The sequence below is a fragment of the Bubalus kerabau genome, chromosome 3, assembly GCF_029407905.1.
Source record: "Bubalus kerabau isolate K-KA32 ecotype Philippines breed swamp buffalo chromosome 3, PCC_UOA_SB_1v2, whole genome shotgun sequence".
NCBI lineage: Eukaryota > Metazoa > Chordata > Mammalia > Artiodactyla > Bovidae > Bubalus > Bubalus kerabau.
This window is the reverse complement of record NC_073626.1, coordinates 159,779,318-159,923,496: the sequence shown is the minus strand read 5'-3', so window position 1 is coordinate 159,923,496 and position 144,179 is coordinate 159,779,318. Positions and strand designations below refer to the sequence as shown.

Here is a 144,179-nt window from a genome sequence, read left to right as displayed (position 1 = left end):
CTGTCTTTTCACCTTGCTAATAGTTTCCTTTGATGTGCAGAAGCTTTTAAGGTTAATTAGGTCCCATTTGTTTATTTTTGCTTTTATTTCCAATATTCTGGGAGGTGGGTCATAGAGGATCCTGCTGTGATGTATGTCAGAGAGTGTTTTGCCTATGTTCTCCTCTAGGAGTTTTATAGTTTCTGGTCTTACGTTTAGATCTTTAATCCATTTTGAGTTTATTTTTGTGTATGGTGTTAGAAAGTGTTCTAGTTTCATTCTTTTACAAGTGGTTGACCAGAGTTCCCAGCACCACTTGTTAAAGAGATTGTCTTTAATCCATTGTATATTCTTGCCTCCTTTGTCGAAGATAAGGTGTCCATATGTGCGTGGATTTATCTCTGGGCTTTCTATCTTGTTCCATTGATCTATATTTCTGTCTTTGTGCCAGTACCATACTGTCTTGATAACTGTGGCTTTGTAGTAGAGCCTGAAGTCAGGTAGGTTGATTCCTCCAGTTCCATTCTTCTTTCTCAAGATCGCTTTGGCTATTCGAGGTTTTTTGTATTTCCATACAAATTGTGAAATTATTTGTTCTAGCTCTGTGAAGAATGTTGTTGGTAGCTTGATAGGGATTGCATTGAATCTATAGATTGCTTTGGGTAGTATACTCATTTTCACTACATTGATTCTTCCAATCCATGAACATGGTATATTTCTCCATCCACGAGTACCCCAATGTTCATCGCAGCACTGTTTATAATAGCCAGGACATGGAAGCAACCTAGATGTCCATCAGCAGATGAATGGATAAGAAAGCTGTGGTACATATACACAATGGAGTATTATTCAGCCATTAAAAAGAATACATTTGAATCAGTTCTAATGAGGTGGATGAAACTGGAGCCTATTATACAGAGTGAAGTAAGCCAGAAAGAAAAACACCAATACAGTATACTAACGCATATATATGGAATTTAGAAAGATGGTAACAATAACCCTGTGTACGAGACAGCAAAAGAGACACTGATGTATAGAACAGTCTTATGGACTCTGTGGGAGAGGGAGAGGGTGGGAAGATTTGGGAGAATGGCATTGAAACATGTAAAATATCATGTATGAAATGAGTTGCCAGTCCAGGTTCGATGCACGATACTGCATGCTTGGGGCTGGTGCACTGGGACGACCCAGAGGGATGGAATGGGGAGGGAGGAGGGAGGAGGGTTCAGGATGGGGAACACATGTATACCTGTGGTGGATTCATTTTGATATTTGGCAAATCTAATACAGTTATGTAAAGTTTAAAAATAAAATAAAATTAAAAAAAAAAATAAATAAAAATCATTCAATCTGGGCTCTGGAGGGATTCAGTCTGATGTAACCCTCATCAACTTCATCAACAATGCCATGATCAATTTTAAGAGTTGAATTGATGTGGCTTATCAAGAGACCTTAACTGCTATGACACCATGGCTTGGCTTGATGCCTTTAGCCAAAGCTTAGTGTTGGGTGGGTAGTTTGGCTCTCTCAACAGCTTGCTTGGCCCACTCTGGTGGTGTGTGTCAGGGCAGTAAGAATGCATTGTCTAAGCTGGGAATGTGGACTGTCTCTGAGGGCTGGAGGAAGAGGGCAGTGGAGGGAGGGACTTCTGATGCTGGTGGTGGAACAAGAGAACAGGTCGTCCAGAAGGACATGTAAGCCATCTTTGAATCCATCCTCCTTGCTGTTATCTACAGTTACTCACAGTTAATGTAGCATGAGTATAGTTCTACAGCAGGGAAAGAGTGGAGCCAAACCAGGGGCAAATGACAAGGCACTTTCCAGATCTAGTGCATAGGTGTAAACCTGACCTTGGAATAAAGTGGGCATGGCTGGGGAAGCCATGACTTTACAGATGATCCCTACTCTTAAACTTTGTGAAGAGACCTACTCATCCCAAGGGTACCTTCAGAGCCTATCTTCTCAATGAGACACATCCTGAGTTGATGGTTGGAAGGACACTACAAGACCTGTCTTCTCCCCATCCTAACTTTTCCCCATCCAGGCAAAAAAAGGACCACTAATAACCTCATTGGAAAAGACCCTGATGCTGGGAAAGATTGAAGGCTGGAGGAGAAGTGGACAACAGAGGATGAGATGGTTGGATGGCATCACCGACTCGATGGACATGAGTTTGAGCAAGCTCCGGGAGTTGATGATGGACAGGGAAGCCTGGCGTGCTGAAGTCCATGGTGTCACAAAGAGTCAGACACAACTGAGTGACTGAACTGAATTGAATAACCTCATTCCTTTCCCCTTGCTGATTGCTAATTAATTTTAGCATATGGAACATTTTTAATAAGAATAGATTCACCTCACTGCACTGGAATTTGGATTTCAAAGGCAGGATTTTAAGGCTTTGGAATGTTTTATAGAAAAGGCATTGCTGTACAGGGCTCTTCTATTACCAAATACCTTTCCCACTGGAGGGAACTGAACCACTCTTCTAAGTGAGTCATCCCTCAAGTGACGAAGTGGCTGTGGTCTAAGTCTCTGGTGCAGTAAGCTTGATAATATAAAGAATATGTATTTGCCCTCTTTGCTCAGCCATCCCAACCTTCTAACATCCCCACAATATTCCAGGCTATGTGAGTGATTTTATGCAAATCATGATCATGCTTTTAGGCTAAATGAATGATCAGGTTGGCAAGGCTGTAACTTCTTGGATTTTTTCAGGCTCGTATATTGAAGTTGAAAGAGAATGCCTGGGTCCAGAGAGTGAACTGATTTTCCCAAGGTCACCCAGCAAGGTAGTGCTGGAGCCAGTATTGGAATCCAGCTTTCTAGACACCCACATTTTCAGTTTATATATTTCATCTCACAATGGACAACTTGAGTGTCTGAGTGTGTGTCTGTGAGTATGTGTGTGTGTGTGATCATGCTCATGTATTCCTGTCAAGAAGCTAAGATACTTCATTGAAACTGACTTCTTATTTTTCATTTGGAGATTATAAAACATGAAGAAAGGAGACACTTTTCTCCAGCTGTGTGTTCTTTGTCAATGAGCTTCTCAAAACAACATTTTGGGATGGAATACAGGAAAGGTCTGATACAACTTAGGCCTTCATCAAAAATAGCCAGTTCCAAGTCACTGAACTGAGGCAGCCTCAGGCCTGGGAGCCCCGGGCAGTCTAGATTTGCATGGTCACCTTGAATCCTGAGAATAAGGTGGAAACATGTCAAGTTGGAAGGGACAGGGAAGATGTAGGATCCAAATTAGAAGAATTGGGAGGTAGGGGGAGGTCACTCCAATCCAGAGGTGCCTGCCAGTCCCAAGTTCTCACGCAGGCCTAGAATCTATAGAGTTCCAGCTTGGGATGAATTTGAGGTTTCTATTAAGCATAAGAAAACCGGATAGCCCATGGAATTTAGGCCAGAATACTTGGGACATATTTTGGGTCAGGGAATAGCCTGTTAAACTCCACTCCGGGTAACTGGGGTATGATGATTGAGCCCAGGATTTGAGTGCCTTGGACTTAATCTCTGTTTCTGCATCTTTCTGTCTGTCTGTCTCTCTCATGGGCTGCAAAATGTGGCTGGCATGTGCTGCTCCTCTGAAGGCCACAGAGGTCTGCACATGAGAGTGTGTGGCACCAGGAATCTGGCTTCTCCAGGGACCCTCCCTGCTTACCTAGAAACCCTCGGGGCAACAACAAGGATTCAAGGCAGTTGGCCCCTTTCACAAAACCTTTGGTGCAGCAAAGTTCAGCAAGATATATACAGACAGCCCTTGGAGGATGCTATAATAGGATTTGATCTGCATAGCTTCAGGGTTTGTCAAGGCAGTAGAATCCAATACCAGTTACATCCCCAGGATGCCAACTACCCAGATGGAAGAGAACAATTCATTTCTCAGCTTGGCCCACTGACATTCCAGAGAGCAGAAATTCCGCAACTTTCAGAATTTGTGAAATGGTAGTGACTGGATTCATTGTGCTTTCTTTCCTCTAAAACTGCTGTATGGCCATATTTTATTTTCTCAGTTAAATAGAAGGATTCATATTTAGCTTTAGTACAAAAGAACTTGGAACCCCATAGATGTCACAAGAGAGAGCTGGGGAGTGGGTGCAATTGCAGCCACCTTTTCAGAGACCCTCCCACCCCCAGGCCACAGGCCACACCTTGAGTGTCACATTTCAGAGAATACCTACTGGATAAATACATTAGGCTTTCCAGGTGGCGCTAGTGGTAAAGAATCCACATCCACCTGCCAATGCAGAAGACACAAGAGACACAGGTTCAATCCTTGGGTCAGGAAAATCCCCTGGAGTAGGAAATGGCACCCCACTCCAGTATTCTTACCTAGAAAATTCCATGGACAGAGGAGCCTGGCGGGCTACAGTCCATGGGACTACAGAGAGTCAGACATGACTGAGCACACAAAAACATTAGGCACCAAGACCCTAGCTGGAGGGGAGAACAGAAATGGAGGTGTTGCAAATTTTCAAGAGCATGGTGAATGTTTGGATCTCTAATCAAACAGTATCCCTGTTCTATGCACCAGAGCACCATGGAAAACAGAACTGGATCACAAAGGGGAAAGTGCAAAGGCCTCTGCAGGGAGAGAGACAGGCCAGTCCTGCAGACAAACTAAAGAGAAAGCGTGGAAACCTCAGTGGGTGGGGGAGGATGGGTTGGTTTTCTTTTCCACTGTTCTTTTTCCATTCACAGAATTACTCAGTAATAGGATGAGAGGAGTTCTGTAGATGTTATAGATTTGGGATTTTAGGGAAAATGTGATAGGACTCCTTGTAAATTTCATTTCAAGATGTGGGCAGATTATTTTGGGAGGGACTGCAGCCAGTTCCCTGCTGGAGAAATGGCCAGAGGCCAGGAGGAGTGGTGGTAGCAGCTGCAACATTGGTTGCCAATACTGGTGTGTGTGGTGGAGGGGACTGGCTGGATATTCACAGAACGAACCACTGGAGAGCAGAGTTTCACCCCTCTCCGACCTCCTCTCCAAGCCACGCATGGATTCCGGAACAGGAGGTGTTGGTGGACTGCAGCAAAGATCCGACGGAATTTTCCAAATTTAAAGATCCTCCCTTGGTGGGAAGAGACAGGAACTTAACAAAGTCCAGCCCGGAACCGAACAAACAAATACATCTGTGAGACAGGAATCCCAAATACAAATATCCAAGCTTTAGGGAGAAAGCTGGAAAAAATTAGCACTAATAGAGACCTGGGGCAGGAGGGGGAACTGTAAATTTGTTTCATACTTGCCCTTGACTTACCACTGGCTGACCCGAGTCGGAGGGATGGGGAATGGTGGGTGGGAGAAGGAGAAGGAGAAGCCAGTACCATTTAGGGCTGCAGACAAAAAAGCAGCTGTAGGTCACGGAGAAGGGCAGTAAGTGGTCTTCTTGTAGGTGCTGATGAGACTAGTGCTATAAAGATCTTAGAGGCAAGAGTGCATGTCTCTGGAGTGATAGGATCTGGAAGAGTTTCAAAAAGAAAAGGGTCTGAAAGCCCAGCATGAGGTCAGTTTAGCATCATGACTGAACTCTTTCTGCTTTGCTAAAGGAGAGCATTTTAGGATTCGCTGGTGGTCTTCACAGCATAAAAAGGAAGAACTGAAAAAACAAAACAAAAAACAAGACAGCAAAAGAGAGACTAAAGTCACCAGAGATAAGGAAGTGAGAACTGGAAAGATTCTCAGAGCCCATCATGTCTGTACTCTTTCCATGTGCAGAAGGAGGGTGATATGGAGAGGGGGTGGGGGCATGCAGGGAGTCATTTTGGCCTCCAGGGTTCCTGTGGGTTTTATAATAAATGAAATAAGGGAAGAGACTTGTGTCCAGTTCAAAAGTGTCTTCACTGCTTATGGCACGAACTGGAGCAATGTCTCTTTTGGGGATGCAGACAAGGTGGAAAGCAAGACCCTGGGTAAATGTTGAATAGGAGCAAACATCAGCATTTGGTAACTGGGTGGGTCACTGGAACAATCCTGAGAGTCCTTTCAAGATTTTTACTTTTTCCTCCTAGTGTTCACAGGAAGCCACGGGTGGAAGGACAATTGGAGGAAGGGTGGGTGGGAGAAGGGGATGATATTGCTGGGAGGGGCAGGGTGAGTTGATCTCTACCATGAATTTCTTTTGGAGCCTTAACTCAGGGAATGCCTTCTTTGAGATATTTTCCACTCCTTGGGAATGTGAGGTTTCTTTCACCTAGTTCTCATAAAAACTGTGGGGAGTTCTGCTTTCAGGGAGATCTGGAGGCTGGTTCAGTTTCATCTAAAAGACCCTCATAACAATCCCAGCTGCCTTAGCTGGCTTGTGAGTCCTGACTCTGCTCCTGCACCAGGGTCGTGCTGGTTGCTGATTACTGGGGAATGTGGTTAAAAGCAGGGCTTCCCAGATGGTGCTAGTGGTAAAGAACTCATCTACCAATGCAGGAGACACCAGAGATGCATGTTCTATCCCTGGGTTGGGAAGATCCCCTGGAGAAGGGCATGGCAACCCACTCTAGTATTCTTGCTTGGAGAATCTCATGGACAGAGAAGCCTGGTGGACCACAGTCCATAGGGTCACAAAGAGTCAGATATGACTGAAGCGACTTAGCACGCACACATGTGGTTAAAAGCCAAGATCCTAAGAGCCCCCCTTTCAGACATCCTGATTCAGAAATTTGGGGATGGGCTGGCAATCAATATTTTTAAAAAGAGAGCTTTCCTGATGAATTTGATATGTGGTTGTGGTTAGAAACCTCTGTGTTTGAAAACATTGTTCAGAGTTGGGTCCTTATCTTCCAGAAGTTTTTGATGTAAAACAGATAGCATGGGTCTTAACATCTGCAGTACTCTCAGACCATTATAAATAATGGCAGTAAATGTTGAACAAATGTGTAAGATTTATGTACACATTGTGCAGAACTCGAAGATAAATATCTCGTGTTACTGGAATGTCATAATCAATCTAGACAATGACAAACTATGTCGGCATTTCATTGGGACATGCCTTCTCTTTTAGTCTATACAGGGTGACCTTCCTTCTTACCAGCGTTTTCTTGGTTTGCTCAATTTTCAAAGCAGTTTCTTTCAAAGAGATTTCTAGGGCATAGAGGCGGAAGCCCTGTGTAGCGTGTAAGGGTTTCTTGGGGGAGAAGCCAGACTTTAGAATTCTGTGAAGAATGGGATTTTCAGGCTGTTTATGTGCCTACACTTCTGACATGGGTTTCCAGATGTTTAACTGAAATGTCCTTACACCCAATATGTGTGGAAGAAATGCAAGTCAAATACATGGGTTTGCCATGAAAGTGCAGTGAAACTTTCAGGGTCCAGGGATGAAATTAAATAGACAGCATGGCAATGACAATGAGGAGGACAACAAAGATGGGGAAGGGGGACTCATCTGTCCCATTTCTTTCACCTGGAGAGGGACTGGAGTAATCCAAGACGCAAAGAATGAGACTTGAGGGGCCTAGATCTGCTCTATGGATTCCTGCAGAGAAGATTGATTTTGTCACCTCCTCAAACAGGTTAGCAAGTCAACAGAGTGGCCTTCCCAGAGCTGGAGGCAGTCTTTGCTGCACACCAATTATTTGCTTGATAAACAGAACAAACCCCTGGGGAGTGTTGAAAGAAAGGGGTGCGGCCAATGCCTTTGGCTGACAGCACATTCAGAAGAGCTAAGAAAACAAAGGTATAAACTCTAAAAAAATCTTTTAGGCTTCGTTTACTCAGGCAAAAAGGAGTCCAGGCTCTAGCAATTAACTAAGTTTGATGAATAGATACAGCTGACCTGGCAAAATCAGACCAGCAACCCTTTGACAGTAGACTATGTGTTCTTTATTTTCCTACCCCAACCCACCCCTCCCCTAAACCACACACACACACACACACACACACACACACACACACAGAGGCATGCACGTGCCTGCAAAAACTCAATTTTACTGTCTCACTTGATTTATTTACCTTTCAGCTCAGGGAACTATATACACTGAATTTCATTATTCCCCAATTATTCCATGCAGGAAAATGTCATCTTTTTGGAGAATCAGTGCTGTATATTTTGCTGCTACTTCTTTCTTTTCCTTTCCCCTCTTCCCCCTTTTTCTCTTCCTTTCTCTCTCCTTTTCTCCTCCCTTCCATAAGGTCTGCCTAGATAGTGCTGGGTCTATGTTGAATCTCCATTCACTGCTTTATTCTTTGACTAAATTATCTTTATTAAGCACCTACTTCCCAGGTGGTTCAGTAGTAAAGAATCCACCTGCCAATGCAGGAGACCTGGGTTCGATCCCTGGGTCAGAAAGATGCCCTGGAGAAGGGAATAGCTACCTACTCCAGTGTTCTTGCCTGGAAAATTCCATAGATGGAGGAACCTGGTGGGCTACAGTCCATGGGGTCGCAAAAAGAGTTGGACACGATTGAGCAACTAAACAGCAGCTATGTACCAGTAGCTGGGCTAAGCTCTGGTGATACAGAGGTGAAAACCATGCTCTCGTTCTTCAGATTGGTCATAGTCCAGCAGGGAAGATTTCAGGTGTTGAGGATGTAAAATGTATGTACATGATTTGTTGAGTATAACTGAATCTCTAATGTTGAAATTTTCAATTTTAGAAACTGGTAGGTTGGAAAGATATTTGAAAATAGGTTTAAAAACCATCAAAAGTACTAAAATGATGGAGCCAGTCACACATGGCTAAGGAGTTTTGCATGTCCCAGTGCAGTTGTGTAAAGCAGTCCTGTAAGTCACCCGGCTCTCAGAAGACCTGGTTTTCAAACATGTTGGGAGAAGTCTCCTACATTCCAGTGGCCACTCAAAGGTGAGAAACCCAGAGTGAAGGCAAGTGAAGCCTGCTGGAGCACTCAACTCTAGCCACATGTGAATCCAACTCTGGTGAAAATTCTTTAGAACTCTTCTGCCCATGGCATAGCTTCCAAAGTCAGAAGAATTTTCCTCAGGTTGCCTAATTTCTCTGACCTGTGAGAATAAATTTCTCCTTTGTGGTTTAGAAAAGTAGAGTGAGGGAGAAAAAGGAAACAGGAGAAAACATCAGTTTAATAATCCTTCAACTGTAAGAATGGGCAAAATATTTAGGGAAAATGAACATGATTCAGAGGAGGGACTGGGCGTTTGGAAAATGTAGCTTTCCCTGCCTACAGTCCTTGCTTACTGCAGGGAAGCTCAGATGAGCTTTGGTTTGCGTGAAAGTGGATCTCTTTGCAGCAAATTGTTTAATTTGATCTGGGAATGGAATGTACCTTGTACATCTCCTTTCTCAAGGAACTGACATATTTCCAGCTTGTAATTCAGGTTATTTAAGATGAGGACGAAACAGATCATGGCATTTCCAGAAAATCTAGGATGGCAAAAATTCCCCTCTCTCCCTTCACAATGACACACACACACACACACACACACACACATGTACGCACACATGCACAATCTCCTTTGGGTGGGGTATCTCCTACCAAGCTCCAACAATTTAGATTCCCATATACCGCTGGGTTGTTACTGCATGAAGAAGACTGGGTAGAGTACAAAATTAGTATGGAGAGTGATATGGAGGTGCCTTGAAAAATTAAAAATAGAGTTACCATATGACCCAGCAATTCCATTCCTGGGCATATATCTGGAGAAAACCACAATTTATCTGGATATATTCACCCCGATGTTCACTGCAGCACCATTTGCAATTGCCAAGACATGGAAGTAACCTAAATGTCCACTGACAGAAGAATGGATAAAAAATATTTGGTACATATATATGTATATATACAATGGAATATTACTCAGCCATAAAAACAAATGAAATAATGCCTTTTACAGCAACATGGATGGACCTAGAGATTATCTACTAAGTGAAGTATGCCAAAGACAAACATCATATGGTATCACTTACATGTGAAATTGAAAAAAATATTATAAATGAACTTATTTCCAAAACAGAAATAGACTCACAAACATAGAAAACAAACTTATGTTTATCAGAGGGGATAGTAATGGGGATGTGTGTGTGTGTGTGTGTGTGATATATGAGGAATTAACATATACAAACTACTTTTTATAAAAGAGATGAACAACAAGGACCTACTGTACAGCACATCTTGTAAAAACCTATGATGAAAAGGAATCTGGAAAAAAATAAATATATATACATATAGCTAAATCACTTAACTGTATAAGTTCAGTTCAGTTCAGTCCCTCATGGTGTCTGACTCTTTTCGACCCCATCAATCGCAGCACACCAGGCCTCCCTGTCCATCACCAACTCCCGGAGTTCACTCAAACTCACGTCCATCGAGTCAGTGATGCCATCCAGCCATCTCATCCTCTGTCGTCCCCTTCTCCTCCTGTCCCCAATCCCTCCTAGCATCAGAGTCTTTTCCAATGAGTCAACTCTTCACATGAGGTGGCCAAAGTACTGGAGTTTCAGCTTTAGCATCATTCCTTCCAAAGAAATCCCAGGGCTGATCTCCTTCAGAATGGACTGGCTGGATCTCCTGGCAGTCCAAGGGACTCTCAAGAGTCTACTCCAACACCACAGTTCAAAAGCATCAATTCTTCCAGCCCTCAGCTTTCTTCACAGTCCAACTCTCACATCCATATATGACCACTGGAAAAACCATAGCCTTGACTAGATGGACCTTTGTTGGCAAAGTAATGTCTCTGCTTTTGAATATGCTATCAAGGTTGGACATAACTCTCCTTCCAAGGAGTAAGCGTCTTTTAATTTCATGGCTTAACTGTGTACATGATGTATACTTAACTGTATACCTGATGCTAATATGACATTATAAATTAACCATGCTTCAAAATTTAAATGGTTAAAAAGAAATGCAAAAAAAGACAATAAAATATCTTTAGACAAATGTTTCAAAAAAAAATTAGTTGGTTGAATTCTTGTCTGAAAAAATGGCAAACATTTAAAGTACACAATTGCTTACACTTGAGGCACAGTGAATTCTGTCCTTTCTGGATATGAATGCTTATTTTGGGAATTCCCCGGTGGTCTAGTGGTTAGGACTCCATGCTTCCACTGCTGGGGGTGCAAGTTTGTTCCCTGTTCTGGGAACTTAAGATCCTGTATGCTTTGTGGTGCAGCCAAAGAAATAATAGTAATACAAAGAATGTATGTTTTGTGAAACTGGGAACTGAATTGTGTAGACCTTATGGTAGAGGACAAAGAAGCTCTGAGTTCACTACCAACAAATATTGGATTTGAGGTTTTGAGACCTCAGAAACACGTTGGACATCATTGTGACTATAATGGCTGCGGTGGGGAAGGATGGGGGGAAAGGGTAGTTCAGGGATTTGAGATGGACAGGTATACAGTGCTATATTTGAAATGGATAACCAATAAGGGCCTACTGTATAGCACAGATAACTGCTCAATGTTATGTGGTCGCCTGGATGGGAGCAGAGTCTGGGGGAGAATGGATACATGTATATGTATGGCTGAGTCCCTTCACTGTTCACCTGAAACTCTCACAACATTGTTAATTGGCTATTTGCTGTTGTTCAGTCCCTCAGTCATGTCCAACGCTTTGTGACTGTATGGACTGCAGCATGCCAGGCTTCCCTGTCCTTCACTGGCTCCTGGAGTTTGCTCAGACTCATGTCCATTGATTTGGTGATGCCATCCAACCATCTCATCCTCTGTTGTCCCTTCTCATCCTGCCTTCAATATTTTCCAACATCCGGGTCTTTTCTAATGAGTCAGCTCTTTGAATCAGGTGGCCGAAGTATTGGAGCTTCAGCTTTAGCATCAGTCCTTTCAATTACTACTTAGGGTTGATTTCCTTTAAGATTGACTGGTTTGATCTCCTTGCAATCAAAGGGACTCTTGAGAGTCTTCTCCAACACCACAGTTGGAAAGCATCAATTCTTTGGCACTCAGCCTTCTTTATGGTCCAACTCTCACATCCACAGATGATTACTGGGAAAACCATAGCTTTGACTATATGGATGTTTATTGGCAAAGTACTGTCTCTGCTTTTTAATATGCTGTCTAGGTTTGTCATAGCTTTTCTTCTAAGCAGAAAGTGTCTTTTAATTTCATGGCTGCAGTCACCATCTGCAGTGATTTTGGAGCCCAAGAAATAAAGTCTGTCACTGTTTCCATTGTTTTCCCATCTATTTGCTATGAAGTGATGGGACCAGATGCCATGATCTTAGTTTTTTGAATGCTGAGTTTTAAGTCAGCTTTTTCACTCTCTTCTTATACCTTCATCAAGAGGCTCTTCAGTTCCTTTTCACTTTCTGCCATAAGGGTGGTGTCATCTGCATATCTGAGGTTACTGATATTTCTCCCAGCAGTCTTGATCAGCTATATTCCAGCACAAAATAAAAAGTAAAAAAAAAAAAGGCAGTTGGGGAATTTAGCTCTCAAAATGTGGGAAAAGAAGTAATTTTAGAAGTGAACCTCTAGACCTATTGCAAGTTATAGGCATATAGTCTGAGGAATTCTATATAATTCTAGGCTATGAATTGTTCATGTTAAGGATTTTGGTGGTTTATTCTCTGTTTACTAGGAAACTCCTTCTCTTCCCTCAAAAGAGGAAATGGGCTTTTATGATGGTCAGAATATTCAAATTAGAAACAAGGAAAAAACTCTAACTCTGTTCTTAGGAAAGGGACAAAAGCACTGGATGACTCTCCTAGAAATCTATCTATTCTTGCTTTGGTTGCCTTTGTGTCTGTTCCATGCAGGTTAAATTTGTCCATGTTTTAATATCTGCTGAACTTATGTTGCATTGATGTGTCCAAAAAACTGGCCATCAACTTGAACCTGAAAATCTATTCCATCAACAACTGCATGCCCACACTGTGCTTGGTGCTGAATGCAAGAGTAGACGAGGTTCTGGAGAAGACTCTTGAGAGTCCCTTGAAAAACAAGGAGATCAAAACAATCAGTCCTGAAGAAAATCAACCCTGAATGTTCACTGGAAGGACTGATGCTGAAGCTGAAACTCCAACACTTTGTCCACTTGATGCAAAGAACTGACTCCTTAGAAAAGACCCTGATGCTGGGCAAGATTGAAGGCAGGAGGAGAAGGGGACGACAGAGGATGAGATGGTTGGATGGCATCACCGACTCCATGGGCATGAGTTTGGGCAAGCTCCGGGAGTTGGTGATGGACAGGGAAGCCTGGTGTGCTGCAGTCCATGGGGTCACAAAGAATTGGATGTGACTTAGCAATTGAACAATAGGTCTCCTTAAGCTGAGTCAAATTGGTGACTTGCCAACTGAGGGCCCTGAGGCTCAAAGTGTGGAACTGCTCAGCCTAGTGTCCCACCCAACATATGACAGTGGGCTCGATGCAGGAAAATACAGGACCATCTTCAAAGGTGAAAAGGAGTTCAGAGAGTGTTTCATCCATAACATCATGATCATGTTCACTGTTAATATGTTTCGTTTGATCTTCAACTTCTCAAAATGGCTGCATACTTTCCATGAGAAGAGAGAATGAAGAGACATCACCAATTCCAGGGATTTTGACTGAGCAAGTTGGCCTTGCCACTTTTCATAAAGCTAATGGGGTTTAGGTAGTCCCCTGGCAACCCAGTCAGTAATTGGACTAAGCTGATCACCCCACCAAGTAGCCATAAAGGCAAAGCAGAGAAGACACTCAAAAGAACAAAATCAACTTCTTCCCCAGCCTTTACTGTTGGGGGAGGGGGGCGTGGTATGTGTGTCTCCTTGGACTTCGCCACTATGGTGGGACACGATGTCAACAATGTGTGTGTGTGTGTGTGTGTAAGAGAAAGAGGGAGTATCAGTGCCAAGTTCTGTCTCTTAGACATAACTCTTGTTCTTGATGTGAATCCCAAAAGAATGAGATTGGGAGTTATCTCTCTAATACTCCAGTTTCTCTTAACTATGGTCTTACCATTTCAGTATCTGCTTCTGCATTTTCAGAGTGTCACACATAATATAATGTATGTTACTGACTTTCTGGACACACAGCACATTGCTTTCTTTGGGTTTTCCAGAGTGGAAGTGCCCCTGGTAAATAAGTCTTCATTTCCCAGCCCAGATGAGGAGGTGAGGCTGGGAACTGTGTGGGGAGGGACTGGAGGTGGAAGTGTTAGCAGGGACCCCACCAGCATTTCCATGTCCTCTGCTACTCAAGCAGAGAGAGGGCTAGCTGCTGGGCAGAAGACCTGTGGAAGCCCCACCGTCTCTCCTTCTTCTCAGCTCCCCCTGTAGGCTCAGCCACCCAATCGGAGAGGCACAGCTGGATATGAGGAAAAGTAGGTGAAGCTTTGTAGACAAAGCATTTTGCAGTGACCCCAGTGTGTCCCCTAATCTCTCAGTAAGACTTAGGGAGCAAGAAAATGCCATCTAGTACTCAAGGGAACTTCCAGGTCATGACTATAGGATCTAATGACGCGTGGCCAGTGATGATGTGTAAACTGAGGCCGAGGGAATGGAGCTGGCTTACCTAAGGTCACACTGGCCTCTCGCCTTCCAGCCCAGGGCTTCTCTTCCTACAACGTGAGGCTGTGTGCTTGTGGAATGTCCTCTCTGGAGATTTGGAGGTGGAGTCATGTTGGCTTTTGGTCTCAGTTTTGACCTAGAGACTTTCACGCCACTTTGAAATACAGTTTATTTGGCTTTCTGAAAGATAAATTACAGCCAGATCCTTTTCTCGCTCTCTTCCAGTGCTCCAGCCATCTGCTCACCCACCCTGAAACTCAGAAAAGAAAAAAAGAAATCTGTGTGATCCATGGAAAATTTCATTGAAGACAAAACCAGCCCCAACTCCTCCCTGCTTTGTTCCACTAACAATCTTCAGGTTGGTTTTCTTTGGCTTGTCATCTGCAGGATTTTCCCAAGATTGGAATTGCCCCGACTCTCAGCAGTCCTGCTGGGTTGCCATGCCTCAGTCAGAATGTGAAATTTGCTACTCTTCCTTCAGTTCAGTTCAGTCACTAAGTCATGTCCTACACTTTGCGACTCCATAGACTGCAGCACGCCAGGTTTCCCTGTCCGTCAGCAACTCCCGGCTTGCTCAAACTCATATCCATTGAGTCGGTGATGCCATCCAACCATCCAACAACTAACTGTTCCTTAAAATCATTTTTTCCCCTAGGGTTTTGGCCTATTAGTTTGCCTTATCTTGCATTCGATTTGTTCTTGGCTCTAATTTTTTTTTCTTTTCATATTTGAATTTGAACTGGCTAACAGACCTGTTGGTTTCCTTCATCACTGCTGCTGCTGCTGCTGCTAAGTCGCTTCAGTTGTGTCTGACTCTGTGTGACCCCATAGATGGCAGCCCACCAGGCTCCCCTGTCCATGGGATTTTCCAGGCAATAGTACTGGAGTGGGTTGCCATAGCCTTCTCCTCCTCCATCACTAGCTTGGTGTAAATTGGAATTGGGTCTTAAGTAATTGTGAACAATTGTTGAAATGTGTCTCTGGCAGCCTCTCCTGTCTCATACTCTTTCCTTCCCTGGATTTGCCTGGGGCAAGCTATTTCTCTTGAAAGTATTTACCAGTGTAACAATGTTATCTGACTAAACTATTTACATTTGAATGGTAACAGCATTTCTAAGACAATTTAGGCATCTCTCTTCAAAGTCCAAAATGTAGTACTTGGGTGCAATCTCAAAAACCACAGAATGATCTCCCTTCATTTCCAAAGCAAACTTTTCAACAACACAGTAATCCAAGTCTATGCCCCAAACACTAATGCTGAAGAAGCTGAAGTTGAACCATTCTATGAAGACCTACAAGACTTTCTAGAACTATCACCAAAAAAGATGTCCTTCGCATCATAGGGGATTGGAATGCAAAAGTAGAGTTAATTTACAGGCAAGTTTGGCCTTGGAGTACAAAATGAAGCAAGGCAAAGGCTAGAGTTTTGCCAAGAGAATGCACTGGTCATAGCAAACACCCTTTTCCAGCAACACAAGAGACAACTCTGCACATGGACATCACATGATAGTTTATACCAAAACTAGATTAATTATATTTTCTGCAGCCGAACTTGGAGCAAAAACAAGCAAATACAGCAAAAAAAAAAAAAAAAAAAAAAAAAAACATGGAGTGGACTGTGGCACAAATCATGAGCTCCTTATCGCAAAATTTAGGCTTAAATAGAAGAAAGTAGAGAATTTAGCCCGTTCAGGTATGACCTAAATCAAATCCCTTATGATTATATAGCAGCGGTGATGAACAGGTTCAAGGGATTAGATCTGGTAGACAGTGCCTGAAGAACTGTGAATGGATCTTTGTAACACTGTACAGGAGGTGGTGACCAAAACCATCCCCAAGAAAAAGAAATGCAAGAAGGAAAAGTAGTTGCCTGAGGAAGCCTTACAAATAGCTGAGAAAAGAAGAGAAGCAAAAGACAAAGGAGAAAGGGAAAGATATACTCAATTGAATGTGGAGTTCCAGAGAATAGAAAGGAGAGACAAGAAAGCCTTAGAAGTGAACAATGCAGAGAAATAGAGGAAAACAATAAATAGGAAAGACTAGAAATCTGTTCAAGAAAATTGAAGATACCAAGGGAATATCTCATGCAAATATGGGCACAATAAAGGACAGAAATGGCAAGGATCTAACAGAAGCAGAAGAGATTAATAAGAGGTGGCAAGAATACACAGAAGAACTATTCAATACAGGTTTTAATAACCTGGATAACCATGATGATGTGGTCACCCATCTAGGGCCAGACATCCTGGAGTATGAAGTTAAGTGGGCCTTAGGAAGCATTACTATGAACAAAGCTAGTAGAGATGATGAAATTCCAGCTGAGCTATTTCAAATCCTAAAAAATGTTAAAGTGTGCACTCAATATGCCAGTAAATTTGGAAAACTCAGCAGTGGCCACAGGACTGGTAAAGGTCAGTTTTCATTTCAATCCCAAAGAAAGGCAATGCCAAAGAATGCTCAAACTACTGTACAACTATACTCATTTCATGTGCTAGCAAGGTAATGCTAAAAATCCTTCAAGCTAAGCTTTAGCAGTACATGAACTGAGAACTTCCAGATGTTGAAGCTGGATTTAGAAAAGGCAGAGAAACCAGAGATAAAATTTCTATGATCTGCTGGATCATAGAAAAAACAAGGGAATTCCAGAAAAACATCTACTTTTGTGGCATTGACTATGCTAAAGCCTTTGACTGTATGAAAGTGAAAGTGAAGTACCTCAGTCATGTCTGACTCTTTGCTACCCCATAAACTACAGCCCACCAGTCTCCTCTGTCCATGGGATTTTCCAGGCAAGAATACTGGAGTGGTTTGACATTTCCTTCTCCAGGGAATCTGCCTGAGCCAGGGATCGAACCCAGGTCTCCCACATTGCAGGCAGACACTTTACTGTATGAGCCACCAGGGAAGCTTGACTATGTGGATCACAACAAACTGTGGAAAATTCTTAAAGAGATGAGAATACCAGATCATCTTACCTGCCTCCTGAGAAACCTGCACACGGTTCTAAGCAACAGTTAGAACCAGACATGAAACAATGCTGCTGCTACTGCTGCTGCTAAGTCGCTTCAGTCGTGTCCGACTCTGTGCGACCCCATAGACGGCAGCCCATCAGGCTCCCCCATCCCTGGGATTCTCCAGGCAAGAACACTGGAGTGGGTTGCCATTTCCTTCTCCAATGCATGAAAGTGAAAAGTGAAAGTGAAGTCGCTCAGTCGTGTCCAACTCTTCGAGACCCCATGGACTGCAGCCTACCAGGCTCCTCTGTCCATGGGATTTTCCAGGCAAGAGTACTGGAATGGGTGCCATTGCCCTCTCTGATGAAACAATGGACCAGTTCAAAATTGAGAAAGGAGTACATCAAGGCTGTATATTGTCCTCTTGCTTATTTAACTTATATGCAGAGTGCATCATGTGACATGCCAAGCTGTTGAAAAACAAGCTGGAATCAAGATTACCAGGAGAAATATCAACAACCTCAGATATGCAGAGGATACCGCTTTAATGGCAGAAAGTGAAGAGGTACTTAAAGAATCTCTTGATGAGGGTGAAAGAGGAGAGCAAAAAATCAGTTTTAAAACTCAACATTCAAAAAACGAAGATCATGGCATAACTCATGGCAAATATATGGGGAAAAGTGGAAACAGTGAATGATTTTATTTTCTTATTCTCCCAAATCACTGGGGACTCTGATTGCAGCCATGAAATTAAAAGATGCTTGCTCCTTGGGAGAAAAGCCTAGACTAAGTCAAACCTAGACAGTGTATTAAAAAGCAGAGACATCACTTTGTCGACAAACATTCATATAGTCAAAACTATGGTTTTTCCAATAGTCATGTACAGATGTGGGAGTTGGACCATAAAGAAGGCTGGGCGCCGAAGAATTGATGCTTTCAATTGTGGTGCTGGAGAAGACTCTTGAGAGTCCTTTGGACTGTGAAGCTATCAAACCAGTCAGTCCTAAAGGAAATCAACCCTGAATATTCATTGGAAGGACTGAGGCTGAAGCTGAAGTTTCAATACTTTGCCTGCCTGATTAGAAGAGCCGACTCACTGGAAAAGACTCTGACTCTGGGAAAGATTGAGAACAGGCAGAGAAGGGGGTGACAGAGGATGAGATGGTTGGATGACATCACTGACTCAATGGAAATGAGTTTGAGCAAACCCTAGGAGACGGTGAAGCACAGGGAAGCCTGGCATGCTGCAGTTCATGGGGTCGAAAAAAGTCGGACATGACAGCGATTGAACAACAACAACAATCTCTCTTCAGTTGTGCCAGGAGCTGGTGGTCTGTAGACTTAGTTGACCATAGAACATTCAGAGATTTTTGTTACAAATAACAGGTTCTCAGGCCTTACCATGGGACAAAATAAGGCAATCTTGGATTGGAGCCTTGGGACTGATATTCTTAAACAATATTACCAGATAATTCCTATAATTAACTGCTTATCTCCAGTTGGAAGTTTCCTTCCAACCCTGAGATTCTGTGATGCTGTGATTTTATTCTTGTCACAGCCTTGCAAAGAATCATAATGATAACAACTGACATGTGAAGCACTTGCTAGATATCGAGTTCAGAGCTAAGCATTTATATGAATTATCTCAGGAGTGAGGACTTTCTTAATCCCTCTTCAACAACAGAGAAACTTAAGGCACGTGTTGATCAGTGTCATTTAGTAGAGAACTGCTGCTAAGCTGCTAAGTCACTTCAGTCGTGTCCGACTCTGTGCGACCCCATAGATGGCAGCCCACCAGGCTCCCCCGTCCCTGGGATTCTCCAGGCAAGAACACTGGGATAACTGACTAGTGTCTTAAAATTTGTGCAACGACTACAGGAGTAAAAAAAATTCTCCAAATCCCTCACTCTGGGTTCCAGGGTTCTTTGTGGAACATGGGATCAGTAAAAGTGGTCTCAGGTCATTTGATCTGCAGTCAAGCTGCTCCCTTAAGGACAGGGAACATGTCTTCTTTTCCATCCTCTCCCCTCCTCTAAGACACCCACGCATCCTGCCTGGCAAAGAGAAGGCCCTCAGCAGATGTTTGTTGAATTAGAATTATCTGTAACCCAGGTCTTTTGAATTTTTGCCCAGGGCATTTCTGTTATCGGGACTTAATGAACTCCAGAACCTCATGGTATAAATTGAGAACAGAGTTTAATTTGTTATATTATAGATATTTGGGATTTTAAAGACTCAAATAATGCAAATTACAGAGAGAATTATCTCCAATGATAGCATTTCAGGCACCTGGACAGGTAGACCATCTTTGGAAGGGTGTAGACCCACATATATATGGCCACTTATTTTTCAGCAAAGACACCAGGGCTGTTCAATGGGGAAAGGAAGGAAGGTCTTTTCAGTGAGTGGTACTAGAACAACTAGATATTAATATGGAGGAGAAAAGAGAAACTCTAGCCCCAAGTGTATAAGGTACATACAAGTTAATTGGAAATGAGTCATAGACTTAAATGCAGAAGTGAAAACATTAAAACCTTTAGTTGATAACACAAAAGAATACCTTTGTACCTGTGGGGTGGGGGGAAGACAAATTATTTAGCCCACAAAATCACAAACTACAAAAAAATGGTAAATTGGATCTCATCAAAACTCAAAAACAAATTTCTGTTCATCACAATATAATATTAAGAAAGTAAAAAGACAAGTTACAGTATGGGTGAAACTATTTGCCAAAAGACCAGTATCCAGAATATACAAAACAAAGTACCCAATTAAAAAATGTACACTTATTTGTAAAAAAAACAATCTAATTAAAAAAAGTGCACAAGATTGAACAGGATTTCTACAAACACAAATATTCAAGTGGTCAGTATGTTGCTCAATATTATTAGACATCAGGGTACTGTAATACAAATCAATAGAGGTACTACTGGATACATGTTAAAATGGCTAAGTTTAGAATGACTGGCAATATGAAGTGTTGGTGAGAGTGTGGAACATCTGGAACTCTCATAGCTGCTGGTTGTAGGGCAAAAGCTGCAACTCATTTGAAAAACCTGACTTTTCTTATAGATAACAACATGAACCTACTCTCTGATCCAAGAATTCCAGTCCTAAGCATTTATCCAAGAGAGGTGAAAATATATATTTAAGAAAGATTTGCACAGGAATGTTCAATAGTGGGTTTATTAGTAAAAGCTGTAAATTGTAAACAATCCAAATGTCTCTCAACAGGAGATCAGGTCAACAAGTTATAGTACATTAATAACATGGAGTACTGTTTAGTAAAATTCACTGATATACACAACATACAGGATTCTCAGAAATGACAGAAGTTAGTCACAAAGACTCTACATTTATATGACGTTTGAAAGCAGCCAAAATGAATCTATGATGATAAACAGAAATGTAATTATCTCAGAGAAGGAGGAAAGATGCTATTGATGGGGCAGGGGTACATATATGCTGACCAGTTACCTGTTGTCAAGTAACAAATTATCCTCAAACTGGTGCCTAAAGCCATTGCTTTACTGTGTTCCACAATTTTGTGGGTCAGGAATTCAGGCAGGGTTTGACTAAGTGATTCTTCTCCATGTGGCACTGATGTAGGCTAACTTTGTGAGTCCAAGATGGCCGACTTTAAGAGTCCAAGACGGCTGACTTTGCGAGTCCAGGATGGCTTCCTTGCATATCTGACACCGTGGTTGGAAGGCTGGACTCAGCTGAACTGCTGACTGGAGTATCTGCATATGGCCTCTGCACCAGGGTGACTTCAGGCGGTCAGTCTTCATACTTGGGCTCAGGGTGTTGAGAATGAGTGTTCAGAGAATAAGACAGAACCTGCATGGCCCTTGCTGGTGTAGCCTTGGTGGTCACACTGTGTCACTCCTGCTGGATTCCACGTCAGGGCAGTCACATGCATGCCCAGATTCATAGAGAGAAACATGGATCCCACCTCTCAGTGGCAGGCGGGTCAAAGAATTTGCAACCATGCTTTAAAACTGCCCTAGGAACCTTCTGGGGTTAATGGGAATATTCTATATTTTGATCTGAGTTGTGTGGTGGTTACCTGAGTGTGTACAAAATTATTGAGCTGTATACTTAAGATTTTCCCACTTTATGTAAATTACACTGCTATTTAAAAATATCTGCAGAGTTTTTTACATACACCACTCTCATTATCTTCATAACAATCTCATGAGTCAAAAATTATTATCCCTTTTTACAGATATACGATTATGCTCATTAGCTTGGCTGATGCCAGACAGTATCAGGTGTCAAATCCAAATTTGTCTGACCCCAAAGTGTCTTGTCTTTCCACTAATATCATGTTACAGGGACAAAATAATTCATTCATTCATTCATTCATTTATTCTTCAATTAATGTCTACTAAGAACCTACTGTATGTTGGGTATCAGGCTAAGAACTAGGGATTAAAAGGGGAATAACATATCTTTGCCTTCAAAGGGCTCATGACCTAAAGGAGGAGACAGATCTGTACATAAATATCAATCTATAATGTGATTTATAGTATACTGAACTCATTTTCTGAACTCCCAATTCAAGAGCCCATGAAATTTTTGGTACCCATGGGCAGAAAAGGATAGAATACTTGAAATCAGAACTTGTTCTAGAAAATATGTGGTTACAGTAGAGTAGCACATTTACAAAATGCTAATGGGGCCCAGAAAAAAGAGGCCTGGAGGGAGAACAACTTTTTCAGGACACCACCGTTTTACTTGCCTAGAACTAGATCCTGACTGTCTTTGCTTAGTTACATCTATAATCTTTTTATTTTACATTTCAGAAATGCTCTTTATCTTGTTAAATTCTCGCATGTAAATTTAATTTCCTTAGATGATTTTCTCTTAAACCATTTCTTTTTCTTTGGCTTTAGGGTTTGGATTTGATTTTACCCCTTACTTTCTTATTCTTTCCGCTTTTTTGTCATTTTAAGCACATTTGAGATGGACTTGGTCCAGCCTTGAGCTGTCACACCTTCCTCTTCTGTGACCACGCAGGGCCATCTGCTCTGAGACCGCAGTCTCTGTGATTGCTGTTGTGGGATCCATCTTTCATGCCTTTTTCTTGTTTGGCATTCCAGGCTGCTGGAGTTAGCTAGCTTTGACTAACAGGTGTTGATGTGTTGATCTCTTGAAAACAGTTTTTTCTTCCTTGTCAGCTCCCCGACGTGTCTCGCCATTGTCACCAGCCACACTGAGATACGGGGAACTTGGCCAGAGATGATGGAGTGTTAGCTCTCTGGAAAGTGTCTGGGGCCCCATCAATCGGCAGTTAGCTTGGAGGGCCTGCGGCGTCCAACTGGCTTGAGTTTACAGAGAGAGGGTGTTGGGCGGCTGCTGGGGCTAGCACACACGGTGGGTTATTTCTTCCAGGAGTGGGTAGGGGGCTGATTTTCTAGTTTTTCTGGTCACTTGGATGGATTTGCCTCATCTATTTTCTGCTGAGTTTCTCCCAGGACCTAAATAAAGATAACTGGGAGACAGCCATTGAGGTATGAGCAGATGGGTTCATCCATGGACTGACCCATGATACTGGCAGCCTGATCTTGCTGTTTCACCACACTTATTGAGTCTTCACTAAATGCCAAGTGCTCTGCAAAGTGGTTCAACGACATTCAGTTCAGTTCAGTTCAGTTGCTCAGTCGTATCCGACTCTTTGTGACCCCATTAATTGCAGCACGCCAGGCCTCCCTGTTCATCACCAACTCCCGGAGTTTACTCAAACTCATGTCCATTGAGTCGGTGATGCCATCCAGCCATCTCATCCTCTGTCGTCCCCTTCTCCTCCTGCCCCCAATCCCTCCCAGTATCAGAGTCTTTTCCAATGAGTCAACTCTTCGCATGAGATGGCCAAAGTATTGGAGTTTCAGCTTTAGCATCAATCCTTCCAATGAACACCCAGGACCGATCTCCTTTAGAATGGACTAGTTGGATCTCCTTGCAGTCCAAGGGACTCTCAAGAGTCATCTCTAACACCACAGTTCAAAAGCATCAATTCTTCAGCACTCAGCTTTTTTCATAGTCCAACTCTCACATCCATACATGACCACTGGAAAAACCATAGCCTTGACTAGACGGACCTTTGTTGGCAAAGTAATGTCTCTGCTTTTTAATATGCTATCTAGGTTGGTCATATTGCTTCATTCAATTCTTTTTATTTAATTTTTAAAAAATATAAAAACTTTTAAATTATCCCAAACTAAACACAAGTTATAAAATTAATTCCTCATCAGTAATAAGTTAAATTATTACAGTAATATGTTTTATTGTTTTCTCTTTCTTTAAAAACTCTTTTTATTTTGTATTGGCGTGCAGTTGATTAATGTGGGTTCCCTGGTAGCTCTGCTGGTAAAGAATCTGCCTGCAATGCAGAAAACCCCAGTTTGATTCCTGGGTGGGGAAGTTCCCCTGGAGAAGTGATAGGCTACCCACTCTAGTATTCTTGGGCTTCCCTGATGGCTTAGATGGTAAAGAATCAGCCTTCAATGTGGGAGACCTGGGTTTGATCCCAGGGTCAGGAAGATCCCCTGGAGGAGGGCATGGCAACCCACTTCAGTATTCTTGCCTGGAGAATTTCCACAGACAGAGGAACCTGGTGGGCTACAGTCCATGGGGTCGCAGAATTGGACATGACTGAGTGACTAAGCACAGCACAGCACATAGCTGATTAACAATGTTGCGATAATTTCAGGTGGACAGCAAAGGCAGTCATACATACACATCTATCCACTCTCCCTCAAAATCCCTCCCATTGAGGCTTCCACAAAATATTGAGCAGAGTTCCCTATGCCATACAGTACGTCCTTGTTGGTTATGCATTTTAAAAAGAGCAGCTTGTACACGTCCATCCCACACTCTGTAACTATCCCCCCATCCTCCCCCGACTACTCTCCTCCCTGTCCCTGGAACCGTAAGTTCATTGTCTAAGTCTGTGAGTCTGTTTCTGTTTTGTTAATAAGCTCATCTGTGTCATGTCTTTTTAGATTCCGCATATAAGGAATTAAAAAAAAAAAAATTTGGCTTTACCCAGAGGCATGTGGGATCTTAGTTCCCTGACCAGGGATCAAACCCACACCCTCTGCATTGGATTCATGGAGTCTTAACCATTGAGCACCAGGAAAGTCCCTGCTTCATTTAATTCTGATGACAACTCTGAGGAAGAAGCTAGGCCTTGGAGAGATTAAATAACTTTTTCATGGTCACATCGCAATTAAGTATGTGAGTCAGGATTGGAACCAGGATTGCCTTATTCCTGACAACGTATTCTCCTGACCTCTTGCTGTGCTTTCCTGACTCTCTGAGAATACAACAGTTTAACCATCAGTTGGTAATACCTATCTATGTGCTAGATGTGGGGCTGGAAGCATGGGAATACATGAGATAGATCCCTGCCTTTGAGAAGTTCTCAGTCTAGTGAATGAGACACAGACTTCTACATAAATAATTCTAATCAGGGCATCAGTAGGAGTTCAGAAGTTGATGTGGAATCAAGAAGGGCATAGACCTCTGTGTTTGGGGATGGAGTGAAACCAGTGATCCTTCCTAAAAGGGGACAGGTTGGTGGGGGAATGTCTGGGCAGGGTCTGAAGGGTACACTGTGAGCAGAGACTCTGTCTTTATGGAGACAGAGAAAGCCAATAAGCCACTCTTAGCCTCCAGGTTCTCTTCCATGCCCCTTCTCAGGAACAGATGCCAAAAATATGCCTCCTTGGAGCCTCTGAGTCATACCTGCTTCTGTTCCTGGTACCCAAGACTCTGAATGTCCCTGGCCAAATGGCCCTGAGCCTTTCTGTTATCCCAAGGATGGACTGAACAGCCATTGCCCACATCCTTGGTCCCCAGAGGTGGCCAAGGAGAGGGTATATGTATGGTCACTGGGCTGTGGCCTGAACTTGAAAGAGCAGCCCACCATGTCCACGTGTAGTCTATGTAGGTCCCCTTGTTGTATAGGAATGAGTTGAAGGAGGAAGAGGGGAGAGGTGAGTCACTGGCCAGAGTCCAGAGGCTGGGGCCCAGATACTAATGAAGACTTCTAAATTCAGACCTGGCCTTTGAGATCATTATGAAGGCTTTTTTTTTTTTTTTTTTTTAAATTTTGAAAGAATTTTACAGTAGTTATAAACATAGTACAGAGAGATCCTGTATATCTCAATCTGTTGCCCCTAATATTAATTATTATCTTATACAACCACAATACCATTGCCAAAATAAATCAACATTAGACAATACTGTTAACTAAATGACAGACTGAAAAATGGTAACTAATGCCTAAGCCAGAAAGGCCCTCAGCTCTGAGGGGGTGACTGAACCTTCCAAAGCTAGAACCGGGGCCCTGGAGTTTGGGACTTCCAGGTCCCCAAGGGGGGTGCATCTTGTCAGCATACTTACCATCCTAGGAAGCCAGAGGCCTGGGTATGGGAGCTTAGAGGAACATCCTAGCGGCCAAGCCTTAGTCTGGTGACAATCTGATGCCCTTCAGTGCTCTGATTCCACCATTTATGATCTGATGAGGCAGAAAGCAGTGTCTACTAGGTCTGAGATACACTTCATGGGAAGCTCCCAAGGGCTAAGAATCAGGGCTCTGTGAATATCAGATCCTGTTAGATTTTAGAATATTAGATGATATTAGATGATATAGATGTTTGAGGAAGCCAAACGCCACATGCAGATGTGCATACATGAAAATTCTCATTTTGGTCTTAATTCCCCTCTCTTCACCCTGCTCTCTACTTGTTGAGGAGCAGAGAGCACTAGGCTGGAGTCAGGAGGGCTTGGTTCTCTGCTCTGAGCTGAGTGATTTGGGGCAAATATCAATAACTTCACTGCTGCAGTTCCTCCTGGATACTTAAGTGGAAGCTCACCTCTATGATCTTTAAGACTTTATTCTTCCTTCTCTGTACGTGATGTTTCCTCTGCTCATCTTCCCACAGCCCACGTTCTTCTCATTTTCTTCTCATTTCTTCTCATTTCATTCCCTCTCATTTTTCTGCTTTTCTTGTCCTTTCCCCTCTCCATTCTTTTTCCACATTCCTCCTTGTTTCTCTCACCCTGATCCCTTTTTCTCTCCTCTTCCTCCACCCTTCTTTTCCTGTTTTCTTGCTTTTCTCTTTCTCTTCCTTATCTCCCCCCATGTCCTGTCCCTCCATCTAGGTGTGATCCATGTTACCCAAGGGCCTCCATGGCTCACCAAATGCTTGTGGCAATTTTTTTTCAAGTGAAGGGGGAAAAAGAAGGAATTAAATCATAGTATTGGCAGCTGGCAATCTGCTTCAATCTCAGAAAAATGTCCCCGGCTTCACTGAATATATTGAAACATTGATGAAGAACAGATTTTCCCTGGCTGTGTGAATTCCCCTCCGTCTGAGTTTGGCAGAGGGACTGACTTGCTTGATATTATTATAGGCGTTTTGATGCATTCCCTGTTTAGCAAATTTGGAATGCATTTTAACCAACCCCTGTATTGATGTAACACTATTTTTATTTGTAATGAGGGTGTATTAAAAAATATATATATATTTCCACTGATTTCTGGCTCTGGGGAGGCTGGGATCTCAGGCTGTCCAGGCAGGAAGGCCTGGGTTTTTCCACCCTCTCTCCACGGGGAGAGTGCTGGAATTCAGGCATTCTCTCTTGTCCCCACCCCCTTGTTAGATTTCACTGATTTTAATAAACATTTTCCTTTCTTTGGTTTCCTCAGTGACATAGAATCATATGCGTCAGTTGGATGGGGTCTTCCAGGGGTCATCTCTCTATGCCCTGCCTACTTGGACAAAGGGTCTGAACTGGGCAGGCTCTGGGTGAGGGTGTGTGTGCGTATGTGACTCAGTCATGTCCCACTCTTTGCAACCCCATGAACTGTAGCTCACCAGGTTCCTCTGTCCATGGAATTCTCCAGGCAAGAATACTGGAGTGGGTTGCCATTCTCTTCTCCAGAGGATCTTCATAACTCAGGAATCAAACCCAGATCTCTTGCATTGCAGGCAGATTCTTTACCCTCTGAGCCACCAGGGAAACCCCAAGTGAGGGGTTAGGGAGGATACAAAGAAAAGGAGAGTTAAGGACTTTGTTGGTGGTACAGTGGATAGGAATCTGCCTGGCAATGCAGGGGACACGAGTTTGAATCCTGGTCTGGGAAGATCCCACATGCTATGGAGCAACTAAGCCCATGTGCCTCAACTACTCAGCCTGTGTGCTGCAACCACTGAAGCCTGTGCCTAGAGCCTGTGCTCTGCAACAAGAGAAGCCAACGAAATGAGAAGACCAGACACTGAAACTAAGAGTAGCTCCTGCTCACCCAGCTAGAGAATGCCCACACACAGCAACGAAGATCCAGTGCAGCCAATAAATAAGTAAATAAATAAGAAGAGAGGAGTTAGACACATGGAGAACATGTACGGATACAGATATGCAGTTATTTGCCCCTGTACAAAGGGACATGGAATGAGTGGGTAATGAGAGAAAGGGCAGAGAGGCCAGCCTGCAAGGCTGGTGGAAGGAGCTGTGAATAGGGCAGGGATGGTTCGATAGTGAGGAGCACAGGGACCCTGGAAAGGCCAGGAGCAATGACTACTCACAGGGGGCTTTTTGTTTTTAGAAAAACTTCTAGTGCTTTTCCCATCCTTTTATCAGCAGGCAACTGCCCCATCCAAGCACACGTAGATGGAGGCTCTTTGGATCATAGAATTCCAAAGTTCACTGAGATCTTAGAAAAGATGATCTAGTACTGGGGTCCTAAGGTGGAACTTACAAGAGTTCCGAGAATGCCCTTAAATGAAAGAAAATTGTGTCATTTTTTTCCCCCCTGGAGCACGGGAGCCAGGTATAGCTTTCATCACTCCTGAAAGAGACTGATCCAAATGTCCCCAGACCACTGGTCCAGTTCAGTCTACATGTTGACCATCTGGGGGAATTAAGGATCAGGAAAGTGATGTGGTTTAACCAAGGCCTCTTTGAGGGTTTTTATAATTCCTTCCATCTACAGGTGATGAAATAGGCCTGGGGAACTATAGTGACTCAGCCGGCCAGCAGCAGAGTCAGGCTGATTGCTGGTGGCTGGGCCCTCAGCCCAGGCCTCCTATGTTCATCCCCATCTTTGCTACTGTGTTGCTGTTGCCTCCTTAGCTTTGTCATCCCTGTTGGGCAGCAGTGATGGCTGTCTGTCCCAGACTTCACTCCTGACTTCAGAGAATTGGCAGAAATACCTAGAAAGGTGTTTGAATGGAGCTGGTATTCATTGTGATCTTATTTAAACTCAGCATTCTAACACCCATTGTAGTGGCCTCAATGTCTTCGGTTTAGAGGAGCCTGATGAATAGAAACTCTGAGGCCTGACTTCATAGTGTGTGATGCAGCCCCACTGATCTCCACTTACTAGTGCTAGAACACATGCTCCATTTGCTCCAAAGCAAATTCACTTTCAGAATCAGGAGGGGACTTCCCTGGTGGTCTGTTGGCCAAGACTCTGAGCTTCCAGAGGGGAAGGGGGCTGGGGTTTGATCCCTGGTTGGGGAACTAAATCCCACATATCACAGCTAAGTATTTGCATGCAGTAACTAAAGATCCCCCTTGCTGCGATGAAGATCAAAGATCCTGTGTGCCACAAATAAGACCTGGTATAGCCAAATAAATAAATAAGTATCTAAAATAAGTCAGCTGTGGGAGGACAAGACAAGGGTCAGAAGGGCTTGGCAAAAATCCGGTTAAATCCTTTGAGCTTTGTCACTTTTCACCAGGGCCTCTGAACTCCAACTCTCTCAACAGTTTTCTGTTCTTCGAATTCTCTACGCTCTTCCATGCTTTTGGTGCAAGCTTGAAATACTCTTCCTTATGTTTTTGAGTGCTTCTGTGCTCAATCGTGTCCGACTCTTTGTGACCCCATGGACTCTATGGAGCCTGCCAGGCTCCTCCGTGGGATTTCCCAGGCAAGAATACTGGAATGGGCTGCCATTCCTTTCTCCAGGAGATCTTCCCAACCCAAGGGATTGAAACTGGGTCTCCTGTGTATCCTGCACTGGCAGGTGGATTCTTTACTGTTGACCCTTCAGGGAAGCCTGACTTGCCCCCAGAGTGCCCCCACCGTGAAGCTTTTTCTGACTCTTGTGGGCAGACCTGGGTCTCCCTCTTTCTCATTCATGGTCCTGTTAGAGAACTTATCATGGGGTTTGGTGAGTATTGGTGTAGGGGTTGATGTCCCAGCTGGACCGTGAGCTCCTGGAGAATGGGGACTGTATAGAAGACTAAAGGGTGGTGACTCTCACTGAGGACCATTTTGTCCTCTAGCCCCTGAAAGGAAGGGAAGGAGTTCTAATGGCCTCTGTAGGCAGATTTCAGAGATGCTGCTAAATATCGTATAAATTCCAGGACAATAAAGAATTTGGGGGCCCCAAGTATCAATAATACCACTGTTGAGGGACCTGCTGTAGAGGATCAGTAACCTGTGGCCATATTCCTCCAATAGCCGGTGAAATGTGTGAAGGGTTAATTCAGTCTGAGGAGGGGATTAACTGTTTCCACCTCCGAGTGGACAGACAGAGGTGTGGCCTTGGATAACAAACACTTCAGAGAAAGTTTTGAAAACTTGGTTTGTGTCTAAGAACTTTTTGTGACTGTCAGCCCTCAGAGAAGATGGCATTGAGGTTTCCTTCCAAATCTTGTATTCTAGAATTTAGTGCCCATTAAATATGCAGAGATATTACTTTGCCAACAAAGGTCCATCTAGTCAAGGCTGTGGTTTTTCCAGTGGTCATGTATGGAAGTGAGAGTTGGACTGTGAAGAAAGCTGAGTGCTGAAGAATTGATGCTTTTGAACTGTGGTGTTGGAGAAGACTCTTGAGAGTCCCTTGGACTGCAAGGAGATCCAACCAGTCCATTCTAAAGGAGATCAGTCCTGGGTGTTCATTGGAAGGACTAATGCTGAAGCTGAAACACCAATACTTTGGCCACCTCATGTGAAGAGTTGACTCCTTGGAGAAGACCCTGATGCTGGGAGGGATTGGGGGCAGGAGGAGAAGGGGATGACAGAGGATGAGATGGCTGGATGGCATCACCGACTCAATGGACATGAGTCTGAGTGAACTCCGGGAGTTGGTGATGAACAGGTGTGCATCACCTGGCGTGCTGCAATTCATGGGGTCTCAAAGAGTTGGACATGACTGAGTGACTGAACTGAACTGAACTGAAATATGTCTTTGAAAGGCAGGGATTGAGGCTGCTGGCTCTTTGTTGAGAGACCTCATTTAGGAAGACTGAATTTTTATGAAACTCTTCTCATGCTCTCAAAGGCACTAAAGTTCTTTAAAGGAAGAGTTTTTAAAGTCCTGTTTGAGAACTTATTGCAAGATAAGAGACAGACTAGAGGTAGGATTGTAGGCATATTCCACTTAATCAGCCATATTCTTGTTTCTCTTGGAACAAACACATGGCTGAAGCATCCTTAAATAGTGTATAAGACAAGATATTTTTTGTAGGTCTTCTGAGGCATGCTCGTTAAGAAGGCTAAGGCAGAGATGGTGCCCACATGAGAGTCCATTCAGGAGGAGCTGGAGTTGGGGCGCTGGGAAGGGAGAGATGTGTAAGTTATTGGCAACAAAGGGATGTACAGGGAAGGAAGTTAAAAAAAGAGAGTTGTTTGGTGAATTGAAAAGGGCACGGGGCAAGAGAATGTTGTATGGGTGCCATAAGGAGGTTGGCTTAGCAACATGGTCTTGGATGAGTTGAGTTGTTTGGGGAGAATACACAGACATGGGAAAATGTTGCTATATCTTAAGTTCCCAAACCTAGCTACTCATCACAGTCACCTGAGCACCTTTAAAAATATTCAGACTCCAAGGCCCCATCCCTGGAGGTTCTTATTTTATAGGTTTGAGGTAAGATCCAGGAATCTGCAGCTCACAAGAAATCTCCAGTGATTCTGATACTCATAAAGATTTGGGTGTCAGTGCCCAAGATTAGGAAAACCTGAGGAGGTGCTGATGGCTGAGGAGTTGCAAGGATACTGATCACATAGTCAAGGAAACTGACTAGATTTGGGACTACAACAGGTGTTGGGAAAGGTTAAGACATGGGGTTCTCTATCTTTTAGAATCATGTAAAGGGATTCAGAAAAAGCACTGGTTACTAATGAAAAGAAATGACTGAGTAAATATTACATGAGGACCTTGTAAGTGGCAAATAAGTGATTATTGTGGCTGGGGTGGTCAGAGCCTGTCAGGGCAGGGATGGTAGATGTCAGCCCTTCTGGAATAATGGGTATGATTTCAATGGGAAGGGACTCAACCAAAGGAGGAGGAGGTTGTGGAGTGAAGGTGTGATGTATCCAGAGTTTGGACAAATGCCTTGGTTTTGGAGTCAGGGAGGATGAGCACAGCCGGTGGTGTATTTTGGGAAACGCATCAGAGGGATGCTAGGCATTGCTGGGGAATGCCGCATCTCCTCCTTGTCTCAGGGCTGTGCTGTTATCTTTGTCAAACAGAAATCTTCTCTAGACCAGAGTATGTGGCTGCAACTCCCCAGAGACCTGGTGGGTACACCTGCTACTGAGGAAAGTCCTTAGACCGGAGAGTTTAGGAGCCCTGGAGAGCACTGCTGATGTCCACACTGCAGCCATTCTTCTACGGGAGTGATCACATGTGTCCACAATCTTTATAGCCCTGTCTACAAGTCTTTCTCTTCCCTTAAAAAAGAAAACGCCACCAACAACAAAATGAGTTAGATGATTTCACACTTTAAGAATGGGCTTATAGAAAAAAGCTTGCATTTATTTGATACCAGACTCATAGCCAAAAGGCTTCAGTCACATTATCTTATTTAATATTGATATAACCTCTTGAAATAACACTATATTAGGTTTCTCTAGAGAAGGAGAGCCAATAGGGTCTCTCTCATTTATCTATCTATCTATCATCTAATGATATAGATTTACTATAAGGAATTGGCTCCTGCAATTATGGAGGCTGAAAAAGAAAGTGGAAGTGAAAGTTGCTCAGTGGTGTCTGACTCTTTGTGACCCCTTGGACTATACAGTCCATGGAATTCTCCAGGCCAGAATACTGGAGTGGGTAGCCATTTCTTTCTCTATGGGATCTTCCCAACCCAGGTCTCCTGCATTGCAGGCGGATTCTTTACCAGCTGAGCCACCAGGGAAGCCCAAGAATACTGGAGTAGGTAGCCTATCTCTTCTCCAGTGGATCTTCCCAACCCAGGAATTGAACCAGCGTCTCCTGCATTGCAGGCAGATTCTTTACCAGCTGAGCTACCAGGGAAGTCTAAAATTTGCAGAGCTGGTACTCCAGCTCAAGTTCCAAGCCCAGCAGGCTGCTATAGACTCAAAAAGAGTTGATGTCCCAATTCAAAGACTATCAGGCCGAAGACTCCTCTCTTCTTGGAGGAGGGTCAGGTTTTGCTCTACTTAGGTCTTCCTTCAACTGATTGGATAAGGCCCACCTACATAATGAAGGGCTTTCTGCTTTAATCAGTCTGCTAATTTAAATGTTAATCTGCTTTAAAAACACCCTCAAACAGACACCCTGAATAATAATAATGTTTTTAAGTACCTGGGCCCCCTGTGGCCCAGCCAAGCAGACACATAAAGTTAACCATCATAAGTACTATGAGGATCAGTGTTCTTATTTTGTAGAAGAGGCAGGGAGGCATAGATGAGAGAAGTTGGGTCCATAAGGTCACACAGCGGTAGATGGCAGAGCTGAGTTTCAGATTAAGCAGCGGCTGCCTGACCTTCTTAAGCTCTGGCTTTACTGTCTGTTTCATGGAAGGCAAACTAAAAAAATTTCTCTTGATGTGATTCAATATATCAGAGTATGACATCTCACATTTCTGAATGTCTCTACTACCACCTTGCTCATTGCCTGGAGTTCCTCTAGAAAGTGAAATCTTTTTCAGGTCACCACTAAGCATTTTGTCTTGTCTTTGCTTCTTTGTTTCCTGGGGCAGAAGGGTGTGTGTCTTCCATCAGATTGTCAGTCAGGAAGCCTAATTCTGTCTGATTTATCTAGCAATACTGCATCCTCATGGGACAAAGGATGGAGAGCTGGATAAGTAAATTCTGCTGGAGCAACCTTGCTCTTCTGTCCCTAAGTGTCCCTGTGGAGGTATCCTGACCAGCCCAAGAGCAGCAGGAAGACAGTGGACTTCTAGAGAAAGTAACAGGCTTCTGAAAGGAATTGTGTTTCATTAATATTTCTAGTAGTGAGGAACCCACCACCTCACAAAGGAATCCACTATGTTTTTAAGCAGAAAGGAAATTTTTGCTTGAATTGAAATCTGCTTTCCTTTACTCTGGAGTAACAGAATAAATCATCTCTCTCTCACATGAGCACTTTTCAAATATTTGAAAACGGGGATCCTATCCCCTTGAAACATTTCTTCTCCAGGCTAAGTGTGTCCGATTCCTTCATTCTTTTTGCGATTCTGTTTATAGACCCTTTTTTTGCTTTGTCTTTCCCTCTCTGTGGTTTTTGCCCTTCTTAAAAGAATCTTAAATGTTCTAGTTCTGGTCAGACTAATGAATTTAGTAGAGTGGAAATATCACTTCCAATGTTTGGAAATACCATTGGATATTTCCAATATCCACCCAATATTGGAAATATCATTCCAATATCACTTTGAGTATTTGGTATTTTTCAATGTTTGTAGGTTGCATTAACTACCTTGATAACATTTATTATTTTATATTGAGCCTGCAGTCATATTGGGTCTCACCATATTATATTTCTACACTTGGTTTTTGGATTTGAAATTTAGAATTTTACAGTAATTCTTGTTGATATGTATCTTTGTTATTTAACCTATATTTCAGCCTGACTCTGACATCTAACATTTCCCTGCTGATTTGTGGTGAGGGGAGAAAACGGAGGGACATCAAAAAGAAGGTCCTTTTAGTTGGCACCTCTGTCCACTGCTGTTCTGCGGGTGGAAGAAAAACTTCAGAGAGTTGGAGCTACCTGAGGAGTCAGGGGATCCATGAGGTTAGGATCCAGACAGAAATGCTGACAGCAAGTCCCTAAAATGGGAAAAGAACACTGTGCTTCATTTTCATTTTCCATTTTCACTTGTCCCAGGGACCTGAGAACAAGGACACACCCGGGGACTAAGATCCGGATGGAAAGGCCTCGTACAAAGGAGCCTATTGCTAGTCAAAGCTTTCATATGGACCTGTTAGGCTTCCTTGGGGGCTCAGTTTAATTACCTTTCTGAGTCTTGGTCCAGAAGCAATGGAAGATGCAGTCCTTGTCCCCAGGAAGAAGCCTATGATGGTTTGCGGAAGGAGACTTGCATGGGTGAAGCCACAGTAAACTTGCTAGGAATGGAGACAAATTTGTGATAAGCAGCCTGGAGCTGACCACAGCCCACACAGGGGTCTGTGCACAAGGAGGAGGAAGAATCCACTAAGGAGTGTTCCAGAGGAAGTGGGAATGGAGCTAAATTTGGAAGGATTTGAAAGGAGAAGAAAGAAGGAAAGACTACGGAGTAGGGAGGGGCGTGAACAAAATGGGTGGTAGTGACAGTAATTCCGCAGGAACTCAGGGAAGGAAAACAGACTGTTCTTCCCCAGGCGATGGAAAAGCTCACCAGTGGGAAGTGCCTTGTGACAAAGACTTTTCAAAGACCCCATCCTTGGATTTAGCCCAGTTTTGCCCTTTCTCTTACCACCAGCTCAATCCAGGCTCTCTTCCTCTTATTTTCAGCTTTTTTTTTTAACCCTCTCTTTGCTGGTCTTCTTGCCTTTAATGTCCTAAACTCTCACCCAAGATACATACTAACTTTTCCCCAAACATTGGGGGTGAGAAAGATATTAATACAAACAGACACATTAATGTGGTCCCAATTTCAAATATTCTGCCCAACTCTCCCTATTTGCTGATCTCCTCCATAGCCTTTGCCTCTCAATTTTTCACTCAGAATATACAATAATAATATTATTAATAATGAATAATAGCAGCTGACATCCACAGTGAAACAGATGTGAGGTTTTAAATATGCCATGAGTTTTAAATATCACCTGATAAGGTAGGTGCTATGATCATCCCTGTTTTAAAAATGAGAAAATTGAGGTGCATAAAGGTTAAGTACGTTGCCCAAAGGCATACAGACAGTAAGTGGCAGCACTGGGAGAAGCACAGGCCATCTGACTCCAGGTTCTGCCCTATTTTCTACATACCACTTTTTCATTCTAGAGATACAGGGTTATAGTGTTTCAAGACAAGGAATGGAAAGAAAGGCAGTTTTTACTGTCATTTAGTATGTGCCACTCCTTGCACTAAGGCACTGGACATGTGTCATCTCAATTAATCCTTACCCCACTCCAGAGACATATTATTTCTCCTATTTTACAAAAGGAGATGCATGGGAAATGAAGTAGCTGGTTGTGGGCACACAGCTGGTCCCATGGGCTATTATTGTTCAGTCGCTCAGTCGTATCCAGCTCTTTGTGACCCCATGGACAGAAGCACGTCAGGCTTCCCTGGTCCAACGGGTCATCAGATTAAAACCGAATTCCGTCTTTCTTCCAAAGGCCAAGTATTTCCATTGCATATGTGAACTAGATCCCAAGCGGCTGGGATAAAAGGGGGTGAGAATGCACCACATGTGAGTAGCAAGAGCCTAAGAAAACTTTCCTAAACATGAAAAAGCACAGCAGTCCATGTGACACAGCTGGGCACAGCTGGAAGATAGCATTTAGGCAGGCTTTGTGGCCAACGTGCTGTTGATTCATGCATTTGAGAACAAAGGGTCTGCGCTGATCTTCTGTGTTTATGTGCAAAGACTCTGAGCGAGTAGCAGGCATGGCAAGCACCAGCTACTGAATGCATCACAAAGCACCTGTCCCTCTTGCACAGTACAGCAAGGCACTGTCCACTCACAATGACCTCTTTAGCCTAAGCCACCACCCAGGAGGTAAATGCCACCTGCAGAGTTATCTTTGGATGACCTTGGGGGGAGGAACCCAATTTCTGTGGTTTTGGAAAATCTGGATGCTCTGTTCCCTTATCTGCTTCCCTTCAGGATGGGATCGGAATAGGCAGGAAAAGGGGAGAGAGAGATAGAAAGAGAGAAAGAGAGAGAGAGGGAGAGGTGCTTCTCATTGGGACACATAGCTTCTGAGGTTTAGGATCAGTATTTCTAGAACTTCCCTGTGTGTCAGAATCACCCAGGAGGGAGTGCAAAAACTGAGATGTTCAATGACTTTGTAAAGTTAAATCTTATTTAAACTGAGTCCGTGGGCCCCACTTCCAGAGTTTCTGAATCACTAGGGCTCAGATCACCATGCATTTGCGTTTCTGCCTAGTCCTCAGGTGCTGCGATGCTGCTGATTCAGGGAGTACATGTGACCTCCTCAGGATGGACAGCCACGTCTTCTCTGTTTTTAACCTCCATACTTGCGCTGAACACCCTGGGTGCCTCAGTTGGAGTCCTGGCAAGAACCATCTCAGAGGGTTCAAACAAGACTCTGACAAAGGGGCTGCTTCCAGGGGTGTGGGCAGGATGTTAAAGGGGCCCACAGGGAAGCAGAGGTGCCTGGAGACCCCACAGTAGGAGCGGTGACCACCTTAGGGCTTCAAAAATCCACCTTCAGTGGATTCAGAAAGCAGGGGACAGTGTTTCCAGGGCTTGGTGAGGGCTGTCTAGGGGAGCTACGGCCGGGGAGGGACATGCCAGAAATGCAGCAGGAGAGACCTTGGCACCTTTGCTCTCTAGCTGCCTTCTGGATGCCTCATTGACTGGCTCCTGCTGGGTGCCAGGAAGCAGTGCATGTGTGCTAAGTCGCTTTAGCCATGTCTGACTCTTTGCGATCTCATGGACTGTAGCTAGCCAGCCTCCTCTGGACTTCCCAGGCAAGAATAGTGGAGTGGATTGCCAAGTCCTCCACCAGGTGATCTTTCTCATCCAGGGATCTAACTCCTGTCTCTTATGTCTCCTGCATTGGCAGGTGGGCTCTTTACCACTAGTGCCACCTGGGAAGTCCCTGCCAGGAAGCAGTAGGTGGAGTCATTGCCAGGGGCCCCAGGGCACAGAACAGAGCAGAACATGGATCTGGGGTGAGTGGAAGGCAAATGGAGAATGACCAACACACTGGACAAGATCCCACTCCTCTTCCTCATGAAGCCCCATCTCTTGTCTATCTTTGCTTCTTCTAGATTACTAGATGCCCACTGGCTGAAGAAAACGGAGGCACAGCATCATGCCTGTGGCCATCCTCAGCTCCCACTCAGTAACTTGGGGGCCTGGACTCTGCCTCAGCAGTGCCTCGGGGACCACCGGACTACTGAATAGGCTGTAGGCAGAGCTGTGTCTCCCTCCCAGCGCTCACCCTCCTAACAAACCCCACCCTCCAATCCCAGTTTCAGATAGGAGGGCAATGTTTCCACTGGCCTGCTCTGGCTTGCACATGGTCAGGGCAGATTGGAAAAAGGCTCGCTGCTTCTGCACAGTCTTCGCAGGGCTCTGATAGGAGTTGGGGGGATAATGGGGGGTGTTTGGTGGGCGGGGGCGGGGGTGGGGAGTGGATGGTGAGGAAGAGAGTTTCAAGTTATTTCCAAACCAAACCGTAAGGAACACACAGTGCTTGGCGTTGGCTCAGAAAGACCTCCCTTTCCATCTATGGAACAATGAAGATGACAACTCAATCCTTTGGAAAGAAAAGAGAGAGAGGGGAAAACAAGAGGCAGAGGAGAGCTGTTTAGAGACGAGAACTGCCAGGCCGAGGGCTGTGTTGCAGCTGGCCCCTGCGGGCCTGAGTTGGTGTCTCAATTTCCCTTTCTGTGGCTGTCAGGATAATTTTCTGAGCTGTACAGTGAGATCTATGTGTCAGATAACCCCTCCGTGGTAAGATAATCTGAGATCATATTTAGGGAAACTGTTTGGGCTCGTCGGCTGTTTTATACCTTGACATGGAAGCTGGTGGGTGGCGGACAAGCTTGGAGGCTCTCACACCCTCAGGACAAGGAGGCTCGGGTTTCTCTGGGAGCAGGGAAGGGACTCCAGAAGGGCCTCCTGGGCAAAGGTGGCCTGGTGAAGTGGTCTAGTACCTCCAAGAATGGATTAAAAGAGTCTCTTCTCAGCTAAGCTTCTCGTTCTTTTTCTCCTTGAGATAAAAACAAAAGAAAATGAACCCGGAATCTATCAAGGGGTCCCAAGCCTTGAAAAGGGGGTTGTTTGTGAGTAAGGAACAGAAAGCTCTGGCTGGAGATGGAGAAATGGGTTCCCCGTGGATGGACGGACTTCCCTCCGTGGGTCTTCATTCTCTGAGTGCCCTGGGTGGACACCTCGTCCTCCCCCATCTTACTCCATGAACACAAACTCTATCCTTGAATTCACCCCTTGCCCACTTTGAGCCCTATTCCCCCGAACAAACAGAGTCTTTGTTCTGTCTCTTTCGACTCAGATGACACAGAAACGATTGGGATGCAGACAAGCTTCTGCCACGTGTTTAAGATGTTGGTGTACTTGGAAGAGGACAGAAGTCTTCTTTGGCTGGATCCTATTGAAGAGAAGATGCTGGGGTGGGAGGAAGCTGGGCAGCCTGATGGGGAGGGAGGGACAGACTTCTTTCCCTGATAAGAGTGAGTGCTGGGCCTCACCGCAGTGAGTGTTACATTTCCCTGTAACGGCCATTCTACAACCCCCAAGGCATCCCAGAGGTGGAAGGAGCCTAAATGTGTCATCTGATCATCTGACCTGGGACACCTGGGGGCTGCTGGATAGCAGTTCATGCAACCTGGGGTTCAGCCCACCTTCTGCCACTGTCCTACTTGGGGGAGCTGCTAAATTCCAAGAAGGGGTCTGGCTAGGTGAACTCGGAGATCCTGATGTTCTGGCCTTGGTAGTCTGTGATGCTATAGCCTCTAGTTTAGCCTATAGCCTCTGAATATTTCTTGTATTCAGAGATCTTTCTAGGAGTCACAGTTGTGTTTTAAAGAGGAAAATAGAGAATTGAGAATCCACCTTTGGTAAATACAGCTTCCTGACATCACTTTGGTAATTACAGAGGCTGAGCGCAGGCCACTGCACACCGTGATTTTTAGAGAAGCTCAACTGTTAGCAAGTTGGGGCCTTTTCCTGGCCCTTGAGCCTGGGGTACTGTGGCTAAAATTTCTATCCAGACACCACATCTTTTCCTAGGAGCTTTCACGTCCATAGTTTCAGGCATGGGTCTGACCCAGAGCTAGGGGTTATCTCTAGTCTTCCAAGATGGCTGCAGTTCAGTTTAGTTCAGTTCAGTCGCTCAGTCATGTCAGACTCTTTGCGACTCCATGGTCTGCAGCATGCCAGGCCTCTGTCCATCACCAACTCCTGGAGTTTACTCAAACTCATGTCCATTGAGTTGATGCTGTTTATTCCTTCTGGTCAGATCCAGGTCAGATGCTCAGATCAGAGCAATGGTAGAGGAATACGGCAGGCATGGGTTGGGTCAAGGTTAGTAGCAGAGACTGAGGATAGTAGGGCCCTGAAGCCCTGCCCTTGAAGGCTTGCTAATCCAGGGCCCAACTTTGTGACCTAGGGCTACTCACTTCATTTCCCCAAACTGTTTCATCATCTGAGAAATGTGTACCCCCACTTAGCCTTTGGGGGTAGCTAGCAGGAAGCATTGAAAACATTTATGTAAAGCATTTCTCTCATGTCCCAGCTCAAGTTAGATATTCAATTCATGAATTTCTTTTCTTTGTAAATTGCCTTTTAAATCTCTGGGAATAAAGTAAAAGGAGAGGAGGAAAGGTGTGCTTTGGAAGTGACGGTGACACACACCAGAAGGTGACTCATAGGTATGTACTTTGTGTCCTTCGGAAAAGAGAGCAGGTGTGACCACCACAGAGAGAAAATACTTTTGGGTAACCACAAGCACACAGAGCTCAGGGAGTGGGAGGCTGGTGGCAAAGATGATCTTTCCTAAGGGGTGGTCTTTCAGCTGATAGCTTATCAGTGTTGGTTGGGCATCCAGGCGTTCCCTCTTCACTTGCTCTTCCTGCTGCTCTTCCGCAGGGTTGGTCTTCTCTCCTCCTCTCTCGGCTCCCCTCTTGACTTCTTCCAACCAGAGGAGCCCTCTGGTCCTCCGTAGAAGTGCGCTCTGCTCCTTCAGGTTTCTCAGAGCACAGCCCTGATCATATCCAGACCTTTTCTTCGCTAATACTGCTGCAGAAAGTTACCTAGGAGAATTATTATACCAAAGGAATCTCTTCCCAGACAGGTCAGGAGGGACAGTTGAGGGAGTGAGGGGCCCACTGATGATATTTATATATTGAAAGATGCTCAATAACCTTTTATGAATCTCTATGGACTCATATCATGAAGTGCTGGAGGTCTGAAGGCCAGATATCAAGACTATTCAGATAACCAAAAAAGTGACTCCTTTATAAGTAGATAGCCTATCAGGATCAGGGGGAGAGAAACCCTCAGGGAATTTTCCTTTATTTTTAAATTTTAGTTATTTATGTATGCATTTTTTCCTTCAGGGCTCCACGCCTCACTTAAGACAGGGCGAGTGCAGTGGGAGCCCAGTGAGAGGGCGGCTAGACCACTCAGGTGGGGAGCATCCTTATGCCTGCCCCCCCCCCCCAAGCCCCCGTGTCCCTGGACCTCTGCACACGTGGGCCCAGACCCAGATTCACAGCAGGGGGCCCTGCTCACCCGTGTTCTGCAGACACCCGCCTTTGTTCCGGTGCCCACTCCCAGCTTTCTCTGAGAACAAAGAGGAAGTCCAGTGACAAATGTCCTCTTGCAAAGTAATTAAGCTCACGGCATGGGGGCCAGTGCTCTCGGGGGAGGGTTGGAGTCCACCATGGGTCTGCCCCAGGGACCTGCTGGTTCTCACGTCCTTCCATCCCCTCGTGGAGGTAGTGCTCCCACATGTGATGGTCCAAGTGATGACGCTGTGGGCACAGGGGCCTCAGGATATGTCCGGACTCTGCTGGCACTGTGCCCTGGTCATTGGGGGTGCTGAAGGCTCAGCCACACGTGGCCATGGAGGGCGCTTGAGGGAGAGCTTTGTTCACTCAGAACCTATGAATCAGCTCATAAAAGAGAAGGTTGGATTGCCAAGGGCACGTACTGGGGGAGGAGGAAAAGAGAGGCATTGGCTAGGCTTTAGGTAGTGGACAGGGGCCAAAATTCTCTTTCTTTACTGAAGGAAGCAACAGAGACTGCAATAAAAAGAACTTAAGTTAGAAGTGAGTGCTAGGATGTTTCAGCACCAGAAACAAAGAGGAATGGGCTGGCTGTCTTTCCTGTGGGTATTTTTCTGAAAGGAAGAGGATATATATTTGAGACTCTTAGCTGGAGGCAGGGAAAGGAACTCCCTGGCTGTGCATGATACTTACCAGAAGTGACAGATCTGAGATAGCCCAGCAAGCAGGACCGTGGCAGCTTCTAGGATCTCTGTGATGAGCTAGCAGTATTTCAGAGATGTTTTCTCCAGAGGGCACAAACTGATCCCACAGAGAGGTTAGCAGGAGGAAGGCTTTTGCCGACTAGGAGGAGAAACATTTTCACCATCAAAGCCTGTCTAACAGTGGAGGAAACTGTTTTATTAAGGCAGTAAACTTAATAAAAAAAAAAAAACTTTAAGGGAGTATGTAAATCAGAGGTTCAAATCTGGAATCCTTTGGAGGGATTTGCTGCATTGGAAGGGTGGAATTGATGCTCTTTCAGGCTCCCTAAAGTGCTCAGATACTGTTTCTTATTCTTCTGTTTTTCTCTAAAAGTTAAGAGATTTAGAGCTGCAATTCCTTTTGGTAGAAAGATGGCTCCATCAGGCCAGAGTTTGTTCATTAATTTAGTAACATGTCCTCAGAAGATCTATGCACCAGGTCTGGAGATATAAAAATGAAAAAGACATAGTGACTCTATATTGGGGGAGTTTGTTGTATCTTAGGGAGGCAGACATGGACACAGATCTAGTGCAAGTTTGTATGGTGAGAGCTAAACAGAAGAAGAAAGAGCTGTGGACATGCAGAGGAGGGTATAAAAAGCTGCTCTCCCTGGGGAAAGTGGGGAAGAGGCAACATTTCAGCTGGCAGCTAGCTCCCAATCCAATTCCATTCCAATCCAGTCCAGGCAGACTTACTGAGTGTCTGCTTTGTGTAGGGTAAAGGGATTGGATACATCAGGCATTCTTGAAAGAGCTTTACAGATGCAAGTTCATCTTTGTGCTCTTGGAGTTGTGTGCCTTGGAATGGAGGATACGTGGATGAACAAAACCTGGTCTTTAAGGAGTTTCCAGTCTTCCAGCAGCACCCCTTTTCCAGGATGTGTGTCCCCGGTTGTAGTGTGGAAGCTGGATTGGAGAGTGTGGTTGAATAGGGTGGCCACTTGGAAGAAGTGTCAGAGGGTGAAGGTAGAGAATTCATTTCAATGGCTGACCTGTCTTTTCTTGAGGTAGAAGTGATACCTGATATGTAGCTGTTCAAAGCAATGGCATCCTGGACACAGAGGACAAAACACACTCTGTTGGGTCCTCATTTTTCCAGTTTGCAACTGTAGGTGAGGTTCATTGAATGCCAGCAGGAGGCAGGATGTGTTTTATGGTTTGTTTCTTGTTTGGGTGTGGGAAAATAGGGAGGGCAAGGCTGCTGGGGGGAGGGAGACAGAGGTCATCTCTTTTGTTCATTCTGTGTTGTTGGTACCATTAAGATGACCAAAGAACTGCAGGCAGCTCCAGGGTCCAGTCATGAGACAAAACGCTGGTGTGTTTTCTAACGGAGGTCATTTAACCCAAAGAATTATTTGGCTCTGTTGGACTGTCAAGATGTCAGACCAAGCAAGTTGCCAAAAGAAGTCAAGTTGACTTCTGAATTAATGTAATGCCAGTGGTTGAAACAAATACCAACTAAAAAATGTATTGTCTCGTAAATATAATTCTTTCTAGCTCTCACAAGCCCAATATGAGCATTTCTGTCACTGGGTAACTTTATTCTAGGCAATAGTCGGGACGAAGTTCCTTCCATCTATGACTCTGTAACTTCGGTACTTGGCTTCCAAGTTGACACTTATCTGTGTCAAGTCAGCAAAAGAAGAAAGATCATGTGTCCACATTCCATTAACTAGAACTCAGGTGGACACATCTCACTGCAAGCCTGAGGACTGTAGCCCAGCTGTGTGCCCAGGAAGAAGAGGAAAAGAGGAAATAAAGAGCCAACTTCAGCCACATGTTCAGCAGGTCCTTTCCTGTGAATACTGGCTGAACTTAGTTCACTCCACAGGTGTGTGCAAGGAGATCGAGCCAGAGAAGGTGAGAAAGAGGGAAGAAATGTCCTAAGGAATCATAATGTGTTTTTCACTTAGTCAAACTAAGCCTTGTGTTCCCAGGGGTACTTTTCTTTGCAAGAAGGAAAAACAACAACAGAACTCAAAGAGAATGTAGGTTGCAAATGTGTTTCTCCCATTTCTGCTTGTCCTTTGACTTTGTTGATGGTGTCTTTTGCAACAAATGTTTTATATTTTAATATTGTAAAGTTTATTAATTTTTTGTTATGTATTTCCCCTTCCTTATTCCAAAGTCATAAACACGTTCTGCTGTGTTTTCTTCCACTACTCTCATGTGCAGATTGTTAAGGGTTTTATATCCATCTGGATTTCATTTTTGTGAATGACATGGCATAGAAATCTCATTTCATTTATTTATTTTTAACCAGATGACTGGCTAATTGTCTATCCTTTTCCAGTTATTTGAGATGATGCTTTTATCATATCTTAATTCCTTCATGTACATAATATATTAGTTTCATATTGCTCTTTTAACAAATTGCACAGATTTGGTGGCTAACAGCAACACAAATTTATTGTCTTACGGTTCTAGAGATCAGAGTCTGCAATGGTTTTATGGGAATGACAGGGATGCATTTTTGGAGGAGGCTGTAGGGGCGAATCTGTTTCCTTGCTCTTCCCAGCTGCCCACATTCCTTGGTTCATGGCCCCTTTCTATTTTAGAGTCAGTAATAGCCAATTAGGTTTTCTCACAATACATCACTCTGAAGTTGACTCTCACGACCCCCTCTTTCACTTAGAAGGACACTTGTGATTACACTGGGCCTACCTAGATAATCCAGGATAATCTCCTCAACTCATTCAAGGTCAGCTGATTAATTCCATCTGCAACTTTAATTCCTGGATGTATTATAGGCTGATTCCTGTCTCCCTATAATTTATGTATTGGAACTCTAACTCCTATTACCTTGAAAGGTGACTGTCTGGAAAAGTGCCTTTGCAGAGGTAATTAAGGTTAAATGAAGTCATATGAATGGACCCTAATACAATCTGATCAGTGTCTTTATAGGAAGAGGAAATTTGGACATACAAAGAGACACCAGGGATGCATGAGTACAGAGGAAGAGACAGAGTGAAGAGGCATTAATAGTGTGGCCATCTGCACACAGAGGAGAGAGGCCTGAAAACCAACTCTGTTGGCACCTTGATCTTGACCTTTTAGCCTCTAGAACTATAAGAAGGTAAGTTTCTGTTGTCTAAGCCACCCAGTCTGGAGTGCTTTGTTATGGCAGCCCCTGAAAACTAATATATCATCTAATGTGACACATTCACAGACTCCATCCAGGGATTAAAATATGGGTGGGGGCTTCTTTGGAAGACCATTATTCTGCCTACCCTGCACTAGTTGATTTGTAGTTATTCTATCCTGTTGCAGTGGTCTATTCATCTATTCCTGAATTAATGCCACATTCAATCATTTCTAGGGTATTATAATTATTTTACTTGATGGCATGAATTTCCTTTTGTGTTCTTCTTTGTCTTCATTTAGGCAATGTCTTGATTACCTTTATGCAGTTGTTTTCATATCGATTTTTGGGGCTTCTCTGGTGGCTATAAAGAAAGCTGAGCGCAGAAGAATTGATGCTTTTGAACTGTGGTGTTGGAGAAGACTCTTGAGAGTCCCTTGGACTGCAAGGAGAACCAACCAGTCCATCCTAAAGGAGATCAGTCCTGGGTGTTCATTGGAAGGACTGTTGAGGCTGAAACTCCAATACTTTGGCCACCTGATGCAAAGAGCTGACTCCTTGGAAAAGACCCTGATGCTGGGAAAGATTGAGGGCAGGAGGAGAAGGGAATGGCAGAGGATGAGATGGTTGGATGGCATCACCAACTCAATGGACATAGGTTTGGGTGGACTCCGGGAGTTGGTGATGGACAGGGAGGCGTGGTGTGCTGCAGTTCATGGGGTCGCAAAGAGTAGGACACGACTGAGTGACTGAACTGAACTGAACTGGTGGCTCAGTCAGTAAAGAATCTGCCTGCATTACAAGAGATGTGGGTTTGATCCCTGGGTTGGGAAGATCCCCTGGAGAAGGGCATGGCAACCCACTCTAGTATTCTTGCCTGGAGAATCCAAAGGGCAGAGAAGCCTGGTGGGCTTCAGGCCATGGGGTTGAAAGAGTTGGACATGACTTTGCGACTAAGTCACCACCCTCATTTTAGAATCATCTTGTCGAATTTCCTGAAGATTGTTTGTATTAAATTTACAGATTAATCTGGGACTTTAATCTGTGTTAAAAACAAACAGCATTTTTGTATTTAATCATACATTCTCTATGCTTTTCTTCATAATGTGTTTTTACATCTCCTGGTAGTACGTTTTTTTCAGATGTGCTTTATAATTGTCATTGATACTGGAAGTAAGTTGAGTCTTCCTCCTTTATAGAAGGAATACAGACCCAGGGAAGGGTGGGGCTTATCTAGGCCCAGGCTCTGGTGGAACACAGTCCTATAATTTCAAACACTCCTGTTCCTCCTTGGCCACATGAAACCTCTAGGCCAGCTTCTATTAGATTCAGGGTGCAGTGATCTGCTTTCAGTTCAGACACTCAGTCGTGTCTGACTCTTTGCAACACCACAGACTGCAGCACACCATGCTTCCCTGTCCATCATCAACTCCCAGAACTTGCTCAAACTCAAGTCCATTGAGTAGGTGATGCCATTCAACCATCCTCATCCTCATCTCATCCAACCGTTTCAACCATGTCATCCCCTTCTCCTCATGCCTTCATTCGTTCCCAGCATCAGGGTCTTTTCCAATGAGTCAGTTCTTTGCATCATGTGGTCAAAGTATTGGAGCTTCAGGTTCAGCATCAGTCCTTCCAAAGAATATTCAGGACTGATTTCCTTTAGGATTGACTAGTTTGATCTCCTTGCTGTCCAAGGGACTCTCAAGAGTCTTCTCCAACACCACAGTTCAAAAGTATCAATTCTTTGGCACTCAGCCTTCATTATGGTCCAACTCTCCCATCCATGCATGACTACTGGAAAAATCAAAGCTTTGACTACACAGAACTTTTTCGGTCAAGTGATGTCTCTGCTTTTTAATATTTTGTCTAGGTTGATCACAGCTTTTCTTCCAAGGAGCAAGTGTCTTTTAATTTCATGGCTGCAGTCACCATCTGCAGGGATTTTGGAGCCCAAGAAAATGAAGTCTCTCACTGTTTCCATTGTTTCCCCATCTATTTTCCATGAAGTGATGGGACCAGATGCCATGATCTTCATTTTTTGAATATTGAGTTTTAAAGTCAGCTTTTTCACTCTTTTCTTTCACTTTCATCAAGAGGCTTTTTAGTTCTTCTTTGCTTTCTGCCATAAGGGTGGTGTCATTTGCATATCTGAGGTTATTGGTATGGCAATCTTGATTCCAGCTTGTGCTTCCTCCAGCCCAGCATTTCACATGACGTAATCTGCACATAAGTTAAATCAGCAAGGTGGACAATATAGTCTTGACGTACTCCTTTTCCTATTTGGAACCAGTCCATTGTCCTATGTCCAGTTCTAACTGTTGCTTCTTGACCTGTATACAGATCTCTCAGGAGGCAGGTGAGGTTGTCTGGTATTCCCATCTCTTGAAGAGTTTTCCATAGTTTGTTGTGATCTACACAACAGGGTAGGCTTCAGCGTAATCAATGAAGCAGAAGTAGGTGTTCTTCTGGAATTCTCTTACTTTTTCTATGTGATCCAATGGATATTGGCAATTTGATCTCTGGCTCCTCTGCCTTTTCTAAATCCAGCTTGAACTTCTGGAAGTTCTCAGCTCAAGTACTATTGAAGCTTAGCTTTGAGAATTTTGAGCATTACTTTGCTAGCATGTGAGATGAGTGCAGTTGTATGGTAGTTTGAACATTCTTTGGCATTGCCTTTCTTTGGGATTAGAATGAAAACTGACTTTCCAGTCCTGTGGCCACTGCTGAGTTTTCCAAATTTGCTGACATACTGAGTGCAGCACTTTCACAGCATCATCTTTTAGCATTTGAAATAGCTCAACTGGAATTCCATCACCTCCACTAGCTTTGTTCATAGTGACGCTTCCTAAGGACCACTTGACTTCAGACTCCAGGATGTCTGGCTCTGGGTGAGTGATCACACCATTGTGGTTATCTGGGTCATTAGGATCTTTTTTGTATAGTTCTACTGTGTATTCTTTCCACCTCTTCTTAATATCTCTGCTTCTGTTAGGTCCATACCATTTCTGTCCTTTATTGTGCCCATCTTTGCATATCCTTGGTATCTCTAATTTTCTTGAAGAATCTTTCCTATTCTATTGTTTTCCTCTATTTCTTTGCATTGATCACTTAGGAAGGCTTTTTTTTTTTTTTTTAAATCTCTCCTTGCTATTCTTTGGAACTCTGCATTCAGATGGATATATCTTTCCTTTTCTCCTTTGCCTTTCACTTCTCTTCTTTTCTCAGCTATTTGTAAGGACTCCTCAGACAACCATTTTGCTTGCCTTTTTGCATTTGTTTTTCTTGGGGTTGGTTTTGATCACCGCCTCCAGTACAATGTTACAAACCTCTGTCTATAGTTTTTGAGGCACTCTGTCTATCAGGTCTAATCCCTTGAGTCTATTGTCACTTCCACTGTATAATCATCAGGGATTTGATTTAGGTCATACCTGAATGGTCTAATGGTTTTCCGTACTTTCTTTAAGTGTGAATTTTGGAATAAGGAGTTCTTAATCTGAGCCTCAGTCAACTCCTGGTCTTGTTTTTGCTGATTGTATAGAGCTTCTCCATCTTCAGCTGCATTTTGGTATCAGAGAAGGCAATGGCACCCCACTCCGGTACTCTTGCCTGGAAAAATCCCATGGATGGAGGAGCCTGGTGGTCTGCAGTCCATGGGGTCGTTAAGAGTCGGACACGACTGAGCGACCCCACTTTCACTTTTCACTTTCATGCATTGGAGAAGGAAATGGCAACCCCCTCTAGTGTTCTTGCCTGGAGAAGTCCAGGGACAGGGGAGCCTGATGGGCTGCCGTCTATGGGGTCACACAGAGTCAGACACAACTGAAGCAACTTAGCAGCCGCAGCTGATTTTGGTATTGACCATCTGGTGATGTCCATGTGTAGAGTCATCTCTTGTGTTGGAAGAGGGTGTTTGCTATGACCAGTGTGTTCTTTTGACAAAACTCTGTTAGCCTTTGCCCTGCTTAATTTTGTATTCCAAGGCCAAACTTGCCTGTTACTCCAGGTATCTCTTGACTTCCTACTTTTGCATTCCAGTCCCCTATGGTGAAAAGGACATCTTTTTTTTTTGGTGTTAGTTCTAGAAGGTCTTGTAGGTCTTCATAGAACCATTCAACTTCAGCTTCTTTGACATTAGTGTGTTGGGGCATAGACTTGGATTACTGTGATATTGAATGGTTTGCCTTGGAAACAACCAGAAATTATTCTGTAGTTTTTGAGAGTGCACCTAAGTACTGCATTTTGGACTCCTGTTGACTATGAGGGCTGTTGCATTTCTTCTAAGGGATTCTTGCCCACAGTAGTATATATAATGGTCATTTGAATTAAATTCACCCATTCTGGTCCATTTTAGTTCACTGATTCCTAAAATGTTGATGCTTACTCTTTTTACATGTGCTCTGCTTTTAGGCCAGTGCCCATGCAGCCACTAGAACAGTGCTGCACCGTGGCTGGGAACAGGTTTCCTTCAAGCTCAGGATGGTTGAGGGGTCATATAAGAGTCTCTTCTATTTCATAGATGGAAACATCATAAGGTAGTGGGTGGGTGAGAAGTTTGAGAATGAAGCAAGGGAGCATCTGTAGAATCACTTATTTTTCATCCTGGCCTATTAAGCAACTGTCACCAGGGAAGGACTGTGTGCTCATAAAAAGCAGTAACAAATAGAGTTCTTGTTCACAATTCACAAGAAATAAAACCCAACTCGTGCTCAATAGGGAGCAGTAAATAGGCCCCAAAGCTCTTCATTAGGATAACTAAAATGATTAAGAATGGCAAAAGAGAGACGTTAGGTTAATATGACCATGGAAGAGAATGTGCGCTATGGGCCAGAGATACCAAGGGTCAGGAAATGTAGAGGGGAGTGATGAAAGACTGTGTTTCTCATGTTGCTGAAATCACCTTCCTACACGACACCAGCTGCAGGAGCAGCAGTAGGCAGCAAGGGTGAGCTTGATCTTGGCTGTTGACCCAGATGCCCTGGGGCCCATTTCAGGAGCTGCCCAGTTTGGACTTCCCCAGGCTTAGGCAGAGGTCATGACCCATTGGTTACACTTGAGGATACTGTGTTTGCAAATACTTTGGGGGATTGTCTAGATGTCTTTCAGCAGCTGCATTTTCTAGATTGCTAATATCTAAGAATTAAAGAATATAGTTTATTCTCAAACAAATAGGGGCTTCTGAGATCCCAACTCTGTTGCATATGAAGATCTTAATTTTACAAACTAGAATGTGGAGACTTGAGGAGGAAGTGACTTGAATCAATGTTGTTAATTACACTTAGAAGTCTTATTGCCTAGGGCTCAGAACAGTTTACCATTTCAGTTCAGTTAGTCAGTCAGTTCAGTTGCTCAGTCGTGTCCAACTCTTTGCGACCCCATGAATCGCAGCACGCCAGGCCTCCCTGTCCATCACCAACTCCCGGAGCTCACTCAGACTCACGTCCATCGAGTCAGTGATGCCATCCAGCCATCTCATCCTCTGTTGTCCCCTTCTCCTCATGCCCCCAATTCCTCCCAGCATCAGAGTCTTTGCCAATGAGTCAGCTCTTCACATGAGGGGGCCAAAGTATTGGAGTTTCAGCTTTAGCATCATTCCTTCCAAAGAAATCCCAGGGCTGATCGCCTTCAGAACGGACTGGTTGGATCTCCTTGCAGTCCAAGGGACTCTCAAGCGTCTTCTCCAACACCACAGTTCAAAAGCATCAATTCTTCAGCGCTCAGCTTTCTTTACAGTCCAACTCTCACATCCACACATGACCACTGGAAAAACCATAGCCTTGACTAGATGAACGTTTGTTGGCAAAGTAATGTCTCTGCTTTTGAATATGTTATCTAGGTTGGTCATAACTTTCCTTCCAAGGAGTAAGCGTCTTTTAATTTCATGGCTGCAGTCACCATCTGCAGTGATTTTGGAGCCCAGAAAAATAAAGTCTGACACTGTTTCCACTCTTTCCCCATCTATTTGCCATGAAGTGATGGGACTGGATGCCATGATCTTCGTTTTCTGATGGTTGAGTTTTAAGCCAACTTTTTCACTCTCCTCTTTCACTTTCATCAAGAGGCTTTTTAGTTCCTCTTCACTTTCTGCCATAAGGGTGGTGTCATCTGCATATCTGAGGTTTTGATATTTCTCCCGGCAATCTTGATTCCAGCTTGTGCTTCTTCCAGCCTAGCATTTCTCATGATGTACTCTGCATATAGGTTAAATAAGCAGGGTGACAATATACAGCCTTGACGAACTCCTTTTCCTATTTGGAACCAGTCTGTTATTCCATGTCCAGTTCTAACTGTTGCTTCCTGACCTGCATACAAATTTCTCAAGAGGCAGGTCAGGTGGTCTGGTATTCCTATCTCTTTCAGAATTTTCCACAGTTTATTGTGATCCACACAGTCAAAGGCTTTGGCACAGTCAATAAAGCAGAAATAGATGTTTTTCTGGAACTCTCTTGCTTTTTCCATGATCCAGCAGATGTTGGCAATTTGATCTCTGGTTCCTCTGCCTTTTCTAAAACCAGCTTGAACATCAGGAAGTTCACGGTTCACATATTGCTGAAGCCTGGCTTGGAGAATTTTGAGCATTACTTTACTCGCGTGTGAGATGAGTGCAATTGTGCGGTAGTTTGAGCATTCTTTGGCATTGCCTTTCTTTGGAATTGGAATGAAAACTGACCTTTTCCAGTCCTGTGGCCACTGCTGAGTTTTCCAAATTTGCTGGCATATTGAGTGCAGCACTTTCACAGCATCATCTTTCAGGATTTGAAATAGCTCAACTGGAATTCTATCACCTCCACTAGCTTTGTTCATAGTGATGCTTTCTAAGGCCCACTGGACTTCACATTCCAGGATGTCTGGCTCTAGGTGAGTGATCACACCATCGTGATTATCTGGGTCATGAAGATCTTTTTTGTACAGTTCTTCTGTGTATTCTTGTCACCTCTTCTTAATATCTTCTGCTTCTGTTAGGTCCGTACCATTTCTGTCCTTTATCGAGCCCATCTTTGCATGAAATGTTCCCTTGATATCTCTAGTTTTCTTGAAGAGATCTCTAGTCTTTCCTATTCTGTTTTTTTCCTCTATTTCTTTGCATTGATTGCTGAGGAAGGCTTTCTTATCTCTTCTTGCTATTCTTTGGAACTCTGCATTCAGATGCTTATATCTTTCCTTTTCTCCTTTGCTTTTCGCTTCTCTTCTTTTCACAGCTATTTGTAATGCCTCCTCAGACAGCCATTTTGCTTTTTTGCATTTCTTTTCCATGGGGATGGTCTTGATCCCTGTCTCTGTTCACCATTTAGGGAGTGGCTTTTCCCCTAGTGATAGGATAGATTATGAGCCATAAAAACTATAATGACCAAGATGTCAATAGTGGTAAAGGTGTGTGCAGGCAGGAAGGGGACTTTGGAGGAAAGGGGGATAAGGTTTTTCAATTTTCCCAGAGGCAGAAGACTGCTGCTTTCTCACGGGAAGAGAGAAAATGTTCTAACAGAAAACTGAGTATTGATCCATTTGTCCATCCATCCATTCATTCATTTGTCCACCTATCCATCTATCCATGCATCTATACACCCATCCAATATACTTATGGATGCATTGCGTGAATAGTGTTTGAATGGGATGGAGTTGTAAAATGCCTTGTTGAAAAATTTGGAGTTAATCCTGGAATCAGGGAAGAGCCATTGAAGATGCTGGATGAGGGAGTGGCTAGATGTGAGAAGGGATTTAGGTAGAGGAATGGCAACAGAAAGAGAAATCTAAGGGGAAAAAGCAGGTCTCACAGGTGACTTTGAATTCATCTCTTTTCTGGTTGGGGTCCTGAGCTAGGTTCTGGTCCTGACTGAAAAGGGGTCAGACAAAAATGAGAAGGATGTAAAAATTGCCTAGATGCCTGAGAACAAGATATCTGATGTGATGTGTTCAGTGGACTCGTCTGGAAAATAATCAGTTCAGCAAATATTTGCTGGGTACACTCCCAATGTTCCCTGTCGCTTTCTTCCATCCTGTAGCCCAAGGGGCCCCATGCTTTCTGGCGGGACTATTAGGAAGGAAAGGGGGTAAGTCTGGGTCTTGGGGCTATAGTTTTTGTACATTTCCAGCCATTCCAGCAAAGTTAGCAATCTGGCACATGGAATTACTTTGGGAGTTGAAGAGAGTACATTGTATGTGAAGAGATAGGGAGCAGATTGGGGAACAAGAATCAAAGGTAACATTGGTGGGTGGTGGGTGGTGGGTGGGAAAAGAGACTCTTCTCCATCTTTAGCTAAATAGCTGCCTGTGCAATATCTGTGTTGGGGGCCCTGCAGAGTACATTGCCAGCATGCTTGCCTCCCAAAGGATTACCGCAAGGGGTCGGGGGAGGAGCAAGAGATTTAGAGTCACACAGATCTGCTTACCAGCTGTGTGACCTGGGCCCTGCTTGTCTCAAGCTCTCTGAGCCTCAGTTTCTTCATTTGGAAAATGAGGGTCATAATATTACCTGACTCATGGGGTTCTTTTGAGGACTAAACACAATAATGTATGTGAGAATGACTGCAGAATGTCGATCACTATTTAAAGATTAAATATGATTAATATTATGAAGATTAAATGTGAATAATAATGAGAAGGTTTCCAATGTAATTGCTGTTGTCTTTAAGTGCAAGCACATTAACCCCCTTTCTGGAGGGGCAAACATCCAGCAAGGAAAAGACCACCTTGGCCCCTCACTATATATAGATGAAAGCTGGGTACTCAGCCGCAAAGTAACCAGTGAGTGTATGGATGAGGCACTTTGCCTTTTTGGGAATGTGTACAGGTTTCCCACCCCCCACCCCCCCACATGTCATGACCCTTTATTGGTTTTTAAAATATGATTTGTGTTATCATATCTAGTTGACCTTCTCACGTTTGTGTGTGTGTTTATGTTTTGCTTTGTTTCATTTTGTAAATCAAATCTAGAAAATAAAACATTACTTCCAAATGATTGGAGTCAGAGGAAGTAGGGGAGGAAACATGGCCCCATGTTGAACCTAATGAGATTAGAGGCAGAACTCCAGTGCTTTCTGGAAATGTGGCCACCTTCCACTTTATCCTTGTCTGGAAAGAAAGCCTCGCATGTTGTTGGTTTCAGGTACTGGCCTTCTTCTTCTCTGCCCTGGGGAGAGCCTCCCACTTGCTGACATCCCTTTAGAGCTATAGCGAGGGCTGGGAGTGTGTCTCTTTGTCCAGAGACAGGGAACACTGGCTGGGAGGAGGGTCAGCAGAGAGAAGCAGCTTTCCTGGCGCCGGGTCCTGCTCCTGGGGGAATGAGGATGTGAAAATTTTCTGTTTAGTTTTAGTTGTTCCTGTTCAGCAACTGATAATCTCCTCTTCTGTTGAAGGCATGGATTCAGTTAATGCTGGGGTTTTAGGCCTGTTAAATTGTGAAAATGCAAAATGACACCCCCTTTGCTGGTTAAGGATATTTATTTCAAGTCCTAAATCAATTTCAGTCCCCCCCTCTCTTTCTCTCACCACTTTTCTCCTCCTAGTGCACCCCTCCCCTTTGGAACCTGGGAAAATCCAATTTCCTTCCTGCCTTAATCTCTCTCCAGCGTTTGCACAGGCTCTGCGCAGCCCGCACCTGCTCCTTCCAGCTGTGAGATTCCTTTTGGTAAAATACTTTGTGTCCTGCCAAGTTGTCGATGGACAAGACCCCCATGGCCGCTTCCTGGCTCCCTTAATGAACACAGTTGTTCAGTCCCACCGGGTCCCCAGGAGCTCCCTGTTTCAATCTGTTAGCCAGCAGTGGTTTCCACATTTAGAATGAGACCCCTGCCCTGGGCCCCCAAGTGCCTGCTCTTGACTGAGGAAAGAATTTGAAAGCTAGTCCTCCCCGTGCTGGTACTAAGTGCTTTGAGCTTTACAGCCCCTACTCCTGTATCACAGGAATGTCAGGCTAAGCAGAGAGACTCCAGATCTGCTGTCTCCTCTGCCTTAGGGCTAAAATATCATTATTAATGACAGCAATCACCACCCAGAACTCAGGTCATAAATAATAAGTGTCTTTCAGCAGTCACAAGAATGGCTGCAAACATTCATCATCTACACACCTCTTCAAATAGCCATGGGAATGAACAGCAGAACCATTATGGCCTCTTTCTATCTCTATGTCAGTGCTAACAACTTAGTTTTGTTTGAATAGAAAAGTTTAGTGCAGCATGAACTTCATGTGACAGAGATAGAGATTCAACAAAAAAGGATTCTATTGCTAAATAACTTTGGAAAACTCTTTGTTTATAAAAAATAAGTTAAATATATTTCTTTATAGAAATATTTCTCTGGATCTTTAATATGCTAATGTGCAGTGGGAATTTCCAAGAGTGGTAAGTTGTGTTTTCCCAAAGTTTATTTGACCTTAACATTTCCCCCCTTGGCATATATGTGTATATATATATATATATATAGCATGTCACATCTTATAGGACACTATTGCGTGGTGTGCTGGAAATATTTAACAACTGGCTCTCCAGGAAGAGGTAAAAGCCCCCATTAGTAGTGTTTGCTGGTTTCCATGGTATAAATATTCCCATCATGACTGATTTCAAGTTGTCAGCATGAAGTCAGGAATGTGGTGTTGGCTTCTTCACTTGCAAATCTAAATCCTTTGGTCCTTGAGTCCCAGTTTCTCCTCCCCTCCCCTCCTTTCTCTTTTTCCTAGATGATTGGACCCATTCTCGTGGATTTAAATACCATCATCATTCTGATGACTCCCAAAAACATAATTCAAAATCAGACCTCTTCTCTGAGCCCCACAGTTCTGTTGATGTAACCAACAGCAGACTTGGTATCTCTGTTTGGATGTCTTATAAGTTTCCTGACTTTAAATTGTGCAGAAAGGAACTTGATGTGCCTTCTGCCCTGTTTCTCCCTCAGTCTCCCTTATCTCATAGAATTTCCTTTGATCTGGTTGCCTGAGTCTCAAATCTAGGAATCATTCTTTTTAAAAATTTTTAAAAGCTGATTTATTTTTTAATTGAAAGATAATTGCTTTACAGAATTGTATCGGTTTCTGCCAAACATCAACATGAATCAGCCATAGGTGTACGTATGTCCCCTCCCTCTGGGACCCCCTCGCCCCTCCCTCCCCATCCCACCATTCTAGATTGTTAAGTAAGAATCATTCTTGAGTCAACTTTTTTCCCCTTATCTTCCATATCCAATCTGTAAGTCTTGAAGAAATGAATTTTACTCTATTTCCCCCTTTTATCTTGAGGGTCATTATCTTGTATTACACTCAAGCTCTGAAACAGTCTACTGGGTCCATATTCTTCTGCTTTGACTTACTAAGGAGAAAAATCTAGAAGACGGAATTCAGCTTAATTACTCTTTGATTTTCTTTTGACTCTTTTCCAGACCTGTAGACCACCAAGTTCTCTGAAGTGTCCTCCCTGCCTAACAGATCCCCAAATGGGCTTCTCTTTGTTCAACAGGTCCAAGTTAGCCTGGGATCTCTCCCCATTTCCCTTATAGTCAGTCACTGTCCCAGTGGCCTTTGCCATATCATGCCAACCCCCACTCCCAAACATAGATGGGAGGTCCAATGGGATAAAGCACCTTGTGCTCTGGTGTGCTTAGTCTTGTCTGACTCTTTGAGACCCCATAGACTATAGTCCTCCAGGCTCCTCTGTCCATGGGGATTCTCCAGGCAAGAATACTGAAGTGGGTTGCCATGCCCTCCTCCAGGGGATCTTCCCAACCCAGGGATCAAACTCAGGTCTCCCACATTGCAGGTGGATTCTTTACCTTCTGAGCCACCAGGAAAGCCCAAGAATACTGGAGTGGTTTGCCTATCCCTTCTCAGGGGAACTTCCTGACCCAGGAATTGAACAAGAGTCTCCTTCATTGCAGGAGGATTCTTTACCAGCTGAGTTACACAGGAAGCCTGAAGCACCTTGGGAAAATTCAAATAAATGAGGTACAGGCTTCAAGAAATACTGGTTTCTTCTTCCTTTTTTTTCTTTTGTGATGGTTTCTAGAGTGCTTTTGGTTTCAGGCTGATTTCCTGTGAATCCCCAGTCTCACCTATGGGAAATAGAAAATTTCAAGGAATTTCCCCTCATTTTAAGTTAGAGAACTGAGGCTCAGATTGTGACTGAGAAACTCAAGGCAGAGTGACAGCCATGTGGTTCCTCTGATCCTGTTTCTAGTAGGTAGAGACATAGACCAAAATTCAAGTTTCCCCCAGAACACTGCTGTGTTGAGCGATGTATTGTATATGCATATGCAGATTCTATGGGGCCGTGTGTTTGTGTGTGTGTGTGTGTGTGTGTTAGTCCCTCAGTCGTGTCCGACTCTTTGTGACTCCATGGACTGTAGCCCACCAGGCTCCTCTGTCCATGGGATTTTCCAGGCGAGAATACTGGAGTGGGTTGCTATTCCCTTCTCCAGGGGATCTTCCTGACCCAGGGATTGAACCCAGGTTTTCTGCATTGCAGGCAGATTCTTTACCTTCTGAGGCACCAGGGAAGCCCCTATGGGGCTCATTTAACTTGGTGGCCCTCTTTAAGAAAATGAATGCAAAATTCTATACAAAAGTGAACATTCAGTTAGAATGAGAAGAGAAATCACAACAAGTTGCAACTTAAAGAATGCATACAAAATATCCACCAACGTTTCAGAATCCAAAAATGTCATTAATTAATTAATAGATCATCTCTATAATGCTTCTTTTTACATTGTGACTGTGTATTCTTTTATTGTTTTTTTCATATGTCAACAATTTGATAATATTTTCTACAGCAAGAATAATTATAGAAAGATAATTTAGTTTTTTTTTTACCATGATTATAATGCACTTTAAAAATTATTGAACACTTTTTTAAATCAGTTTTTACAAATTGTCATTAGCAATGTCATGTAATTTTGCGGGTTTTAAATACTAAATTTGGGAACATCTCAATCACTTTTTTTTTTATCATCTATGAGCAGGGAGATTTAAAGCATTTCAAGTTTTCTTTTTTAAGATTAAAAAAAATGTAATTATGGTAAAATACATATAACATAAAATTTACCATCTTAACCATTTTAAAATTTGCGGTTTAGTGTACTAAACTTTTTATCTCCTAAACTACAATTCTCCTTCACTGCTCCCCTTAGCCATCATTCTACTTTCAATTTCTATGAATTTGACTACCCTATACCGCATTTTAGTGAAATCATACAGTATTTGTCTTTTAGTGACTGGCTTATTTTACTCAGCATAATGTCCTCAAGGTTCATTTTTGTTGTAGCACGTGTTGGAAACGTCTTCCTTTTTAAGGCTGGATTATATTCCATTGTATGTATCAACCACATGTTGCTTACCCCTTGCTGCATTGATGGACAGTGTGTGGTGTCCACCCTTTGGCTATTGTGAATAATGCTGCTATGAACACAGGTGTACAATCATCTCTTTGAAACCATGCTTTGAGTTCTTTTGAGTATGTACCTGGAAGTGGAATTTCTAGATATTAATAATAAATTAATTTTGCATTTTTTGAGGAAACTCCATACTGTTTTTCATCATTTTGCATATCAATAGTACACAAAGTTTCCAAATTTTCCACATCCTTGACAAAAATACTTGTTATTTTTTTTGTAATAACCATCCTATAGAGTGTGAGATGGCACCTCATTGTGATTTTGATTTGTATTTCCCTAATGATTATTAATGATTTTCTTGTGCTTATTGGCCACATGTATTATTTCTTATTATCTTTTAAGAAATGTCTAGTCAAGTCCTTTTCTCATTTTTCAATGGAATTTTTTGTTGTGTATTACTGATCAAGCTTTCTTGGGCAGTGACTCATTTAAAATGCCCCTGAATTGATTGCACTCGTTAACCAATTTGCCTTTCATGGTGGTGTTATAGTAACATATTGTTATTTTTGTTATTTTTTAGTGGCGCTACAATCAGTAAGAAGTTAAACTTTTCCCCATCATGTTTACATAGTTTCTTGTCTTTTAAAACTGAGTTACCTAACCATCCAAGGGGCATCCCTGGTGGCCCTTATTTGCAAAGAATCTGCCTGCAGTGTCGGAGATGTGGGTTCCAATTCTGGGTCAGGGAGATCCCCTGGAGAAGAAAATGACAACCTAGTCTAGTATTCTTGCCTGGAGAATCCCAAGGACAGAGGAGCCTGGCAGGCTGTAGTCCATGGAGTTGCAAAAGAAACGGACACAATTTAGTGACTAAACAACCACCACAACAACTATCCAAAAATCTTTTCATCACTCCTATTTAAAATGTATCTCTGTTAATGAATTACTGCTTTTGGAATGATCAAAAATTTTTTTTGTTATCATCATGTGTTGATGTCAGAGTTCTCTCTTCTGGTTTCACATAGAAAACTATGAAAACTAATTTAGATGTATAATATGCTTGTAACTACATACATAGAGTCATCAGGTGCACTTCTGGTAAAAGAACATTTCCATTATGCCTAGGGACCAATGGGAACTGAACTTCCATGTACGATTCAATGCTTCCTACGATGGTGTAGTCTTCTACAGCCTAGATTCTGGCTCCTTATTTCAAACCTTAATTCTTCTACATTTTGCTGCTGCTGCTAAGTCACTTCAGTTGTGTCCAACTCTGTGTGACCCCATAGACTGCAGCCCACCAGGCTCTCCTGTCCCTGGGGTTCTCCAGGCAAGAATACTGGAGTGGGTTGCCATTTCCTTCTCCAATGCATGAAAGTGAAAAGTGAAAGTGAAGTCGTGTCCAACTCTTAGCGACCCCATGGACTGCAGCTTATCAGGCTCCTCCGTCCATGGAATTTTCCAGGCAGGAGTACTGGAGTGGGGTGCCATTGCCTTCTCCATTATGCAGATACTTCCAATTCTAGTGTCATAGGATACACTTGCAGGATAACATCTGTGGCTTAGCACCTTTATGCCATGATACTGGGTGAATCAGTAGAGTGAGTGGAGGAAGTGTTTCCAGGAGACATTTCTGCACTGGGGCAGCTGGAACTATAAATTGAAGGACTATGAACCACATAAAATTATCCCACTGAACCAGAACTAAATGCACCCTAAATTCAGTTTTCTTTTATCTAAATCCCTGCAAATACCAACACCACTTGTTATTAGAGGATGTGTGATTGAGGGAAGAGAGTCAGAATGGAAAAAGACTGGTCTTAACCAATTATGGCTAAAATATTCTTCTTTTGCAAATTTTGAAAAAAAAAATAAAAATAAAAAAAAAGCTAGTACACCCTTTCTAGTATTTAGGTAATTCTAATTTCTTCTTTAAATATAATGTTCCTAAGTATCAGTAATTGGAACTAATTTTTATATATAGTTCTTATTAAACAAGACAAATGCTGCATAAAAAAAAAAATAGTTCACCATGTAAAACATCTCCAACACTCTTTCCATGGCCTTGAAACTGGCCTGTGAAAGTGAGGGGCCCTGAACTGTAAACTTATTTAGCTTCAGGGTAAATCTGGCCTGGGAATAGGGTGGATAAATAAAGCCCTTCTCTTTTTTGAGGTGGGTGAGATGAGGCAGGTGAGGAAGTGCAATGATCTGGTCGATTTGTGTCTTGAGAACTCAGGTTCCCATTTCAGGGTTCAGCACATTTTCTAGTCTTCCTGCCCTTCTTCTGCAATCTCACACCACATGCTCTATGTTCCTGGAATGGCCCAGCTTGGCTGGGGACTGTGGATTTCCTGATAAGATGTCAGCAAGCTGTGATATTTTTATTTTACTATCTCACCATTCTTCACCTACAACGAATGTCCCTTTAATTGCTTCAGCATGAACCCCAGCTGACATTCCCCATTCCTAAGGGTCTCTCAGTCCCAACCTCATAGTAAACTTAAGACATCCAAACGAGGCTGCCAGACATGGCAGCTGGAATCCAGACATCACGACCCATTTGAGCAATTAGCTGAGCTCCCATCCTGGGCTGGCCTCATTAGGGGTGTCCAGATGTCCATTGCTGGAGCTGCCTTTCACCCCTGGGGGTGGGCTGTCTCCCAAGGTGAGGCCAAACTCGTGTTTGTGGGAGGCATCCGTCAGGACTCATAGAGCACTAGCTCATTTTCAGGGCTTCTAATTGAAGTGGACCAGTGGGAATTGCAGAGGTGCAGCCTGTGGTGATCTGGTGTCCCAGGCTCTCTGGCTTCCCTTGCATAATCGCCGTCTGCACAAAGCTCTCCCCATCTGGGGGCAAGTCCAGCTGCCACAGCTCAATGGATTGTGAAGGGTGTCCAGGCAGTCACACTGTTCGTCTGCTGGGCTCCCAGCATGACTAAATGGGAACATCTGGAAAAGGGCAGGGCTGGGGCGATGGGGAGCAGGGTGGGAGAGGATTAAACCTGCTCCCTCTTTATGGGAAGATTTTCTCTGGTAATAACATGGGCTGCCTCTTTCCCATGTTGTGGGAGGTGGGAAAAGAGAATTTCATCCCAGAACAACCTTAGGGACAGCCCAGTCAAAGATAACCAGCTGTTATAAGGGCTTCTAGAACACTCCACTAGGGAGATGGTTCATAGTGTAGTCTATGGGAGTGGCACCCCCTGGAGTTTCGGGGTGCCCTACAGGAGAGGCCATAAAGTACTAGCCCTGTAGGCTAGACACAGAAGGTTGGGACCCTGGGCTTGTCTTAGCTTGGCTGTTCCTAGAAGCAGACCCAGAGATAAGTTGTTTATTTGGAAGGTGATACCAGGAAGTACCAGTGTGGGGGGTGGGTAAATGAGATAGGGAAGGAAGGGAAGAGAGCTGTGGTAGTGAGTAGGTAGGTTTAGGATGACCAGCCATCCGGTTTGCTGGAGACTGAGTCTCACTAGGGATGTGGGATTCCCAGTGCTACAACTGGGAAAATCCCAAGGAAACCGGAACACGAGGCAGCCATAGTCGTTTTAGTGTAAGGTCACTGCTGAGGGCACCTTGGCTCCGTCCGTTTCACGGGGATCACCTGGATGGCTGTGTAGACCTTGCCTTAGAAATGTCCCACTGAGGGGCAAAGAAGCTGGAGTGTTTATCATACATTGGCTCCTGTCCGCTGATGGTTGAAGGCTGCTCCCTAGGTGTTAATTCTGTGAGGTCTCTGGCCTACCTGCCCAGAGACAAGCATGCTCCTATGGCCAGATGAAGGAAAGGAAAGGAACCCAGAAATGGATACAGTACATATTCTGCCTTCAAACAGCCTGGGGTAAGGGCCTCTCAGAAGGGAAGACATTCTCCCGGAATGTGCCTTCTCCCTGGGATTCTGGTGGATTGGGCTCTGTGGTGGGGAGAAAAATTCCGCGCCCCCACCCCTGGACCCAGTCTTGTGAAAGATGACAAAGGGAATTAAGGCTGCTGAAGGAATTAAGGTTGTTAATCAGATGACCATGAAATAGGGCAATTAATCTGGATTATCCAGTGGGTCCAATGTAATCACAAGGGTCCTTAAAAGTGGAAGAGAGAGTGGGACTTCCTTGGTGGTCCAGTGATTAAGAATGTGCCTTCCAGTGCAGGGGACACAAGTTTGATCTCTAGTCTGGAAAGATCCCACATACTGGAGGCATGGGCCAACTAGATCCCTGTACCACAAGTAGAGAGTAGCCACCCCCCACCCCACCCTCTGAAACTAGAGAAAGCCCACATGCAGCAACAAAGACCCAGCACAGCCATAGATAAATAATAAACAAACTAATTTAAAAAAAGTGAAAGAGAGAGAGGAAGCTGCCCCTGTGGAAGAAAAATTAAAGAGATGCAATATTGTTGACTTTGAAGACAGAGACAGGGAGCCACACGGGATCATTTCTAGAAGCTGGAAAAGGTAAGGAAAAGGATTCTCCCTTAGAGCCTCCAGAAAACAACACAGACCTGTTGACACCTTGATTTCAGCCCGGGAAGCCTGTGTTGGACTTCTACTCTCTGGGGCTGTAAGATAATAAATTTGTGTTGATTTAAGCTACTATGTGTGTGGGGATTTGTTGCAGCAGCAATTTAGTACACTAGCACAGACTTTGGCTTTGCAAAATAAGCATTGTTTTGCTCTATTTTACTCATTTATATACATCTTACTCCAAGTCAGGAGTTCTAGGGCTCAAAATCTGAAATCCAATGAACCAAGCCAATTCAGTCCCTGCCTTCTTGACACTGAGAGTCTTCCAGGAGAAACTGAGAATGCAGAAAGGCACTTGCCATGGGCTACACAGAAAGTTTTTTAGGAGCAGAGTTCTTCACCTGCCTGGGAATAATTATGCGTGGATGTGTGCTAAGTCTCTTCAGTCATGTCCAACTCTGCGACCCTATGGACTGAAGCCTGCCAGGCTCCTCTGTCCATGGGATTCTCCAGGCAAGAATACTTGAGTGGGGTGCCATGCTGTCCTCCAGGGGATCTTCCTGACCCAGGGATTGGACCCATGTTTCTTACATCTCCTGCCTTGGCAGGCAGGTTCTTTACCACTTGGAGCCACCTGGGAATAACTATGGGTTTCTGGAATTGGATCCACACCTTCAAGGTCTGAGCTTGCGTTCATGCCGGAAACTGACTTCAAAGGGCCACTCAATAGGGCCCTGGAAATACCTGTTAAACTGAGTTCAGTTGAACTTGGGGAAGTAGGCTCTTAATTTACATTACAATATTCCCCTACACCCTGAGTAAGCCCCCAGTCTGATTTCGTCTGGGAAGACTTTGTTCATGAGATGCTGTGAGTACCCCAAGACCTCTCTGGAGGAGGAGAGTCAGCCCTGTTGTTGGGTTTATCTCTGACAAGCCTGGTTCTTTCTGTACACATCAGTCACACAATTCCCAAGACCCTTTCTTGTGGTCACTGGTATTTCTTCAGTGGCACTGAATTATTTGTTGAGCCCATGTGTCATCTGTCCCAGTGCCTCCTCTGCCCAAGCACAGTATTTGCATGTCCACCAGAGCAACTGGCATATTATGCTGTGGTTTCTGTTGTTTTATCAAACTGTCCTGTTGGGCTGTGAGCAACCCAAAGGTCTAACTGTGTGTATTATTCAATTTTGTGGACTGACAGTTCTTAGCAAAGTGCTGGGGGCCTGTTTACAAATAAACGAACGAATAAGCCTTTGTCTGCCTTGCTCTCTAAGTTTGTGTTTAGACAGAGAAAGGGAGCCACATGGGATCATTTCTAGAAGCTGGAAAAGGTTCCTTTCATGGTAATAAAAAGGTAGGAGTTGTTAATACTCACTTAGAGTGGACTCCTTTATGGAACACATAGCCGTTGAATTGATTCCTTAGAAAGGAGCAGAGAAGATGGCTAGCGGTGGTAGTGGTGGTCGTTGTATAGCAGGCAAGGAGATCAGCATGGGCCCAAGTGCTCTGGGACTAAGGACCAGACTGGAGTGACTGGAGCCCAAAGTGCATGGAGATGCTTAATGGGAATTCAATTTAGGTTTGTAGATTGGGTACAGATCATGGCTGGCTTTCAAAGAAGTGCCAGATTTAGAATTAATTCTTTGGGCATTAGGAAGTCAAGGAAGGCTTCAGAGGTTGTGAGAACGTGGGTTTTGGTGGCAGTAGAAGTTTTAGGGATTTAGCGTAGACATTTTGCAAAGTTTTCCCAAAACCCTAGTGGGCCTCAATCACCAATCTTTTAGGCATTTAAAAATAAACATAAGTTATCTTCCCGGGGATCTTTCAGGCATGCTGCTGGTTTGAGGCCCTACAAAAGAGTCTATGGACTTTCTCAGTTGTCTCCAGCCCTAAGAAACTCTGACCTGTAACTTGTCCTCTTAGGAGTCAGCCTGTTCCATCCTGGGAGAGGCTCTGGGGCTGGGTCTGTCTTTTGGAATTAGCTGGAAGTCTCCAGGCCTTCTGAGAATATTAATGATCAGTCCTATGTAGTCTCTTGGGTAAAGGAGCCATGAATTGCACCTGAAGTGTGTGCAGGACAGGACAACATGGCTCAGAGGTGTGACCTCTGTGCTTCTGTAACATCACCCAGGAGGAATTCACAATATTTTCTAGGAAACTTCTAGGAAGTATGCCAAGAAACTGTTTTGAATTTTCTCTCCCTGCATCATCAGTGTGTCTGGTGCAGGTGGAGTGGGATGCTCCACGAAGAAGAGTCATCTTGATCCTGGGATCCTGGGCCATAGTCCCACATCTGAGTTGTTCTCCACTTAGTGTCCTGGCCTGTGGGCAGGCTTGGGACCTGGACTTCACATCATCTTCCAGCTCTGGACAGCTTTCCTTCCCCATAGAACAAATAGGGCACAAGTGTTTTTTACTGCACAGGGCTTGTTTAAGAGAGGATGACCTGCTGGTTTGGAGGCAGAGTAGAGCCTGGGAGAGCTCAGATGGGCCAAGGGGAACTGGGGGGGGGGCATTAGAGAAAAGTGATGAAGACTGAGGGCACCTGTTCCTACTCATCAGGAAAAGATGAGGCTGAGAGTCTATGCCTGTGTGGATGACCCTCTAGCATCCCCCAGTTGGTCCCACCTGCCTAATCCTTTTCTTTCTTGGACCATCTTGACAATCAAGCATTTGCTAGAGCAGAGGTAAGAGAGGAGAGTGAAAAAGCCGGCTTAAATCTCAACATTCAGAAAACTAAGATCATGGAATACGGTCCCATCACTTCATGGCAAATAGATGGGAAACAGTGGAACCAGTGACAGATTTTATTTTCTTGGACTCCAAAGTCACTTCGGACAGTGTCTGCAGCCATGGAATAAAAGATGTTTGCTCTTTGGAAGAAAATCTATGACAAATCTAGACAGTGTATTAAAAAGCAGAGATATTACTTTGCCTACAAAGGTCCATATAGTCAAAGCTATGGTTTTTCCAGTAGTCATGTACGGATCTGAGAGCTGGACCATAAAGAAAGCTGAGCACTGAAGAATTGACACTTTTGAACTGTGGTGTTGGAGAAGACTCTTGAGAGTCTGCTGGACAGAAAGAGATCAAACCAGTCAATTCTAAAGGAAATCAGTCCTGAATATTCTTTGGAAGGACTGATGCTGAAGCTGAAGCTTCAATAATTTGCTCACCTAATGAGAAGAGCCGATTCATTGGAAAAAGCCTTGATGCTGGGAAAGATTGAAAGCAGGAGGAGAAGGGGAAGACAGAGGATGAGATGGTTGGATGGCATCCCTGATTCAATGGACATGAGTTTGAACAAGCTCCAGAAGATGGTGATGGACAGGGAAGCCTGGCATGCTGCTGTCCATGGGGTTGCAAAGAGTTGGACATGACTGAGCGACTGAACTGAACTGAACTGGAGTGGTTAAGGTGAGACTTATTCTTTTGGACTTTTCCTGGACCCAGGATAGGAAGGGGTGGGCAAAATGTCTGCAATGATTGGTGGCCATTCATCATAAGAATGTTTCCATTAGCTTTGCAGAATCATATGTGCTGGGTTAAAAAATTATATCCTGTTTGATATGTTTGAGTATACCTAGGTTTCAGCCGATGAAATACTCTGCAAGATGCTGGTCAGTCCTGTCTTGTTTGCTGTTAAACCTTAGATTGTGGGGTCTCTGAGTCATAGAACCAGAAGGCAGGTTAGATAGAAATGATTTTGTCCTCCCTTGGTCAGACGCGTGGAGAGTGTGAGGCCCTGAGCCCTTGGGCTTTCCCAGGCGGCACTGAGGGAAGCTCAGTTTCCACATGAGGCTGGGAACTGTGCTGGCAGCATGCTGTATGGCAGGAAGCATTTTTTTTTTTTGGCTGTGTTTTTCCAAAAGCTGGAGATGAGAGGATCATTTGAATGCTAGTCCTGCCAGAGGACAGGAAATAAGAACTGACTTTGGGAACGACCCTCTGGGAACACTCCTTTTGCTGAGTGCTATCACTTACCTGGCTCTGGAGCTCCCTCCACGCTCTGCTTGCTCACAGAACACCGCGTGCTGTGCCGAGTCTGTGCATCCTGGCTTGGGAAGCTGTCAGAAGACAGGATGGGGTTTCCGGATGGCAGGAATGAGGGACTACTTGGGACCCTGCAGAACTTCCCCACTCCCTGGGATTTGGGTCATCCTTATGGTGCTGTCTTTCTTCTCCATGCCCAATGTGACTAACAAGAATTTATATTAGAATATGGGGCTTCTCAGTGGACTCAGTGGTAAAGATTCAGCCTGCCAATGCAGGAGGCTCAGGTTCGATCCCTGGGTTGGGAAGATCCCCTGGAGGAGGAAATGGCTACTCATTCCAGTATCCTTTCTGGGAAAACTTCTTGGATAGAGAAGCCTGGCAGGCTACAGTCCATGGGGTTGCAAATAGACTGGGAAAACTGGACACGACTGAGCACACATGCGCCTACCTGTTAAAATACAAGGGCCACAAAGTAGAGGCCCTTCCCTCTCTCTGGGTTGGAGTCTTTGGTGCCCAGGAGTGGGGTCTGGCCTGGTTTCTACTGGAACCTAGAGGCCCTCGAGTGTTGAAAGATGGGATATTCTGCTTAGTTAGACCAGAGAGAGATTTAGCTCAAAGTTCCTCTTATTTCTCCTCCCCACTCTTGGTTCTGTGTTCCAATAGTTACTCGAGGAACATTAATCTGTTAAATCAGATTTAGTTATCTGGCTGCATTCTAGGAGAGTCTAGAATGCAGATTGTCTTTCAAATTTCCTCCTAAGGATGTTAGTATCGTTTTTCCATCTTTAGTACTGCACACCCCCTGCCTCTAGAGAAGGGGACCCAAAGAGAGATGAAAAAAACTCTCCTACTTTCTAATTTTCACTCTATTGCTGATATTGCCATCTCCCCGAACTTGGGTGACACACTTTAATGTCTAAGAGCCCAACGAGAGGAATTTGTTCAAAACAGCTTGCCTGAGCTGCCCTGGATTTTGCTCTGTGATGATTAGCCCGGGGTTGTTCTCTCGCTCAGTCACAAGTACACACTGTGGTCTTGGGTGAATAAGGGGGCTTCTCTGGACGTCTGTCTCCTCTGTGCTAAATGAAGGAGCTGGTCTAGGTGGTCTCTATAGGCCCTCCTTTTTGTGAATTCCAGCTCCATGCTCTCTCCTGGCCCCACCTTTCAGCCTTGGCCCCGCAGCATGCAGGCTTGCTAACACGTGGATTTATGTGGAGCACTGGCTTTCCCCCGCAGCTCATTTCCGCTGCTTATTACCAGAGGGACGGGAGTCATTTGCCTTGCTTTGCTTACTGAGCCTTCACTCTTGAGATTTTATGTAGTGATGGCAGCTTTAACCCCCAGGACTAACAGCAGCAAAATTTCTGGTTGCACTTTATTAATCCTAGAACTGAAAAGTGACTTTAGGGAGCACTGGTGGGGGGAGGAGAACAGAATACCTCAAACATTTAATAACTGGTGATCTCAACTGGGTTAAGTAAGGGTGGGAGCATGTGGGGAAATGTGCAGGCTGGGAAGATGAATTGTGCCTCAGTTTCTTCTTCCACCTGGGGTTTGCATAGTCAGGTGGTTATTAGCAGGGCATTAGTGGGGAAGTATCTATAACATTATGTGGACAGGAAGTGGATGGATCATGAATAAAAATTCTGTGGATGGGGAGAATAGTAAGAAGGAAGGAGTTGAATTAGTTCTTGATGGTTAACCTCAGCCTTTCTCAATTCTATTTTGTTTTTCTCTGTATTTGTTGTTTAGTTACTAAGTCCCATCTGACTCTTCTGTGACCCTCTTTTGTAGCTCGTTAGGCACCTCTGTCCATGGGATTCTCCAGGCAAGAATACTGGAGTGGGTTGCCATTTCCTTCTCCAGGGGATCACCTCCCACCTAGGGATCAAACCCATGTCTCCTGCATTGGCAGGCAAATCCTTTACCACTGAGCCACCAGGAAAGTCCTTCTTAGTTCTATAGGTCTCTAGATAGTAGACTTTTAATATTTGCCCGAGGGAAGTAGAATAAGGATGATTATATGCAACGATGGTATTTTTAACAAGGATCCAAAGATTCTGTAATTTAAAGTCTGAAGAGTAGGGAGAATTTCTTTCCCAAAGCTGGTATGTTTAGAATTTCTACCACATTAGAATTTGAGCTGGTGACTCAGAGGTTAAAGCAACTGCCTGCAATGCGGGAGAACTGGGTTCGATCCCTGGGTTGGGAAGATCCCCTGGAGAAGGAAATGGCAACCCACTCCAGTATTATTGTCTGGAGAATCCCATGGACAGAGGAGCCTGATGGACTAAAGTCCACGGAGTCGCAAAGAGTCAGACACGACTGAGTGACTTTCACTTTCACTGCATCAATAAGCACAGGAACTGTGTATTTTGTATAGCATCGATCCTGTGAGATGCCCAGGGAAAAAAGAGTGCGTCCTAGTAAACTCCAAAAAAGTTTCAAACTCCTCTCTTGGAGAGTACTATTATACAATACTATTGTAAAATCTCAGAAATCCTACAGGGCAAGGGGAACTACTTAATTCTGCTTAATCTTTAAGTGCCCAAATGCATTTGAGAACAAAATCATTTAGTTTTTAATATCCCACACAACTAGTGTTCTATGGATCAGACTTTGGGAAATGTTACCCTAGGGTGAACTCTGCCATTGCAAACTATTGGTCTGGGTCTTCTTTGCTGCACAGATGCAGACCTTGTTCAGGGTCTATGGGAATGGGATTTTACTTCTTTCTAGATCCTGGGAAAGAAAAGTACATGGAATTATACCTTATTTTTGAGAAATCCACCAAGGGCATCCTAAAACTCCAAGTTCAAGGTATAAAACCAAAAATAAAGGAAGTGGGGGAAAAAAGTATTATAATTCATTGGTATAACAGCTGGAGAGGTATACTTCACCACTTTCATTCCTTCCTCACAATTTGAAGAAGGAGGAAATAGAACAGCTAGGCCTTGGGAGGCATACTGCCTAAATTAATTCCTCCAGCTGGTTGGGTGAGAGAAACTATAAGGGCTGTTCCAGGCTAGATTCCTTGTAATATAGAGCCCGAGGCAAGCATGCTAACATTTTTTTGGAGAATGCAATCCGAGGGCAGCAAGAGTAAGGGATAATGATCCTCCACAGGGAAGAAGGGAACGAGAACGCAAAGGGGTGCATAAGGAGCTGGCCACAGCCTTACAAGACGACAAGTAGGGAGTTGTCTGGGCACATGAGAGGTCTTTGGAGAGAATGTAAGGAATAGCTTTTGGAGACTCTGGAGAGCAGAAAGGAAGGAAGACTTTATTGGCTAGATTCTTTCCATCATTTACCTCTCATTATTCAGAGTTTACTCCTTTAGGTAGCTGCTGGGAAAGGCAGCACCTCTGTGAATCCAGCTGCATCAGACCTGGGTGCTGGAGGTACTGCGTCTCCACCATCACCAGCACAGTTGCCCCAGAACAGACATGCTAGAGGTCTAGGGGCAGGTGGAGCCAAACAAATCTGGGGAGAAAGTAAACTGAATCTGATTGTTGTTGTGTTTTAGTTGCTAAGTTATGTCTGACTCTTTTGTGACCAAACGGACTGCAGCCCACCAGGCTCCTCTGTCCGTGGAATTCTCCAGGCAAGAGTACTGGTGTGGGTTTCCATGCCATCCTTCAGGGGATCTACCTGACCCAGGGATCGAACCCATGCCTCTTGCATTGGCAGGCAGATTCTTTACCACTGAGTCACCAGGGAAGCCCATATGGAGAAAGAGAAATGGATATAATCCCTCTGGAGGGAGAACACAGTAAATTACTTTTTCCAATGTCAGATCTTGGGACCCAGGCATGATGATATAAGATGGACAAGACAGTGGAGTACTGTCTTGTCAACCTGTATGGAACATCAACTTATCAACCATCCACATCTGGCATTTTGGCAGAGGCCACATCTGTATGATGGAGGGTAGACATGAGTCATTTTAGACTCTCTCGCCAAGCAGTGCCCTCTAGTCCAGCCCAGGAGATGGGCAGTCTTGTGTAAGAGGAGTTGGTTTTCCAGTCCCAGCATTCAGACTATGACAAGTTTATTTTGGTTCAACCTTGGATCATCTATTCCCAGAGGCCCATGCCTCCTTTGTGCAGAAACCCTCCTTCTCTTTGTGGTCTCCAGTCTGACACTTGGCAGGCCTGTCCCAGCTGAGAGGCCATCTAGAGTTACATCTTCACAGGGACTCACAAAACTTGTTTTCCCCAAGCTTCTCAAGTGTTTTGCAAAAGAAAAACAAAAGGAAAGAGAAAGAAAGGAAAACAATCCCTCCCCTTTTACCGCGTAACTTGGTCCAGAACTCAGTGACTCTGAGTCTCTGACCTGCAGGGACAGGACACTCTTTCTAGAAGGTTCAGTACTTAGTGGTGTACTTTAGAACCATGGGGCAAAGTGAGGCTGAGTGGGGATCAGAGGCCTGCATGTGGGCATGAAGCCTCAGGGTTGCAGCAAGTTGGATCCTGAGCTTCTCTCCAGTTGCCATTACCATTTCCATATTTTAAGCTGCTGGATGGCTCAGGGTGGTTATGGAACCAGCCTAAAGTCACACAGCAACATGCAAAGCATTGGATTCAAATTTCAGTTCAGTTCAGTCGCTCAGTCGTGTCCGACTCTTTAGTTTGTCTAAATCCAGTCTCTTTGAATCTCTCTCTCTCTCTCTTTTTTTTTTTATCCTGTAGGCTAATTTCCTCTCTTCAAGATTCTTAAGCGCAGAGAGGAGGCTCTTTGAAGTCTGAAATTTCTTGCAGATTGATAGCAAATACTGTTTCTAGGCATGAACATTACTAAGTTACGGTATGCTTAGAACATGGGAAATGTCAAGGTTTTCCCCATGGCTGTCTTCTCCTTGTCTACCACAGAGACTGACCTTCCTAGCAACATAGAGACAATCCCTAGGGTAGTGCTGCCTCTGATTAGGGCAGCTGCTGGTCTGCACGTGGGCATGACATCCGTTTACTGTGACTGTGCTATGCCTCAGCTTCTGAGCATGATGGTTCCTGAAGGAAGACCATGGCAGGAGAAAAAAAATGTTCTTGCTTGTTCTTGTTCTAGTTAGTAATTGTGTGATTTATCAAAGTGCTGTCCATTAATGCATTTGGATATAAGTAGAACATGTGAAGAAAATGGCTTTCATTTTTACTTCTCTTTGAAGGACCTTCCAGACAATTTATATCACTACTTGACACAGTTCAGGCCATTTTTAGCTTGACTATTCTTACATCCAAAAGAAATAGGTTCCCAGAACCAAAGTTCTCTAAAGAAGGCCCTTGTTGTTGTTGTTCAGTCACGCAGTCGTGTCCAGCTGTTTGCAACCCCATGGGCTGCAGCATGGCAGGCCTCTCTGTCCCTCATCATCTCCCGAAGTTTGCCCAAGTTCATGTCCATTGCATCGGTGATGCCATCCAGATATCTCATCCTCTGACACCCTCTTTTCCTTCTGCCCTTGTACTAAAAGGACAAGAAGGCCCTTACCATCCTAAATATGCAACACAAGCCAGAAAGGTCATGTGTGTCCCCTGGCTTTTTTAAGGTACTGTTTTATTTCAGAGGCAGAGGGCCCTTATTTTTTCTTTTACAAAGTCAAATATAATTTTTCCCTTTGGAAAATGAAAAAAAATTTTTTTTTCAATAAAATGTTGACTCTTTTTCCAGCATCAGAACTTGGGACCCCAAATTCTCCAAGCCAGGCTTCAGTAATATGTTAACCGTGAACTTCCAGATGTTCAAGCTGGTTTTAGAAAAGGAAGAGGAACCAGAGATCAAATTGCCAACATCCGCTGGATCATGGAAAAAGCAAGAGAGTTCCAGAAAAGCATCTATTTCTGCTTTAATGACTATGCCAAAGCCTTTGACTGTGTGGATCACAATAAACTGTGGAAAATTCTGAAAGAGATGGGAATACCAGACCACCTGACCTGCCTCTTGAGAAACCTGTATGCAGGTCAGGAGGCAACAGTTAGAACTGGACATGGAACAACAGACTGGTTACAAATAGGAAGAGTACGTCAAGGCTGTATACTATCACCCTGCTTATTTAACTTATATGCAGAGTACATCATGAGAAACGCTGGGCTGGAAGAAGCACAAGCTGGAATCAAGATTGCCGGGAGAAATCTCAATAACCTCAGATATGCAGATGACACCACCCTTATGGTAGAAAGTGAAGAGGAACTAAAAAGCTTCTTGATGAAAGTGAAAGAGGAGAATGAAAAAGTTGGCTTAAAGCTCAACATTCAGAAAATGAAGATCATGGCATCCGGTCCCATCACTTCATGGCAAATAGATGGGAAAACAGTGGAAACAGTGTCAGACTTTATTTTCTGGGGCTCCAAAATCACTGCAGATGGTGATTGCAGCCATGAAATTAAAAGATGCTTACTCCTCGGAAGGAAAGTTATGACCAACCTAGAGAGCATATTCAAAAGCAGAGACATTACTTTGCCAACAAAGGTCTGTCTAGTCAAGGCTATGGTTTTTCCAGTGGTCATGTATGGATGTGAGAGTTGGACTGTAAAGAAAGCTGAGCGCCGAAGAATTGATGCTTTTGAACTGTGGTGTTGGAGAAGACTCTTGAGAGTCCCTTGGGCTGCAAGGAGATCCAACCAGTCCATTCTAAAGGAGATCAGCCCTGGGTGTTCTTTGGAAGGAATGATGGTAAAGCTGAAACTCCAGTACTTTGGCCACTTCATGCGAAGAGCTGACTCATTGGAAAAGACTCTGATGCTGGAGGGATTGGGGGCAGGAGGAGGAGGGGACGACAGAGGATGAGATGGCTGGATGGCATCACCGACTCGATGGACGTGAGTTTGAGTGAACTCTGGGAGTTGGTGATGAACAGGGAGGCCTGGCGTGCTGCGATTCATGGGGTCGCAAAGAGTCGGACACGACTGAGCAACTGAACTGAACTGAACTGATCATGATTAGGATGGACAAAACAGTGTAAGAAGTCAGAAAGCCAACCTGTTAACCATCCTACCTCTTGGCAGAGGCCACATTTGTACAATGGAGAGTAGACATGAGCCGTTTTAGACTCTTTCTCCAAGCACCAATCGCTAGCCTGATCTTTTTCAGTGATTTTCAGCTATATTTCATGAAGACCTAGGTCCTCATGAAGGAGTTTCAGGGATACTACAAGTGTTCATTGGATTCACATTTCATCTGCAAAAAAAAACCTTTTGAAAGCTCTAATAAAAGCAATAGATATTATATATCCCATTTTAATGCAGTCACAACTCCAAAAAGCCAATTTGTGTTGCCAGGTGTTGGAGTAATGTTAGCTGCTGTAAACGTTTATAGGATGGATCAAGTACATTAGAAGAACAAAGCCTAAACTTGGTATTTCTGAATGCTGGGAGCTGTCATTCAAGCAGATGTTTTGGAACCCAGGTTCCTTCCGTCTTATGGTTCGCCATCTCTTATCCAGGACATCCAAGTTTTTGTGTTCCTCTGTATTGAACCAGCAGAAGGGCAAAGAAAATGAAAGATTGGGTGTCAGAGATTTGGGGGGGGATCTGTGTGCATCCTCCACTCACATGGTATTGGCTGGAAATTTGTCATGTTGCCACATCTGTGAGGAACTCTGGGAAATACAGTCTACCAACTTACCAGTCTCTGCCTTATCAGGTCACTCTTTTAGGTACATCCTGGAAATCACAACTGTCTATATGAAAAGGGACCATTTTTAAATTGTCTATCTGTATGTATCTGGATTTTGAGACCGTGTAATGAAATTAAACATAGGTTTTTAGTCATACCTCTGGATATGATGTTTTTGTATTCATCAAACTATCCTCATCAGTCTATAGTTTGTATAAATATCAATTAAACATGCGTTTGAATTAGGAAATATTTTATGTTAATGAAATGCTACTTTGATCTGCTCTACCCAAAGTGAAGTTCTACTGCTAAAAAACCTTGGCAAAAATACCAATCAGGTGCAATTTCCTGATTTTATAGGAAATAGAGAGCCAGGGAGAATAGGATACTTGCCCAAGGTCATGCATTGATCAAGAAACAGCTGGTATTTGAACTCAGACTTCCTGGCTCTCAGACCAGTGCCTTTTCTTCTATTTCAACTTGCTCCAGGGCCTCATGACCCTCATAACTTGGATGTTTTTCAGCCCATTTTCATTTTCTTTGTCTGCCAGTGAGAGAATAGCTGAAACTTGAGGGCTGTTAATTCTGTCATTAAGATTTAACGTCTGGCATTTTTGGTCCAGCTGTTTCATGAATCAACATTCAGGAAGCATTTATTGAACATCTATTATATGCCGCACATTGTGCTGGGAGACAAGGATGCTGTGGTTCAACAGACACCTTTCCGTAAGAAGCTTGCAGTCTAGCAGAGGGGCCAGATGATACCTAACGGAACAAAAGTGTAAATGTATGCATCTCCAAATTGATGCTTTAGGGAGGGAAACAACAGAATGAGATGGAAACTGGGAAAGTGAGCTTTTACAGATGAGGTGATGGGGGGGCCAATGGGCTCATTGGTCTGAGCCTGGACACATTCCGAGGTTGGCCATGTCCATGAGTCAGGATCCTGGAAGAAACGGCGACTTCCTTGCCTTCCCTTCCTTCCCTTCTCATTACAGTGAGATTCTTGGCGTGGGGATATGGGTTCTCCATCAAAGCCTACAGAATGTGGACAGATGTTAAAATAAGTAAAGATAATTAAAAGATGAAAGTGAGTCAAGATTCCTCCAAGAACTAAAGAAGAAAACGGATTTCCCTGGTGGCTGCTGAAGTAGCTAAGTAAAATATAAAAGACAAATAGTTTTTCCATTTTTTAAAGGGGTGGGTTGAGAAATTTTTATTAAGTATTCATTGGCATGCTTGTGGCCTCTTCCTTCTTTCTGAGTTTTCACATTTGCAACCTGTTCCAGAACCTTCCTATGCAGGTGAAAATGAAGACAAAGGAAGCAAGACCATGTAGGGATGGGGACTGAAGTGGATAAAGATCATGGAATAGTGAACACAGAAGTATGTATGGTGTATGTATTAGGTATGTGTGGTAAGTGCTGAAGAAGTGTCTGCATAGGGGGGTGTGTGTTTGTGAGGGGTGTATGGTGTGTGTGTGTGTGTGGTATATGTGTGTGTTCATGCTTAGTCACTTCCGTTATGTCTGACTCTTTGCGACCCCATGGACTGTAGCCCGCCAGGCTCCTCTGTCCATGGGATTTTCCCGGTAAGAATATTGCAGTGGGTTGCCATGCCCTTTTCCAGGGGATCTTCCCAACCCAGGAATTGAACCCACATCTGCTGTATCTCCTGCATCGCAGGCAAATTCTTTACTACTAAGTCACCAGGGAAACCCTGAGGTGTGTGTGTAGGGGATGTGTATTGGGTTGAGCAGGGCTTCACAGATGGATCAGTGGTAAAGAATCTGCCTGCCAACGTGGGAGTCGCAGGAGACATGGGTTCCATCTCTGCGTGGCTAATTATAGAAAAGTCATGTAGAGACTAAGATGTAGCTCAGTTGACCACTGGAGCCTTGTGGCTGCAGATCATGTGCTAGCAGGACTGGGTGAAAAAGTGCAATTAGTTTTAAACATTTCAAGTTGAAATTGTGACCCTGGTGAGACCCATATGTGTATCCATGTATTACGGGTACAATGATATTTTTATTTATTTTAATGGGATTTCCTCTGTTTTAAAAAATTTTTCTCTCAAAACATTTAAGTTTGTACAAAGAATCTGAGTTCATTCATTTTGGGTGAAGACTAGAAATTTAACAGAATATCTAGAGTCTTTGAAGAATCTGTGTCATCTCTCTTTCCGCTACCCATCCTCCTGGCCTCAAGTACCATTTTCATGTGGGTAATTCCTAAATCCTTTTGTTGGTACCCTCAGTTGGTTATCCATCTTCACTTCTTTGTCCCATAGTAATCTCAAGGTCAACATCGTTCCTCCATCTTAGGCTGGGTTCTGCAGAAAGTAGAGCCTGAAACAGACACTTATGTGTTGTGTTAGGGTTCTTCATTGAGATAGAAAAATATTTATTTTAAGGAATTAGTTGATGCCATTATGCAGATTGAAAAGTCCAAAATCAGCAGAGTGGGCCGCCAAAGGCAGGAAGGGCTAATGTTGCTGTTCAAATCTGAGGGCCATCTGTGGGCACAATTTTCTCTTGCTTGGGAGAGGGGAATCTTTTGTTTTATTCCATATTGTCCTTCAATTGATTGTATGAGGCCCACCTACATGATGGAGGGTGATATCTTTATACAAAGTCCACTGATTTAATGTTAATTGCATCCCCAAACATCCCTATAGATGCATCCAGAAAAATATTTGACTATATATCTGGGCACTGTAGCCCAGCAAAATTTTGATATGTAAAATTAACTGTCACAAGTGTGAATAGTTTATGTGGGAAAATCGATCCAGTGATGAATGAGGGAAAGGAGAATGAAACAAGGAGGGAGATCTAGTACAGAGAGGAATCACCCAGCTGGCTACCGAGATCCAGACTCTCGGACCTTTTGAAAAGAGAAGGCATTTTTCATCGTCTCCCGTCCTCTAATTGGGTGCCCACTGGGTGTTCATTCTCTCATGAAGTCATGTGAGCCCCCAGAGGTTGCCTTAGGCATGGAAGCCATTGCAGGCTAGAGAAGCCCAAGGCAAGGAGCCCCACTGAAGGGGCACAGGCCAGAGGTGGGGTTTCTTCAGGTTACATCTGCTCAGAACTGGCAGCTGAAGACTAGGCTTCCATCAGAAGTGAGGCTGAGATCCTTCTCAAGAGGTGACGGTTGCTTTCACCTGAACAGCTTTCTTTCCCTGTCACCCCTGTTTTGAGAACTGACATTACATCATCCAGCTGCCAAGCCTTGGAGTAATTCTAGAATCCTCCATTTTGCTCACCACTCATCCGATTAAAGCCAGTTCTTTCATTTTTTTCCCTCTCTTTTATATGTCTCATATACATATTCCTCTTTTTAGACCTCTGTGTTGTCACTGCTGCCCATTAAATCATCACCAACTCTTCTCAGGATTCTTGAAATAATTTTCCAGCTGGCCTCCCTGCCTCCAGCCTTGGACATCTCCCAGAGGGATCTCTCTACAATGCATGCCTGACTGTGGAATGTCCCTCGCTTAAAATTCCTCAACAGCTCTGAAGTTTGAAGACTACATTTCTTCCAACTCCTCAGATTGGCATAGCCCTTTATAACCTGACCTCCATCAACCTTTCATTTCATCTCTTGCAACACTGTTGCTTAGAGGCTCTGCTCCTTTAGGGAAGAACCCTTGGAGGTCCCTCAGGGGGACATGCTCTGTCATGCTCTGATGGCTTTAGTTATGTGGCACCCTCTGCCTGGAATGTTCTCCTTCCTCCCTAGGTCTCCAGCCCCAGCCTCAGTTTACCTAGTGGACATGTTCTCCTCTTTTAAGACTTGGCTCATACATCACCTTTACGATAAAATTTCCCTGCACCTTCTAGAAGTAGAGTTGACCATCGTTCATACCCTTCCTGCATCTTTACAGATGCCTTCCACTAGGTCCACATGATACTGAATTGCACTTGCTATTAACATGTCTGTGTTTCTCAAACAAACTGTATAAGTGTCTTGCAAGCAAGGATCCTATTCTGGCCATCTCTTTGCATCCATGCCATGTAATGCTCAGCCTGGCACAAAACAGATGCTCAGTTAGATGGCTGCAGATGAGCTAATGGAGTTCAGTAGGGATTATGCATAGACTGATGGTGGAAGGGCATCCTACCCGAGACATGGAGGCAGGAGGCTGGGGGATTATCACATTACATTCTCTGGCAAAAGTGTAAGAACAGGTGAGGGCCTTGTTCACTGAATTAGGTTAGGGGCAGACCTAGCTCAGTTGAAGGATATATTTGTGCCTGGGGAGCCCCCCTCCCTTAGAGCCTGAATCTGAAGAAGCCAAATGTAGCTTAAGTAGAAGCTGAATTCTTGAAGTCTCGCTGGTTGTGTTGGCCTGTCTCCCAAGGAGCCAGCGCTTCTAGGTTCTGAGAATTTGTTCCCTAATCTCTGCTTACAGGACTCCAAGCGGCTGGAGTCTGCATGAAAGGGGCCTTTGTCTGATATGGGGATGGCTTTGGGGGCTAATCTCTCCTTGGATGCATTTTAATTCACTTTAATGACTCTGCCTCCTGTCAGGCTTTTCTTCAATGGGGGAAGGGGGTGGTAGTTTGTTAAAGTGATTAGAAGGAGTGAACATGAGCCTCCAAATCCAGCCTTCCTCAGAGGGTGCTGATCTGGGGAAAACAGTATTCTGCAAAATGTGTTAGGATGCTCTGGGAATGAGTAGGGAGGGAGCAGAGTAGAGAGCAGGTAAATTATATCTCTAATAAATGCATGCGCATAAACACTCTGCATGTCTTGACACCATATATGTCCAGTCCACCAGCCCCTGCAACTTTCCCCGCGCACCCTCCTCCTGCCGGCAGTGGTGGGAGTCTGAAGCAGACAAGACAGAATGATGTCATCCCTAGGACACTGTCCTTCCCCTCGCTCCCTCTCCTCGAGAGTTTTGTATAAACACAGCTGTTTGCGAGGAATGCTGGCTTGGGAAAACATAAAGCATCCGCATTAACGACCTTTCCTCCCCACCACACACCCCTTCCTACTGAATGTGGGAGACTGGAATGCTTTCAGCCGGCAGCCCCATTGTCCTCGTGTCTGCAATACCAGGGCTTTCAGCTCTCTGGAGGGGCCTGGGGTGCCTGGGTTCAGGGACCAATCGTGCCTAGCCCTGCAGGCCAGACAGGAGCTCCGGTGGCAGGTGACACCTGAGATGACCTGGAAGATTCTGGAAGGGCACAGAGAGAGGAGGGGGGTTGCCTTCTTAGGGCGGGGGATGCAGGGTGGAGGTTGGCAGGGAGGAAGTAGTCCATGTAGATGTAGGCTCTCGTTGATCTGTGTGCTTTGCCCACACAACTGCCAGCCTCTGGGGAACTGAGGAGAACAAAAAAATAGTGATGATGGACTTTTACCCCCGGCTTCACGGCCAAACTATTGAGGAGGGGTAACTCCATGCTCATGACAGCAACCCATCCACTTTCCAGTGCATTCACAGTCCCAGTTTGGGACTGAAAGCCTTTTATCCTTTTAGGGAGTAGAGGAGGGAGATGCTAAAGGGAGAAATGAAGCCTGAATTATTGTAGTCTAGCTTCTGTTGAAATCCAGTGGTGCAGCAGCCCACTGGTGGTGATTTTCCATTTCCAGATGGCGACCTCTGGGCCTTAGGGGTTTTTCTTTTGGCTACTGAACTTGGCATCTTGATTGAGAACATGCTGGCTTCCTGGCCCTCTGCCCCATCCCAGTCTACTCTCTCAGAACCCCCTTCTCCTGTGTGGTTTTGTGGTCACAACTGCAAAGGCAGGAGGAGAAGTATGGAGTGATTTCCGAGACTCCCTGTCCAAGGGCTGCTGCTGCTAAGTCACTTCAGTCGTGTTGGACGGACTCTGTGCGACCCCATAGACGGCAGCCCAGCAGGCTCCCCCATCCCTGGGATTCTCCAGGCAAGAACACTGGAGTGGGTTGCCATTTCCTTCTCCAATGCATCAAAGTGAAAAGTAAAAGTGAAGTTGCTCAGTCGTGTCCGACCCTCAGCAATCCATGGACTGCAGCCTTCCAGGCTCCTCTGTCCATGGGATTTTCCAGGCAAGAGTACTGGAGTGGGGTGCCATTGCCTTCTCCAGTCCAAGGGCTAGATCCCTTAGAACACGATCCAGAACAGATGTCATTGTGGAATAACGGGATTCAGTGCTAGAGAGATGGAGGTGAGTGGTCAGCCAGTGGTCTTAGTTGAGTCCTTTCTTGGGTTTCCATGGGGAGAGAAGACAAGCCTTTACCTACTTTTCCGTGTTAAGTAGAAATCTCAGAGACCACACTCTTGGAGACACTGCAGCAACCTTCGGCGCCTCTGTTGCCTGCAACTTGCCAAGGCAAATGTTGATCCACACCCTTACATTTTCTGGGTCCCTGCTATGTGTCAGGTGGGGTGCTAGATGCTTTGCATCTGTTCCAGTTTTATCCTTGCAAAACCACAATGTTATTAAACAGTGTTATTTTATAATGAGCAATAAAGAAACTGAGATAAAGGTAATTAAAGTAGCAGTATCCAATGATAGTGATGGAGCCAGGGTTCACATCCTTCAAATTTCAATGTCCATGCATTCCAGGAATTTAGAAGGAGATAGAAGGGGTGGGAATGACCAGAACCAATCTGGTCATTAGTTGAGAAGGCAATTGCCTATGTGAGGTGATTTGAGGAATAAAATTAACACCCCTTACCTCCCTGAATATTCCCCTTACAGCCTGAAACTTTGCATTATAAAGCCATTCCTTTGAGCTAAGCAAAACTGTTTTTGAATGGAAATATTTTCTGGAGGGGAAGTCATTTAGCCATTAAAATGCTCTATTAAGGAAAAAAAAAAAAGACTCTCATTTTCTTTTGAAATGTTTTACTTTAAATTAATTGTGTTCCCTTGTAAAGTAATCCTTAGCAGAAAGTAGTTTCTATCAGAATAAATGTCTGGGAGGACACCTCTTAAGGGAGTTGAAAAGCGTTAATCTTTGACATTTACTATTTATAAGCACATTTTAAGTAATTCCTAGAAACTGATAAAAATCTGTTTGAAGAAAAGGATTTCTCTCTCTTTTTTTAAGTAGTAGAATATTTCACCATTTTGATCTGAAAAAAAGATAGACACGGGTGTTAGCTTTCTGAGATACACCTATGGAACTGAAATCTCTTGGGAGTCTGTTCAAAGAAGGAAAAAGAAGGAATGAGAAAGACAGTTTGAAAGCTTCAAATATTATAAAGTGAGAATGCATTTGTTAAAGCACTTGGAAAAACCCTAGAGTTAAATGAATAGAAGCTATTATTATTCCTCCTAGAAATTGCATCTACCACAAAGGAGCGAGAGGAATAATATCCCAAGGCAGTATTTCCCAAGACTTTTCAGCAGATGACTACACCTTATGTTGTCAATTTAGTGCTACATGAATGCAGAGTTTTCTGATTAAATGTATTTGGAAAACACCAGGTTAGACAAAGTTAAACATGTTTCTTTATGATAGGAGTTATCAGAGCTTTTAATATATAATTTTGCATGAGGAGAATTACCTCTATATTGTACTGTACAAAACAGAGGGTTTCTTAAAACTCATTTGACCAATACATATTTTTGGGGGTGCTGGTGGTGAAGGGGGTAACATTTAATAAGACCAGCATTCCGTGGAACACAGTTTGAGAAACACAGCTTAAAACAATAGTCAATATACAATATGATCTGGCAGTTCAGATGATCTGAATGTAAATCCTAGTTTCACCTCTTGAAAGAGATGCAATCTTGGGCAAGTTACTTAACTTCCCTACCCTCAGTTTCTTCCATCTATAAAATGGGAGGAGTAACATTACCTATTAGTCAGCCATGAGGATTAAATCAAGTACCTGCTGTAAAATAAGAGCTCAATAAATGTTAGCTACTGTTGGTATTGAGCTTCCCAAGTGGCTCTAGTGGTAAAGAACCTGCTTGCCAATGCAGGAGACATAAAAGATGTGGGTTTGATCCCTGGATCACAAAGATCCCCTGGAGGAGGGCATGGCAACCCCCTCCAGTACTCTTCCTGGAGAATCCCATGGATAGAGGAGTCTGGCAGGCTGCAGTTCATAGGGTCGCAAAGAGTCAGACAGTACTGAAGTGACTTAGTATGCACACATGCTCTATTGGTATTATTACTGATATTCTGTCTAGATCTCTGTGCTTACACTAAGCTCCAGATAAATGGGAAAATGTCAGCATGTGTTTCTCTATCTATGTTCATGTCTTTTCCTCCACTTAGAATGCCTTGTCCATCCCCGGCTACATCTGCACAAACAACAGTAAGATATATCTCAATGCTACTTGTGCCATGAGAACCTTCTGACTTCTCTTAGGTTTCCCTTCTCTAAATTCCCAGGTTTTCTCCTGTCGATTTCTTAGACTTATAACAGTTGGCTTTGCTTTTTTGTGTAATTTAACCTTGGAAAGATGTCTATTTACCTTTGATTTCCTGATACCTGGTAGGGTACCTTTATTTCCGGGATCTCCCTTAGAGGTTGGCTGAATTGTTAAATTTCAGAGTCCATTACTCAGATACAAACACCCTCTAGTGAGATCATCCCTTAAGGCCTTACCTGCATATGAATCACCAAACTTTTTATTTTTTGGCAAGTGCTGCTGAAAATGGGCCTTTGGCTAGGCCAGGTGTAGGAGTAGGGGGAGAATCCAGGAAGAAAGAAAAGAATTAAGTGTGTACTATGATTGTATATCTTAGTATTTTTGTTCCTCAGGAACATTCCAACGAGAAATGGTCTTTCTTATTCTCCCTATCTATGTCCACCATGTGTCTGGATTTTTGCTTCTTTGGTTTTTCCAGTAGTCATGGATGGATGTGAGAGTTGGAACATAAAGAAGACTGAATGCCAAAGAATTGATGATTTGAACTGAGGTGCTAGAGAAGACTCTTGAGAATCCCTTGCACTGCAAAGGAGATTAAACCAGTCAATCCTAGAGGAAATCAACCCTATATATTCATTGGAAGGACTGAAATGCTGAGATTGAAGATCCAATACTATGGCTGATGAGAAGAGTCAACTCATTGGAAAAGACCCTGCTGCTGGAAAAGATTGAGGGCAGGAGGAGAAGGAGGTGACAGAGGATGAGATGGTTGGATGGTATTATTGAGTAAATGGACATGAGTTTGAGCAAGCTCAGAGATAGTGAAGGACAGGGAAGCCTGGCATGCTGCAGTCCATGGGATAACAGTGGGACATGATTGAGTGACTGAAAAACAAATTGTATGTTTAGAAGAAAATCGGAGACAACTGCCTACTTTTTATACTGGCAATTTTAGAAACATGGCTGCAAGTTTCTGTTGCCCCTGAGACGTATCGTAGCTGCTGTCAGTCTCAGAGCTCTCAGCCCTTTGTACCTACCATGTATCACTGTTAGCAGTTTTGTCACCTTGGGTAAGTCTGTCACCTCGCTCTGGGCTTTGTGGGACCCATCCTGGTATCCCCTGACCTTTGACCCAGAGCCTGGCATGTAGCAGGTACTCAGCATGTGGTAACTGGGGAAGTGAGAAGGATGCTTTTAAACAGAGGCTCAGAAATAGTCTCCCACCTCCTCTATGTCTCAAATGTGAATCCCCTTTCCCTGACCCTGATTTGAACTTTAGTCTGCTGAGCTGAACAGAGGGAAAAGTGTAGAATGGGAAGAGGTGCAGACTTTTTCTTAGCCTCACAGACCATCGCCCCCCTCTGGCCCATGCGCTCCAAGGCTGATCAGGAGCCAGGTGGAATCTGGCTGGTGTGCACCCTAATCCCTGACAGGGAGCAGAAAGGCCTGCTGGAGAGTCTACACAGCCCACAGCATGTGTGGGGGGCCTGCTGTGAACTCCGGCTGAACTGCAAAGGTCCTTTCTTAATACCTGCACAGATGCTCCAGGGGTGGGAGGCGTGGGGGAGGAGTGCCTGTGTGAAAGGCCAGACCCAGAGTCCTGGCAGAAGCTGCTCTTTGCAGGAGGAATACTTCTGCAGGACTGGCTTGTGTTTCCCAGCTGGGGAGACTTGTGGAAAGAGTTTCTGAAGTCCCTGAGAATGCTGAGACTGGAGAGAAAACATGGAGGGAAGACCAGGGTGAGAAGTCAGCTGCTTTGTATGCTCCTTGGAGGTAGAGAGGGGGAGCGAGAGAGAGAGACAGAGACAGAGACACACACTCATACAGAAACATCAGGAAACATTTCCATAGTATTCAAATATGAAAACGAGTCAGAAATGATTATATTTCATTTCTCCCATTTGCTCATCTCTTCTGATTCTGGATAGGCCCTGGCAAACAGGTAGAACTCCTCAGGTAGAGCTGAGGACACTGAGGCCAGAAGGAAGTTCCTTGGCTCACATCTTAAATTCCAGGAGTCTCATGAATTCCTTTCTATGAGATGTTATAACCAAGAATATGTGGTCTGAAGTGACTTCGATGATTCTCTTTTCCAACCTCCTTGTTTGTCAGATAAGGCCTCTCAATGCTGTCATATCTTGTCCCAAGGGAATGGAAAAAATATTTGGGGATGAAATCCTTGCCTAGGGGGTGAGGTTGGTCAAAGAAAAGAGATTGCCTCACTCATCCTTGGTGAAGGAGGAGGTTTGTATAAGCCTTTCAGTCTCCATCATGCCATTTGTTGGCTCTCTCCTTACAAGGTTGTCTTTTGTGCTCACTTAGCCCAAAGGCCCAGCTGAGATGCTTAGAGATGGGGAAGGGAAGCAGGAATTGCATCAGTGCAATCTGATGTGCTCCTCCCACTTGGGGGGATCCTATTCTCAGAATCTGGCCTGGTTTGTACCTGGCAGAAGTTCTCAGGGACGTATTAGAAGTGACTTGCTGAGTTCCAGCACCATCTTGGGATGGAATGCTGGAGTTCCAAAGGCCAAAAGGACTGACAGAGGACATGCACTAAGGATTGGAGCCCAAGGCCATTCTGCAAGGTGTTCCTGGGGAGTGGCTGAGGCAGAAGGGTGATAGGCGATGGTTCTAGCACCACAACTTTCCATCCCAAACATGTGATTCCCTCCACGTATGATCTTACTCTTGGTTGAGATGATCAGGAGAACAAAGACAGGATGAGTAGAAGAGAATAGTTGAAGTTTTGGAAATGGCCCATGATGTATCAGGTGAACTCTAAAGGTCAATTTGATGAGTATCTTCGACCCTGTTTTACAGGTGGGAACTGAGGGCTAGAGACTGTAATAAGTGATGCACTAGGTCAAATTTCAGCTCCTGGGGGTTGTTTCAGAGATACAAAGGAATGTGGGGTTACATGGAACATGGTCTCTGCAGCAGCATGGTGCATGGGGCCCTGTGCTCCCACAACCGTGAATAATGGTACTGGAGCACCTCTTAACCTCATTTAGGATATACCATGATTTCCAAGGATTGCCTTCTTCTATATGCATTTTCTCTTCCCTGATAGCTCAGTTGGTAAAGAATCTGCCTGCAATTTAGGAGACCCCGGTTCGATTCCTGGGTTGGGAAGATCTGCTGGAGAAGGAATAGGTTACCCACTCCAGTATTCTTGGGCTTCCCTGGTGGCTCAGCTGGTAAAGAATCCACCTGCAATGTGGGAGATCTGATTTCGATCCATGGGTTGGGAAGATCCCCTGGAGAAAGGAAAGGTTACCCACTCTAGTATTCTGGCCTGGAGAATTCCATGGACTGAATAGTCCAAGGGGTCGCAAAGAATCAGACATGACTGGGCAACTTTCACGTATGAGTTTTAATTGCCTGCATCTATTGGTTAGAATGTTTTCCACTGCAAGGAACAGAAAGTCTCATACTGGTTTAAGATGTAAAGACATTTAAAATTTCACAGAAAGAAAGTCTAGAGGTAGAAGGGACTGTAGACAAAATATGCTCATCTTGATCCATTTCTATGTGATTTGCTTAGCTCCTTTCCCTTCTAAGTGTTGGTCTTGACGCAGGCCATCTTCCTTCACAGTTTCAAGATGGCTGCCAGGGTGACACGTTTTCTTATTGCACATGCAATCAGCCAGGGAAAGCATGGAACAAAATCCTTCTTCAGAATGCAATAAAAGTTTTCCCCTTCTATTTGATTGGTCGACTTAAGTCATGTGCCCATTTCTGGACAAATCATAATTGTTAGGGTGATGCTATGTGCTGACTGGCTTAAACTTGAGTTCTTGAATCAAACACTGTGGTTGCCATGATTGGGCTGGTGTACTCAGAACCCACATCTGAAGGCAGGTAGGACAGGTGAAGGAGGATGGATGCATCAACAAAACTGGAGTCTCCTAGGAAGGAGAAAGGAGTGAGAGATGCTGGACAGGCGTCTAGAAGAGTTCATTATGCCTAAGAGAGCTTTCAATACCTGGGTGCTTACTGGGTAGATTCACGCTGCTCCACCTCTGAGATCATTCCTACACTGAACTTATATGTGGTTGCCTTTAACTGCACCCTCTTTCTGGCCAGAAAAGGTGGTAGAGTTGATTTTGATCTACACATGAAGCATAAGCTATAGCAATTTTTGCAGGAAATGATTGCATGAAACCATTTTCCTCCAAAGGGAGTCATATGACTGGTGGGCTCCTTAAAGCTTTTCAATGGACCTGGGTTGAAAAGGTTAAGTCCCTTGACCAAGGTCATACACTTCTGAGTGTCAGAGCCTGCATTAGAAACTGATCTTGTGGCTAATACTCCAGTGCTCTTTACATAATACTGGGGAGATGTCATTGTGGTAGAAGTGACATTAACCCTTTGGTAGCAAGGGTATGTGAAGAATGTAAATTTTGACCTTTGGCAAGTTCCTTAACTTCTCTAGGCCTCAGTTTATTCATTATATAATAAAGGGACCTTATTAGATGATATTGAAAGTACCTTCCAAGTCTAAGAATCTGTGAATAGCTTTAGGTCATGGTTCTCTTCCAAAAACCTGACAACACTTGTTCTATTAGATCATTTAACTGTAGATTATTTGTTTAAATAGTTTCCCAGGAGAGACCCAGAACATCCTACATAATAAGCCAGTTGTTAAATCATAAACAATATGGACAGGATTCATCATCATTACACTTCCCAACTGAACATCCCTGGGGTCTCCTAGTTACTTGGACATTCTGGCTAATGGAGTGTTGTCAGGGATTCCCTATGTGGGTGACCATTTTTCCAAGAATTAGAAAGCAACAGACTGTAACAAATACTAGAGCTCTCCTGGAAAAATGTGCTTTTTTTGTTGTTGTTGTTGAAATAGAACTGTGAAAAATCAAAGAGCTTTGTGTTCTTTCAATTTCTTTCTTATCTTGGTGTTCATGCTTACTACCTTACACTGTTATCATCAACCTCTGAGCACGGACCGCTAATCCCCACTTAACTAGATGAGGTTTAGAGTGTTATGTTTCCTGGAATATTTGTAGGAAATCTTAAAGCCTCCAGACCCAAAGGAATATAGAGCTAATGGGAGAATTTGTGGTCCTATGATAGTCCAGAATAAGAGATATTACAAGGACAAGAAAGTCTTCTTAGAGAATCTCAAAGCATAGAACCTATTTTTATCCTGACAGGGATAACAGAATCCCAAAGCTTCAGACTTCCTTCAGAATATTAGCTGGTGCTATAAGGTGTGCAGGAGAGGAAGGGGAAACATTACTTGAATTCCAGAGAATTTACATTCAGTGCTCTCTGTTAATTCCCTTCACAACAAATCTATGATATCCTGATGAAGAGAAGAGAAATGACTTGCATATCAAAGGTATAGTTTCTCCAGTAGTCATGTAAGGATGTCAGAGTTGTACCATAAAGAAGACTGAGCAATGAAGAACTGATGCTTTCCAATTGTGGTTCTGGAAAAGACTCTTGGGAGTCCCTTGGATTGCAAGGAGATCAAACCAGTCAATCCTAAAGGAAATCAGCCCTGAATATTCATTGGAAGGACTGATGCTGAAGCTGAAGCTCCAGTACTTGGGCCACCTGATGTGAAGAGCCTACTCATTGGAAAAGACTGATGCTGGGAAAGATTGAAGGCAAAAGGAGAAGGGGGCAGCAGAGAGTGAAATGGTTAAATAGCATCACTGACTCAATGGACATGAATTTGAGGAAACTCTGGGAGATAGTGAAGGACTGGGGAGCCTGCAGTCCATGGGGTTGCAGTCAGACAAGGTTTAGCAACTGAACAACAACAAAAGAAAAAAAAAGCAAAACAATAGCTAGAGTATGATTTTATTTGCATCAGGACAGTCCAAGGCCATTCTTCAGCAACATGTAAACATCAAATCTGAGATTTAACATTACCAAATTTTATTTCTTGCTCATGTCACAGTCCTGTGTGGGTCAGTTGACTCTCTGGTATGGCTCTCTTCTAAGCAGGGACCTGGCACCCATGCTGCCTCCATTCTATAATCCCATAATCTCAGAATACTTTTAGCCATGGAGATGAAAAACAGGCAACATGAAGAAACCAATCCCGATCATAACTGCCTTGGACCGGAAGTGACACGTGACTTCTGCTCACATTCCCACTGGCTGTAATTCAATCATGTTCCTAACCTATTTGCAAGGGAAACTGGGAACTATTTTATCACTGTATGGCTCAGGATTAAGTAAAGATGTGGTGAATACATATTATGATACAATTTCTGCTACATTATTTATATGAGAAAGAAAATATTAATAACACTGTGCATGTGTATGTGCATGCATTTATATAAATACAAAGAAAAAAGTCTGGAAGGACAGTTACCTTCAGGGAAGGAAATGGGGTTGAGATAATAAGATAACATATGACTAAAGGGGTTTTAGAGATTTATTCTTTTTTTTGTATTAAGTTAAAAATTTGTATAATGATGTATTTATGAATTACCTGTATTATTAATATTAAACTAAAGCTCTCCTCCCCATGTCTATAACTTGGTTTCACAGGAAGAGAAAATTGCCAAACTCCAAAATTCATGCTGTTTCATTCTTTAAGTCCATTCACTATGTCCTTCCACAGTTTCTGTGTTTTAGGAGGATTTTTTTTCTAGCTTTCTGGGGGCTAGTGTTGGTGACTCAGATAATTTAGTGATTGCCTTTGGGAAGGAAGAGGGATGGGCTCACTTTTCTCGCATGGAGAAGCTGGAAGGGATCTTGGGAACAGTATCAGCCCTCTTTGCTTCCAGTCCAGAGATGGAAAGCTCAGAGGAAAAACCACTTAAGCTCTGGCTGGATCCAGACACTCAAACGATGACACTGAGAATCTGCCTCTCTCTGTCATTTTGCTCTATTCTGCGCTGGCTTCATCCTCTGGGAGTTTCCTCTCTATGGTGACAGAGTGGATGAAGTTCTTAGCTTGGGTAATGGCAGCTGAGCGCCCCAGTCTTTTTGCAACAGTTTCACCCAGAAGCTCTTGTCCTGATTCCCTTTGGCCTGTTTTGGGTCATGTGCTATCACCAAGACTTTGGTTGGCTAAGTCAGAGTCACGGAGGTAAGGAGGACAGCAGAGTTGGGCAAAGGACCCAAACACAGGACTAAGTGTGTAGGGAGGGATGGTTCATCAAGTGGCCTTTACAGATTGAAAAAGTGAAAGAGTTAGTCGCTCGGTCGTGTCTTTTTGCGACCCCATGGACTGTAGCCTCCCAGGCTCCTCTGTCCATGGGATTTCCCAGGCAAGAATACTGGAGTGGGTTGCCATTCCCTCCTCCAGGGGATCTTCCCGACACAAGAATCGAACCCACATTTCCTGCACTGCAGGCAGATTCTTTATCATCTGAGCCACCAGGGAAGCCCTTACAAATTGAGAGAGGACTCTTTATCCCACTGTGACAGCCAGTGAGGAGGACAGTTCCTACCAGGAAGGCCTTTCAGAACTTGTGGCATAATCCTAGGTCTCATGTGAGACCAGCTTGCTGCTCCCCTTTCTAAGTAGGGGCCCCAGAAAAGGTGAAGGTCCCTCAGTGTACATGGCAAGGTAGGTTAGGAGCGGCTGGAAGGCTGGGGGAGTTCTGCTAGTATGGTAATTTGATGTGTTGAATTGAGTTTAGGCTGCTTAAATGAAAACTCTGGCTTGGTCTGAGTCATTTTTGCACTTCCATCTCAGGAAGGTGGAGGAGGGCCCAGCAGGAGCCGGGATCTGTAAATAAAGCCGCCATCCGGTGAAACTCGTCCTCGCGGCATTCTGATGCGAGAGCATGGTGCCATGGGCATGCTGGCCTCCGGGTCACCACGGGGCTCCGGATTTGCCAATCCCTGCTGTCCGCTTTACCATAGCATATGTTGACCCACGCAGGCTGATAATGCACCCCAGCGGGTTTCCAAGAATCCTATAGAGGCTGTCCTTCTTCTGAGCCCTTCTGGTAGCTGGCTGCCTGTTCCTGCCCTCTTTTCCCAGTGCAGGGACCCTGGGATGTCACCTAAGATCCAGCTTTGCTCTCAGGACAAATGGAGACCTTTTTAGAGTGGTCCAAGACCACCCTGGCCCTCAGGCCTCTTCTAGATGGGATGGTGAAAATCAGACAGCCCTTAATTTCCGAGGAGAAACTCAGTGACTCTTACCTCCTCCCAGTGAGAAGGTAAGAAGATCTATCAGACACTGGGATCCTGAGTCAAAACCCATGGGTGGTCACTGGGTGTGAGTCACAGTGCCAAGGGGGGCGTTCACTTTATGAAGGTCACATGGTTACTGAGTTCATTTGTTATTTTTGTCTGATGGAGGTGACCAGAACTCAGAACTTCGTTCTGTCTTGGTGGTTATTTCCCTCTGTGACTCCATCTCCTTGATAATTTTCCCTGAATGAAGGGACAGGACAAAAACCAGACAAGGGCAGGCAGGGAAGAAAAGCATGGGGCTCTTGAAGAACATGGGCATGAGGCTGTGCCCATGTTTTAGGCTAACTGTGTTCATCTCTTTGTGCTTCTTTACTGTCATAGTGTTAGACTGCCAGATGCCCGGGTACCTTAGGGTTCCCCTTGCCTTCATTGCTTGTTGCACTTTCTCCAGCAGAGCTGCTGAGTGGAGTCACAGAGAAGGGGTGTCCCAGGTCACAAGTCATGGCCCCAGCCGTGGAGCTGAAGGGGGATGGAGGTCGTGCTCATGCACACATTTCATTCTGTAAAACTCCAGAGGGCTCTTCTCAGGCTCCTTGGAGGCAGTTTTGGTTCAGTCCATGGAGGGATGTTTAGTATCCAGATGAAGCAAGCTGTGTTGTGAACACTCTGCCAATGGAGGTGGTCGAGCAGACGGGACATCATGGAGGGGGCGGCTCCTGGGTGGAAGCGAGCTTTAAAAGCTCATGGAATTCCATGAGTCTGTGTCTCAGCAGAATGAGATTCCCTCAGGCTCATGGTGGCTCCCTTGCTGTCCTTTCTCTGGGTCTGCTCAGGCTCAAATGCCTAGGCTGGCGTCCAGGAAATGGCAGGCACCAGACCAGGCCAGGCAGTGCCTTGTGGAGTGCGTGAGCCTGTGGGGACTTCCTCCCGGGTCCTCAGCAACAACTGCCTGGATTAGTCTCCAGGATGGGGAGCACACCAGCGCCCTCCTCCTCCAGAGCTATTTGTGCCACTGCCCCCACTGCCCGCCTCCCCAGATCCACAGAGCTATTTATTTTATTTTTACCCTTAAAGAAGACAATGGTGAAGAGGAGGCTTTGACAGTCTGACAAGGGTCCTGAAGAGAGCACGCTTTCAAGTGGTAAAGCCGGAGAAGGGCATTTTCCATCTATTTTCTGTCCTTGGCCCATTGGAGTGAACACTGGGCAGGGAGAACATGAGAGTGAGTGGCAAGGGGCAGGCAATTTCTTGGCTTGTCTTGTGACTGGCTATCTCACCCCCAATCTAGAGTAGAGCCGAGAATGGACACGGAGACAAGGCCACTAGATAAGAGAGACTGCATTCAATTGAACTCCTTGGGGCTGTACCTGGGCTGTGCTAACCCCACACTCCGGGAAGAGCTGGTGCCATTGAATGCTCGACTGTTGGGGTCAGCAGTGTACTTGGAGAGCCATGAACCTCATATCTGATTGGTTACAGAAGACCTATTAGGCTAGTGGCAGTGGCCAGGCAGGCCTCCAAGTTTCCTGCCATCTTGTGCTTCTTCTGCCATGACAAGCTGGCAAGATGCCCCAGCTCTTACCTGGAGGGGGTGAACAGGATCCAACATGTATACGCATCAAGAGACACCCCAAATCATCTGTTCCTCCACCTATTGTCCAGGTGAGGAAATTGAGACATGGAGAAGTCAAATGCTTATAGGATGCTCAGGAAGTGACTCACTAACACACCACAGCATCAAAGGCAGGCTGGGGTCACCTGGCCCACGCCTGGGTTGTCTCCTTTATACAAGCTTGCTGCTGCTGCTGCTAAGTCACTTCAGTCGTGTCCGACTCTGTGCGACCCCATAGACGGCAGCCCACCAGGCTCCGCTGTCCCCAGGATTCTCCAGGCAAGAACACTGGAGTGGGTTGCCATTTCCTTCTCCAATGCATGAAAGTGAAAAGTGAAAGTGAAGCCGCTCAGTCCTGTCTGACTCTAAGTGACCCCATGGACTGCAGCCTACCAGGCTCCTCTGTCCATGGGATTTTCCAGGCAGAAGTACTGGAGTGGGGTGCCATTGCCTTCTCCATTATACAAGCTTAGAAGAGCCAATTCAAAGAATGCTAAAACAGCTAATCTTGCCCAGTTCCTTTTCATTTAAGTGTTTTTCACAACCTTGATCTCATTCCATTCTCCCCTCAGCTCTCCCAGTGAGTGAAGGCTTCCAACAGCAGGAAGTAAGGGCTTCTGTTCTTAAAGGACCCCTGCCCCCCGAGTACAGGCACTGGGTGTGTTGGTTCACCTGGTGAACAGGGCTAGACTCCTCATAGCCTGGGTGTCAACATCCTGGATATACTGGTGCCTCATTTTTGCCTCCTTTTGGAGAGAATGTGGTAATTTGTTCATCTTCTTTGTGTCACTTGGCAAGTTACTGGCAGAGTTTTCTATCCATCTCCCTGACTATCAGCTTCCCAGCCATGGAGTAGACAGGAGACCCTGAGGGACACAGACCAATTTGCCATTGGTCTGTTCCTCCCCCTATTGTCCAGATGAGACCAATGGCAATTTCCTGGGGCTTCTGATGAAACCCAGAGAAATCATTTTCTGCCGAGTCAGGAGGTTTCTGCTGCCAGGTGGCTGTAGGCCCCTTAGGATGTGTGCTGTGATGTTTGACAGATGTCAGGTGGGGCAGGATGAAGGGCACAGGGTGACGCTGTTGTCATACTTTGTATTTCGTCACTGTGAGTGTATGCTCAGTTGCTCAGTCTGTGAGATCCTGCGGAGTGCAGCCCGCCAAGCTCCGCTGTCCATGGAATTTTCCAGGCAAGAACACAGGAGTGTGTTGCCATTTTCCACTTCAGGGGATTTTCCCGACCCAAGGATTGAATCTGTGTCTCTTGAGTCTCCTGCATTGGCAGGTGGGTTCTTTATCACTGAGCCACCTGGGAAGCCAGAATGTGATTGTAAAAGCACAATCGGGACACCAGTCTCCACAGGAGATGTCCCTCCTGAGGGCTCAGGGCTGGGAAGTGTTTAGGACTCTGGGCAGGAGTGTTGCCAACTCCTCTCTTGCCCATGGCCCTGGCATGGTGTCTGGCACAGCTGGGGTCTCACAGTGCCCTGTGTTGATGCCTAACCTCCTCTTGCAGGTGACTGGGGCCCACTGTCCCTCTCTCCTGGGCACCATCCATTGTCCGCCATCCTCATGAGCCTAATACACCCTCTGCCCAGGTGTGCGCTCAAGACCTCGCGTAAATCACCCCGACATATGGAAATTGATCCCACCCTCCGGGAAGGCGACTCCCCGGTCCTCCCTGGGCACCTGTTCCCTCTCCTCTCCCACCTCACTGTCCGGAAATTCTTTGCTGCTGCTCACGTCCCACAGGCTGAAGATATTTCCTCTCTCTAACCCCTCAGTTGGGCAGCAGTATTGAGGGGGAAAGGAGAGCAGGAGAGATCCCAGACCTGGCAGTGTGCCTCCTGTCACCGGGGTCTACTCATCCTCCCTGCAGGAGGCTCACATTTGTTTCCACTTCAAGTGCTTCTCCACCCACTGTTTCATTTGGTCTTTACTGCTGTGATGAACGCTGAGCAGAAATTCCTAAGGTTGAGATGACAATTCAGTGAAGGAACTGATGTTCCCAGAGGTTAAGGGACCAAAATGAGAGAGCCAGGTTCACAAAGCCAGTGAGTAGCAGGGTTGGGTCCTAGACTCTTAACTCCCCTTGATGACACTTGCTGCTGAGTCTTTTCTCGCTTTCCTGTGAAGCCTTTCAACTTTTCCTCAGGCCTGCACCTTTGTGGTGTTTTTTAGTTTTCTGCCATGTTCCAACTCCCTCCCTTCCCTGAATTTCATGTTGCTGAGTAATACTGACACATCAGTCCATCTCAGCCATAGTGTATACACACACTCACACACACACACACACTACGTCCCCTCCCCCACACCCACACCCACACCCACCCACACCAACACTCTCATCGGAGAGCTAATCAACACGAGGAAGAGATGGACAAAGAGAAAGACTCATAAGCAGAGAAACAAAGAGAAATAAAGGGCAAAAGAGAGGCAGGTGAGAGGAGGGGAAAAGAAAAGAAGACAGGGGATAATGAAGGAAGAACAAAGAAAGATTAGAGCTTTGGAGTTAGAAGCCCAGAATTCCAGCTTCATCACTTCTTGGCTGAGCCACTTGGGAAAGTCACTTAACCTCTTGGAGCCTCATATTCTTACTATAAAATGGTCATAGTTTACTTAATTCATATTAATTACATGTCACCTTCTAGGTGCCTCAGATACATCAAAAAACAGAATAATTAAAAAAAGCCTACCTGCTTGTGAGTGGAGATGGAAAATAAAATAAATAAAATAAATAGAGGATTTGGCATATTAGTAGATCAGTGTTTTTAGGGTTAGTCTGGGTCTTCTAGAAGCAAACACCAAAGTCAGAACTGAACCTGCGAGGAGTTTTTTAGAGGAAATGCCTGGGTAAGGGGAAGTAGGGAGGCTGCCAGAGAAAGCTTGGCAGAACCACAGGACCACTGTGCCAGTGTAGGGGCCAGGGGTGAAGCCTCCTGGTTTGACCAGGTTTGACTCAAGCCAAAGCCAGACATCAGGAGTCCCGCTGCTTCCCTGACACACTTGGTCATTGGCTGGGGACCACCTGTAGAAGGTGTGGTCTCAGTACTAATGCAGTGATGGACTTTGAGTCAGACACCTGAGGCCCTTGGCCAGCTGTTCCCCTAGAATTGGATATCTTCAGGGGGCATTCTCATAGCTGCTGCACAGGAGAAAAGAAAATGTGAGAAAATGGGGCAGCTTAAGGAAGAAGAGGAGTGCTAAGGATGTGGACAGATTATAGTGTTCACAGGGTGGTCAGGACAGGCTTCACCGAGAAGGTGATGTTTGAGCAAACACTTGTGGGGTATGTGGGGGAGTCATTCAGATGCCATCGCCAACCTCATGTTGATATCATCCAGCCACTGGTCATGCATGGGAAAGCACTTTGTAAGCAGTGTAGATTCGGCCAACAGCAAGCAAACAAACAACCTGACCATTTGTCTTCACATCTCAGACTGATGTGTCCCCTAGAGAGGAGATGCTGGCCTCTGTCACAGACCATGCTGGACTCCTCTGTTGGGAAGGAGCAGGTTGGCCCACTGGGAAAGCAGGGTAAGCAGGGTATTCTGTTTGCAGGACATGCCATTCCCAGGAGTCCAGAGCTATCTGAAGACACAAAACAAATAGCCCTAAGATCCCCTGAGAATGGAATCTTATTTTCAGCCTAACAATGGGAAATAAAACAAAATCCTCTTTTCTCAGACAACTCAATGAATATGTTATTATCCCTGACAACTGCAGTTAAGGATAACTCCTGATAAGATTACATTTTTGTCTCTGTGGCATCCTGGCAGACAGAGTATCATTAGCAATTTCAGGGCAAGAAGGAAAGAGCTGAGGTCACTGAAGATCTGCTCTGTGCCAGGCTCTGTGCTGGAAAGTCATTTATTTGCTTTTCATGAGTCTTCAAGTATTCAGTTCACATTACAAAACTAGGAAACTGAGGCCCACAGGAATCCACAGTCGGTAAGTAGTGGCCTGGGGATTAAAACCTGAGACTATGTATTTCCAAAGGCCATGGTTTTTCCTCCCTGCTATACTGCTTTCCCTAATGGTCCATCCTATTTAACCATTTCTCCTCGTGGGTGCTAGTTAGGTCTCCCAGTCGTGTCTGGCTCTTTGTGATCCCAGGCTCCTCTGTCCATGGGGATTCTCCAGGCAAGAATACTGGAGTGTGTTGCCATTTTCTCCTACAGGGGATCTTCCTGACCCAAGGGTTGAATCTGCATCTCTTGTGTCTCCTGTATTGGCTGGCAGGTTCTTTACTACTGTGCCACCTGGGAAGCTACTATTGAGTAGTATTTTATTTACTTGTCTGACGGCCTGTCTTCCCTCTTCTCTCATTTCTTATCCACACACTGCATGCCCCTGAGAAGAGAGTGGGCCCTATTGGTTTCTGCTCGGCCCACACATGTATAACAGGCCATCCATTGATGGCCAAGCCCCACTCAACCAACTGTCTCTATCTTTCCACTGAGAGAGGGATGACCATATACTTTAGTATTCTTTGGAGCAAGTTTCTTAAATAAGAGTCTTTATCAGAATTATCTAAGAGAAGTTGTTAAAAATACAGATTCCCAGGTCTTTCCATTGAAAATTCTGATTTGGGAAGTTCAAAGTAGGCCTAAGAATCTACATTTTAAAAAAGATTTATTTATTTATTTTTGGCTGTTACTGGGTCTCCGTTGCTATGTGTGAGATTTCTCTAGTTGTGACAAGCTGGGGCTACTCTTCATTGAGGTGTGTGGGCTCCTTGTTGCGGTGGCTTCTCTTGTTGTGGAGCACAGGCTCTAGGTGTGCGGGCTTCAGTAACTGCAGCAAGTGGGCTCAGTTCCTCTGCAGCAGGTAGGTTCTTTCTAGACCAGAGATTGAACCCGTGCCCCTGCATTGGCAGGAGGATTCTTAACCACTAGACCACCAAGGGTGGAGGAGGAAACGGCAACCCACTCCAGTGTTCTTGCCTGGAGAATCCCAGGGACGGAGGAGCCTGGTGGGCTGCCGTCTATGGTGTTGCACAGAGTCGGACACAACTGAAGTGACTTAACAGCAGCAGCAGCAGCAGCAGACCACCAAGGGAGCCCAAGAATATGGATTTTAATAAGCACTGCTGCTGCTGCTGCTGCTGCTAAGTCGCTTCAGTCGTGTCCGACTCTGTGTGACCCCATAGACAGCAGCCCACCAGGCTCCCCTATCCCTGGGATTCTCCAGGCAAGAACACTGGAGTGGGTTGCCATTTCCTTCTCCAATGCATGAAAGTGAAAAGTGAAAGGGAAGTCACTCAGTCATGTCCGACTCTTCGCGACCCCATCGACTGCAGCCTACCAGCTTCCTCCATCCATGGGATTTTCCAGGCAAGAGTACTGGAGTGGGGGGCCATTGCCTTCTCAGCACTACTACTGTGCAAGAACATGCAGCGATTGTAGGTCACCATTAGGTTGGGTAAAGTTCCATTTGGTGGCATTCCTAGGGGAATGCATGCTATTTGTCCTCTTGTCCTCTGGAAAAAGGTCAACAAGCAGGTGACTCTGCTGACCCCTAGAAAATGCCCAGTGACCTCTCCCTAGCTCCAATCATAGGGCAAGGACCTGGATCAAATCAGAAGGAAATCTGGAGATCTGTGGGGGCCTCATGCAGTTCCTTTCTTTGGTCAAGCTTCTGCAGCCTGCTCAGAAACGCCCCTGTAGTCCCTCAGAGAAAGGTAAGCAAACTTGCTGAGAAATTGGCCCTGTCCCAGACATGTACTGTGTTAGCCGGTAGAAACCAGAGATTTTTCATCCCATTCTCCTGATTGGCAAATGGACAGCTGGTGCTAGAGAGTGGAACTGATGGCTTGTGGTCACATGACTAGTATTTGTGGAGCCAGTATCCTGATTCCCAGGTCAGTCCTCACTCCCCACTTCTTTTGAAGCCTATTGATGAGTGTTGCCTGCCTGTCTGGTGTCCAGCAGCCCAAGTCTCTCTGAAGATGTGCAGGGAAGATGGTGGGCTTGAGTAATATGTGAGTTGACACCCCCAATTCCCAAATCCTAAGTGTGCAGCCGGAGTAATGTCCATTGTACATCCCCCTCTCTCTCCACGTTTGCTTCTGTTAATGGATTAAAACTCACCCTAAGTTTATTGTTTTCAGAAGTTTTGTGGTATATGAGGTGATTTTGGATGGCAGCATATATTTTAATAGTTAACAGGTATTGCTTCAGTATATGACAGGCTCTAGGGGCTCTGGATGCATTAACTTTTTAAATTCTCACAACTACATCATGAGGTAAGTACTCCCAGTGTCTGTTTTTATGATGAGAAAACCAATGCCCAGAGAGGTTAAAACTTTCCCAAGGCTGTGGAGCAGGTGTGTGATGGAGGCAGGTTTCCAGTCCAGGCTCTCTGAGTCCAGGGCCTGCATATTTATCTGCTGTTCACTGCTCCAGTTCTATTTTTATTTCATTATGTCTTAGAAAATAATAAACACAATTTGATTGCTAGTTGGGAGACCTGAACTACAGCCCCAACTTACTGTTGGAATTCAGATAAGACAAGGATATGTTTTAAAAGAAGAAGAACTTGAAAAAACTTTAAAAGCTGGTCCTGTACTTTCCAGTTGAGAAAACTGAGGCTGCAAGACCAAAATCACAGCCCCATATGCTGTTGTGGTGAGTTAGTGGCTGACCTGGAGCTGGGATCCATCCTCCCAATGCCAGTTCCATGTCAATTCATTTCCCCTGAATGCTTATTTATGTAGATTTGATGGAAGTCAAGTCTTTGAAAATTTAAATCGTTTAAACTTTATACCAATAGTTTAAGTGTGGAGCCAGGTGCACACCATGGCTTGTTTTCATGAGAAATTTCCAAAGCTGTTTGGCTAATAACACAGTTTAACATCTGATGGGATTCTGCTTAAACCATCATGAAAATGTCTCAGCCCCATCACAGCTGATTTCTTAAGCATGGTGTTGTTAAGTGTTACTGTTAAGTGTTACCAGCCTTTTATTCTCCTGCCCATCATCTCTCCTTTCTAAGGCTCTTTTCTCCAAAGAGGCTGCTCCCATTTGCCTTTGTCCTCTCCTCCCTCCCCAGTCCAAGGACACTCACACTCTGAAGCACACTCTGCCAGGCTGCCACTTATAGATCCTTTTATTCTGAAGTCATCCCCTATTCCTTAAGACCGCCCATTGCAAATTCTTATCAGAACCTCCAATAATCTCACATCCTCATCCTCCACCCTAAATGGCAGAGCTAGGATTAATAATACCTTAGTTACTTGCCGGGGTCCAGCCCCAGCTGATCCAGGGTATTCGAAGGAGAGACGGCGTAGGTGAGGGTCAGGAAACAACTGCTTAATTAAACGTTAATTAAGGATATAAAGAGTAATAGAATGAGGATAGCTCAGCAGGAAAATTCAGTGGAGAAAAGAGGCTGAGTAGCTTGGTTTACGCGGGAGACCAATAAAACTTCAAGACAAGAAGTTTGCTCCACTTACGTAGGCTGCAGGCGTCCTTCCATTCTCCCGAAGGAGAGGAGACACTGAGGCCTCCCCGGTCAGATCTTAGAAGCCCAGGCATAATTAGCAAGCATGGCGGGTTCTGCGCTCCAGATGGAGACTCAGCCAGAATTTGAAAGAGAGAGCGACATGGGGAGACCAAGTTTTGGTGAACAAGGCCCGCACTTTATTTTCCAAAGTAGTTTTTATATCTTAAGTTATGCATAGAGGATAATGGGGGAAGGGGTGGAGTCATGCAAGGACAGCAGTTCCTGGTTCTAATCGAAGCCAGGCTTTCAAACTTATCATATGCAAAAGTTCAGGTGATTGACATCATCTTCTGGCCAGGAGGCCTGTTAACATTTTAAGAAACTTATTTTTCTCTAAAGGTGATTATTCCAAAGTCAGGCACCAGCCTCCAAAAAAGCACTGGACAAAGCTGCATTTTACATTTCTATACACCCATTGTATCAATCAATACACTGCCAAGGACACAGTAGGTAAGGAGTATGGAGACTTAGCAGCAAACATTGGCTCAATAAGTGAAAAACCCTTCACCAATACAATTTCTAATCAATCTTTTAACTACTCAAAAGAATCTGTGTTTAGACAGTTTAGAACATCTCCTGCCTCTCACAGTTGGTAGGCTCTGAACAATCACAGAAAAACCTATTCAGGCAGGCTAGAGGATTTCCAAAGGAGTTTGTAGGTTAAACACTGTCACACCCAGGAATTATTAACTGGAGCTGTAAGCTAATTCTTTTTTCGGAGAGAGGTAGTGGGGGACAGCCCCCTGTAAAGTCAGAGGTATAGGTGAAAGCACAAAGCAGAAAGTAGGCAGACTCTGGTTTTGGGGGTAGATGCTCGAGAATTTCCAGGGGGACTCCTGAGGCTCGATCCCGTCTTTGCGTATGCCGAGCCTCCTTCCTCATGACCTTTGTCATGGGCGGAGTTCCTCACGCTGGCTCCCGGCAGTGATAGAATTCCAGTTGAGCTATTACAGATCCTGAAAGATGATGCTGTGGAAAGTGCTGCACTCAATATGCAATATGCAATATGCACTCAATATGCAATATGCCGGCTCCCGGCAGTTACTTTATTATTATTTACTTTTGGGGGGTTCTTTATGCTCTGGAATTGCCATGATCTCCTTTCCTTGTGTTGTGCGTCAGTTTCTTCATCTGTGAAATGATGATTGTATTTGATGGCCGAATTGACCAGATAGCCTGTTATTGACCTGATAGTGTCAACACTGTAAAATCATTTCCCCTTGCCCCTCATTTGGTTTTCTCTCCTCCCCTGACTTGGCTGTCACAAGCACACCATGCAATTTCTCATTCCCCAGGAAGTCCTCAAATAAAACTTATTTTTCAGTGAGGGTGGGAGGAGCTGTACATTATTCTCTTTTCAAAATAATGACAGGAGTAGAAAAAAAAAAACCCTCCAACAAAAACAAACAAAAACAGAAGCAAATCAAAACAGGAAAATCCACCCTTGTTGGAGGAGGTGAGGGAAAAAGGTCAGCACCCACCACATTCCGAGGAGTCTTCAGCCCTGAATTTGTGGCTTTATATATTATTAGAGATTTTACAACAGATACACGAAGAAGAGAAGCTGGATGGTGCTGACAAGCAGGGCTCTGGTGGGAAGTTACTCTTGCCCAACAAAGGCTCTGTCTAAAAATACCCAGCCGGGACCTTGCTGTTTCCATAAACAGATGGACACCCCGGGCCTGGCGGAGAGGCAGAGGCAGTGGGAGGAAATTGTATCTGACAATGATAACAATCTGGCATCTTCCAGAGCTTCACATCCTGGACAAGTCCAGCTGGCTGTCCAGATCCCCCGCTTGTGCAAATGAAGTGGCTGGAAATAGAATTCTCCTGGCTCCCACAATGGTCACCCCTTCTGGGGGCCCACAGAATCTCTTCTGTCTATTCCATCCCCCCAGTGGTGTATGCGAACAGGAGGCAGATGAAATGTAGAAGCTGAAGGTGGGCAGAGGAGAAAGTGGGACCCTGGAGGATTCCATGGCTGCTCTCGGTCCAAGCTGTGGGCCTCAGCAGATGACATGGGTTGTGTGTCAGTCCATGGGACTTTTAGGAAGTCTTGCTTCACTTCTTTGGACCTAACCTTCCAGATCTTAGGCTGGGTATAAGAAGAATAAATCCAGAAGTAGTGTTTCAGTTCTGAGAGATACACATTAATAATCAAATAGTAGAGTCAACTAGAGAGAGGATCAGAGATGTGAATGCTCTATGAAGACCCATCCAAACAGAAGATGGGATTTGCTTTGTATAGTTCCTGAGGGCAGGCAGAGAATCAGGAGGTGAAAATAAAAATGTATGCCATTAAGGTCCTGAGGGAGAATGTTTTCATTGTCAGAGTTGCCTGGATTGAGTGGGGAGTCCCTCATCGCAGACATAGCTCCAGAGATCAAGAGACCATCTCCAGGTGTGTAAGCATTAGATGGCAGAATAGGTCAGGTGACCTTGCCTCTAAGTTTCCCTACTGAACTCTGATTATGGGAACTTATTTTCCTCCTTCATAAAAGTTACCTCTAGAATGGTTGAGGAAATGTGAAGAAATTTAGCATGATTAAGAGAGAAAACATATTGGCAAGAGGTCACTGAATACTGGTTTTTGGTAGATAAGAAATGAACTCACGTGACTTATAAAAGTGGATATTTGGGTACAGATAGGATAATGATGAGCTTCCCTGATGGCTCAGTGGATAAAGACTTCACCTGCACTGCAGAAGATACAGGAAATATGGGTTCAATCTTTGGGTTGGAAAGATCCCCTGGGGGAGGAAAATGGCAACCCACTCTAGTATTTTTGCCTGAAAAATCTCATGGACAGAGGAAGCTGACAGGCTACAGTCTAAAGGGTTGCAAAGAGTCAGACATAACTGAATGACTAAGGCACACATACACAGGATAATGAGGGTGGCGGTTCACTGTTGGGGGTTCAAGGTGTTAACTGCCGCTTTCTGGGATCTCGTCAAGCAAAATAGAGATGGGGTAGTAGTTCAAGATACAGACTTTGAAGTAAGACTTCTTGGCCTTGAACCCTGCCCCACTCATGCACTAGCTATGCATTCCTAAGCAAATTACCAAATTTCTCTGAGCCATTGTTTCTTCATCTAAAATGGGAATAATGAAAGTTTCTACTTTATAAATTTATTGTGAAGATTAGGTGACATAGGTCATATAAAGTTGGCCTGAATAACATCTTTTTGCACCTCCAGATTCATGAGCTCTCCTTCTCCACTCTGGAGTCTAAAGATAATACAATGGGTTCTCATTTCCTCTGGTTTCCCATTGGCCTGGCTAAGGTGGACTCCCACCAGAAGATCAGAGTGAAAGGAAAGTGAACTTGGTATTTATTGCCCAATTTTCTCTCTGAGGGTCCATGAGGGGCCAACTCTGACTGAAGGTCACAACTCCTGTCAGATGGTCCTTTCCACACATTCTCTGTGGGGTCTGATAAGTGCTAACTTCCCATGACCCTTCACATTTAGGGGTAATAATGGTGCTTACACTCAGCCCACATCTTCATTAATAGTGTTTTTACTAAACCCATCTCAAATGATCCCAGTTAGATTGTGCCTTTTGTTTCCCATTGGGAACTGGACTGATATACTGTGACTCCCACGCAGTGAACATTCCATTTATTAAGTCAACAAATACTAACAGGTGCCCAGTGTGTTCCAGGGACTGTTCTACTTACTGGAAGTTTGATGGAAAACAAATGAGAGATTTCTGTCCTCCTAGAGTATTCATTCTAGTGGTGACTTGATTGATATTTACTGAGCACAGAGTAATGTGTCAGGTACTGTTCAAAGTGTTTTATGTGCATTAACTTACATGGTCTTTACACCTACTCTGTGAGGCAGAGACTATGAGGGTATGTTCACATGAGGCAGATTGGCCATAGAGGGGATGCTGCAACTGCTGGAGATGCTTCCCTAGGAAGCAGAGAGAGAAAGAAGGAGCAAGACCTGGAGTCTCACTTCTACCTTCTGTCTAATCTCAAACTGCTTCATATTGAGATCAGTTCACTGGAAGCTGGTGAACATAGGCCTCTTGAAACAGCCTGCAAAAGTCAACCTATGTGACCCAGTCAGATAGGGAATGGTGGGGAATGGATCTGAGGGCCAATGGGGCCAAGAGTGGTCCAGGGATCATGTGTGGGGGTCTCTGCCAGCAGGACTGGAGAACTGTGTGTGTCCAATTTCAAGGCAGGGACTGAGAGTAGAGTACCTCTACTGAGCAGCATGGGGCAACAGGGTCTGAACACCAAAGCTGAGCCTTGGGAGCCTCGGGGAAAGACCCCTGTGTCCCTATTTTGAATACAGGATCCTGCCTTTGAATGAATCTTAGTTGAGTTTGCATCCTTAGCCTGTTTCCTCGCACCATTTTGGGAGCTCCTCCAAATGTGATGGGGATGGAATAAAATGTGAAATGTGGCAACATTTTGCACTCAACTTGTAGAATAAAAGTGATCCCTGCTATAAGAGTTACCAAGGTTTCCCACACCCTGTCTTCACAGCCCAATCTTCTAGCCTGGTTGAACCCATGTTTCTTCATGGGGGAAGTAGAGATCTCCAGCCAAAATATGGGTGACCTTGGGGAATTTACTTCACCTGGAAAGTCTATAAATTTTGTGCTGCTATTTGACATAGTGCAAAAAAGACATTAGGGGAATAAAACTGCACCAGTTTTCACTCCAGTGACCAAGAAGACCTTCAGTTCAGTTCAGTTCAGTCGCTCAGTCATGTCCGACTCTTTGCGACCCCATGAATCGCAGCACTCCGGGCCTCCCTGTCCATCACCAGCTCCCAGAGCCCACCCAAACCCACATCCATTGAGTCGATGATGCCATCCAACCATCTCATCCTCTGTCGTCCCCTTTTCCTCCCACCTTCAATCTTTCCCAGCATCAGGGTCTTTTCCAATGAGTCAGCTCTTCACATCAGGTGGCCAAAGTATTGGAGTTTCAGCCTCAGCATCAGTCCTTCCAATGAACACCCAGGACTGGTCTCCTTTAGGATGGACTGGTTGGATGTTCTTGCAATCCAAGGGACTCCCAAGAGTCTTATCCAACACCACAGTTCAAAAGCATCAATTCTTTGGCACTCAGCCTTCTTCACAGTCCAACTCTCACATCCATACATGACCACTGGAAAAACCATAGCCTTGACTAGACGGACCTTTGTTGGCAAAGTAACGTCTCTGCTTTTGAAAATGCTATCTAGGTTGGTCATAACTTTCCTTCCAAGGAGTAAGCGTCTTTTAATTTCATGGCTGCAATTACCATCTGAAGTGATTTTGGAGCCCAGAAAAATAAAGTCTGACACTGTTTCCACTGTTTCCCCATCTATTTCCCATGAAGTGATGGGACTGGATGCCATGATCTTCATTTTCTGAATGTTGAGCTTTAAGCCAACTTTTTCACTCTCCTCTTTCACTTTCATCAAGAGCTCTTAGTTCTTCTTCACTTTCAGCCATTCACATCTGCCCATTTACAAGGAGGTGCATTAGTAACCAGTTTCCCTGAGGCTTGTCCTTAGGGAATGTCTTTGTGTTGGAAGTTCATTTCTACTCCTTACAGAGATGGACAACTCATATGATTAGAGGATTTAAATTCAATTTTATTAAAATCATTCTTTGTTGAATATTCATTAGGTGCCAGGTAGCATGGGAGACTCCCTGATGGGTACAAGTTGAAAAATGGAAGGTTCACTGGATGGCCATCAGAGAACATCTAAGGAAAGTCTCAACTCTTCCTTGGCAAAAGAGTAGTTATCTTCCTGAAGGCACTGTATGGATCCACAGTTGTTTCCTTGCCTCTTTGCAGTGGACTTAGAGATGTCTCCCTCACCCACAAAATTTGATGGATGCCTTAATCTTTTTGAGTTCTGTGGGGAAAAGCTAGGTTAGATACATGCATGGAGTGCCTCACCATCAGAGACTCAGAAAGGCATTGGCTTGTGCTGTAGTGTCTCCTTAATGAAAAGGGAAGCTGTTTACCAGCAGTGACTTTAGATGCAGCATGGAGGCAGGGTTTGCACAAGATGACCTCCAGAGCCTCTCAGCCTTCAGAACCTTTGGTCCTTTGAGATCATGTGTTCACCGTTCCCCTCCTAATCTGGCTTGTCAGTTTCCAGACTGCTGCTTCTTCTGTTAATTTATATGTTGGCTGAATGGAAGAGAGAAGGAGGAGACATTCCTTTCCTGTTCTCACACAGCTGTGCTCCATGGAGACACATCTGTACTTACTGGAGGGCAAAGTCTGCCAAAATCCCTGTCCCTAGCAATGTTTCCAGCAGCTTCCACATGGGAGTCAAATCTGTGGTCTTAGAAGTCTGACAAAGCAGCAATGGTAGCAAAAGAAGAGAGAAGCAGAGGGAGTTAAGAAGACCTGAGTGAAGTGGGTCTTCTGCCTGCCCTTCTCTCATCCCATTTGTTCTGTCCCTTACAGGGATATTTTCAGAAACTTGCAAGTTTAGCACCTACTTGTGGAGAAAGAAGGTTACGTACATAGTGGCCAAATGAGTTGTGTGAAGGATTTTATGGGAAGGACCATTGTAATCTGAGCAAGGTAGCATGATGGCAGTAAGTTAGGATCTAAAAGTTTTACTAAGGACTATTGGGATTGCACATCCCTTCCTATAAGCTTCTATGACCACCGTGGTTCCTAGACCTCATTTGATTTTGCATTCAACCCTTCTGTTGAATTAAACTCTGATGGAAAAAGGATGTAAGGCATCTCTTCCTGCACTTAATTGCTAATGCTGGCCTCCTATCCCACTTCTGCCACTTGATTGCTAGTTGAGTGACTTTGGGCAACTTAACCTCTTGGAGATTCAGTTTTATTACTTACAAGATATAGTTACCAAAAGTATCTTTCAAACATTATTTTCATGAAGATTAGTTAAGAAAACATATGTAGAGTGATTAACACAATCCTATCCTGTAGTAGTTTACTTAATAAAATTTGATCTTGTATCAGTCATACTCCCAGAAAGAAAAATATGGTATGTTAGGTTATGCCCTTCTAGAAACTGATCCAGAAGCCAGGTTTTGAGTGAAAATAGTTTTATTTATTTATTTTTTTGTGAGGGGGAAGGTGATCCCAGGTGAGATCATCTGGGGAAAGTCAGATAGGGAAGGGGAGGAAGCCAATATTTAGTGTGCTGATGAGCAGATTATCATTATGGGAAGTGGAGCTCAACCTTCCTGGGAACGTCTGGGGCATGGTGTAGAACACATTTCAGAGTTGTCTTGAAGGTCTAGGAAGCTGGTCCATTTGCTTATTAACCAACAGTCATCTATCATTTGTTGAAGACTGCTCTTGGGGGGTATGAACCATTGTGCAGGCCAAGCATAGTCTTGTGGCAGAGATAGCATATAGATCTTGCTGCAAGAAGACACCAGTGGGAATAGTGTGTGCCTAGTATATGTCATCTCACACGCTAGTAAAGTAATGCTCTAAATTCTCCAAGCCAGGCTTCAGCAATACATGAACCGTGAACTTCCAGATGTTCAAACTGGTTTTAGAAAAGGCAGAGGAACCAGAGATCAAATTGCCAACATCCACTGGATCATTGAAAAAGCAAGAGAATTCCAGAAAAACATCTATTTCTGCTTTATTGACTATGCCAAAGCCTTTGACTGTGTGGATCAGAGTAAACTGGAAAATTCTACAAGACATGGGAATACAGACCACCTGACCTGCCTCTTGAGAAACCTATACGCAGGTCAGGAAGCAACAGTTAGGACTGGACATGGAACAACAGACTGGTTCCAAATAGGAAAAGGAGTACGTCAAGGCTGTATATTGTCACCCTGCTTATTTAACTTATATGCAGAGTACATCATGAGAAACGCTGGGCTGGAAGAAGCCCAAGCTGGAATCAAGATTGCTGGGAGAAATCTCAATAACCTCAGATATGCAGATGACACCACCCTTATGGCAGAAAGTGAAGAGGAACTACAAAGCCTCTTGATGAAAGTGAAAGAGGAGAGTGAAAAAGTTGGCTTCAAGCTCAACATTCAGAAAATGAAGATCATGGCATCCGGTCCCATCACTTCATGGGAAATAGATGGGGAAAGAGTGGAAACAGGGCTCCAAAATCACTGCAGATGGTGACTGCAGCCATGAAATTAAAAGACGCTTACCCCTTGGAAGGAAAGTTATGACCAACCTAGACAGCATATTCAAAAGCAGAGACATTACTTTGCCAACAAAGGTCCGTCTAGTCAAGGCTATGGTTTTTCCAGTGGTCATGTATGGATGTGAGAGTTGGACTCTGAAGAAAGCTGAGCGCTGAAAAATTGATGCTTTTGAACTGTGGTGTTGGAGAAGACTCTTGAGAGCCCCTTGGACTGCAAGGAGATCCAACCAGTCCATCCTAAAGGAGACCAGTCCTGGGTGTTCATTGGAAGGACTGATGCTGAGGCTGAAACTCCAATACTTTGGCCACCTCATGTGAAGAGTTGACTCATTGGAAAAGACCCTGATGCTGGGAAAGAATGAAGGTGGGAGGAGAGGGGGATGACAGAGGATGAGATGGTTGGATGGCATTATTGACTCGATGTACATGAGTTTGGGTGAACTCCGGGAGTTGGTTATGGACAGGGAGGCCTGGCATGCTGCGATTCATGGGGTCGCAAAGAGTTGGACATGACTGAGAGACTGAACTGAACTGAACTGAGTATATGTAAGCAGAGAACCAGCAGTATCTGCTACAGATGATATATTCAAAAAGAGGATCCCAGGTGAGTTTAATGACAAGTCTATTGACATTGCCGCACTAAGCCCGGGACGCTGCGACTGGTGCACTAAGTGTGGCCTAAAGGAGCTACCCAAGTCCAAGGTCAGGGGCAGAAGCCGGGAGGACCCCGTGTCCAAAGGGTGGTGGCCAAGAGGAGTTACCCCACGTCTGAGGTCAGGGGCAGCGGCCGAGAGTGCCAGGCTGTGACGGTGCAGGAACCACCGCGAAGAGCTACCCAAGTCCGAGGCCAGGTGTGGCAGCCGGGAGGACCAACCGCATGTCCAAGGAGCGGTGGCTGTGCTGGTGCAGGAGGGCCTAGAGGAGCTAGCCCACGTTGAAGGTCAGGAAGGGAGGTGGTGAGGAGATACCCCTCGTCCAAGGTAAGGAGCAGCGGAAGTGGCAAACCACTTCAGTATTCTTGCCTTGAGAACCCCATGAACAGTATGAAAAGGCAAAATGATAGGATACTGAAAGAGGAACTTCCCAGATCAGTAGGTACCCAATCTGCTACTGGAGATCAGTGGAGAAATAACTCCAGAAAGAATGAAGGGATGGAGCCAAAGCAAAAACAATACCCAGCTGTGGATGTGACTGGTGATAGAAGCAAGGTCCTATATTGTAAAGAGCAATATTGCATAGGAACCTGGAATGTCAGGTCCATGAATCAAGGCAAATTGGAAGTGGTCAAACAAGAGATGGCAAGAATGAACGTCGACATTCTAGGAATCAGCAAACTAAAATGGACTGGAATGGGTGAATTTAACTTAGATGACCATTATATCTACTACTGCGGGAAGGAATCCCTCAGAAGAAATGGAGTGGCCATCATGGTCAACAAAAAAGTCTTAAATGCAGTACTTGAATGCAATCTCAAAAACGACAGAATGATCTCTGTTCGTTTCCAAGGCAAACCATTCAATAACACAGTAATCCAAGTCTATGCCCCAACCAGTAACGCTGAAGAAGCTGAAGTTGAACGGTTCTATTAAGACCTACAAGACCTTTTAGAACTAACACCCAAAAAAGATGTCCTTTTCATTATAGGGGACTGGAATCCAAAAGTAGGAAGTCAAGAAACACCTGGAGTAACAGGCAAATTTGGCCTTGGAATACAGAATGAAGCAGGGCAAAGACTAATAGAGTTTTGCCAAGAAAATGCACTGGTCATAGCAAACACCCTCTTCCAACAACACAAGAGAAGACTCTACACATGGACATCACCAGATGGTCAACACAGAAATCAGATTGATTCTATTCTTTGCAGCCAAAGATGGAGAAGCTCTATACAGTCAACAAAAACAAGACCAGGAGCTGACTGTGGCTCAGATCATGAACTCCTTATTACCAAATTTAGACTTAAATTGAAGAAAGTAGGGGAAACCACTAGACCATTCAGGTATGACCTAAATCAAATCCCTTATGATTATACAGTGGAAGTGAGAAATAGATTTAAGGGACTAGATCTGATAGAGTGCCTGATGAACTATGGACAGAGGTTCATGACACTGTACAGGAGACAGGGATCAAGACCATCCCCATGGAAAAGAAATGTAAAAAAGCAAAATGGCTGTCTGGGGAGGCCTTACAAATAGCTGTGAAAAGAAGAGAAGCGAAAAGCAAGGGAGAAAAGGAAAGATATAAGCATCTGAATGCAGAGTTCCAAAGAATAGCAAGAAGAGATAAGAAAGCTTTCCTCAGCGATCAGTGCAAAGAAATAGAGGAAAACAACAGAATGGGAAAGACTAGAGATCTCTTCAAGAAAATTAGAGATACCAAGGGAACATTTCATGCAAAGATGGGCTCAATAAAGGACAGAAATGGTATGGACCTAACAGAAGCAGAAGATATGAAGAAGAGGTGGCAAGAATACACAGAAAAACTGTACAAAAAAGATCTTCATGACCAAGATAATCACGATGGTGTGATCACTGACCTAGAGCCAGACATCCTGGAATGTGAAGTCAAGTGGGCCTTAGAAAGCATCACTACGAACAAAGCTAGTGGAGGTGATGGAATTCCAGTTGAGTTATTTCAAATCCTGAACGATGATGCTGTGAAAGTTCTACACTCAATATGCCAGCAAATTTGGAAAACTCAGCAGTGGCCACAGGACTGGAAAAAGTCAGTTTTCATTCCAATGCCAAAGAAAGCCAATGCCAAAGAATGCTCAAACTACTGCACAATTGCACTCATCTCACATGCTAGTAAAGTAATGCTCTAAATTCTCCAAGCCAGACTTCAGCAATATGTGAACCGTGAACTTCCTGTTGTTCAAGCAGGTTTTAGAAAAGGCAGAGGAACCAGAGATCAAATTGCCAACATCCGCTGGATCATGGAAAAAGCAAGAGAGTTCCAGAAAAACATCTATTTCTGCTTTATTGACTATGACAAAGCCTTTGACTGTGTGGATCACAATCAACTGTGGAAAATTCTGAAAGAGATGGGAATACCAGACCACCTGACTGGCCTCTTGAGAATTCTGTATGCAGGTCAGGAAGCAACAGTTAGAACTGGACATGGAACAACAGACTGGTTCCAAATAGGAAAAGGAGTATGTCAAGGCTGTATATTGTCACCCTGCTTATTTAACTTCTATGCAGAGTACATCATGAGAAACGCTGGACTGGAAGAAACACAAGCTGGAATCAAGATTGCCAGGAGAAATCTCAATAACCTCAGATATGCAGATGACACCACCCTTATGGCAGAAAGTGAAGAGGAACTACAAAGCCTCTTGATGCAAGTGAAAGAGGAGAGTGAAAAAGTTGGCTTAAAGTTCAACATTCATAAAACGAAGATCATGGCATCCGGTCCCATCACTTCATGGCAAATAGATGGGAAAACAGTGGAAACAGTGTCAGACTTTATTTTTGGGGGCTCCAAAATCACTGCAGATGGTGACTGCAGCCATGACATTAAAAGATGCTTACTCCTTGGAAGGAAAGTTATGACCAACCTAGATTGAATCTTCAAAAGCAGAGACATTACTTTGCCAACAAAGGTCCAGCTAGTCAAGGCTATGGTTTTTCCTGTGGTCTTGTATGGATGTGAGAGTTGGACTGTGAAGAAGGCTGAGCGGTGAAGAATTGATGCTTTTGAACTGTGGTGTTGGAGAAGACTTTTGAGAGTCCCTTGGACTGCAAGGAGATCCAACCAGTCCATTCTGAAGGAGATCAGCCCTGGGATTTCTTTGGAGGGAATGGTGCTAAAGCTGAAACTCCAGTACTTTGGCCACCTCATGTGAAGAGTTGACTCATTGGAAAAGACTCTGATGCTGGGAGGGATTGGGGGCAGGAGGAGAAGGGGACGACAGAGGATGAGATGGCTGGATGGCATCACTGACTCGATGGATGTGAGTCTGAGTGAAGTCCGGGAGTTGGTGATGGACAGGGAGGCCTGGCGTGCTGCGATTCATGGGGTTGCAAAGTGCCGGGGACCAGCCCCGGCTGATCCAGGGTATTTGAAGTGGGGACGGCGTCAGCGAGGGTCAGGATACAATAGCTTCAATTAGATATTAATTAAAGATGTAAAGAGTAATAGAATGAGGATAGCTCAGTAGGAAAATTCAGTGGAGAAAAGAGGCTGAGTAGCTTGGTTTACGCGGGAGACCAATAAAACTTCAAGACAAGAAGTTTGCACCACTTACATAGGCCACAGGCGTCCTTCTGTTCTCCCGATGGAGAGGAGACACTGAGGCCTCCCCGGTCAGATCTTAGAAGCCCAGGCATAATTAGTAAGCATGGCGGGTTCCGCGCTCCAGATGGAGACTCAGCCTGAGTGAGAGAGAGAGCGACATGGGGAGACCAGTATTTTGAGAAACTGATCCCAATTCTTTATTTTCCATGGTCTATTTTTATACACTGAGATGTTATGCAAAAGTCATGTGGGGTCAGCAGTCCTGACTTCTATCAAAGTCAGGTGATTCATACAAATGTATACAGAGGTCTTAGGGGTGTTATATCATCTTCTGGCCAGGGGGCCTGCTGACAATTTATGACCCTCTTCTTGTGACAGCGGTCAGTCAACCAGGACACTTATTTCTCCAGGGGTGATTATTCTTAAAACAGACGCCACCCAAATAAAGTTACATTCCTATAGGGTGAGGGTATAGTGGGTTTTAATTAAGGAAAGAATTTTCTTAGCCTAAGGTCTAATGTGATTTATATCAAAGGTTAATACTTATTTCTTCTATATATTCATTAATGTGTGTAAGGGCAGGGGATGTGGAGACTTAGCAACAAACATTGGCTCAACAAATGAAAAACCCTTCACCAATACAATTTCTAATCAGCCCATTATACTTATACTAATAGTTATCTAACTTTTCTAAGGAACCTGTTTTTAGAAGGTTTAAAGCATCTCGTGCCTCTCACGGTTGGGAGGCCGTGAGCAATCACATGTGGCCGGACAAGCCTGTTAGGCAGGCCAGAGAACCTTCAGAGGAGTTTGTAGGTTAAAACACTCTTGTCATACCCAGGAGTTTTTATTAACTGGAGCTCTAGGTTAACTCCTTCTCCGAAAGAGGTGGTGGAGGACAGCCCCCCGTAAAGTCAGAGGCGTAGGTGGGAGCACAAAGTAGTAAAGCAGGCAGGCTCTGGTTATGGGGGTAGATGCTCGAGGATTTCCAGGGGGACTCCTGAGGCTCGATCCCGCCTTTGCGTATGTCGAGCCTCCTTCCTCATGACCTTTGCCATTGGCGGAGTGCCTCACTCTGGCCCCCAACAGCAAAGAGTCAGACACGACTGAGCGACTGAACTGAACTGAACTGAACTGATTGATATTGCTGCAGATAGGTTAAGTGAAACCAGTAAGGGATGCTGAAGCACTGGTGCTACAGTGTAAGAAGTGGCTGATCCACAAAGTAAGGCATACCTTGGAGATATCGTGGGTTCACTTCCAGACCGAAAGATAAGGCAAATATCACTATAAAGTCACATGAATTTTTGAGTTCCTAGTGCATATAAAAGTTATGATTACACTATGCTGTAGTCTATTAAGTGTGCAGTAAGAAAACCAATGTTCAAGTTTAATTAAAAATTACTTTGTTGGTAAAAAAATGCCATCATTTGAGCCTTCAGTGAGTTGTAAGTTTCTTCCTGATGTGGGAGTTCTTGCCTTGACATTGATGGCTGCTGACTGATCAGGGTGGTGATTACTGGAAGTTGGAGTGGCTGTGGCAATTTCTTAAAATAAGACAACAGTGAAGTTTGCCACATCCATTGACTCTTCCTTTTATGAACAATTTCTTTGTAGCATGCAATGCTGTTTGATAGCATTTTATGCACAGTAGAAACTTTTTCATAATTGAAGTTAACCCTCACAAACTCTATGCTATGCTATGCTAAACTTAGTTGTTCAGTCATGTCTGACTTTTTGTGGCTCCATGGATTATAGCCCTCCAGGCTCCTCTATCCATGGGATTTTCCAGGCAAGAACACATGTGGGTTTCCATGCCCCCCCTCCAGGGAATCTTCCCAACCCAGGGATCAAACCCAGATCTCCCACACTGCAGGCAGATTCTTTACCATCTGGGCCACCAAGGAAGCCCTCACAAACTCTACCACTGCTTTATTAACTAAGTTACTTCCTCCACTGCAGTCTTGAATCCCTCAAGGTCATCAGTGAGGGTTGAAATCAACTTATTCCAAATTCCTGTTAATATTGATATTTTGACCCCTTCCCATGAATCACGAGGGCTTCCCTTGTGGCTCAGTTGGTAAAGAACCCACCTACAATGTGGGAGACCTGGGTTTGATCCTTGGGTTGGGGAGATCCCTTGGAGAAGGGAAAGGCTGCCCACTCCAGTATTCTGGCCTGGAGAATTCCATGGACTGTATAGTCCATTGGGTTGCAAAGAGTTGACATTCAACTCACTTCATGAATCATGAGAGTTCTTAATGGCCTTTAGTGGTGAATCCTTTCCTTTCAATACTTTGCTCAGCTCCACCAGAGGAATCACTATCTATGGCAGCTATAGATTTATGTATTAATATTTCATTTTTTAAACTGTGCCATATGGCTCACAGACTCTTGGTTCCCTGACCAGGGGTCAAACGCAGGCCCTGGTAGTGAAACCACGAAGTCTTAACCACTGGACAGCCAGGGATTTCCTTGAAATATATTTCCTAAAGGCTAAGACTTGAAAGTCAAGATTACTCCTTGATCCATGGGCTACATAAGGTATATTGTGTTAGCAGGCATGAAGAGTGGTACATCTCCATCAAAGCTCCTGGGTGACCAAGTACATTGTCAATGAACCGTAGTATTTTGAAAGGAATTTTTTTTTCCCCAAGCAGTAGCTTTCAACAGTGAGCTTAAAATATTTCGTAAACCATGTTGTAAACAGATGTGCTGTTATCCTGGCTTTGTTGTCCCATTGATAGAGTACAGATAGAGTAGATTTAACCTAATTCTTAAGGGCCCTAAGATTTTGTGAATGGTAAATTTGCACTGGATTCAAATTAAAATCGCCAGCACATTAGCCTTTAACAAGGGAGTCAATCTGTCCTTTGAAACTTTGAAACCAGGCACTGACTTCTCCTCTCTAGCTGTGAAAGTCCTAGGTGGCATCTTACAGTAATATAAGGCTGTTTCATCTACACTGAAATCTGTGGTTTAGTGTGGCCACTTTCATTAATTATCTTCTGGATAACTTGCTGCAGCTTCTGTATCCCCTCCTGCTGCTTCACCTGTGCTTTTATGTTATAGAGATAGCTTCTTTCCTTATACCTCATGAGCCAAACTCTGCTATCTTCAAGCTCTTCTCTTGCAGCTTCCTCACCTCTCAGCTTTCGTAGAATTGAAGAGAGTTAGAAACTTGCTCTGGATTAGGCTTTGGCTTAAGGGAATGTTGTGGCTGGTTTGTTCTTCTATATACACCACTAAAATTTTCTCCATATCATCAATAAGGGTATTTCACTTTCTTGTTATTCATGTGTTCACTGGAGAAGCAGTTTTAATTTCCTTTAGGAATTTTTTCTTTGTCTTCACAACTTGGCTAATTGTTTGGTGCAATGGGCCTCACTTTTGGTCTATCTTGGCTTTTGACATACTTTCCTCACTAAGCTTAATAATTTCTAGCTTTTGATTTAAAGTGAGAGATGTATGACTCTAATGACTTCGCAGGTGGTGCGGTGGTAAATTATCCACCTGCCAAAGTAAGAGACACAAGAGATGTGGGTTTGATCCCTGGTTTGGGAAGATCTCCTAGAGTAGGAAATGGCAACCCACTCCAGTATTTTTGCCAGGAAAATTCTATGGACAGAGAAGCCTGGCAGGCAACAGTCCATGCAGCTGAAAAGAGTCGGTGGGCATAGCTGAGCATGCATGCTCCTCCCGCTGCCACAGTATGACTCTTTCCTTTCACTTAAACACTTACAGCCCATGACAGGGTTATTAATTGGCCTAATTTCAATATTGTTCAGTCTCAGGGGATAGAAAGGGAGGAAGATGGGAGAATGTTAGTTGGTGGAGCAATCGGGACACACAGCATTTATCAGTTAAGTTTTCTGTTTTAGATGTGGGCAGCCAGTAATTACAGTTACATCAGAGATTGATGACCACCATAACAAATATAATAATGACAAGGATAGCTTGGAATATTGATACAATTATCAAAATTTGACATGTAAACTAAGAAAATGCTGTTGCAAAAATGTCCCTACTAGACTTGCTCGAGGCAGGGTTGCTACAAACCTTCAATTTGTAAAAACTGTGATTATCTTCAAAGAGCAAGAAAGTGAAGCATAAAGCAATGAGGTCTGCCCGTACTGGAAGAGAGTGTAATTGCTGGGACCTGGTGAGATGGTGGCTGTGAGAGAAGGTCTCCAAAGGGCAGCTCTGTCTCTAGGTAGGAAAATGCAGCCAACCCCCTGGACAGGAAGGGAGACCTGGGGGACAAATATCTAGGCTTGCACTGCCTGCCCTCCAATCTCCTACTGTCAACTTCCAGTAGTTGAACTCAAGGAAGCCAGAGGGACTGGGGTTCTTGCAATCTTGAGACATCACCCTCTAGAGTACAGAGCAGGGTACAGGTGGAGACTGGATCTAGGGAACTAGAAGAGAAGAAGCTAGGATAGACATTTCTTCTCCCTTGCTTGATTTCAGGAATCATGTCGTTACATTCCACGAAGAGATTTTAAGTCTACAGAAGATACAGCTTTGTCTCATTCTATGATATTTCTCTTTCTAGCCTAGTATCTTGCACATATTGGAAACTTAAATAGTAGCTGACTGAATGGGAGTAAGGGGAGCCAAGGGCTGTTGGAGAGAAGTGAGAGACTTCCGGGTTGTCAGTGGTCTTCGACGCCTGAATGAGGGAGTGTGTGTGCAATAGTCCTGGGAGAACCAGCCCTGTCTGAGTCCAGTGAGGTCACCCAAGGAGTCACGAGTATCACACGGGGGTGGAGGTATATGGCGCCTGCTGCACCCCTATCACCATCAAGAGGACTGTTTTCTCTCAGTCCTGTGGTTGGTGGGGGTTGAGGCCTCTGTAGTGCGCTCCTAAAGGAGAGTCAGGACTTCCCTCCCCCAGGTCATTATACCACCTCACATTCCAGCTGTGGCTCTGCTTCTCCTGTGTTTAATTTCAGTCCACTTATTCCAGCTATTATTATCTTGGTGATTATTTATGGAGTGCTGACAGAAGGCTTAGTAACACTGCTGATAAAGAGATGCTGCAATACATGCCTTCCAGCTGTTGGGACTGCTCCCACCTCCTGCTTTTGTTCTGGAAGATTCTGAAAGACTGCTCGTTCCCCTGCTTGGGTTTGGCTAGGGGTTAGCAGGGCAGTATTTCCCAGGAGGAAGAGCATGTGCCATTTATAAAACAATCAGTTTGGAGCTGTAAAGATGGATGCTGGAGCTCTATTCCACATCTACTGAGTCAGAATCTGAGTGTACCTTGCGGCTCTGTGTTTACCATGTTCCCCAGGAGGTTCTTAGGTCCACGGAGAAGTCTGCTATGAGAAACCCATAGAGTGGAAAGGAAACTGAGTAAACAGGCAGGGTATAAATATATATTTGTCTCCTGGAACTGACAGGCAAGTCACAGAGAGAAACTAGCAATAAAGGTCTTATGAAGAAGTGCTTTTTACCTTTGTTTTAAAACACTGACAAATGGAGTATATTATAAATGAGAAAGCTGTGTGCTTGATTTCCTCAGTTTTAGATTCATTTAGGGCTACATGTCAGACAGGTCTCAGTCATGATATCTTGTTCAGTTCAGTTCATTTCAGTTCAGTCGCTCAGTTGTGTCTGACTCTTTGTGACCCCATGAATCACAGCACGCCAGGCCTCCCTGTCCATCACCAACTCCCGGAGCTCACTCAAACTCATGTCCATTGAGTCGGTGATGCCATCCAGCCATCTCATCCTCTGTCGTCCCCTTCTCCTCCTGCCCCCAATCCCTCCCAGCAACAGGATCTTTTCCAATGAGTCAACTCTTTGCATGAGGTGGCCAAAGTACTGGAGTTCAGCCTCAGCATCAGTCCTTCCAGTGAACACCCAGGACTGATCTCCTTTAGGATGGACTCGTTGGATCTCCTTGCAGTTCAAGGGATTCTCAAGAGTCTTCTCCAACACCACAGTTCAAAAGCATCAATTCTTCGGTGCTCAGCTTTCTTCACAGTCCAACTCTCACATCCATACATGACCACAGGAAAAACCATAGCCTTGACTAGATGGACCTTTGTTGGCAAAGTAATATCTCTGCTTTTGAATATGCAATCTACGTTGGTCATAACTTTCCTTCCAAGGAGTAAGGGTCTTTTAATTTCATGGCTGCAATCACCATCTGCAGTGATTTTGGAGCCCCCAAAAATAAAGTCTGACACTGTTTCCACTGTTTCCCCATCTATTTCCCATAAAGTGATGGGACCAGATGCCATGATCTTCATTTTCTGAATGTTGAGCTTGAAGCCAACTTTTTCACTCTCCTCTTTCACTTTCATCAAGAGGCTTTGTAGTTCCTCTTCACTTTCTGCAATAAGGTGGTGTCATCTGTATAGCTGAGATTACTGAGATTTCTCCCGGCAATCTTGATTCCAGCTTGTGCTTCTTCCAGCCCAGCGTTTCTCATGATGTACTCTGCATATAAGTTAAATAAGCAGGGTGACAATATACAGCCTTGACGTACTCCTTTTCCTATTTGGAACCAGTCTGTTGTCCCATGTCCAGTTCTAACTGTTGCTTCCTGACCTACATATAGGTTTCTCAAGAGGCAGGTCAGGTGGTCTGGTATTCCCATCTCTTTCAGAATTTTCCACAGTTGATTGTGATCCACACAGTCAAAGGCTTTGGCATAGTCAATAAAGCAGAAATAGATGTTTTTCTGGAACTCTCTTGCTGTTTCCATAATCCAGTGGATGTTGGCAATTTGATCTCTGGTTCCTCTGCCTTTTCTAAAACCAGCTTGAACAACAGGAAGTTCACGGTTCACATATTGCTGAAGTCTGGCTTGGAGAATTTAGAGCATTACTTTACTAGCATGTGAGATGAGTGCAATTGTGCAGTAGTTTGAGCATTCTTTGGCATTGCCTTTCTTTGGCATTGGAATGAAAACTGACTTTTGCCAGTCCTGTGGCCACTGCTGAGTTTTCCAAATTTGCTGGCATATTGAGTGCAGCACTTTCACAGCATTATCTTTCAGGATTTGAAATAGCTCAACTGGAATTCCATCACCTCCACTAGCTTTGTTCATAGTGATGCTTCCTAAGGCCCACTTGGCTTCACATTCCAGGATGTCTGGCTCTAGGTGAATGATCACACCATTGTGATTATCTGTGTCATAAAGCTCTGTTTTGTATAGTTCTTCTGTATATTCTTGCCACCTCTTCTTCATATCTTCTGCTTCTGTTAGGTCCATACCATTTCTGTCCTTTATTGAGCCTATCTTTGCATGAAATGTTCCCTTGGTATCTCTAATTTTATCGAAGAGATCTCTAGTCTTTCCCATTCTGTTGTTTTCCTCTATTTCTTTGCACTGATCACTGAAGGAAGCTTTCTTATCTCTCCTTGCTATTCTTTGGAACTCTGCATTCAGATGCTTATATCTTTCCTTTCTCCTTTGCTTTTCACTTCTCTTTTTTCACAGCTATTTGTAAGCCCTCCCCAGACAGCCATTTTGCTTTTTTTGCATTTCTTTTCCATGGGGATGGCCTTGATCCCTGTCTCCTATACAATGTCCCGAACCTCCATCCATAGTTCATCAGGAACTCTATCAGATCTAGTCCCTTAAACCTATTTCTCACTTCCTCTGTATAATCATAAGGGATTTGATTTAGGTCATACCTGAATGGTCTAGTGGTTTTCCCTACTTTCTTCAATTTCAGTCTGATTTTGGCAATAAGGAGTTCATGATCTGAGCCACAGTCAGCTCCTGATCTTGTTTTTGCTGACTTTACAGAGCTTCTCCATCTTTGGCTGCAAAGAATAGAATCAATCTGATTTTGGTGTTGACCATCTGGTGATGTCCATGTGTAGAGTCTTCTCTTGTGTTGTTGGAAGAGGGTGTTTGCTATGACCAGTGTGTTCTCTTGGCAAAACTCTATTAGCCTTTGCCCTGGTTCATTCTGTACTCCAAGGCCAAATTTGCCTGTTACTCCAGGTGTTTCTTGACTTCCTACTTTTGGATTCCAGTCCCCTATAATGAAAAGGACATCTTTTTTGGGTGTTAGTTCTAAAAGGTCTTATAGGTCTTCATAGAACCGTTCAACTTCAGCTTCTTCAGCGATACTGGTTGGGGCATAGGCTTAGATTACCATGATATTGAATGGTTTGCCTAGGAAACGAAGAGAGATCATTCTGTTGTCTTTGAGATTGCATCCAAGTATTGCATTTCGGACTCTTTTGTTGACCATGATGGCTACTCCATTTCATGTAAGGGATTCCTGCCCACAGTAGTAGATATAATGGTCATCTGAGTTAAATTATAATCTTTATAAAGTAACAAAGTAGTCATATTACTGAGAATTGTAATCATAGTTTTGAGTCCTATTTGCTGGACATTATTTTAAGTGCCTTCCACACATAGAACTCATTTAATGCTCTGTACAACCCCTGGAAGTCTGTGCTAATAGTATCCCCTTTGCAGATGAGGAAGCTGAGGCACAGAGAGTTTAAGTAAATTGCTCAAGGTAAGAAAGCAGGCAAGTAGAGCTGAGATTCCAAATTAGATGTTCTGCCCTCCTGAGCATAGTCTATGCTGACTTCTAATGTGATAATATGAGACTGTGTTTAATAAAAATACTTTGTACTATTACACCCACTATTCACTGAAGAAAGCTGGAATTTCCTCTGTGTGCTAGGCAAATTTATATTACTAGGGATGTACAGGAACTCATACCCTGTGGTCAGAATATATCCAACTTGATTTTATTTATTTCTTTGTGTTTAAACACAACTTTTGGGATTCTATATAAGATGCTAAAGTTGCTTAGGCAAGTGGGGGAGGTGTCATCACAGAGGTGACAAGTGATTCTTTTTAAAAAGTTTATTTTTAATTGAAGGATAATTGCAATATAGTGTTGATTTATGCCATATATGAACATGGATCAGCCATAGGTATACATATACCCCTCCTTCTTAAGCCTCCCTTCCACCTCCCACCTCATCCCACCCCTCTAGGTTCCTGATTTGAGTTCCCTGAGTCATACAGCAAATTCCCAATGGCTATCTATTTTACATGTGTTAGTATACATGTTTCCATGATTCTTGAAAGCCATGTACAGGTACTTTGGGCAGAAGAAAGGGAGAAGTGAACCCAGGGGAGGAAACTACACATGCAAAAACCCACAACAGAATAGGAAAAAAAAAAGGGGGGGATATTTTGCATGAACTGTGGCTGTCTGGTGGGTTGCAACAGAGGGTCTGTGGTGTTCAGGAGAAGGAAGTAAAATTAGTAAGATGGGCTTGGGACCAAATTGTGCCAACCTTGAAAACCAATGAGGACACCTGAGCTTCTACTATAGGTTTTTGGAAACCATGGGAGAGAGAGCATAGTCATAAGATGATGGTAGCAGTAAAAAAGAGTTGGAATTAGAGGAAGAAGAGAAAGGAGTCCGGGAGACTAGCCTGAGTTGGTGGAGAAACCCCTAGGTAAGAGTAATGGCGACCTGAACTCACTACAGTAGAAGTGGGGATGGAGAAGAAATGAAATTGAAAGATATCTGGGAAGAAGGGTCAGTAGTTTTCAAAAAACGATTGGTACTAGAGGCTGAGGGGCTTTTTTAGTGGCTCAGATGGTAAAGAATCCACCTGCAATGTGGGAGACCTGGGTTTGATCCCTGGGTTGGGAAGATCCCCTGGAGGAAGGCATGTCAACCCACTCCAGTATTCTTTCCTGGAGAATTCCCACGGTCAGAGGAGCCTGGTGGGCTACAGTCCATGGGGTCACAAAGAGTTGGGCACCACTGAGCAATGATGGAGAAAGAAAAATACAGTCTGACTCTTGGGTTTCAGGCTTGGGAGACTGAAAAGAGAGTAATGCTTACACTCAGATGGAGGATATAGGAGCGGAGGTAGTTTTGGGAGAAGAATAAAGACTGGGGTTGTGCCATATTGCCTTCAAATGACCAAGAACTTTGAGCAGAGAACAGAAGAGAGATCAAGGGTGGTGATGTAGAAACATGATTTACTTTTTATGATGGAAAATATGTTGCCATCTGATAGTTCTGTTTGAAATTTTTGGGTCCTCTTTCCTTGTCCCCAACTGTAGAAGTTCCTAAAAACAAAAAACACTTCTGTTTTACTAGCTGATATGGATAAGGCAATGGCACCCCACTCCAGTACTCTTGCCTGGAAAATCCCATGGGTGGAGGAGCCTGGTAGGCTGCAGTCCATGGGGTCACTAAGAGTCGGATACGACTGAGTGACTTCACTTTCACTTTTCACTTTCATGCATTGGAGAAGGAAATGGCAACCCACTCCAGTGTTCTTGCCTGGAGAATCCCGGGGACGGGGGAGCCTGGTGGGCTGCCATCTATGGGGTCACACAGAGTCAGACACGACTGAAGTGACTTAGCAGTAGCAGGGAACATATGCACCAGGTAAAAACATCATTCCACTCAGATTTTTAGAAATGTAACTTTATTTACTTATTCTTTTGAAATTGAACTCAGTCACCATTTTGCTGTTGTTGAAACTTTTTACCATTCTCCTCAATGCAAATTAGTTACTTCTGGTTTAATATTTGGTCTATTCCAGGTTAATCTTTTTGAAGCAGAATTTGTTTTTCCATTGTTTTAAAAAAAATCTTCCCTTGCCCATTTCTTTGCTGGTGGCATTTGAGCATAGGTACGCTTATAGGGCTTCCCTGGTGGCTCAGCTGGTAAAGAATCTGCCTGCAATGTGGGAGACCTGGGTTTGATCCCTGGGCTGGGAAGATCCCCTGGAGAAGGGAAAGGCTACTCACTCCAGTTTTCTGGCCTGGAGAATTCCATGGACTGTATAGTCCATGGGGTTGCAAAAGGTCAGACATGACTTAGCAACTTTCATTTTCACTTTCACTTTCGTTTTTCATGCTTATATAGTGGGCATCCCCAGTGGCTCAACTGTAAAGAATCTGCCTGCAATTCAGGAGATGCAGGTTCGATCCCTGGGTCAGGCAGATCCCCTGGAGGAGGGCAAGGCAATCCACTCCAGTGTTCTTGCCCAGAGAATCCCATGGACAGGAGCCTGGTGGGCTGCAATCCACAGAGTCACTAAGTTGGACTTAACATGAATGCATGCGAGCTTATTTAGTATCTCAGAGGTACTGGGTGAGTATCTAAGCCATGTCTAGGAAACTTATTCACTTACCTCCTAGTGAGGGAAAATAATTTTGAAATGTTAATTTGTATGTGTTTTAATCTGTATTTCTACCTTTTCTAGTTTCAAAGAGGTAAATTTTGTGAAGTAGAGTTTATAACATAGATCAGAGACTATAGAGACAGAGTGGGTTTCAAACCCCAGTTCTGCCACTGCCCACCTGTGTGCCTTCAAAGAGTTATATGTATGTATTTTATATGTATAAAATAAATATGATTTAGTTTTCTGTACAGTAGAAACAAACACAACATTGTAAAGCAACTATACTTCAATAAAAATTAATTTAAAAAAAGTTAGCCTCTTTGTGCCTCACTTTCCTTGTCTGTAAAATGGGATGACCCTAGGACTCACTTCATGTTATTTTGTGAGAATTAAATGAGTGAACATATATGATGTGCTTAAAACAGTGCTTAGCACATAAAAAGTCTATGTTAAGTTTTATGTTTTATTAATTCCTTTCCTTGCAGAATGGATCATAGAAGTCACATTGAAATCAAAGTCTCTGTCTTTTGTAAATAGATAAAGCCACCAGGAGATTTTCTCAGTGGGAGTGAGAGGGGAAAAGGAGGGAGGCAAATGTCTTAGACAGTGGCAGGCAGAGTGTAGACACCCACAGGTGAGCTGGATCCCTCCTGGGTGCTGGTTGTGTTCTGAGAAGAGGCTGTCTTGGAGGGAATGGTGGTGTGGGGACCTAGGGAGGCTGGAGTAGGGGCACAGTGGACTTTGAATCTATAGGGACTATCCAGGCTGGAACAAGGGACATCCCAGCAGGTATCAGCTGAATCCCTTATCTACAATCATATGGGCCTCTTCAAAGTTAGTGCAATTTGGGGGAGAAAACTCTTATGAGAATGGAAGCTGATTTTTTTTATTTATTTAATTTTATTTTTAAACTTTACATAATTGTATTAGTTTTGCCAAATATCAAAATGAATCCGCCACAGGTATACATGTGTTCCCCATCCTGAACCCTCCTCCCTCCTCCCTCCCCATTCCATCCCTCTGGGTCGTCCCAGTGCACCAGCCCCAAGCATCCAGTATCGTGCATTGAACCTGGACTGGCAACTCGTTTCATACATGATATTTTACATGTTTCAATGCCATTCTCCCAAATCTTCCCACCCTCTCCCTCTCCCACAGAGTCCATAAGACTGTTCTATACATCAGTGTCTCTTTTGCTGTCTCGTACACAGGGTTATTGTTACCATCTTTCTAAATTCCATATATATGTGTTAGTATACTGTATTGGTGTTTTTCTTTCTGGCTTACTGATTTTTTTCCCCTCCTGGTAGGTTAGAGACTTGGAATATGATACAAATAGATTAAAAAAAAAAGAAAACTGAGGCTATTTCTTGCCCATGTGAGAGTTGGTGGGCTCTTTGAACCCATAGCCATTTTCAGGTCAGAATATGAAATGGTGGCGCACGCTGATATGGTCTGTATGACCCTTGGTTTTTAATGAAAGAAAAATGCTCTTTCCCCTTCCTCCTTATACCTCCCCTAGGAGTGCTGGAAGTGAGAGTCCTCGGTGTCTGAGTTTAACCAGGCCCTTTGCAGAGCAGCCTCAGGCAGGAAGATTTAGCCCTGTTCCCCTCCACTTCCCTCCGACCTCTCCCTGAGACTGACTGCCCTTCTGCGTTTCACTTCCTGTCCCGGTCTTAAATGCTCCCCTGTGCAGCTGTTCCACAGCTGGTGGCCCTCCAGTCACCTCCTGCCCCCCCATCACTTCCCCGTTGAAGGGGGCTTGGGGAGCATCAGAAGGTGCTACATCAATGTGAGACATTTCCTCCCCTGTCCCCTCAGCTGTGCAGCTCAGCTGTGTGTCCTCTGGCGCCTACAAAATCAAGCAGCTGCCTTCCAGATGTTTGCACCTACAGGCTGCAAAGCTGACTGCAGCAAGTCCCTGAGCTCGGAGACAGATATTTAGTAGAGGGCAACATTTAATGGAATTCTTGGACCCCGAAAAGACTTGGAGGGGTCATCTTTTCTGTTTCTCTGCCTTCAGGAAGGATGAAGCTTAATTGAGTTCTTTATGCTTTAAAAACATTTAATGGAAGACTCCACGACTTCCCCTGGGCTCATTGTCAGGGGTTTTTCTTTATGAGCAAACGTATTTCTTTCTAATTTTAAGGGAGGTAGGTTAATACCAAGCAGAGCTTATATGTAATAATGAGTCTTCTTTTTCCCCAAAGTTATTACTGGGAGGAGAGGAAGCATGGAGTGAGTACCGTCTTTGGATTCACATAAGCCTGTGCTCAAATATAGGCTTAGCCAAGTACCACCTGTGATGTAAATTTGCCCATAAGTTTCCATTTTGTCTTCTTTAAAATGTGGACAGTAGTATCTGTCCAGACAAGGTTTGAGAATTAAACAGATAATGTGTGCTAGCATTGTTAATCCTTAGGCAGGCCATAGGTATTGTTATTATTACTATTACTGATATTCTGTTTCTTAATTTAGGCAAAAACGCTTATGTTTAGAATGAGCCACCCCCAGCCCACTTATGCTGAGAGCTTGTTGATCTAACAGTGGTGAGGTGCTCAGTTGTGTTTGACTCTTTGTGACTCCATGGACAATAGACTGCCAGGCTCCTCGGTCCATGGGATTTTCCTGGCAAGAATTGGAGCTGGTTGCCATTTCCTCCTCCAGGGGATCTTCCCACACCAGGGATCGAAACTGCATCTGCTGATCTAAGTGTTGTGTAAAACAAGGCAAACCTACTAATGCTTTTCCTTTAGGTCAAGATTTCTTAAGGTGTGCTATGATCCACCTGGATCAGAATTACCTGTGGGCACTTGTTAAAACTGCAGAGTCCTGATAGGATGAATAGAGAAAGTAGGACTGAGACATATACATTACTATACATAAAATAGATAGGCAGTGGGAATTTGCTGTATGACACAGGGAGCTCAAACCTGGTGCTCTGTGACTACCTACAGGAGTGGGATGTGGTGAGAGGTGGGAGGCGGGTTCAAGAGGGAGGTGACATATGTATGCCCATGGCTGAATCATGTTGATGTATGGCAGAAACCAGCACAGGATTGTAAAACAATTGTCCTCCAATTAAAAAGAAATAAATAGCACCAGGAAAAAACAAACAAAAAAAACAACCCTGCAGAATCCTGTGCCCTAGCATACCTATTGATTCAGCATCTGTTAGCTAGGCCAGGGAATCAGCATTTTGTCAAGCACACACATAATTCTTATCACCTTAAAGTTTGAGAGTTACTTCTTAGTATGGTCAGTGGCTCATAAGTCAAAGAAAGCACATTGCTTGATGTTTCCTCATTCACAAAGCAGAAGCTTGGTCACATGTCTCTTTGCTTTTCTCAACAGCTGGCCATCAGCTGATACTACTTTCCTAGAATCACAGGGGCACAGAATATTAGCATTTGAAACAGTCTCAAAGGTCACAACATCCAGTATCTCATCAGATACAAGAATCCCCTTTATAGAAACTTAGAGAGTTACTGTAGGATCTCTAGAGGTGTGGGGAAAGTGAGATAAAAGAACAGGTGCCCAGGAGCTGAGAAACAGGAAGCATGGATGGGCCAAGTCCTGGACCAGCTGGCAGTATTTATGAGATGCTGGTTGTATGCAGATCCCAGCACTGGCTGTGGTGGGAAGGCACGGGGGAAGGATTAGACAGGGTTTGTAGTGTCTCCACCATGCTCGGCATCTGGACGGAAACTGAAAAATCTAGCCAATCATTCCAGTGTATCCAACTGACCAGATGCTGGATGTCAGATTTCTGAGAAATTCAGGGTCCCTTTGGAGGATACAGTGGGGAGCAAGGAAAATGACAGGAAGAAAAGGAGGAAAAACCCCAACAAGACATAGGCTAGTGTTCATTATTAAAGTAATGAATCCATTTATGGCATCTACTGGGTGTAAAATCTTAGCTGTACAAAGAGTAATCAGGTGCAAATACTTCCCCCAAGGGGCAGCATAGTGTGTGAGAGGAGTAAAGACACTGGAGCCAGACTCAAATTGGGTCTCACTGCTTAGTAGCTCTGGGAACTTGGGAAGTGCCTTACACTTACTCAGATTTCTCAACTGTAAATGGTACAAGTAATACCAACCTTCTGGTTGTGGTGAGGACCCTAGATTAAATAATGTGTGAACAGTATCTGGTAAAGTGCTTGCACACAGAAGTACTCAACCATTGTTATAATTCTTTTCTGGAAGGGGGAATGTCAGTCCTACCTAACCACTCAGGTGCAGTGGCACCATTCATATCCAGTTAAGGTTGGTTTCGCTGTTCCAAGGGCAGGGTGTACTTGACTCTTGAAGATAGGAACCCAGATGAATAACTGCCATGCTTTAATCGACCAATAAATAACTCAGACAGCCCAGAAGTGACTGCATTCTTTGTTAGTTCCATGAAGTATTCCTTAGAATTTATTTAGAGTCCTTATCAAATAATCTTGAGTCATGCTGCATGGAGATATACAGAAAAATGATCTCATTCTTCTGAAGGACAAATCCAGGTTAGACAAATGTTTTGGCTGCTTTGTCTTATTATTTTTAGTTAGAAAAATATGGGAAAAATTAAAATATAATTTTTTCCCCATTTAAAAACATTACGTAAGAATGTTCTTGTTTTGGGTAAGATGGAATAAGCACACTTGTCTGTGTCTCCCATTGAATGCAAAGCCTGGACAATATGTATACCTATGGCTGATTCATGCTGATATATGGCAGAAACCAACACAATATTGTAAAGCAATTATCCTCCAACTAAAAATAAATATATTTTAATTTAAAAAATAAATAAAATTAAGAAATTTGGAAAAAAAACAAAACAAAACCCTGCATGGGGCAGCTATTTGAGACAAAGTAGGTCTCATAGAAAAATTAATTGCTGGGGATAAAGAGGCACATTACATTCATTATCACATAATGAAAAAAAAAAGGATTAATTCATAAAGAAGGCATACCAATCCCAAGTGTTTTGCCTCTAACAACAGAGCTCAAAAGTATATGAAGGAACAAACTGACAGAACTGAAAAGAGAGAGAGACAGCTCTATATATGTAGCTGGAGACTTCACAAGTCCTTTTTCCATAATTGATGGAGCCAGTAGATGGAAAATCAGCAGGTATATAGAAGAACTGAACAACATCATCAACCAACTGGACATAATTGCCATTTACACACACTCCACCTAGTAACAACAGAATACACATTCTTTTCAAGAACACATGGAACATTCATCAAGATAGACCACATCCTGGATGATGAAACAAATCTTAACGGATTTAAAAGAACTGAAATCATGCAGAGTATGTCCTCTGATCACAATGGAATTAACTAGATAACAGAAAAATTTCCAAAACACAGGAGGAAAAGGAAAACCTTTGTGACTTTGGGTTCAGTGATGGTTTCTTAGATATGATAGCAAAGCCTGGTCCATAAAAGAACAAACTGATAAGTTATACTTCATCAAAATGTAAAACCTTGGCTCTTTGAAAGACACTATTCAGAAAATAAAAATTTAAGCTACAGACTGGGAAAAAATATTTGCAAATCACTTCTCTGATAAAGGACTTGTATACAGAATATAGAGATCTCAAAACTTAATAATAATGAAATTAAAAATGGGCAATTAACTTGGACAATTCACCAAAAAAGATACACAGATGAAAAATAAGCATGTGAAAATATGCTGAAATGGCAACCCGCTCCAGTGATCTTGCCTGGAGAATCCCATGGACAGAGGAACCTGGTGGGCTATAGTCCATGGGGTTGCAAGTGTTGGACACGACTTAGTGACTAAACCACCAACAACCACCATTAGTTGTTAGAGAAATGCAAAACCGTAATGAGATATCCCTGCACTCCTATAGAATGGCTAAAATTAGTAAAGACCAAGGATGGTCAGGGGTCCAGGATGGCTCTAGGTGGGAAGGGGCAGGGAGTCTGTAGAGTTATGTGGTGTGTGTGTGGTCAGGTCAGGATGAGCCCAAGAGTCCAGGTCTTACAACCTCTAAGTTACTTCTCAGTGTTTGCTAGAGAAGGGTCAGAATGAATGAAGGAAATGAAATCTTACATTTCCCTCAGGACAAACAGGGCTTCATTTTGAGATGATCACTTTCTCCTCTTAGAAGTTCCCTAGACTCTTGTGAAGGAGGAGGTACAAGTTCCCAAGGCTCCTTATTCAGAAGATGAAAGGCTTGTGGTAAGGTGTTGCCTAAGCAACACGAGGGAGGTTGGAATTTCTCTTAAAAAAGGATGCTCAATATGAGAAGAAATGTCCTTTCTTCTGCAGGGACAAAAATCTTTGGCCATACCACATGGCTTATTCCCTTAAGCACTTACCCTTTCCTCCTTCTTTCTGGCCCAGTCACACCCATCCCTGATCTGTCTCTTAAAGGCATCTATTCCTTCTTTGTCTGTATAGACTACTCCTGTACCTTCCTCCCAGTTTTGGAGGCTTATCTCTAGATTCTAAATCCTGGTAGCTGTTGGAATTTGGGAATTATTTTCCTCTATGCTTTGATTTCTCTTAATGCTGCATCCAGAATCTTTGAGTACAGATGCAAGCACTTGTGAAATACTCAGTAATTATTCTCTAAGTTGGTGTAAGGGGAGTTCTGGAAAATATCTGCACACAGAGTTTAAAGCCTGAAGTTATAAGGGAAAGAGTTAAGCAGTACCTACACAATGCATTTATTCATTCAAGAAATGTTTATGGAATACCTATCACCTTCCTGGTACTGTTTAAGTTTAGCAGTGAACTATAAAGGAGGTTCCATTCTGGCTTGGGAAGAGAGACCAAAAAAAAAACCCAAATCAATAACTATGTGTGCATGCCTGCTAAGTCATTTCAGTCATGTCTGACTGTTTGCGACCATGTGGACTATAGCCCACTAGACTCCTCTGTCCATGGGATTCTCAAGAAAGAATCCTTGAGTGAGTTGCTGTGCCCTCCTCCAGGGAATCTTCCCAACCCAGGGATTGAACCTGTGGCATCTCTTACGTCTCCTGCATTGGCAGGTGGATTCTTTACCACTAGCACCACCTGTGAAGCCCCATCAATAACTATATGGTATGTCAAATGATAAAATGGATTATGAAGACAATCAGAACAGGGAAAGAGAAACGAAGAGTGGCAAGTACAAGGAGATGAGAAGAGGTTGCCATTTTCTCGGGGTAGTCAGGAAGTGCATCTCTGATTGGGTAACATTTGAAAAGAGACCTGAAGGAGGCAAGAAGGTGAGCTGAACAGAAATCTGGGAGATGAGCATTCCAGTGAAATGGAAAAGGAGATGGAAGGACCCTGAGACAGGGTCCCGCTTAGAGTATCTGAGTCATAGCCAGGAGCCGAGTGTGCCTGGAGCAGGCAGGGTCCAAGCAGGAAACAGAACTTGTCTTAGATGGCTCAGTGCAGAGATGCTATTGAAGGTGCTGCTTCAGAAGGTGAGGGCAGGATTCCCTTTCTTAAAGGGAAGGACAAGGAATGTTGAGCTCCCAACAGAGGAGCATCTGTGGAGCAGCTGCTTCCATCCCCAGAGCTGAGGACAAGGCATGGGGCATGGTGTCCTTGGAGCTCTGTAGGAAGTGGGTGGGGAAATAGGCTTCTTGGCAAGAGCCGTGGGAGGATATGGGTGCAGTCAGGTCCCCAGAAGCAGGCTGAAGCAGGGAGGTGATAGGGCAAGAATATTACTGATCTTTTGATCTCCTACCAGTATCCTCAGTGTGGTTAAACCCAGCCACACACCCAGTGTAAATGTGGTCTTTAGGGCCCAGCCTCCGAGGGCACAGAGCAGGGCAGAAGAAAAGAGGATAGCTCTGGGTGGGAATAGGGGTGGGGCAGAGATTGTCTAACACTGAAAACAAGAAAAAGAGTGGCTACAAGGTAAAAGAATAAGAACAGGTAACTTTTAGCTCAGAGGCATCCAGTGAAGCTGCCAAACCAGACCATACTGCTGAAAGCGAGTCTTTGGTGTTTCCTTGAACCATCTGGGCATGTGGTCTCTACAGGGGACTCTGATTGGCCTGTTTTGCAATGGTGAGCTGACCTCATCGCTATGGTCTACAAAACAGTTTCCTGTCCCAGTTGGCTCCGTACAATAAGTAGAACACTAAGTTCTGGGATGCCATTTTAAATTAATTTATTATTCTGTTCCTTTTTTTTTTTAATTGGAAGATAACTGCTCTACAATGTTGTGTTAGTTCCTTTTGTACAACAACATGAATCAGCTTTGTGTATACATATATCCTCTGCCTCTTGAACCTCCCTCCTATCCTACCTCCCCAATCCCACCCTTCTAGGTCATCACAGAGCACCAAGCTGAGCTCCCGGTGCTGTACAGCAGCTTCCCACTGGCTCTCTACTCTTCCAGTTCATCTCACCCTCCCCTTCCCCCCACCACATGCCCACATGTCTGTTCTCTATGTCTGCATCTCTATTCCTGCATTTCAGTTCTTATTTTCTCACTTAAGAATTTGACATCGTTTTTCTTCTGCCCAGGTTGCTTTCCTGCCTAAAGCTCTTTGAGAAGAATACCATTCTGTTCAGTTCAAGAGATAGCCTGGGATCGATTCTCAAATTTAGACAAGCTTGATCATGAGGACAGGAGCTTTTAAAAATAATGAGAGTTTAGAAATAATAGGCGGTTCTGCTCCCAGCCAGAAGCACACAGGAGGGATGCCGTGTAGAAGTCCCCACCCACCCAGAAAGCTAGTGGCACCAATTCCCAACCAAGGTCTCACCCAACACTCTCTCCAAATGTAGCTTCTCCTCCAAAGGTGGTGCTGCAGATTAAGGAGAGACTTTCTGGAGCAGCTGATGCTTGGGCCGTCCGGAGAGTCACTCTGGCGGGTCTCCTGGGATCCTCTGACTCCAGAGCTCACCCTGGGAGTGCCAGCATCTCCTGCAGACCTCAGGCATTCTCCCCTTGCTCTTGGTCTGGTGCCTAGCAGGCTGAATTGGTCGTGGAGGGAAGGAAGTTCCAGTGGCTCATCAGGTTTGCACTCTTGGGTTGTAAGGGAGGGACTGAAGCTACAATAGGAGAGGGGAGAGGGCAGGAAAAGCAAATATGGAATAGAACACACTCTCCAAGGCTTCTACCTCAAGAAAGCAAGCAAATGATAACCTTCTGGTAAGGGAAAGTGAGTCACGGTTATCATGGATAGCTCATAGGGAAATTTGGGTCCTGTGTAAGAAGTTTGGCATTCAACACAGTAATATGCATGGAAACTACTATCCCTTTTCTAATTTGTGAACTCAGTCGTGTCTGACTCTGCAGTCTCATGGACTGTAGCCTGCCAGGCTCCTCTGACCATGGAATTCTCCAGGCAAGAATACTGGAGTGGGTAGCCATTCCCTTCTCCAGGGGATCTTTCTGATCCAAGGATCGAACCAGAGTCTCCTGCATTGCAGGCAGATTCTTTACCATCTGAGCCACCAGGAAAGCCAGGGATGTTGGACTAGTGGATGTGTTAAGAATGAGTGGAAAGATGTACTCTTCATTTATGCTTGCAACTTACTACAAGAGGAAGCAGAGATACAGGGATGTAAGATGCTGTTGGTCCACCTATAAGAAGTCCCACATTCAGAATGTAAGTTGGTTTAGCCACAATGGAAAACAGCGTAGAGGTTCCTCAGAAAGCTAAAAATGGAATTACCATGTGATCGAGAAATCCCACTCCTAAGCATATGCCTGAACAAAACTGCAATTCAAGACGATACATGCCTGATTATATTCATAGCAGCACTATTCACAATAGCCAACAGATGGAAACAACCTAAATGTCCATTGACAGATGAAAGGTTAAATAAGATGTGGTACATGTATACAATGGAATACAGCTGCTGCTGCTGCTGCTAAGTCGCTTCAGTCGTGTCCGACTCTGTGCGACCCCATAGACGGCAGCCCATCAGGCTCCCTTGTCCCTGGGATTCTCTAGGCAAGAACACTGGAGTGGGTTGCCATTTCCTTCTCCAATGCATGAAAGTGAAAAGTGAAAGTGAAGTCGCTCAGTCGTGTCTGACTCTTCGCGACCCCATGGACTGCAGCTCACCAGGCTCCTCCGTCCATGGGATTTTCCAGGCAAGAGTCCTGGAGTGGGGTGCCATTGCCTTCTCTGCAATGGAATACTACTCAGCCATAAAAAGAATGGGATAATGCCAGTTGCAGCATAGATGCAATTAGAGATTATCATACTAAGTGGAGTAAGTCAGAAAGAGAAAGACATACACCATATGACATCACTTGTGTGTGGGATCTAAAATGTGGCACAAATGAACTTATCTACAAAACTGAAACAAACTCATGACATCAAAAACAGATTTGTTGTTGCCAAGGTGGGAGGGGTAGGAGGGGGAGGATTGGGAGTTTGGGATCAGCAGATATAAACTATTATATATAGGATGGATAAACAAAAGGTCCTGATGTATAGCAAAGGGAACTATATTCAATACCCTGTGATAACCCATGATGGGAAAAAAATATAAAAAAGAATGTCTATTTGTGTATAACTGAATCACTTTGCTGTACAGTAGAGATTGGCATGGTATAGTAAATCAACTATACTTCAATAAAAAAAAATTTAAAGAAAATAACATGGAACTCCACTCAATGTTATGTGGCAGCCTGGATGGGAGGTGAGTTTGCAGGAGAATGGATGCATGTACACGTATGGCTGAGTCCCTTTGCTCTTCATCTGAAACTATCACAACATTGTTAATAGGCTATTTCTGTTTAGTGGCTAAATTGTGTCCAACTGTTTGTGACCCCATGGACTGGAGCCTGCCAGGTTCCTCTGTCCATGGGATTTCCCAGGCAAGAATACTGGAGTGGGTGGCCATTCTCTAGGGGACCTTCCTGACCCAGGGATCCAACTTGAGTCTTCTGAATTAGCAGGTGGATTTTTTGGATTCTTTACCATTGAGCCACCAGGGAAGCATGTTAATAGTCTATACCTCAATATAAAATAAAACGTTAAAAAAAATAAAAATAGATGGGCTATAATTAATTTACTTTACAAAAGAAAAATCTTTTGCATAGCACTCCATATGGCCTGGAGAAGGAAATGGTAACCCACTCCAGCGTTCTTGCCTGGAGAATCCCAGGGACGGAGGAGCCTGGTAGGCTGCAGTCTATGGGGTTGCACAGAGTTGGACATGACTGAAGCGACTTAGCAGCAGCCATATGGCCTAATATTGTTGTAACACATTTTTATCATTTATTAAAGAGAGACAAAAGAAGAAAAATAGAAATCCTACATTCAGTCATGGGTCCCTGGGTTGATCCCTGGGTTGGGAAGGAAATGGCAACCTTCTCCCCTTGAGGAGGAAATGGCAACTCACCCCAGTATCTTGCCTGGAGAACCCCATGGACAGAAGGTCCTGGTGGGCTACAGTCCATGGGGTCACAAAGAGTCGGATATGACTGAGTGACTTCACTTTCTTTCTCTTAAATGATGGTTTAGGGCTCTCAAAATGAATTTTAGAGCTATCCAATGAAGAAAAGTGAGTGCTGAGTCAGTTAACTCTTGAACAAAAAATTTATCTTTCAACTTTATCCAGTACAAGGTTTGCAGTTCTCAGTGGGAATCTTTAAATTTCAGATTGCTTATGTGTAAAATGGGGTCAATATTATTACCACACTGGATGGCTGTTGGGAATAAAGAGAAAATGGAAAGAGAGGGTCCTCAATCAGAATTTACAAAATAAGAATACATAGTCACCAGGTCCCATGTCAAGATCTCTCTAGGGCGGAGGACATGGGAAAATATCAGGAAGGAAATAAGCAAGATTCTTGGAATAAACATGCCTAAATTTTAATTTTTTTCTTTTCCAAAACAGTGAATTAGAGGTCAAGGTTAAAGTGAAAGGGAATAATAATGACCAGAAAGGCTGATAAAGGAAGATATACTAGAAAAAAATCAGACACCAAATTCACTGCTCTTAAGGGGGGGAAGAGTGATAAGCAGGTTAGCTGCGGCTTTTACAGCTCCCCACTCACTCTGATCAAGAAAGAATCTTTATGTCAAATTTGTGCCTTTATGCCTTTGTATTGAGTTGGCCAAAAAGTTAGTTTAGGTTTTGCCATAATATTGTACGGATAAACCCAAATGAAGTTTTTGGCCAACCCAATATTTATGACTATGTTTTTCATGACCAGTTGTGGAGAAGCTGCTTGGATTTGCCAGATGTGACACAGGATGCATTGTTGCTGCTGTTTAATTGCTCTGTCGTGTCCGACTCTTTGCGACCACATGGAATGTAGCCTGCCAGTTTCCTCTGTTCAAGAGGTTCTCCAGGCAAAAATACAGGCATGGGTTGTCATTTTCTCCTTCTGGGGATCTTCCTGACCCAGTAAGCCAACGTGTGTCTCCTGTTTGGCAGGTGTATTCTTTACCACTGAGCCAACTGGGAAGCTCCATAGGTTGCACATCCACATGCATATTTATTCCTAACATATTTCCATGTTAGGAAGCTGCTAGTAAGTAACAAATGGAGAAGCTGATAAGAGTTCTCAAGTAGGGGGTCTCTGTATTTGTTTTCTTAGATTAAAACTTTATTATTTTAAAATTCTTTGGAATTTTTCAAACATATGCAAAAGTGGAAGGAATAGTACAAACAGCCTTCATATACTGGTTCCAACAATGATCAATTCATAGCCTTTCTGGTTTCTTCAGTGTCACTTTGCCTCCCTCTCTATTTTATGTGAAACAATTTCAGACGCATAACTTTAAATTCTTTGCATGTATCTAAATAGGGGCTTCCCTGGTAGCTCAGATGGTAAAGAATCTGCCTGCAATGCAGGAGACTCCAGTTCAATTCCTGGGTCGGGAAGATGGGCTGGAGAAGGGATAGGCTACCCATGCCAGTATTCTTGCCTGGAGAATTTCATGGACAGAGGAGCCTGGTGGGCTACAGTCTGTGGGGTTGCAAAGAGTCAGGCATGGATAAGGACTCTTAAAAGACTCTCAGTACCACTATTAAATAAAAAATTAGAATTAAGACCTTAATGTCATCAAATATATGGTCAATGTTCAAATTTTTAATTTTACAAGTTCATCTTCATTGTTTAATCAAGAAATTTATATCAACACAATATAATTAACTAGACATCAAATTTTTACTGGCTTTTGTATACACTCATTTTTCTTGTATGTCTTATGGGTAATTCTATGGCATTTAGGGCTCCCTGATAGCTCAGTTGGCAACGAATCTGCCTGCAATGTAGGAGACTCCATCTTCCTGGGTCGGGAAGATGTGCTGGAGAAGGGATAGGCTACCCACTCCAGTATTCTTGGGCTTCCCTTGTGGCTCAGCTGGTAAAGAATCCACCTGCAATGCGGAAGACCTGGGTTTGATCCCTGGGCTGGGAAGGTCCCTTGGAGAAGGGAAAGGCTACCTACTCCAGTATTCTGGCCTAGAGAATTTCATGGACTATATAGTTCATGGGGTCACAAAGAGTCGGACACGACTGAGCAACTTTCACTTTCTTTTATTTTTTTAATTTTATTTTATTTTTAAACTTTACAAAATTGTATTAGTTTCACTTTCACTATAACGTTTTATCCTACTAACAGTGGATATTGTCAAGATACAGAACTCCTGTCACCACGAAGCAATTCTCTCATGCTAGTCATGTCCCTTGAAAGTCACACCCTCCCTTGCCTTCTCTAACTTCTGGAAACCACCGATCTGTCCTATATCTTCACAGTTTTGACTTTTTTTAAATGTCATATAAATAGAATCATATAGTATGTAACTTTTTGATTTCTCTGTATTTTCATTGCTTTTAAAGAAATTTTTCATGTGAGCAGAGACTATGGAAATAATCATCTAAGAAAAAAGTGCCTACCTGCCAATTTTAAACAAATGGATGTGTGTACATTCAACACATATTTATTGAGGCTCTATGATGTGCTTATAATGCAGTGATAGATTAAAAACAAACTGCTTCCTTACAATAGTGTGTCATGTGTGTTGCTTGGTGTGGTTGTCAAAGCAGTGTCTGCAGATCATATGAACATTCATTCTCTCAGGAAGAAAGGTTTTGCTGGGGTCAGAAAATCTTTGTGTTTCCTTCTGGTATTATATCTGGGACTCTCTTAACTCCACACAAAGGATCAGTCCTAGCCCAGGCTTTTGAACCCATTTTTCCTTGAAACAGAAATGATGTCAAGAGATCTGAGCCAGAATCCTGGTATTTGGAAGACTGTCCCTTATTCTACTCACTTTGCTTGAACTCTGTGCCCTGGTTCTGATAATCAATCTGTGTGTTGAGTCCAAGCTGGTGCTCGCTTTGTCTACCATTCTTGATAAGTAGATTTCTAGCACCTGGTCACAGTTTTAGTCATTTTCTTTGTGTCCAATTGTCTCTAGGGCTGTATTCATGCTTTTCTGTGCCAGTTTAGAGTCCCAATTCTGATCCCAGCCTTGAGGGATGCAGAGACCGCACAGGCCCCTTGTCAGGCTGCCTGCTGGTCTGTAGGTCTTAATCTGCCCTGCTCCTGAATTCCTGGTCCCTATTACCCAGCCTGCCAATTGTCCCTCAACCTGCTTCCCTCATACCTCCCTGAACTACCACCTCTCTCAAAGCTGGTTCCTCTGCAAACCAAATTCTTCTTGCCATTTTGGATACCACTTATACATCTTTGGCTAGCTCTCTTCCTATCCATGGAAGGATCTAGTTTCCAGATCTTGGCCCTCTGACCGGCCCTGTACCACATGACTGGGTCATAATCTGCTGTGTCCCAAGATACGGCATGATTCTTTTTTCTTTACAAATGTCTGTCTATGAGCTGAAATGACAACAGAAGGGAAATCAGGCTAGATCAATTCCTTCCTGAATAGCAGTGATGTGATGCAGGAAAAGAGGCACTTTTCATTGGAGGAATGAAAAATATATTGAAGGTCAAAAGCCCCAGATTATAGTCTTAACCTGTCACCAAGTAGCTGGTGATTTTGGAATGACACTCCCTTTCTGGAGCTTAGAAGTATTTCTCTGTAGAATAAAGGAATACTCTTTAGATCTACATCTGTTTATAGATCTAGTCTAGATCTGTAGTCATTATGTCTCCTCAGGCTCCTCTTGGCTGTAACAGTTTCTCAGACTTTCCTTGTTTTTGGTGAACTTAATAATGTTGAAGCATGCTAGTCAGAAATTTTGTAGAATGACCCTCAATTTGCGTTTGGCTTCCACACTTGTCATAGTTGGAATGGGGTTATGGGTTTTTGAGGGGAAGATTATGGAAGTAAAGTATCAGTCTCAACACATCATATCAAGAGGACATGCCATCAGCTTATTGCTGATGTTGTTGACCTTGACCATCTGGTTTAAGTAGTGTTAGCCAGGCTTTTCCACTGTAAAGTTACTTTTTTATTTTCCCCTTTCTATACTATAATCATTCTAAGCTAGCCACTAAGTATACCCCATACTTAAGGGGCAGGGAATTCATTCCACTCCTTGAGAGGGTAGTATTTACATAAATTATTTAGTATTCCTATGTATGAGAAATTTATCTACACTCATATATATATATATATATATATAGAGAGAGAGAGAGAGAGAGAGAGAGAGAGACAGAGAGAGAGAGAGAGAGAGACAGAGACAGAGAGAGAAAGTCGCTCAGTCATGTCAGACTCTTTGTGACCTCATGGACAGTAGCCTGCCAGGCTCCTCTGTCCATGGGATTTCCCAGGCAAGAAGTGGGTAGCTGTTCCCTTCTCCAGGGAATCTTCCTAACTCAGGGATCGAACCCAGGTCTCCCGCATTGTGGGCAGATATTCTTTACCATCTGAGCCACCAGGGAAGCTCAAGAATATTGGAGTGGGTAGCCTATCTCTTCTCCAGGGGAGCTTCCCGACTCAGGAATCGAATCGGGGTCTCCTGCATTGCAGGCAGATTCTTTACCATCTGAGCTACCAGGGAAGCCATATATATGTATATATATGCACATGCACACACATAAATATACCCATTAGTATCTATATTAAGTCAAACATGAGTTCATACTGGTGTCTCTGACTAGTCTAGTACTACTTGGTTCATTCTAGATTTACTCCCTTCCTTTTATTTAACCTCTCACTCCAACAGTGAGAAATTTGGCTCCTACTATCTGAAATCCATTTTATTTGTTCAGTCTGGTACACACATATGGCGGTTTCAGAATTGTTAATTTGTACCACCGTGAACAACTTTACCAACCACGGTATAGTCCAGGGCTTATGTATAGTTCTCTTTTTAAATTAAAAAAAAAATTATTTATTTTTAAAAAATTTTTGGCTGTGCTGGGTCTTCATTGCACTGTGGGCTCTAGAATGCAGGCTCTCTAGTTGAAGCGTGTGGGCTTAGTTGCTCCACGGCATGTAGGATCTTAGTTCCCTGACCAGGAATGGAACCCAGTATTAGAAGGTGGAGTCTTAACCATTGAAACCACCATGGTAGTCCCTAGTTCTCTTATAGATATTTTATTGTCAGATTATTTTTTCAAAAAATTTTTCCAATCAATGGTAGGCATCTAAAGTCTCCTTCTTGAAAATATTGTGGAGGGGGAGGAGCCAAGATGGTGGAGGAGTAGGACAGGGAGAACACTTTCTCCCCCACAAATTCATCAAAAGAGCATTTAAACGTCGAGTAAATTCCACAAAACAACTTCTGAATGCCTGCAGAGGACATCAGGCACCCAGAAAAGTAACCCAACTCTTCGAAAGGAGGTAGGAAAAAATATAAAAGACAAAAAAGAGACAAAAGAGGGAGGGACGGAGTTCTGTGCTGGGAAGGGAGTCTTAAAAAGAGAGAAGTTTCCAAACACCAGGAAACCTTCTCACTGCCGAATCTGTGCCGAGCTTTGGAAGCACAGAGGGCAACATAAAAGGGAGAAAAAAAAAAAATAAACAATTAAAAATCGCAGATTGTGAGCCCTATGGTAACTCCCCCAGCGGAGAAGCAGCGCAGACGCCTGCACACGGCATTAGCAAGCGGGGGCTGGGCAGGGAAGCGCGGCGCGGGCTGTGTCCCTTAGAGTAAGAATCGGGCCCGAATGTCCTGAGCGCTATCTGAGTGAAATAATTAGGGCTAGCAAACCAGACTGTGGGATATCTACCACGCGAAAAGCCAGCCCTAACCTAAGACACCGCCAGGCCTGCGCACAGAACAAAGGACTGAACAGAGATAGCCGGCTGCAGACCTTCCCCCTCCGGTGACAGGCAGCCAGAGCCGGAAGGGGGCAATCGCAGCCCCAGAGAGACACTATCTATAAAACTGTAAGCAGGCTTCTTTGCTAACTAAAACTTCTTGGGGATCTGGACGGTCAACATCTGCCTGAGAAGGTGCGCCGGTTTTACACCCAGATAACTGAGTGGCGGGGAGGCGATAAGTCGCAGCATTGGCGCCCGCCAAACACCTCATCACCTGAGCTGCTCGGATCTGGGAAGAGCACAAAATGCAGGCCCAACCGAGTCTGCGCCTCTGAGGACTACCCGAGTGCCTGAACCTGAGCGGCTTGGACCTGGGAGCTCAGCCCAGGGCCGGCCTCTGATTGTTCCCGGCGGAACAACCTAGAGCCCGAGCAGTGTGGGCAGGGGAGGCTACACGCGCTGTGAACAGGGGCAGACCCAGTGTGGCTGAGGCACTGCGAGCGCACGCCAGTGTTATCTGTTTGCAGCATGCCTCCCTCCCTCCCCACGGCGCGGCTGAACAAGTGAGCCTAAATAAAATAAAAAAAATAGTGTCCTCCACCGTCCCCTTTGTGTCAGGGCGGGAACCAGACACTGAAGAGACCAGCAAACAGAAGAAGCTATAACAGAGGGAAACGCCTTGGAAGCTACAGGCCATAGATTAAAACCCTGTGGTTGCTACGGACTACATAGGAAGGGGCCTATAGATCTTGAGAAATATAACTCAGACCAAGGAACTAGCCAAAAATGAACTGAACCCACAATACTCACAACAAAACCAGAGAAAGACCTAGATATATTTTTACTATTTTTACGATCAATCTTTCTTTTTTTTCTTTAAAAAAAAAAATTAAGTCCTCTATTGCCCTTTAATTTTCACTTTTATAACTATTACTTTGCAAAAAAAAAAAAAAAAAGACCCTATTTTTTTCTTCTTCAGCAAACTTCATATATATATTTTATAATTTTTTGACCATGTTTTGTTTTTCTTTCTTTTCTTTAACATTGTATTTTTGAAATTCCAAACTCTACTCTAGATTTTTAATTTTAGCCTTTTGGTATATGTTATCAATTTTGTACATATAGTTTTTTTCATAATTTCTGTGACTTTTTTTCCCCCTCTGTTTCTTTCTCTTCTTCTTTTGTATAACATCATATATCTGCAATTCCAAACTCTACTCAAGATTTTTAATTTATGCTTTTTGGTATTTGATATCAATTTTGTACCTGTATTTTCTTTATAATTTTTGCGACATTTTTTTTGTTGGTTTGTCCTCTCTCTTTATTTTTCTTCTTTTTTTTAACATTGTATTTTTGAAATTTCAAACTCTACTCTAGATTTTTAACTTTTGCTTTTTGGTATTAGTTATTAATTTTGTACCTGTAGTTTCTTTATAATTTTCGCGACCTTGTTTGTTTTTCTTTGTTCGTTTTTTCTCTCTTCCTTTTCCTTCTTCTTTTCTTTTTTTTTTTTTTTTTTCTTCTTTTCTTTAACATCGTATTTTTGAAATTCCAATCTCTACTCTAGATTTTTAATTTTAGCCTTTTGGTATATGTTATCAATTTTGTACATATAGTTTTTTTTTTTTAATAATTTCTGTGACTTTTTTTTTCTTTTTTTTCCCTCTGTTTCTTTCTCTTCTTCTTTTATATAACATCATATATCTGCAATTCCAAACTCTACTCAAGATTTTTAATTTATGCTTTTTGGTATTTGATATCAATTTTGTACCTGTATTTTCTTTATAATTTTTGCGACATTGTTTTTATTGGTTTGTTTGTTTTCTCTCTTTATTTTTCTTCTTCTTCTTTTTTTTTAACATTGTATTTTTGAAATTCCAAACTCTACTCTAGATTTTTAATTTTTGCTTTTTGGTATTAGTTATCAATTTTGTACCTGTAGTTTCTTTATAATTTTCGCGACCTTGTTTGTTTTTCTTTGTTCGTTTTTTCTCTCTTTCTTTTCCTTCTTCTTTTCATTAACATCGCATTTTTGAAATTCTAAACTCTACTCTAGATTTTTAATTTTTGCTTTTATGTATTTGTTACCAATTTTGTACCTTTAAGAACCCAATCTTCAGGACCCATTTTTCACTAGGGAACGAGATTACTGGCTTGACTGCTCTCTCTCCCTTTGGACTCTCCGTTTTCTCCACCAGGTCGCCTGTATCTCCTCCCTAACCCCTCTCTACTCTACCCAACTCTGTGAATTTCTGTGTGTTCCAGACGGTGGAGAACACTTAGGGAACTGATTACTGGCTGGATCTGTCTCCCTCCTTTTTATTTCCCCCTTTTATCCTTCTGGCCACCTCTGTCTCCTGCCTCCTTCTTCTCTTCTCTGTATAACTCCATGAACATCTCTGAGCGGTCCAGTTGTGGAGTGCACATAAGGAAGTGACTACTGGCTAGCCCACTCTCTCCACTATTGAGTCCACCTCATCTCATTAGGGTCACCTCTAACTCCCTCCTCCCACTTCTCTTCTCCATGTAACGCTGTGAACCTCTCTGAGTGACCCTCACAGTAGAGCAACTTTTCATCTTTAACGTAGATGTTTTATCAATGGTGCTGTATAGAAGGAGAAGTTTTGAAACTACTGTAAAAATAAGACCATTAACTGAAAGTAGGAGGCTTAAGTCCAAACCCTGACTCCAGAGAACTCCTGACTCCAAGGAACATTAATTGACAGGAGCTCATCAAACGTCTCCATACAGACACTGAAACCAAGCACCACCCAAGGGCCAACAAGTTCCAGGGCAAGACATACCAAGCAAATTCTCCAGCAACAAAGAAACACAGCCCTGAGCTTCAAGATACAGGCTGCCCAAAGTCACCCCAAAACCATAGACATCTCATAACACATTACTGGACATTTCATTACACTCCAGAGAGAAGAAATACAGCTCCATCCACCAGAACATCGACACAAGCTTCCCTAACCAGGAAACTGTGACAAGCCACCTGTACAAACCCACACACAGTGAGGAAACGCCACAATACAGAGAACTCCACAAACTGCCAGAATACAGAAAGGACACCCCAAACTCAGCAATTTAAACAAGATGAAGAGACAGAGGAATAGCCAGCAGATAAAGGAACAGGATAAATGCCCACCAAACCAAACCAAAGAGGAAGAGATAGGGAATCTACCTGATAAAGAATTCCGAATAATGATAGTGAAATTGATCCAAAATCTTGAAATTAAAATGGAATCACAGATAAATAGCCTGGAGGCAAGGATTGAGAAGATGCAAGAAAGGTTTAACAAGGACTTAGAAGAAATAAAAAAGAGTCAATATATAATGAATAATGCAATAAGTGAAATTAAAAACACTCTGGAGGCAACAAATAGTAGAATAACAGAGGCAGAAGATAGGATTAGTGAATTAGAAGATAGAATGGTAGAAATAAATGAATCAGAGAGGATAAAAGAAAAACGAATTAAAAGAAATGAGGACAATCTCAGAGACCTCCAGGACAATATTAAATGCTACAACATTCGAATCATAGGGGTCCCAGAAGAAGAAGACAAAAAGAAAGACCATGAGAAAATACTTGAGGAGATAATAGTTGAAAACGTCCCTAAAATGGGGAAGGAAATAATCGCCCAAGTCCAAGAAACCCAGAGAGTCCCAAACAGGATAAACCCAAGGCAAAACACCCCAAGACACATATTAATCAAATTAACAAAGATCAAACA

General features: G+C 43.9%; 1 long non-coding RNA gene across 1 annotated transcript; it reads left to right on the top strand.

Moving 5' to 3' along the window:
* Nucleotides 1–44,709: 44,709 nt before the first annotated feature.
* LOC129647840 (uncharacterized) lies at nt 44,710–137,238 on the top strand. The gene is made up of 3 exons (XR_008712537.1): nt 44,710–44,839; nt 56,708–56,774; nt 137,105–137,238. It is a non-coding gene; the product is annotated as an uncharacterized LOC129647840 (long non-coding RNA).
* The last annotated feature ends 6,941 nt before the right edge of the window (nt 137,239–144,179 follow it).